Raw genomic sequence first — 118,848 nt, 5'->3', positions numbered from 1 at the left:
ATCCTTGACTTGAAAAAGTTTTTAGAACCACTGTACAAGGTGATGTACTTTATTTCATCATGTCACCTAATAGGCAGAGAAAGAGTACCAGAATATCCTACTTAACGCCAGAGGTGAGAGGTAACTACATTTAGTCAAATACTGTGTTTAAGTACAATTTTACAGTCATGTACTTGAGAACTTCCATTTTATGCTACTTTATATACTTCCACTCCACCACATTTAAGAGGGAAATATACTTTCTACTCTACTATATTTATTCAACAGCTTTAGTTACTTTTCAGCTAAAGATTTGACACAATTGATAATATAACTAGCTTTTAAAATACAACACATTGTTAAAGATGGAACAGGTCGTTTGTTGACGTTACTGACTCTTCCTTCTAAACTTCTCACATGGTTTCATTTCAATAAATGTTCAAATGATCCAATATATCAGCAAAAATCAAAGATTCAAGAAAAAATCCAAAAACTGGAAACAGTGATAATTCAAGTGTTTTCCTCTCCCATTAATCATCTCACAACCCCTCAGATTTATCTAGAGATTCTTTGCCCCAGGACCCAGTAGTGAGTTAATCAGGCCCTGATCCGACTTTAACTTTAGTAATTGATTTAAATTGTACATAAGTTTACATGAAACAACTTGTGCTGAAAACTGATGTCATGCAGTAGTACTCTGAGTAAGTTCCTGACGGTCACCTTCAAAGTGCAAATGTGGCATCCTGACTGTAACCATAATAATAAAATAAATATACCCTGACAGCCACTCCCTCTGCAATTAAGGGCTGCTTCTAAACCGTTATGACCGTGTTTTCCTTATAAGCAAACACTGACAATGTCTTTCAAGGAGATTCAAAGCAAACTTCACATAACAGCATAATTGTAGGCTTGTGTCATTTCTGCCTTTCTAAAACTACTCGAGTGCTGTGCAGAAAACAATCGACTTCAAAGCACTGGATTCTAGAAATACTTAAATCATGACTCTGGGCCACCCAACACACCCCTCACACTGCAGAACATTTGAACAGAAGGTGTTTATATAGTATAATTATTTAGATTTTACTTTTTTAAATAAAGTTTACTACTCAGTTATATTTTCTGCATACTGCTTTTCCCCACATTAAGGTCTCCATACTGTTTGAAATTGTTCACAATGGTAGCTATGTTTTAAGCAACATTGAAAAAACAGCTAGTGTGGGATCAAGAATACTTCCTACAAAGTAATTACTGACAACACAATCATATCACAGTGGAGTCGCAGTGAAGAGGGAACATAAAAATATGAACACAGCAGATAAAGTATTACACCATCATCATCATCACATACATTCACTTCTGTTTGATTTCAGGAGACTTAATTGAACGTTTTGTCTAACCACATTGTACTGAGATCTGTTTTTAACTCTAAGTCTCTACTTATGTATGCTTGATGGTGCATGAAGAAAAAAATATCTGTTTGTATCAAAGCTGAGAACACGCAGAAACGGTGATGTTCATTAAGATGTAGTTTCTTTAATTAAAACTGCAGCACTGTAAGTGTTCATAGTATTCCACTTGGACATGCATGGAAAAGTAAATATATTCATATAGTACAGATATGTACAGTACAAGGACAAATTTTGAAATCATCAGTCCAACAATGGGAGTGTGAAAAACTATTCATATACTATGTGCAACTTTCACATTGTTGCATTTTTCATTAAATTGCTTTTTCCACAACAATTCTGGGTAAAATTAATATGCCAAAGAATGTAATGATGATTGTTATTTGACCAATTATAAAAAATAAGTTAGACAGGGAGAGTCAAAATACCAAATTCATCTTAGAAGAAATAACAAAGGGGACAAAATCTCTTTTTTTGAAGGACTAATGAAATTTTTCAAAAATAAATCCACTTGTTAAAGAAATTAGTTTCTATATTCATCAGTACAATCAGAAGCGTTATGACAAAAGTTGTATAGTGCTGAAAATAGCACACAACAAAAGAAAACAAATGACAGAAAAGGTGCCAATGACATGAATTACATGAAAACATGAAAGCTAAATATAGTTTGAATTTTCATTCCATATGAACAATCGTCTATAAGGGACTGCCAGACAAATATAGTGCCAGCTTCAAAGTACAACAAAATGCCAGGGGAGGGAGGGGGTCGCCATTGGGACTGTAGGAGAAGAAGTTCAGTCAAAGGTGAAAAGGTATTAAAGTTGCTGAGCAAAATTCCCATTCATGTATACAGTACAGATAAGAGAAAAATGTAATGTTTTTTTTTTTGTTTTTTTTAAAGGATTTGATATTACCAAAAAGGCAGAGAGGACACGAAAACCGCAAAAACTTAAAATGAACAAAAATACAAAGCAATAAACTTGCAATATTTTAGTGCATAAAGACATGCCCTTATGATAATGGACAGATATCTTGTTTTTACAATATCACATCTTGCAAATATATGACCATACCAGCCAAAAGAGGGACAGTAATATATAAAGAAAAACAAGAAAAGCAAACCACTTGTTTAGGTGTTTATGTAACTAATATATTGATAAAATATGTTGGCGGGATTTCTGAAGAAGTGGAGTCATTCAGAAATGGTCACAAGAAATCTGAACTTTTTTCCTCCCTCAAGGCTTCTATCAGTAATGTCTTTGCTGCATTTCTCCACCAGATGACAGACAAGTCACTGAAAAGAGGCTGATGGTTAAATAAACCATGAATTTCAAAATGCTTTATGGGACTTTTCTACATGTGAGTAGATCTTCTGTTATTCATTGGCTATTTTTCATTTTGACTAAATTAACAAATCAAACACATTTTTCTGAAGATACAATGTTTGTCACGAGCAAGTCTGTGTGTATTTAAGTGGGGATGTCGGAGGCACCAACGTGATATTAAGGCATAATTATTAGACATTGTGTGTGAAACTGTACGTAAGTGCAAGTAACAAGCAGTGATAATACTGTAGATTGTGTCACTGTGACCTCTGAACCACAAAATAACAGTCAGGCTATTTACTTCCTTTCCGAGGACAAGTACCAGGTGGTCTTTGGACATTCAGAGATCTGGATTTTTTTTTTTTGTTTGTTTGTTGTTGTTTTGTTTTTTTTGTTGTTGTTAATATGGCTTAGTTTAGGTTTGGTAAAGAGCATAAGGGATTCATCGCACTTCCAACGAGCAGCAAGGATGTGCAACCATCCTGAGAAGTGTGAAATTAACAGTTACAGTAAGTCCAGGGCCCACACAGAGAAACACAGTCACTAGAATAGTTTCATATAAAATGGAAAAGGTATCCACTTATTTAAAAACCAATAAACAGCAAAACTGCCTGTTTTTAGAGGAAACATGAAAAAGAGGGTAGAGGCTGAATTCCCTTCAGATCAGAAAAAAATATTGCTCAAACAAACAGATTTTAAGATACTATACTGTCTTTTACAATTTAACATATTTTGGTTCTGAGTATTTATCTGGGAAGATGTGCCAATTAATTAAAAAAATATAGCTGCACATACTGTATCAAGGACATAACACCCTAATAGAAAAAGTCACATGCTAACAATCTAGCTATTAACGTATCAGATAGGAGTAGGCAAACTGCTATGTTCTGATGTACATAAATACATACACACAGAGCCAATCACACACAGTTTATAAATTTTATCTTAAAGGGGTGTAAATGAGGTAAGGGGTTTTGGGTCCATGTTGAGATCACCTTGAGGCGCAATCACTTACAAAAGGTTTGGGTGAATATTTGAGATGTGAACGTCTGAATCACTGAAGTCTAGACAACTACTGCATCTTTGGAGCCAAGAATGTATAGGGATGTATGCTGTGATGACACGTGTGGGTGTGTGCATGAATAAAAAGTGGAGGAGCACAAGGCACTATTCCCTGCTGAAAACAGTGTGAAGCCCTGTGTGTTGTTTGGTATCTGATTTGATCGAGAATGTTTATGCAACACCTGCGTCTTTGAAAACTGTGCGTGTGTGTGTGTGTGTGTGCGTGTGTGTTACGTGTTCACATGGGAAGTTCGTTACGGCAGTACACTCAGAGCGATGCAGCCCTACAGTCCAGTGAAAAGTCATTTTGACTGAGGGTGAGGAGAGATGAGTGGGGAGGCACAGGGGGAGAGGGGGCGAGGGTTGGGAGGTTGGAGTCCAGCCCCTGTAGTCTATGGCAAAGTGAACAGGAAGCTCTCTCAAAAGTCTCAGTCCATTCCCAGAAGGCTGCTGCTGAGCTCCAGGCCACAGCGTGATGGCTCCATCAGAGGGGTCAGAGAGAGAGCAGAGGAGCACAGGGAAGAGGGAAGGGGAACATTAGAAATCCCCCTACCCACCACCCTGCCTCCACTTCCCCAGTCTGGAGATGGGGGAAGTAGAGAAGGGTAGGAAAGGAGGGGGCGGGTTCTGCTCTTCTTTACCCCTAGGTGACGAGTGTGAGCCAAGTCTGAGCCGTGGTGGCATCGCTCATCATCTGGCAGCAGATTGAGACTGTGCAGCCATGATAATGTGAGAGGTTCCACTCTCAGCCCTCTGCTGCTGGCCCATTCCTGCCAGCACAGACATAGCCATGGCCTCAGCTGCTGCCCTTGAGCTCAGGCCGTTCTGCCCTGTGGAGGGGCTGTGCGCCAAAGAGCTGTGCTGGATCACCGGGGCAGGGGAACCTGTAGGTTCGGAGGTGTCTTTCATGCTCTCTTCTGCAGCTATGTAGAAAAAAAGATGAAAAGTACAGACTTAAACTGGCAACCATTAAAATATACATGCTTTACTGAAACACTACAGACATTATCTTTGTTGTTTAGCAGTTAAAATGTGGTGAGTCACATGGCATATCTCTAAAAGGCTCACCTAAGTAGGCATTCTTCTTCTGTAGGGTGGTCACGGGACAGTCCTTATGGGCCAGCAGCAGCTGCTTCAAATGAGCCACCTCGTTTCTCAACAGAGACACTTCATTCTGACGGGAAGGAAAATCAGGCCTATCAATACTTTTAACTATAAATAGAAAATTCTTATCATGCTGTAAAGAAAAAAGAAAAATCACACCTAATGCTGGGTCACATAATTCAAAACAGAGAGACTTTCTAAACGTTTTCCCCTCACTGATATTTTAATGTTTTTCATCAAAGAAATGCTCTACGGGGTAAACAGCCTGGATTTAACTACAGTAATTCTAGCAGTGGAGAAGGGGCACACATCGTTAAAATGACCTGAAACCACCAAATAACACAATAAAGATGTGAAATAAATTCTAATAAGTTCCACGTCGGTTACACGTCATGTAACTTCACCCATTTGTAAAAGTATAAAACATCCTTGAATCTGATTTTGCCCGTGCAGATTACACCTCTCAAACTTCCACTACTTAGTTGGAGGCTTGTCAGCTGAGCGCAGTCCGTGTGACTATCTGCACACTAACACAGGCCACCCCCAGGCCACATTTCACCCCTGCCCGCCAAGCCCACTCACCGACAGCGAGACGTTCATGGTGCTCAGCTCCTCAGCCTTCTTCTCTAGGGAGTTGACCCACAGTTTGCGTTTCTGTCTGCAGCGGGACGCTGCGGCCCGATTCCTCTCGAGGAAACGCTGCCTTCGCTCATCTGGGTCATCATCTGCTGTCCGCCGCCGCCGCCCACCTGTAGGCTGTGCTGGAGATACCTAGCAGGAGAACAAGGGCAAAGGGTAAGAAGGAAATAGACAAACAGACGGGAGGGGAACGGAAGAAAGATGAGAAAGAAAAGGGAAGTTTGAGTCATAGTTTCATTATTTTAGTCAGAGCACATCATAGTCATCTCACAACAAGTACAGCCCCAATTTTCTGTAACGAAAACGGGCCATATGTACAACTATGTAAAACAGGATTAAAGTCAGTTACTCTGGGTAATTTCTCAGATTTTCTCAAATTGAAAATCACATTACAGTCATGTTCTTGCATATTAGACAGACAGACAGACAGACAGACAGACAGACAGACAGACAGACTGACTGACTGACTGACTGACTGACTGACTGACTGACTGACTGACTGACTGACTGACTGACTGACTGACTGACTGACTGACTGACTGACTGACTGACTGATTTTATTGTCCTTTCCAGGATAATTATCTCCAAATTCTGTACAGCCATGACAATTACACAAAAAGCTTCAGGTTACAAGAACAACATCAATACCACAGACGTATACTCGCCACCATACATATATCCATTCCCCATTCCCCACAGTTACAATCTTTATTTTCTTCCAAGCCAGCGACCTGTATCGTTGGCCAGATGGAAGGAGTGTGAAATACGTGTTCAGGGGCACAGTGTACCTGAGGTTGTGCAGGTGACGGGGCATCTGGATGTTGGACAAGCAGCTGGCTCTGCTCTGCCCTCTGAGGTACCATGGGGCTGCTGCCCATGGCCATTATACCCATGCTCTGTCCTGGGCTCTGCTGGGACAGCGCAGCCTTCAGACGCTACAGGAGAACAATCACATGACCGGTATCAAAAACAAGCACAGGGATAAGCAGTGTTATACCAGTACAAGCAGCACTTCATTTTTGTGTATTTTTTGTCATCATTTAAACATCACTGCAGCATCATAGTGAGACTTCTAGACATCTAGCTGACGTCAACTCATTTACAGTATCAGCCAAAATAACCGTTATGCACCAGATGTGTTATGTGATGAAAGCAGATTTATTTCTAGTGACTAATGATTGTGGTGTTCTACATTTTACGTGCAATAACTCATGACTCACAATTCATGATAAATTGAAATCAGTTGTAGAACACTTGCCTCAGGAAAAGCTTACATTTATGAGATTAGATTTGTTTCATAATAATTCAACACAAAAGAATCAAACAAAACCATGAATTGCAAGTGAATACAATTACCTCTAAGGCAAAACTGAAAATAAAACTATACAAGACATTTGATTATAATATTCTGCTAATTCTAATATTTTCTTTTCTGCTGAATTTTTTTCTTCTATTTCTTTCTTCCTGACCGTCAGAGGCAGAGCTTATTACTGGAGGTCAAGTATTTAATATCAATAAAGTCACATTTGACCTGGGATGACATAGCGTATATAAAACCACTACATCATAAAAAATGTCACTTGCAATCTTGGCACAATCTGTATAGGGACAGAGAACTTTGCCGTTGTTTGCTACGGTGTTACAGGGCTGCTTCTCCATTGGCCAGTTGCTTTTGAAGCGAGAGGTCAGTGGTCAGGATGAGCAACATGTGATACGAAACTGAAAAATTCAGCAGTGAAACTGAAAAAAGAGAGAGCGGACGGGAAATTCCGATCAGTAAAAGAAAAATAGAAAATATTATAATTGTGGGACATTTTTTGGTTTCGAATTATTTCATATACATTTTATATTTTGTGTGATTCTTGAGAGGTTGTCAATTATTGTAAAAAACAAAGAATATATATCAATTCTCTAAGACATACATTAAAAAATGTGCACCTCAATTCTAGCTTGTCAGCAATGTAATAATGTGCCTCACATCCTGTTCTATCTCAACACTGATGTATTGGGTTGAACTCTGGAGGCTTCGCTCACAAGTTCCTGGAAAAATTTTGAGATGATGTTGCTTTGGGGTATTGAGGCCCTAAAGGTACAACACTGGTTAACAGCACATTAAATCAGCCAGCAGCATTTAGATGATGATCTTTTAGTACTTAAGAAGTCACGTATGTTTCGCCTGTGCCCGGAAAACAAACCTAAACCAGCACTGACAACAATCTTTTACTGAATCTCTACTTCTTCTGGCTGAACAAGTAAGCTGTTTGTTTAAATGAAAAGATCTACTGAAGTGGACTTAGTGTATGTTGTAATACTACAAACAAGTACTACACATGCTCAGTTTCATCTGAAATGCAGCAGGAAGGTGGAATCCTTTCAGAGAGCACTGTGTGTTGCAGTATCATAAGTTCAGTTTAGTTTGTGTAGTTGTGTTGCAAGGGTTAAACAAACAATATTAAGTAACTGCTGTAAGAAGTCATATGATGAACAAACTAAGCCAGTGCAGAAGAAGGCTGCAGGGCAAAGATGGAAACAAAAAGAACAGATAAAGAGATAAAAATAGAGAGCTAATCTAGTGCTGACCATCTTGGCCTCCGACTGGATGCTGTAGCCAGAAGGGGAGTTAGAGCCGCTGCTGCTGCCTCCCAGAGGAGGACCAGGGATCCCAGGAATGTTGGGTACCATGCACATGGGTCGGGCCAGCTGGAGACCAGATAAGATAAACAAATATTAATTTAACCAACTTAAACCAACTTTGGAGCTATAAAAATCAAATGCAACACATTTAAACTGTTAGTCTGCCTTACATTAATGACAGAGGGCATCTGTACAGGACCAGGGAGCACAGGCACTGCCTGGCCAGAGGGAAGCATCATCATGGGGTAGTGGCTGGTTGGTGAACTACACAGGCAGACAGCAAAGGAACCGGAGGTTCATTCATGTTTGTATAAAGGTTTCAATGACAAAACACCTATCATCATTTAGGAAAACAAAATTCAGTGCAAGCCATAAAGTCCACTTTTACATCCATCATTACCGTTGATGTTGTGAAGACAAAAACTGCTTCAACCAATGGGAATTTATATCAAATTTAAATCAAGAACACACGTTTTTAGAGATAAAAAATATGTCAGTTGAATGACAGAAAATGTTTAAAAGATGCACAAAACACCTAGTGTATGTAAATGTGTGCAACCACAAAACATGATGAGTAAGATGGTTCACCCATAAGCATCACCATATGTTCAGTGTAATGTTGGAGTCAGCAGATACAGAAATATCCTTTAAGTGAGGAAAATATGTTTTTTCAAACTTTTGAGAGCTTTAGCGCTCCTCAAGAGGAAATGCAAGAGGTCAATCAGGGTTGAAGAGTTCAGGAGAAGTCAGTAGAGGGATGTTGCCAGAACTTAACTCACCCCAGAGTACGATTGGAAGGCGGAGCCTGTGTGATGACAGAGGTGGGTGACGGCATGGTGGGCTGAAGGGCATCGAAGCCCAAGTGTAGTGGGAGGGAACCTGGACGCACAATAGTCGGCGTGGGGGCCGAACTTCTGGGTGGTGTGTCCTGGGAGATAAACAGTGTGGGGTTAAGTAAAACACACAGTTTAAAAACTGAAGTAAGGAAAAGAAGATGATTTACTTCCCCTAAATGTAATACTGTAAAAGTCATGATGACATGTATCATGAGCCTCACCCTTTCTAAATCATTTAAGGTCCCACCCTGCTCTCTGATCGCTAATGCAACCCCCCCTCCCATACCTTTGCTTTTACCAGAGGTTCTATGGTGCTGTCTGAATTTTCTGAGAAGGAGTCAGGGCTGCTTGGTGGTGAGGAGTCAACCTCCACTGGAGCCTCCTTTTTCACCTTCACATCTGATGGTGTCTGCAGGCTCATATCCAAAGCAACAGAGTTGGGAGCAGGGAGCTGAGAAGGACATTGAGAGGCATTGAGAGAGATAAAGGGAGTAAGTTAACAGTCACACTACTTAGGCTATCAAAGATTACGTGCTCATTGACTACAATACATAAAAAAGGAAGTAAACATTAATCATGCAAGTATCTTATTACACTATTTTCAGCTAAAATAAAACATAACCATTGAACCACTGAATAAAACCACTGAATAAACCCAACTTAAGCTGCAATAGTTTCTCTAATGACAGAGAGCATGCACAAAGCAGGAATTTCTGCAAAGAGAAAAATTTGACTACATCAACACTTGAGGCAAGAAAAAAGGAAGTAAAAAAGGTAATTTTTCACTTCATTGGAGTAGGCAAAAAATTCCCTTGGTTTCTGTACACAGTCATTCATACAGACACATGTACACACAGATGCAAACGCTGCCAAAATCATCAACCTCAAACCTGTCTTACAGAGTTCTTTGCTCTCTTGTCATCATCGTCTTGTTCGAAGGAGCTGGCCAGCTCGTTGAACAGACCAACTTCCTCGCAGTTCTTTAGGAAGCGGGTGGGAGTAGGTGTCTGGTCTGGCAAAAGGGAATAAACACAGATAACTATTCTAAGTAACACTTTCACACTCTGTTCACACTTAACATTGAATATAGAAACCCATGTCATCAATTTGTGTGTGGAGCTGTTTTTTATGAGATTGTATTAATAGTGTAGAAGCGTACTGACGCTGACTTGTGCTAAAACAGTCTTCATCTTAACGTTAAATGAAGAGGGAAAGTAAAGATGAACATTGTCCTCTTAGTACCTGCAATAATGACGGAGTCAGTCCTGGCTGGTCCAAATTTCAGTGTCATCTCATGTTTGTGTTTGTGTACAGCCAAGTGGTCCTCGTTTGTAAACCTCTGGAACAAGTGAACAAGAAAAGAGGAAAGATAAGTACATTGTATATGAATTTGCCTAGAGGCTAATTGTCTACTTGTCCTGGTGACCTGAAGAAACAGCCTGTAGTAGCATAACCCAGATATCACGTTACAATAATCAGAGACTAATAATCTTTTAGCCCAACACATGCAGCCTTTGCTGTACCATTATGTGACGAACCACAAGAAACACTGTACCTGTGGTGTACAATTCCTCATGTGTTAAAAGCCCTGTATGGGCCCATTATAGCCGCTGGGTAAGAGCTCAAATGTCTTTACGCAACTAGAATTATGCAGAAAAGGAGAAAAAAGCTAGTATCGATAGACCAGAAGATATTTTTACAGCACAGAAATAGAGAGAATAAGAAATAGTTATAAATGTCGACAAACTGATGAGGAAGTGTAAAAACTGTTGTCATGGATAAAAAAAGAAAGCAAATAAACTGATACATCAAAACAGACGCTGCTAATGCAAGTGTACCATTATTTTATTTGTTGGGGGGGTTTGCAGGAGCAAACAAGTTGTTGTCAAACTAGTTGCTGTGTGAAACATTTGGATTTTGGAAACTGTGTCTCAGTAAAGCTCAACATGGGCTTACGTTCTTTAACTTCCTATAATGTAACCACAATTGACGCTAAGGGAGGTCTGGCACTTGGGCGAATGAGACCTTCAGAGGACAGCAACAACGGCCATCCTCCGAGACGCAGCGCTTTGTCTTTGGAGAAGTGGTGAATCAGTCAGAGACGTAGGAGGAATAATCTTGGCTGTGGCACCAGCCTATTCACCATTCGCTGCGGCCTATTTTAGGGTGCCGCGTTGCAGTTGCGAGTTCAGTCGTGAGAGAGTGAAGTGGAAACACAGTCAAGTGTCAGGGAGCTTATTTTTAGCTCTACCAGGCAACATCACCATTACAACTACATGTCTCATTTGTCTCTTTCCTCTGAACAAGGCGGCTAGGTCTTGCGGAGGAAACTATCTCCCACTAATCTCCTAGCATGAGATACTGGCGGCTAGGATTACCCCTCCCCACTCAGTAAATACTAGGCATCATATAATGGGGGGCTGCTGCTGCTGTTGTTGTTGTTAACTCGGTAAAAGGAAAACCCTGAGCAAAGCCAGGAGTCAATCATCCTCGTTCTATTATGGGCATGATTCAGACTTTCCTGGTAGACAACTGTTGCTTGTAAAGGGCAGCAGTAAAACGGCATTTGGATGTAAAGCAAACTAACATAAATGATGTTCCGGCCAGCAAAACATAACAATTTGTATGATAGGAGCCGGCTTTATATGAAAGACTGGGTATTAAATCTCAATACTTTCATGGTGTTGAAAACTATGGAGAGCCAAAAGTTTGCAATGAAATACCCGCTCAGCTTCGCAGTTATATTTGCTTTTTTCTTGATCAGATAATTCCTTTAAAAAAGATATTTTAAATTTTAGACTATATTAAATCTTAGAAAAGCTGCTTGTGTTTACGTAACATTTAAAGGTGCACTCGATGATATTTTTACATTTCCAATGGATCAAATGACGTGATGTGTGTAAATGTGAAAGGGCTCGCTCGTTTTGACAAACCTCAAGTGAATTATCTCTCAGCTCTGCAGTTCTCCTCATCTCCATGGACTGTTTTATAATCTTTCAACTTGTTGCATTGGATTTATGGCTCGCAACTTTACTGTTTTGGCTCTTCCTGCCTCTCTCCCAACCTTCAGCTGCAGGTTGCTGTTTTCAGCAAAAACTTCCTGCTAGAGTTCAGTACCTGCTCAGCACAACTCCAGATTAATGCTAATGCTGTTTTGTGTCTGCTGGCTGTGGGAAGAGGCTAGTGTCTGCTATTACATTCACAGTGACGACATTTGTACACTGATTATGAGTCAATGTTGTGTTTCAAGCTCGTTTTCCTGCTGCCAAGTGTAACAGAAAATAACACTGAATGCTGCTTTAACATTTGAAAAGTTTGGGATTATATTGTAAAATTCTCTCAAAGTAAGGTTTTGAACATTTTAATAATGTGTAGATAACTCAGATTGTGTTGTAATATCCCTAACGTGCACCCTAACAGCTGGCTCCATCACACCCTACCATGATCTCAGACCTGTTTATACAACAGTTTCACAATCAAACAAAAGCTGGTCAGAGCGCCACAGCTGTAGACGCAACACTCTCCTCAACTGTCAACTCGCCTTCAAAAGCGTCCATGTGATTTTGTAGCTGTCAGCTAAATTAATAATGATGTCTACAAATGAAATATGCAGAGTATTTATGTCATAGAAACATGTCAAAGGAAAGGTAAAGGGGTCCCTAGCTGTCCATAATGTTCTGAAATGAAAACAACGGATCATCACTTATTTATCTGACACACGCATGTTTAACTGCTTTTCATGCCTGCTGTTAAAACCACAAACCCTGTGTACAACAGATCGCTCCTGATCAGAGGATGGAAGCGGGGCTTATGAATCACAAATGTTTCTAAACCACATAAACATGTTCTCCCTCCAGACCCCAGGAGACATAATCCAACACTAGCTCTGGGTTCTCACACCCTGCTGAACACAGCATCATACATGATGTTTCCTGTGTGTTGAATAATCATGAGTTCAAGAGCACACTTCATTTAGTTTGCTGTGATATCAGGCCAAGCCCCGACAATGCACCACGTTACAGGCATGTGAGCACACTGTTGGCACTCAGCTGAGTCACTGCTGTGGCTCAAACCTGTGTCTGCAGGCACTAGAAGTCAACAGTGACAGGTTGAAACAATAACTGTGCTCTGATTACTCACTGGAGCTTCCAGTGAGTCATTGCTAAAGGAGACAGCATTGTCTCAGAAGACGGTGTGTTAGCAGGAACACTCTAAGTGTGATGATCATTGAGAGTGTTGCATAAATCAGTGAGTTTGCTTTTGCTGGCAGTGAGAAGACGTGTGCTGTTAGCCTGAAGTCTTTTCAGGATTAACAACTTTATATAAATTAAGCCATATTCCATTCATGTACAATGTTTTTCATGTTTCAATCAATTTTCTTTTAGAAGGAAAACATATTAATTCAATCAAGTAGTTACAGTCGACTGCTGAGGAGCACTTAAACAAACGTAAAAGTACTCCACACCACATGCACATGCACACACCTGAAACTCAGGACGAAGAAGGAGAGGACTTACCTGTCCACAGCCGGGAGCATTGCACACAAAAGGTCGGTCGTCCCCCATTTTTGCAAAGAGCATGCAATGTAACTGTGGGAGAGGAGAAGAGGAGAACATTGCTGCTTTGCTTTTTCTTGATTTGTCAATTGGCTAATCCTGAAAACAACAAAACAGGGATGCTGTGGCTTGTAGTCTCTAGTCTGAGCAGGAAGCTGAATGCTATTTAAAAATAACCCTGGCAAGGAGGAAAACACGCACAGAGGCAGCGAGACGAAGTTTCCCTGGTGATACTTCCTTCACACAGGGGGGCTTCTGGTTGGCCAATGAGGAGCTGCTTCCAGAGAGGACAACAGCTACCGTTTACACAAAGATATCTCTCTCTTTTCCCTCACTTCCAATCCCTCCTTCTCTCATTGCCACTCCCTCTCCTCACCTCTCCAGCACCTCCCAACCTTTTCCCTTCATGTACCCCTTTCAGTCGCTCCCTACTTTCTGATCCAACTCTTTCACTGTACGCAATCTCTGTTTTTGTCATTTCCATCCACTTACTGAGTGAATACACAGCACACACATCTTGTAATTTCCTCAAGATTTGTTCCTCACTTAATATTAACTTACTTTCTTTTTCAGTGAGGAGACACGTGTGATTGATGGAGAAATCTACTAAACACCTCTGAGTGTTAAATACTGACAAATTCAAAGGAATTCAAAGGATGAATACTGATATTGTTAGGATACTTTTAGTTTAATATATTACGACCTTTTAATGCAATACGTATTTTTAAGTATTTATGTTAACTTATTTTTCATATTTTCTTAGTTCTGATATTAAAATACTACTTTTATAATATAGTAATATATCAGTGTATAATTCAATTTCTTTTTCATGTTGTCTCACTTCCGATACACAGTATGACCAAGTTGAGAAGGTGGACTTTGGGCTAAATGGTTAGTTGTTGATATACCCATAGTCTCAGCTAAAGTAACAGACTTCACATTCATTAAAAACTACAACTGAGACTAAATTTAGGTCAATAGGATATTCATAACATCAAATAAACTGAGTCATCATCCAGCCCTATGTTGTAATAACGTAATGGGAATCTTATTAAGGTGCTATTGACAAAGACTCAATATCTGGTGTTACAGTAAAAATAGAGATACACAAGGTTAGCATTGTTGAGCATTTGAATGCACTGCAAACACTTCCACGTCTTTCAACAGGGCTACACACCAAATCCTACGTCCCTCTCTTCCTGAGTACATGCTATTGTCAAGAGTTAAATATGCACATGCTTCTGTTTGGTTTCTCCTCCTGTTGTGCCTGAAGCTACAGTGACATAAACTAAAGCTGTGCGAGGCTTACGGACTCTGTCAGCTGTCTCCAAAGAGGACGAACCCCATCCCCAACTCCACCTAACCACCCCACCCTGCACTTCTCTGCACAGCTGGGCAACAGTCCATGTGAGGACAAACTGGGAAGTTAAGAAGAAGAAAAAAATAACCTGGTCATTAAATTTAAATTAGGGAATTGGAGGGGTGGCGATGGCGAGGGACATTAATGTTTTAGCACTCTCAGCTGGCGCTAAGTGACTTTTGGCAGCAATTATGCAATGCTGTCCCACTGACAGCACAGAAACTACTAACATGCATCAAAGGCCCTCGCCATGTCTACAAGTATGTACCATTCAATAAACAAAGGCTGCTACAAGCAACAGCAACACTCGTAAGGTTCAGCTAAAATACACGAGGAGGGATGGAGTCCGACCATAATGGTTTAATAGTAGCCCTTCAAAATGTTTGCCTTTGATGCCTTCGTAATCCACTTCCTAAACTTTTACTTTGGCTATGATAATCTAACGTGACAGCCGCTGAACTTCTGTGTTGTTTTGACTTGTTTCTAATGCTTGTTTTATCATGTTCATTTCAAAACGCAGCTGATGGATTAATCTGACATGATATGTACGGCTTTCCCACAAACTGGAAGGCAACATTAGTTAAAAATGTTTAGCATTGTAATATTACTGAGTTACTGACCACATTAACCTCTATTGTACCTACTACATGGCTGGAGCATGTAGCCTAACATTATTGAGTGGGACAGATTATTCATTATGTTGGCGAGGCATAAATGTCTGAAAGTTTTCCCAATGTGAAGTCAGTATATTTTCCTCCTTCCTCCCTCCATCTCTCCCTCTGCCGAGGACAGCTGCCTCTGAGCCAACACATGATTACTGAAGCCTTGCGCTGGAATATGACGCTCTCCCATGACGCCGGGCCTGCAACAGGCCTAAACGTTATGTCTCTCGGCTCCATGTCTTTATGAGGAAAGAGGCCTGCGTCCTGTTTGCAAGTAAAAGCGTTGTCCCTGTCTGCACAGATCAAAGGACCAATGAAGCAGCCCAGTCTGATTTCTAGCAGGCCTCCCGTGCTCTGGAGAAAAGCAACAGGTCGGTGCCAGGGCCCTCACAAAGTGCTTCCAATCCAGTGAGTCTATTTGTGCAGAGATTGTCTGCAAACGAGATACTCCGACTAGCTCGTTATACCGAGGGTGTGGACTGTGTGGGGAAATGGACACATCTGGTGTGAGGAGTGGGAACAGATTTCAAGAGTTTACATCTTACTAAAGACATGCTAGACATTAACTTGGCTGGCTGGCACCCACATGAAATGGTGGGATTTGATTTTGTGGGAAGTCCACCATAAATTCCAGATGACAGGGGTGGAAAATATCATTTGTTTTCATAGCTGCACCAACCAATATCTGCTGAGGTCTTTTCTTCGGCATCTATTGCGTGGTTTTGTGGTAATCTATCCTGACGGGTGTCTTCTAAAACTGCGGTTCTGTCTGTAGTCCTCTGCTAGATTCACGTGTATACAGAATGTTTATTACTTTAATTGTCAAATGCGTCTCATTGAGAGTAAACCCCGAGAATAATTAATCAATCAATCAGCAGTGTGAGTTTTACAGCATCATGCAGAATGCTCTGCTTCATGCAGCCTCAACTCTGTGTGAGACTATAAATCAGTCTGCTGGTTACATTAGTCCTGATACACATCACTAATATTTATTACAGGCTTGGATATCAAGTCCACCTATTTTTGCCTCCTTTCATCCAAGGTGACATGGTGGAAGCACTCAAAGTTCCCTAAATCCTGTCCCTCTCATTGAGCTGCTGCCAAAGTCCCACCGTTAACTTGGATTTCTCCGACTCAGCAGGTGTAGGGGAACGAGTCCCAGCTATAATCAGCCACAGCCATCCAGTGTTTGATGCAGCTTGCTAGGAAACTGACTAAACAAACTGTATTAATAGCTCACGCTGCAGCCATGACGCTGGAATCTGAGGCTTGAATTGCCAGAGGGTAGGGGAGACCCCACAAAAAGAAAAAAAGGAGGGGGGGAGGTAATGAAGAAAAAGAAATAAAGTCAGCGATTGGTTGAGCGAGGGATCGTGGGTATTTACCAGACCACAGGTGAGACTGTAAATTGTGCTGTAAATGAGCTTTACAGACAGGCGGTCCAGGCTGTAACTGGGTGTGTACAACAGCCAATATGTATTTATGTAAGCAAAGTGAACCCGAGATTTGGTTAATGGAACAAATGAAATCCTATATCCATGTCTGCATAACTAACAAGCTCTAAAAGCTAAATCCATGTCAAGCTAGCACACAGTGCAGGACAATACAGGATGGACCCCGGGCGTTTATCTAAAATTAAAATAAGAAACGCTGTGACGATTTGATTCAGGAACTTGTATCAGCACTGGCCGTAAGGTTTTAGTTCAGTAACTACAAAGTCAAAATAAAAAGATCATGTCACTTGATGTTTTTCCATCATCAAAATTAGAGCCTGCAAAACCACTGGTGCCGAAACACATTAGGAAAATCATTAGCTTAAATAGAGCATTTTATACCATCAGCGTCTCAGCCTCAGGAAAGAAATGTATCCATAAACATATGCATGCTCAACATTTCATCATTTTGACACATCAGATTTAATCACCTTGAGTTAATGTGATGATGTTTAAGTTGCATCAAAGACCCTTTACAGTCACTACTGAGAGAGGGCTGGATGTTTGATTTTTAAAAAAACAAAAAAAAACAGGTTTCAGTATTTTCTGCTTTAACACTTCTCAATGTGATGGAAGTTGGTACAACTCTGCCAAAAACATGACCTACATTCCCAATGAAGGTGTTGACATGCATGGGGATGTGGATCCTGGGGCGTTCAACAGCTCAGGTTGCGATACTATGGATATCATTATTACTTGAGATTTGACTTCTTTTCAGACTCTTCTTGCAAACCCAGATAGACAGCATAGTGCATCTCCTAGTGTGTGTGTATATGATGGTTCAAATGCGGAGGATCAATTTCCCCACGGGGATCAATAAAGTACGTTCATAGCAAAGTCTACCGCCAAAAAAAAACAACACACACACACACAAACACACACACATAATTATTATTTTTGTGGTGTTTCAAGCATGTTAGCAGAGGTTAATTTTGAACCTGAAAACCAAAAGTACTGAACACTTTAGTTCCCTCTTCCAGACAACGCTGACTGGCTTGAAAAGTTTGTCTTTTTTAGCCTCCATTACCTACTGGCTTCGTACGGGCACACTTAAAGCCCTGCCTTTTCCCGTAACAAGACCGCCTATTCTTCTCAGCAATTGGCTATAAGCATGTCAGTCAACAACATCTAACGCATGCGAGGCTTTGGGCGCTGTCAATAACATCGAATAGCTAAATCTTATTGGCTAAAACCCCGAAATTAGCGTTTTGTGTCCACGATTAAAAAAAACCCTAATGGCTAGCTTTGTGTGGCTAGCGTTAACAACAGGCCGAGCGTACATTCAAAATGAGTAATAACAGCGCTACGACCAGTTTCCGCGATGACAACAAACCGACATTAACATTAATGCAATGAAGTCCGAGTTGAAGTTGAGCTGGTGTATTTTAAAGGCATAGCAGACAGGCAGAAAAATCACCAAAAAGCAGAGAGGAGCTAGCAGCTGGCTGGTTAGCAGACTTACACTTTGAGTTCAAAGCGAGACAGTGGACCCGAATGAAGCGCTGTAACTACCTCTAACAGTTTGACAATCACACAGACGTGCAGTTTTAATCTTAACAAACAATGAAAACTGTCCCGCCGGGCGATACTTTGTCGTAGTTTAGTGTAGAGGACATATCTATGGTGACTTTAAAGGGTAATAAAGTGTTTACAAACTTACCCTTGCGCCCCTCTGTGTGGCTCCCTCTCCTCTCCTCTCTCTTGGAATTTGACACTCCCCTCGACGTCGAGTTATCGCGAGAGTTGGTTGGTGAAAGTATGTGTCCGGACATTGAGGGCAAAAGCTTGGCTGCATTTGGGACCCATTTTTAACAAGTTTCCTGTGGTGTTTCTTTTTTTCTTTTCTTTTTTTTTGGACTTACAGACATATCCAAGAAAATATTTCCCCTGTCAGCCTAGAAACAGGGTAAAAAGGGGTCATTTGAAGTGTGGTAGACCTGTCAGAAACTACTCCTTTGTCATTTTCTGTCAAAACTTTTTATATATATACATTTTATTTATGAGTTTTGCCTTTGCACAACATGGAAAACAAAGTATAAAAATCGACACAACAAAACAGTACAAAATAAAATAAAACACACATACTGCCAGCTCATAATAAAGATGCACATCCATGTCAATCCGTGCAGTGACTGAAATGTCCATAAGTGGATCTAGGCAACCGTCAGGAATCAAGTCATGATGTATGGTCCAATTTAATTAGGTCCCAGTGAGACACCTCTCCTTCCTAATATGATCAATAAAGGCTCCCCAGACCTTAATAAACTTGAGGGTGGGAATGAGACAAGGTGTGTCTGTCAAAACTTTTTAACCCAGTGTTAAATGTAAATACATGGAGGTACAAATTATTTTGTAAACTGCTTTTTAAAAATAAAGTAAGATGTTAAGTAATAATAATGATAATAATGCATTTTATTTAAAGGTATCTTTCAAAGTACTCAAGTACACCTTACAAGGCACATATAACAGTTATCAAACAATATAAATCAGGTGACATTTAGCAAAGATAGACAATAAATATGAATGTGACTACAAAGTGCATTAGTACAATAAATAAACAAGGTGGAAACAGAGTCAGAAGTGCGAATGTCTGGTGGGAGAGAGTTCCAAAGGCGGGAGGCAGATCGGATGAAGGCTCTTGATCCCATGGTGGTTAAGTTGGCAGATGGGACAGAGAGCTGGTTGGCTGAGGAGGATCGGAGAGTTCGGGAAGGTGCGAAGATGTGAATAAGTTCAGAGAGATATGATGGTGCCGGGTTGTGAAGGATCTTGAAAGTGAGAAGTAGAATCTTAAAGTCAATGCAGGATTTGATAGGGAGCCAATAAAGTTGCTGCAGGACAGGAGTGATGTGTTCAAGAGAGGGAGTTCTGGTTATGATACGAGCGGCTGCGTTCTGTACCAGTTGGAGTTTGTGAAGCGATTTCCGTGGAAGACCAAAGAGGAGAGAGTTACAGTAGTCCATACAGGATGTAATCAGGGTTTTTACCAGGATAGCGGTGCATGTTGGTGAAAGTGAGGGACGGAGACGATTGATGTTACGTAGATGGAAGTATGCAGACCGAGTAATGTTATTGATGTGGGCTTCGAAAGATAATGTGCTGTCCAGGATGACACCCAGGCTCTTTACCTGAGGGGATGGAGGAACAGTGGTATTGTTGATGGACATGGAGAAAGTGTTGAGTGTTGCTAAGGTTGATCTGGTACCGATGAGGAGGACCTCAGTTTTTTTACCGTTGAGTTTAAGAAAATTGAGTGAGAGCCATGATTTAATTTCCAGTAAGCAGTTGGATAGAGCTATGGGTGGCAGAGTGGAAGTACGCTTAGTGGAAAGATAGAGTTGGGTATCATCCGCGTAACAGTGGAATTGTATGTCAAATTTCCTGAGAATGTGACCAAGAGGCAGAAAATAAATAATGAACAGGAGGGGGCCAAGGACAGAGCCCTGAGGAACACTACCAGAGACTGGAGAGGAGCCAGATCTCAGGTTCTTGATTTGAACCAAACCAGAGGGATATCAGTGATTCCAATGGAGGCTAATCTGTCCAGGAAGATGTCATGAGAAACGGTGTCGAAAGCTGTGCTCAGGTCGAGGAGAACCAGAATGGAGAGAAGTCCAGAGTCAGATGCCATCAGGAGGTCATTTGTGATTTTCACTAGGGCTGTCCCAGTGCTGTGGAGGGGACAGAAGCCAGGCTGAAATTGTTCATAGAGATTGTTGTCAGACAGATGGGTGTGGACCTGAGCTGCAACAGTTCTTTCTAGTATTTTGGAGAGAAATGGAAGGTTTGAGATGGGACAGAAGTTGTTCAAATCATTCGGATCGGCGCCGGGTTTCTTGAGTGTTGGTGTTATTGCAGCAGTCTTTAGTGATGATGGAACAACACCAGAAATCAGTGAGGATTGAATGATGTAGAATGATAAAAATGAAATCCCTGACCAGGTCACAGAGTCCGTTTGGTAAATTGATGTAACACCAGGTGAAAAACAGATAGTTCACTCTCTCTGGAAGGACTTTCACAATTTTCTTTAAATTTACAAACCACTGACTCAGTCATATTTACATACCAATTATATTATACATATATGTACACTAATGTACAAGAGTGTATTAAGGCAAAACTAAAGTGACTCCAATGGACATAACTCAAACCATAAGAACACAAAATATGAAATGGTTTGCTTTATTCTTTTCTGAAATAGTGGTAATAGCCTTCTAGCAGAATAGCATTTTACACTTATGAATATTAAATACATTTACTACAATTACAAAACATACTTAAAGGTGTTTCCATTCTGTGCTACGTTTTGGCTTCTAGTCCACTACATATCAGTGTGGAATATTGTACTTGTTATTCCACTACGTTTATTTGACAGACACACACTTTTCACTTTAACTTTTTACGTAAAAAATACAACAAGCTTATTTACTACAATGTAAGTGACTGGTTCCCAACTTTTTTGACTCTTACAAAAAACAATATCTAGGTGGGGAAGCGTGTCACTTTTCAGATGTCTGTGCATGAGTTGTTAGCAGTTATTTCCCCTCTAAATTTACCATCTGGTTTTATTTGAATAACCCAAAATAAAGAAGTAGAACCCTCTAATATTAGAGATTACAGAAAAGCTGCTAAGGAAAATTACACACACTCTTTTCTTTTCCCAATTCATCATCTTTTGCATTGATGCACCAGTAATAAATTAATTCTGTGATATATAATATAGCAGTTGGAGGGGAGCATTTTTCTGCAGAACCGGTTACTTTAACATTTGAGACATAAAACACATTTTTGTGATAATATATCTGTAGGATTTTGAATGCAGGACCTTTATTTGTAACTGACTAATTTTACATTGTTGTATTAGTGTTTTTATTCAAAATAGAAGATGAGAATTTGTTGCACCACTGATGAGATTATGCAAATTCAAAATATCTTTGAAAATGCATAAAATATTAACCATGAGGCCAGCTGATGTAATATACTGAAACTGTTACATTGCATTCTTCCTTAAATATACAAATGCATTCAACACCTCATACAGAGGCTGTTTCACAAGCCACGGATTCAGAGACAAGGCTCTAGAGACCCCTGATGGAGAAATATGAGAACTGAATGTGCAAAAAGTTTATATTCCTGTCAAGAGACAGACGAACAGATGCAATCTGCAATTTTTTGGCAGTCTTAATGTTTTGTTCTGGAAGACTAGTTCACGCATTCTACAAAGTAGATATATTTTTTTATCAGTATTAAAATTAATACGAAATTCCTTTTGTACATATCAAAAGTTCATTCGGGGCCCACAGCGAAATGCTTCAAATGACAGTCCTGACTGAAAACTGAGCCCTTCTCATTGCCACAGCTGTGCTTGTGTCTAATGAGTCCCATAAGACTTTAATTACACCAAGAGATCGCAGCTGTATTCAATCCTAAACACTAACCAGGACATTTCAAACAGTTAATAATCATGCTTTTTCTTCAACAAAGTAACATTCATGCTTATGTGTATAAGGCTACGTTCACACCGCAGGCCTTAATGTTCAATTCCGATTTATTGCTCAAATCCGATTTTTTTGTTTGGCTGTTCATATTACACTTTTAAAATGTGGCCTCCTGAAGTGACCCGCATACTCAGTTGATCATTAATGACGTCACGCACAGAACGGTGTTTACGGAAGCGAATATGGCAACAGCTGGTGAAGTTACTGGTAGTCTCATTAATGGTCTAATGTTAAAAACTGTGTGTGGCGGCAGCCGTCTTTGTGCGGAGCATTAGCTGTGTGTTGCTCCAGAATAACGTCAAAGTCGCATTAAATGTGACCTGACTGTTCAGATTGCGGTCGCATTCAAAATAATCCGATATGTATCTGATTCAGTAGCACATTTGAACGTGGCCTGAATCGGATTTGGAAATGTCAGATTCAATGCGACTTGTGTTGTTCACATTGTCAGAAACAAACCAGATATGGGTCACATTTGAGAGTGTGTGTGTGTGTGTGTGTGTGTTTTGACCTGGCAAGGGCAGATAATGTGCAATTATTAAAATATTTTAAATCTGGGTATGTTTTTAGTGACAGGGCAGCAGCGTTCCTATTACTCTGACACAGACTTCACCATGATGGCGTATGTACATTTTTAGTGTCAAATGCATTGCAGTAGAGTATTAACACGTTTTGACTTGTCATAGTAGGAAATGTATAAATAATAAAATCAACACTGCCTGAACGCTGTAGTTTCTGGGTCCTGCGATCACACATGCTGGCTCACTGTAGCACTGTCTTTACCGGGACACTTCGTCTGAAAGGCCTCAGTAAATGAAACCTCAACCAGAGTCCAGCCAATAATAGGAATATGACAATGTTTCAATAGAGTTTCATAGGCTACTACAACTAGACTTGTAAAGTAATCAGTGCCTAATTACGATGTGATGGATCTATTGTAGCTGTTTTAACAATTTCATGAGTTCATTTTTTTGTGAAGAATGGAGAGAAAAACGAATGGAATATAAAGGCATTTACTTTCATTACATTAACAAACAAAAAAAAGCACTTGTGCAGGTGTACACAAGACATGTTCTAAGAGGGACATTTTTTATACATCTGAAGAAGAAAAAAATTAAGCACAGAAATGGTCAGATTTTAGACAGATGCAATTACAAACTTAAATATATTTTGCAAAGCTTAATTAGAGAATCTTAAAAAGGACAAAAACTTAGTAATCATGCCATTTCATGGTTTCTAACATTTAGACATTCAATTTAAAATATTTTTTAAACATATACTGCAAAATCTTGGACCAGTGAGCACCCATGATAACCCAACTTTTGCAAGTTAAGACTGAAGAATTGTAAAAAATAAAACCTTTAATTCCTCCTTGGCAACTGCACCTTTCATCCAAGTAAAGCCCAAATTATTCTTAATCACGCAGGACAGCAGGCATGTTGACATCACTTTCATCAGTGTTTAACTTTTTCAGTGGACTAGATGTTTTTTTCTCCTCTGTATTGCAAAAACGATTGCATTGAGTTTCACTAGGACATCATTGCGAGAAAGACAGCCACTCCAACTATGACACAACGTACACTACGTAACACTCGTTCCTGAGCGCTACTTCAGGAACAACATCCTCTGACAGAATTAGACACTAGCCCTCATTCATAAACCAGTCAAAAGTTTTCCACTGGTATTGTGTCTTAGATGTAATTGTATAATCAGGATAATAAAAATTTACCACCAAACTCAATATTTGACAAGATTTTCCTCATGCTCTGTGACAAACCATAATAGTATATTGTTTTCAATCTACTCAAGTTTTAAAATGTGATATTTGATATTTCTTGTGAATTTTGCATACAAAAAAAAAAATAATATTCTTACTTAAAATCTCAAATATGCACTGGCTCTTCATGACTATGCTGAGAACAGCTGGGTGATTTCTTTCCATGACAGGAAGACTTTCTTTTGCAGTAAACACCCTGATCACACGCAGTTTAACACATTTAAACCAGGAAGCTGCCCAGTTCAACCAGTATAATCTGCAGCCCGCTGGAGCAACTGGGATTATGGGCTTTGCTCAAGAGCACCTCAGTGGTAGTAACAAGGGTAATGAGCCTCATGATGAAGACCAACAACCCAGATAATTTCTTTCCATACTGCCTGCAGGGTGGGCTGACTACATTTTGTTGAGTTCCTTTTACCATGCAGGGAGTTACCACCAAAAAGTAATCATTTTAGATGTTTTTATGTAACAATACAAAGATAATGCAGCACTGCAATTTTGCTTCTACAGCTGAAACTGATCAGATGCATCAATCTGAACTAAAAATCACTGCTCATTTAAATATTGTGCAACCACTAGATAATTCAAACAGACATCTCTCCCAGTGCATAAATCTGTATTCATTTGCAAGACGGTTTGTTAAATGAGGGCCACTGTCAGACAATATCCTATAATTCAATGGAGACTTCCTAGCCAATAAATGCTGTGTGATGATCAGCCAGTGAGGTCTGAGAGCACCCAATGCTTTCACCACCTCAGTCTCTCAACAGTAGATAGTCTTTAATGGTCTCTGGTAAAGGAAGCTCTTTAACAGCAGTGGGGAGGAACTGCACTCCGAGACTCTGCCGGACAGCACAGCGTGCCAAAGAGCGAAGTGAGGGAGCCTGCGCTACCATGTTGGTAAGCCTCGCCAGCAGCTGGGGATCCTTACTCAGCTCCCTGGGAAGGGTGCCGTCAGCTCGTCGGATCTCAAACCGCCCTGCTGCCCGGCACAGCAGCTCCAGGCACTCTTCCTCCTGTTCAGTGCCAAGGCCCCGGGCTAGCAAGGCCACCAGTCGGGAAATAGGGGTCTGGCCCTTCAGGTTGGTCACATGGACCTGGGCGCCGTAGTCTAATAACACTTTGACACTCTCCAGGTTGCCCTTCATTGCTGCCCAGCTTAAAGGTGTGTCATTGTTGTAGTCACGGGCATTGGGACAGGCCCCGCTCTCCAGCAGGGCTCTCACACACTCTGGGTTATCTTTGAAGGCGGCCCAGTGAAGTGGAGTGTCCTTGTTGCCATCCAGGGCATTTGGCAGGGCCCCATACTCCAACAGCAGCTCCACGCAGCTCTCATCCTTCTCTGCCGCATAATGCAAGGCTGTGCGGTTATATCCATCCAAAGCATTCACCTGATAAGAAAATTGTATGTAATGAACTGTCTTACATTAAAAGAACATGGCTGGCTTTTTTCTATACTTTTCTTACTCTCAACAAATGTCATGTTCTTAGCCAAACCAACAATGAACTCATCTAACTAACAATTATTGTGCGTGTATCTGAATATATTACATGTCATATTCCATGAATCATGAATTAACTATCAAAGCAAGGTTAAACTCTGCGGGCTGACTTTCATATTATTCAGTAGCTGTCTGGAAGGTAAGACGTAAATCTAAAATTTAACATCATGCTATAGGAGATGGTTCCATGTGATGGAGTCATCTATGACATACCTCTGCCCCCTTCTCTAGCAGCAGCTCCACGCAGTCAGCATCAGCGACCATACAGGCACAGTGCAGTGGCTTAAGTGTGCCATGCATCCGGTTCACATCAGCTCCCTGAGACAAACAGGAGATAATCATGTCAATACAAATGATAAGACTGAGAGACAATATTTATTTGAAGTTCAACTAGACAATTAACAGGCCTACCTTACGAATAAGATCCTCCACATTGTCGTGTGGGAATGAACGGATAGCTGCGATGGTGCGGATGAGCCGCTCGGACAAGGAGTATTTACTTTGAATGCTTTGCATGATGTACCACATAGTAGAGCTCATGTGTAACAGAGGACCATGGCACCCGAGGTGGGTGACGCAACAGCACACTGAAACGCCGTTTTCAAGAAGTTGGTGTTAAAATCTGTAAGACACAATACAAATCCCACAAATGTAAAAGGCCCCTTGTGTGTTTTTAGTTCATTTGGGTGATTAGATTAGGTAGTGGCAAAGAGCGAATGTCATATGACTATTTCAGTGTTACATACTGTAAAGTCTTAAAATAAAACCCCACCACCAAGATGGCACAATGTGGTGCTGAAATATGTAATGCAAATGATTTGGTTTAAATATGAATACGCACACAGAATATGTGTATAAGATTAACAGGTGCACTGGTAGTATATACTGTAAACGAGCTTGTTGTGACGATTTCTATTGAATATTGGGGTTGAGCAATAGAATTTATACTTACAACCTCGTTATATTAAAAATTGCGAGGCTTAATTGTTGATTGTAGAATCAAAATTTCATGCAATTCTGAAGACATTCATGCTACATTATTATGTGTTAATTAAAAAACATGTCTTTCCTCTCAGATTAACTCAATTATATGTTCATAGTCACTTTCGGGTATAATAAATACTGTCAAGGCAGCACAGCTCTTACTGCACAATAAAGATAGTGAATGCTTATGCTGTGGGGTCGCTACTAACATCGATAATATCAGTGACTACAGTTGTAGTGAATACAGTAGCTGACAATTAATGTTAACTGAGCTCACTTGGCAAGAATGTGCTCCATAACAAAAGAAACACTGAAGATAGCTTGCTACAATAACAATGTACATTTCACACCGAGTGACAACTTTTGAAAATAACACATTAGTATTCATTTACCAATCGCAAGAGTTTTCTTCGAACAAGCAGAAGCCGAGGGGCTGGTTTAGAGGAGGAAGGGGAAAAAATATCTCTCTGGCTAAATTTGCAGCAGCTAGCACCAAGTTAGCTATCTTAGCGAGCTAGCGTTAGCGTCGAGATGCGAGGATCAACCGACACCCGTGGACGTTAAACTCAAATGACACACATTTCAAACGCCTGATGATGAGTTATGAAGTGCTGCTCTCAACAACCATCGATTAATAACCGATGCCGGCGGGTTTACATACCGTTTACGGTGTACGGTTTGACGGCTGAAAGGTTACCGTATTGACCGTCCGCTGCTCATAAACACTCAACGTCACTGCTCGCGGCCACGCCCTCCGCCTCGAGCCCGTGTCCCCTGGTATTTAAAGATGAGCAGCCAACGGTCGCCGGGACACTGAGATAACCTTTAACATCTCGGCTAACTCTACGTTTTCCTTGAATATAGGCGTCCGCGCAGTCTGACTGACAGCCACATCGTTGGCTGCTTGCTTTCCCTATATAGGCATGTATGTATGGCAGCAGCGCAGGCATCCAGTGGCATGCCGTGAATGCCTTCAGCTCATGTCCATGTTAAGAACAGCCGACCGGAGACAAGCCGCTCCACAGGTCGCTTAGTGACGGGTCAGACCATAGACATAACGGATCAGACACAATCCAGGAACGGGAATATTTTCATTTTTTCTACTAGTTAGGGTTGGGAAGGTTACTTTGGAAATGTAATAAGTGATAGATTACTAGATAGCCTATTTAAAAATTAATAAGTAATGTAGCTATTTCAATTACTTAATCAAAGAAATGTATTACATTTTATTACTTTTCTAATTTTCTAACCAATGTTTTCAACTGTTAGGGTAAGTGTACCCATTAAGCCCTCCAACATCTAGGCAGTGGCGATTCTAGACCAAAATTACCAGGGGGGCCAGAGATGTTTTGAGGGGGGGCCCATGTACCTTATATTCTTCGACCTACTTTTGCCAAATATCGGCCTTTTTCTAAACCCAGTGTTGCCTAAAATACCTGCAAAAACACCTGCTTCAGCATCTGAAGCACATACAAAGCATGTAATTAATTGAATTAAAAGCTGAAAACCTCATCTTGCACCCACCCTGGGTGCAAGATGGGCCCACCCTGGCCCCTGTCTAAAATCGCCCATGCATCTAGGTTCAGGTGTTTTTCATGAATACATGTAACTAGTTACTCCCCAACACTGCTAATTAGGGACCGAGCCATAAATAACCTCCAGTTTCAGAACTTGTGTCAGGAAACCTGACAAAAAGTCTCAATAAGAACATCTTGAGAGTAATCGCTGCAAAAGCGCAAAAAGCAGAATTTTATTCATATTTTTTAATTGTAAAAATTGACCAAAATACATATTTAAAAAAGAATCCTTGTGGCACATGAGGGATATTAGTCTGTATGTTATACAGTTGGTTTGACATTATTTAATCAAATAGTTGAAGCGCATAATAGGTTTGTATTTTGAATGTTGAATGAATGTTGAATATTAAACTAACTTAATGCCGGCAATATTCTGCCAGCATTCCTTCCTGGCTTTTGCTGCGGCAACATTGTTGCTTTTGGCCTGGATGATCTGATTGAATTCTTCATATTGTTGAAGAATAATTGTCTGCTCATCCATGGTAAAGTAGTCTGCTCTGCAGGGTTTCTCCATGTTTGTGATTGGTCAGATGCTGTAAACACCACCCCTTTTATCCAGATTGGAAAACCCTGGGTTAAATTACCGAGCTGATAACCAGTTTCGTGGTACCGCTTATCATGATTGCGAATGTCTGGGTAAATCAACCCAGGTAACAGAGAGATATCACGGGTATGTTAATCCAGCTTCATAGTACAGGCCTCAGGTCTGGCGAAAAATTCGATAAAATGGAAAAACAAACAACATCAAACTCTCTAGCGCCACCTAGAAACACTAAAACGGCCACTATGCCTGATAGGAATGTCGTAGAAAGATCAAAACAAAACAAAAAAATGTTTTATTAAGACCTACAAATTACGCGCTGATACCCCTGACCTAAATCCAACAGGAAGTGCACATTTTGCCCTTAAATGTGTGATCTTCAACGATTTTTCAGGCTTTTCAAAATATATACATTATTCCTGCATACTTTCAGCTATAGACTCCATTCAAACATCAAAATGTAGCCACAAGTCTCATCTATAGATGTATGTAATTTGGTCTGGCTATGTTTTATACGTTTTTATCTGCGGACCCACATGTGCACCTTGTTCCTCTCCCATTCAATCCTAAATCTCCATGTCTGTGCATGCTCTGTCCTCATGCTGCCCCCTTATTAACTACCATGGCAACGACTGCATGTGTGTGTGTGTGCAGCTGACTAATTTGTGCTCTGCAGTCATCCAGATTCAATTGTGGTCTTAGTGTGCCACCCAGTGGAGAAAACTGATAAGGAAAAGGTGCCTCAGTTTTCTGTTTCTAGTTCAAGTTGACTGTATTATTATGTTTTTAGATATCTGTGCAGTCTGTCAACTACTTCACTGACATTGCTGTCAAAGTCTAGATCAAACACGAAGTACAAGAGCATGACCTACAGACATATGTACAGGTTTCACTGGACATAAGTTCTTCTCCTGTTTGACTCATCAAAGTGTTGGTAGTTCATTTCAGTTGCTCAGTCTAAATGTCTACACAGAGAGAGAGAGAGAGATAGTGTGAGTGTGTCTGTATCTGTGTGTGTGTGAGTGATCTACTTATTGCAGAGTCCGATAAAAGCCCGGGTCTGACAGCATCTAAATGCCCCTAACGGAAACATTTCCGCTTCGCCGTGGCCCGACGTGTGCAAGGGGGCGAGGTCCCACCCAACGTTGCTTTTGCAGCTTCAATAATTTAGTTGTTTTAGTTGCTTTCATATTTTGCCCAAGAACTGTGAACACACACTAGTTTTTGTCAGCTAAGAATCCAAGAAGACAGAAAGAAATAAAAGGGAAGGGCTACAAATAATGATTATTTTCATTATCAAGTATCATCTTACAATTATTTTTGATTAAATCACAAGTTCCCAGTAATGCTTGTCAAATTGCTTGTCTGTTTGTCAGCAACACTACAAAACCAAAAAATATTCAATTTACAATCATACCATGCAGAGGAAAACAGCAAATCTTTTTAACTAACCAATACATTTTTTCAGCACTACACAAGCCACACATCCAGATTCAGACCGTCACTATCCAGCTACATCTTGATTTTTGCTAATTTGATTGATGACAGAAAAAAAAAAAAGTTTGAATCCATAACTTTTCAGCAAAAATACCAAACATTCCTTGAGTCAAGAATAACAGGTGTGAGGGTGGATGACTGTTGGTTGGACTAAAACAGAAATTGTAATCACTTTGGGTTATAAGAAATCAGAATGGTTTTGGTCTATTTTTAGAACTGAGCCCCCAAACAGGCAATGTTGTAGTTAGAGCTCTACACTAGTGACCTTATAACCTTTACCTTTCTGGTAGGACTTGTTTTTTTAAGGGCCGTGTATCTACATGCAACACATGGAAACAAACAGAGAGAAATCTTTGAAATGACAGATAAAGCTTTAACATAAGGGCCCCAACTTGATCCAAATCCTAATTCCTTGTCAGGTTCAGATCAGATAGCAGAAGTCCACACTGGAGGAGGAGGAGGTGCCTTTAAATTCAGAAGGGTTTAAAAATGACTCACAGTAGGGGTTGATGTGGTTAGTGAATGCAACAAGATGGTAGAAAGAAATGTGACAACCTGGGAGCCAAATCAAAATAATTTATTTTTGGTGACATTTCATACAGTTCTAGGATTGTGTCTCAAACACTTGGTTGATCAATTACTATATTTCCTTTTGCCACCCCAACCCAAATTAAACAGAAAATATCCCTAACATATTGGGGGTGGTGGGGAAGGGGAGGGGGCAATTCCTGTAGGTATTTGCAAGCCTGTCAACATCAACCATATGCTTCTAAAATGATTCACATTACTCATGAGTAAGATTATTTTTTTTTAAACAAGTTAGTGCATTTATTTAATTATACTAAATCACTAGCTGCTCATACTCATTAATGAAAAAGAAATAACAGCCCCAGTGATTGGTTACTCATTTTACTGCATTACTAAACCCAAAGTCAATGCATCAAGTATTTTCTCTCAGCTGACATCTCAAACAGTATATAAATGTCATATGCGTAATTTTTTTTTTTTTTCCTTTTTTTCTTGCCAATGCGATTTCACACAACTTTGGGGAAACCAGCCTACCAAGATTGGGAGAAAAGCGTTGCGCATCAGAATTAAAATAAATAAATTTAAAAAGCAATACATACAGTGAGTCAAACTTCAAATTCTATGTCAACCTGTTTTGTTTTTCAAATAATAATAAAAAAAAAAAAAACAAAGAAAGAAAGAAAGAAAAAAGAAAAGACAAAGAAAAAAAAAAACAAAAAAAACAGCAAACTCACCCTAAAAGCACAAAACAACGTGGTGGATACCTGCTGTCAAAAGCCTCCCTCTGTAAATTCAGTACTAGAACAATTACATTCTCCCACACACGTTTCTAGTGAAGGGTTATTACAAAGATAGCATAGGCAACTACACCTCTACAGTTTCTTCAAAATCCAGTTTCACTGGGCTGAAAGTTTCCCCAAGACTACATTATTTAGCAGACCTCATCAATAAAAATCAAAACTTTATCCTAGCACACTATGATCGTAGGCAGCTGGCACATAGCACGTGAAAATGTCCCAATTTTCTTCATACCCACGACTTGGCTGCCAATTATGTAGCTATCATCCTTAGCTAGCACTCGTCAGTCTATTTTGACACTATGCCATTGTTAAGAACGATTCACAGATATAAGCTTAACCTGGATATCCTGTGATGATGTAGAAAAGCCAAACCTCACCTAATCCATCAGGCGCGCTGAACAGTCAAATCTTACCATTAATCTATTCTTTTTTTTTTCTCTCTCCCATGGAAAACGTCACCCTACTACCCAAAAAACAAACATGTAAACAGAGAACCTGACTGATTATCAAAACATGACAATGCTCTGAATCCACTGGAGTACGTGGATCCAAAAAGATAGAGATAAAACTTAACATGAAAAACTTTGGACCAGGCTAGCAGGTTCACCGTGGCCAACAGAGCCAGTGAGTACCCCCCAAAGTGGATTTTTTCGGCTTCAAAGAGAAAAAAAAAAAAACCCCACACATATCTGACTGCAGCGTACATTAACAGTTTCTGATATCTGACTGATACAATGTAAGCCAAATAATGAACCAGATCAAAATACCACCATAGAACACATTTCATTAATATACATTAGAAGACCGCACTGTCCAGTTTCAGGACAGTGATTCTGAATCTCTGATGTAAAAAAAAAAAAAATCATCATCCATTTCATTATATCAGTGCAACAGCATACTGGAGCACTTCAATCATTTTGTTTTAACAATCAATGCATACACAGACATCAGTCAACCCTTCAGTCATACTTGCAAACCTAAGCACACAAGGGGAAAAAAAAAAACTGATCTCATTGCGTGTTAGTGATATCTTTGTATATGTACATGACATATATGCATGTTCTTTTCTTCTTAGTGCATATTGTTCTTGCAGACCAACATCTATTCTTAAATCCAAAAAAAAAAAAAAAAAAAAAAAAAAGGTAGAGGGTCATTTACGTGGCCCAGCATCCCACCTCTCCCTAGTAGAGCATAAATGAGATGGCCTCCAGGTAAATTGCACTTAAATTCTTTTAAGCATAATGCTGGAGGCCAAAACAAGATTTTTGTTTCCTTTACAAATCGCTCATTTAAAGTTCGGGTGTCATTTTGCCCATTAGTCCTGGATGTCCCGGTCCTATCGTCATTTTAAAAGCTTTTCTGTGGACAAGTCCCAGGGGGGAAGGTGTCTACCATAATGTTGTTGCTTTTATGTTGTTATTCATTTTTATATAATTATATATATCCATGTATATATTCATACATCTCTTTTCTATTCATATCGAGTTTTTACTTTGGCGATACTGGTGGGATATTCTGCTCTTTGCCAGTGTGCCTGTAGCCTCCCTGTGGGGAGCTGCGTCGGGCCATGGGCGGCCGCCTCTGGTCCCGGTACTTGAGGCCCCCGCTGCCTCTGGGGCCATTGCTGCGGTGGTAGCCTTGAGAGTCACGTTCACGCGGTGGCCGGCTCTCCTTGCATTCCCATCCCCCCTCCCTGTCGTGGCTTTTCTCTTGCTTGTCTCCAGGACTGGTGCTGGTGCCCGGCTCCTCGGCCTTGTTGACGCGCAACTCGCGTAACGGCTGGCCTGATGCAGTGCCGGTGGAGGCTGGTGCAGGGGCTGCAGGGGGGGGATCCTTGGGTGGCCGTTGGCACACCTCGGCGTAGCTGAGCTTGCGGGGCTCCTGAGCCTGGCCAAGGAAAAGGAACAATTTTACAAGATGCAAAACATTTTTATGAATTCAAACATTTATACAACTCATCTTGTCAATCCCTCAGATCTCATAATCTTAACGCTCATTGGGGTAGGAGTGAACGTTCTGGACTTTGTAAAGAAAGAGCTGAGAGATAAAAGAGACAGATAATGAAGGAGAGCGACAGATAGAGGAGGGATAGAACCAAAGCCAGTCAGTCCACTACCTCACTTCCCTCTATGCGCAAAAGATGTCATCATCGGGAGGACAAATATGCTCAAATGTTTGCTTGATGAAATGACAAAGACCCAGATTCTCACCTGTGCAGGTGTGGCAATAGTGGCTGGAGCAGGGGCCGGCGTGCTGGATGTTGCTGGCGTGGAGGCAGCAGAGGGCTGAGACCTGGAACTAGGCACAGGCTGTGTGGAGGAGGAAGAGGAGGAGGAGGAGGAGGCGGCGGCGGAGACGGAGGAGGAGGAAGAGGAGGGGTTGACGGTAGCTTGAACAGGTGCACGTGGGGACGCTTTTGGAACTGAGAGCTCTGCCCGTTCAACCCTCTTCTCCTGTCGAGTGACACTGCAAAACAAGAGTCCAGACGTTCAAATGACCATTTTAACTATAACCAAGGTGTTTGAATCCATTGACCTAATATCCCACTTCAACTTAAAATGACTGAGAATGTCATACCTAGGGGCAGAGGATACGAGTGGTTGTGTAGCAGCTTTCACTGCTGTCGGGGCGGGACTTGAGACAGCCACAGCCTCCTCTGTGACCGGGGCTTGGCTTGAAGCTGGACTCACAGTGGCTTCTTTATTGGCTTGTTCGGTCTATAAAAAGCAAGGAGACATGCACATTACACCTCTGAAGTCTCAACAATCCTGTCACTGCAATAAATCCAAGATATTTACAAACAGTTACAGTCTACGTTTCCTCTTACCTTGTCCCTGTACAAACCACGCACAACATCTGACATTCGGTTTTCTAACACCGGCTCTCCTTGTGTGCTGACCACACAGCCGGGAAGAGGGGGGAAATTGGTAGCAGCCAAATCAAACTTGGGAGGAGAAACCTTGACCTCTGCTAACGGCACAGGCCTCTGAGAAATGACAATGAAAACGGAGTGAGATCGGTTCATGTTTTAAATTTCAACATATACAGTTTATGACAACATGAAATTGCCATTTACCGTAGTCCGGTCATCTTCTCGCCTCCTCCGTGTTCCTCTGTAAGTTGTGCTCCGTCTGAAACGAAAACAAATCGTCCGTGACTCAACCATCAGTCAAGTGTCAGCCCGTGAGCAGCAGCCATTACAGTCTGACGGGAACAAATTTGACAGGAACTAAAACGAGGTTTACCTTCCACGTCCAGCCATGCCGCTGTCGTCACTGGGGTCCAAGGACGAGGACGAGGAGGAGAGATGGGAAAATGCGGAGCTCATGTCCGAGGCCGTCTGGATAGAGTTTGTGGTGGCGGCGGCAACAGGAGTGGGGGCCGGCGGAGCGCGCAGTCCGGTCAGACTTTCCAAGGGGACAGGAGTAATGGTTGCTGAAGTCACCTCGTTTGTCCTCCCCTGGGGCTTCACGTGGTTTCTGTCGCAGTGGGAACAGGCGAAGATGAACACAGTAAATATTCAGTTAAATAAACTCTTGAAGACAGATTGGCAACCAGTGTTTCACTTATGGGGATGATTTTGGTCCATCTGAGACCTAAAGAACCTAAACTACAAGAGATTAAACTGACCACTCTCGTGATTTTTACATATAAAGCCCATTTAATAGGAAACATAAATATTTTATATTGCTCGTAACCATTCTTCAAAATTAAAGGCGCAGTGTGTAGAATTTAATGGCAGAACAGACTCAGCAGAAATTGAGTACAATATTCCTAAGTATGTTTAACCTTCTACAGTGAGTGGAACATCCATTGGTACCAATGATGTCATGATGACTTGTTGGAAAGGGGGGATAAATATTTGAATATTTCTGCATACTTGAGTCCCTAAACAGTCTTAGAGTTGCATGAATTTGATATGACTGGAAAGCTGAGACTCTTGTGGGTTCATTGAGTCCAGTTGTATTCATATGTGATGATGTTAGTGCCCAAAGTACTCATTTTATTGTAGTGACTGCATTTTTTGACACTTGACCTTATCTTTTTCGGCCATTTTTAAATCAGTTCTCATATAGTCAGAAATGGCTATGCTAAAAATGGTATCCACCCAAAAACTGCTGCAACAACTTTTGAGACATAATTGAGCAAATGGCTGTCAAATGTTCATCAAAATGCTCTAAACTTCCATATTTTGAATAGACACCTCAAATTAATCTTTAGGTTACCAGCTTTCATATGATGTAAACCACTTCTATGTGACATATACTGCTGATGTGTTAGCTCCACTGCCCCCCAGAAAAAAAGGTTTAGGGTAGGGAGTGTGGACTGCAAGAAGGTAAGTTCATTTATAATAACATGAAATTAAAGAATTGTGTTTTCGTTACTGTATCTTTTCTTATCAGTTGGTTGTACTCTGCAACCTCACTGCTAGATACCACTAAATCCTACACACTGGCCCTTTAAGATTGATTTCCTGCTATCAAGGCAGCTGTTGGTAGCATAGAAATATCTGTTTAAAGAACGCATGTGGGTGTAAACTTTCATCTTTATGGGTCAGAAAGTGGTCAGCAGCTATAAACAGTTGCAAATCCAATTAAATGGGCTATAACATATACACCACTGTATGGGACTGTTTGGACGGCATTACGTGTAAAAATCTGCTCTGTAATCGTACTGGTTGTGGGATGGAAACTGGAACAGGCAGAAATAAGCCTGTTTTAAAAAAAGTTGCTATTTTTTGAGAGGTTCATCAACAATATTCAGATGATGGTGCCATTACACTAAATATGTTTAATGGAAACACTGGTGGTACCAACCAAACTTGATAGTTTGCTGGAGGGACAGGACAACATGCTGTGTCCTCATGGTAAACATGTAGACATGCAAAGGGTTTCTGGACTACAACTGTGCTCATGATTGGTTGAAGCAGTGGAGGCTTTTCTATAAAACATAATGCATGTTTGACAATCTGCAACCACTCATAAACTCATTGAGAAGAGCTGACAACACCCAGATAAGACCTAGACAGGCTACTAGTATCTTAATGTACCACAAATAACACTTTTAGACAGATAATGTGTCAGACACACAAGTTTTAAATTTGTAGAAACCTAGCAGCACAATTCACATGATCTTCTCATGAGTCTTTGACCCTCAGATCTCATAATCTGAACGCTCATTGGGATGGGAGTGAAGCTCCTGACTTTGGAAAGGAAGGATAGAAAGAAAAAGGAGAAGACAATGAGGAGAAAGAGAGAACCAAAGCCAGTTACCCCACCCCCCAGCTTCCCTCTATGCGCACCATGATCTCATCACCAGGTCTGACTTGGGAAGTTTCTTTGTGAAGCTGCTGTTTCACCACATAAACCAACATGCAAAGTTGTCATCTCTTTGCAACAAATTTGTAGTTTGACCTAGACTACACTCAAACTGTCAGCATTAAAAACATGAGGCAAATGGTAATGACATCACTGATGAACAAAGCAGCGGTAAAACAAAGAAACAACTATGGACAAAATAAAATGGTGATGGTTAGTTGGGATGAAGAGAAACTGTTACGTGTAATAATATAAATGCAAAGCGGATATTTTTGGTGATAACTGGAAAATGCCAGTTGCTCAGATTCAAATAGCAGCTGTTGCTATTTAGTAGGCAAGCCTACATTTATCAAATGACATGACAAATCCAGGACATCCATTACCCGGCAACAAACATTTATCACACCGATGAAACGGATTATGGCCATAAAACTCTGACAGGCAAAAGGCGTGGGCCCAGTTATGGATTTAGTCATTTGGCTGCAGTATGGGTAAGAGATGAGGGGAGCAATGAAGCTTATTGTACAGTATAATAATGGTACCTGAAGGCATTTATTACATTCTTTCTTGAATAGAGAGGGACACTGTGGGGACAGTAAGAAGACAGGGAGTGAAGAACATTTCCCTGCAGGGGTTACAGTATCTTTAGACAATTTATTTGCTGATGATCTGATGTTCACCATTTAACATCATGCAAACAATGAGACAAGTGATAAAACATTCCCATTAGGATATGTGTATGCAAATATCAGGCTTAGATTTAAGTCAAAACACACAAATTAACAAACGTCTGGGGAGGGGAAAAAAAGAAGACCGTACCGGTTTCTGTTGAATGGGCGATTGATATTAAGAGAATTGGAGCCAGTTTTGTAGTGTCCAGCCGAGCCGAAGCCATTCACAAAGCCGCTGTTGGGAAACGGTGCCTGCACAAGGAAAGACAAAGTCAGTATTTACCAATTAAAATTATACACATTACATTTTTTTTACAAGAACTTGAAAATAAATGGACTATTATTTGCTGTGTGTTTGCTCTGGGTGTAGAGCTGCTCAAGACATGCAGAATATTTTCACTCACTCGTTATGTGAAATATCGTGTTTATGTTTTACAATTCAAATTGGCGAGAAGGCAGAAAGCAAAGATTCATTTGAATTCACTGGATCAATTGCTTTTCAGATATCACAACAAACAAGATGGCAATGATTTTGGGTTAGTTAATTATTTGCATCACATTTTACGCATTGAAAGCTACGATGCAGAAAGATAAACAGTAGCTAGAAATGAAGAATTTGTATTAGCGTGACCGTCTCTTTGCAATGCGAGTACAGTATGTCTCACCAGGGGGGTTTCGAAATACGGTGTGGGCGAAGGCGTCCAGGTGGGAGGTACGATGCCGTAGACTGGGTACTGCTGCTGGGGGTACACGTGTTGCATGTAGAGGGGGGAACTGTACTGGGACTGGCTCTGGGACTGCTGGGCGTACAGGCTGCTGTCCATGCTACGGTAGCCATTCTTTGCAAAGAATGTGTTGATGGCCTTTATCCTGGCCTGTCAGAGTGGAAATATCAGGAAGAGAGCGAAGAGAGAAGTTGATAAAACCTTTCAAAATCAGGCATTTCCGAAATGAACAAAATTAGGTTTTAATACAACTTACCATAATGGGTTTTCCCTGAAATGTTTTTACTTCCTCTCTCAAGTATTTGTATGCCTACGGGAGCACAAGAGACAATCATGACTTCATTCAGGGCAAAATATTTCAACTAAATAACGTAAAATTTAACTAGGATTACCTGTTGAGCATCCGTGTCTGATTGGAATGTGATGTACCAGTTGTTGTTGTGCGCAAACTCGACACTGATCACCTTTGGACAGTTGTCATTTTTGAACAGCGACTCCACTTCCTGAAAAAATCAGAAAGCAGGAATAGTGTCACACCCGAGCTTAAACGTCAGCTACGTTATAAAACTTTTTTCTCTGCTTAGTCAGCATTACCTCAACAGGTGTGGTTTCAGGGACCTCCCGCAGGATGATAATGCACCGTTTGTGATTAGGACGCACTTTCTCTCCTTTCTCATCCACTTGTACCATCGGAGAAGCTGAGGGAAGAGAGGTATATTTAAAAATAGGTATTTCAGTCAAGAGACATGACACATTTTTATGTTTTCTTAAACTTTCCACTTACATCTCAGCACATCCAGGATGAGGTCCATGTCAGTGGTCAGGACCTTGATGCCCTCCATGCTGGCGATGGTCCAAATGGGGACAAACTGGTCGCTGTCCATCTGAGACATCAGGTACAAATCCTTGGAGAGGTTTTCTCTGTAGCAAAAAATGAAAAATACATAAAGAACAGTCTTATCTTGATCTGGGGAAAATAATAGTTCCACAACAGTTTTAAAAGGCAATTTTTAAACACTCTTTTCTTACCTCGAGAAATAAAACTCCAGTTCTTTCTTCAGAGATTCACGCAGATTCTCAGACGAGATCGGCTGTTCTTCAGTTTTGGAATCTAATCGGAACCGAAAACACAAAGTCAGTGATGTTTTTATATGAAGTTATTCTGCTTCACACACACCTTAATGTGATTAAGAGGATAAACCCACATTTGCATCTCATTGACCCTCTTGCCATCCTTGGATATAGCTACAGCTTTGATATGAATAAGGTGAATACATGTTGCTACAGTATGAGATAGGCCTGTTACAACATTACTTTATAATTATTCAAAAGGTTACTCTGTAGTGACTTCCAGACATATTAAAGGTGCAGAACAGGCAGAAAGGGAATTTAATGTTTTAATTAGTGTATAAAATAAAATAAAATTGAAAAATTAGAATCTTTGCGTTTTCATTACCTTACAATGGGTTTTTATATCTACCTTGGGAGTGGAAGCCCACCATGTTGCACCGCCATGTTTCTATAGTAGCCACATTGCAATTGCAACTTCACTGCTAGATGCCACTTAAGTCTACACACTGGTCTTTTAACCATCTCGGAGATACTTGAGCATGAATGAGAGGCTGCTACTTTATCTTCTTATGAAAGGAGTAATATTTAATAATGACGAGTGTTATTGAACCTGTGAAAATTGTTTATATCATATTTTATGTGGCTCTATAGCTGTTGTGGTTTAAAAGTCTAAGAAAAAAACCCTGACTGATTACGTCATCAGGGCTTAACGACTTCAAACCTTTAATTGAAAGCCTGTGTTACAAACTAGGCGTGAAGTATTTGAAAGACATAGGTCTTTATAAAAAGATGCTATCATTGTTGGTAGTGTAAGGTTTTTTTTTGTTTTTTTTTTTTAAGTTTACCCCTTCAAGGAACAGGTCTTCTGTGAAAAGTAACTACCAGTCTAAATATAGGTCAAACCATGCTTGGACATGTGTGCACTACTCTGAGTTAAACACAGGGTTTACGTGTGAAACTGCCACAGGAAATACAAACAGTGAGTATAGGTCCGGTGCAGGTAAACAGTCTGTGTGTGCTCTGTTCCAGCCTGCTGCTAGACCAATTTTTAAAGTTGATCCATGCGCCATGAGCAGCAGTCTGCAGGTTTTCATTTCAACCACACAGACTCTACCCACTGATTAGCACATCATCATCATCAGTGAAATCACCTGCTGAGCTGATCAGTTGGACAAATGAAAACCTGCAGACTCGTATAGGTCAATGTGCCGCTCCGGAAAACAAATTTGTGAGGCAATACTGGCAGGGTATTATTGTATTTCAGCTGTGTGGAAGCCGTCAGTGTCTGATATATGTAAATATAGTTTATTGACTCGGCACATGTGAAGTTTAAGATCCCATCCAAACTTTATTGTTTAGATGAACTATTAAAACAAATAAATGTATTGAGAACTGAGTTGCAGCAACAGTTGATGCGTGGAGACGACTCCATGTGATGTGACTGACCTGAGGTCCCTGTGGTGGACTCAGCGGGGGAAAAGCCCAACTCTGGAGGGTCCATTCCATTTACTGCTATCTCAGCTGTTGCTGTGGAGCTGCTGTCATCCAGGGCCGTGAATCCCACAGTGTACTGCTTGCACCCAGCAGACGACGGCTCAGAATAACCTGTGAACAAGGTAGAGAGTGTCAGTCTGGTCTTCAGGAATGATTTGCTTTGTCTATTTGTAAACTCCATAAATCCCCTTGTCTCCTGTGTTTGGCTTAGTTCTGTGTGTGTGTGTGTGTGTGTGTGTGTGTGTGTGTGTGTGTGTGTGTGTGTGTGTATGTTAATAGTGTCAATCTCTGCACTACTAGTGTAGGTCCATATCACTAAAATAAAACAAAAGACAGAATAGAAAAAATTAAATGAAAAAGACATGGATGGGAGCTAATGTTAAACTAAATCCTTATTATTAATTATATCTTTTTCCAAAGAAACATCGTGCTCTCCCACACTTCAAAGACTAACCTGTAATAAAATCAGACATCAGTTATTAATATTCTGATGACATTTAATTGAGCTGATGAATGTGTGTCTCACCCTCACTGATGTCAGAGGGGGGCCAATGAGGACTGTTGGTAACAGCCTCGCTGGGGGCCGCAGGCATCTCCTGCCAAACCTTGGCATTTGGGTTCAAACCAGCGCCCTTAGAGGTGACCTTCAAAGCAGAAACAGCAGGTTTGAACAAGATCAACATATATAAAAACATTAAAACAGAATTAATTTAGTATTATAGGTGAACCAAACATTATTTCAGAACACACACACACACACACACACACACACACACACACACACACACACACACACACACACACACACACACACACACACACACACACACACACACACACACACACACACACACACACACACACACACACACACACACACACAAAAAAATGTAAAAAAAAAAAAAAACCTCATGTAAAGCTGACAGTTATTTAAATCATCCTGCTACAAATATTGATTCATATAGATCTGAATGAGACTGCTGTGCTGCAACGACAACTGAGACTTACACAACACTGAGCATCATGTATTTAATATTCTCACTGCCTCATCTCGGGTTGGCATCATACTTGTTCACAGTCAGACATAATCAATATTTTGAAGTGTCTGAGCAATTTAGGAACATTTGTTGATTACAGCACATGTTTAAATAAAGATTAAAGAATCCAAACACTAGTATACTAACAGTATGGCCTGTTACTACCCAAATTTCTTCATTGTTACTTTTACTCAATATTGAGTAGAGAGCAATAAGCAAGCAACCAAGCATCTTCACTGTATTAAATTAACTTAATAGCCATTAAGTTAAGACCCTGCAGCCTTTACAAGGGCACAGGAAATCTATGGCAATCAAGGTGGAAATCCGACCACAGCATAACATGATCTAATTATGGCAATGGATTTGGAATTTTTTTCTTTTTTTTTTTTAAAACAATTAAAGATCTTGTTGTCTAATGGAAATTATTTTCATCTCACAATCATGCTTCCAGCCAAAAAAAAAAAAGGCAATCCAAGACAACAAATGTGTAACAGGTTATTTTTGCAGACTGGTGCACTTGTATACTGTATGTCAGAAACTGAGATCAAATTTTAGCCTGTGTTTTTAAAGTAAACATTACACTGGACTGTGTGAGTAAAAAAGTACATCCGCTGGCACAAGTGTGTAAACGTATAAACAAAAACCAGGCAGTGATAACACACAAAGAAAACATAAGATTTAGCAGGATATTACACTGTAGTCTCCAACCATTCATCCCAGTGGACAGAGCACCCAAGTTACAGCCAACCAATCACATTACACCTGCTGATTTCACTAATTACTTGAACCTTATATTGAGTGGCACTGAGTGAAATCACCTAGTGCATTTTTGGGTGGCGGGCAGACCTGCATACCATTAGGCCCTCGTGGCATATAATTGGAAACCAGAGAAGTACAATGAAGTGGGCCCACGGGGGCCTCAAGATCCCCTGTTGACCAAAGAGGCTATTAGCCTGTTAACCTCCACATGGAGAATGATTATAAAAGCTTTGCATGATCAAAATATCGGTGGTAATAAAGCTGATAATAAAACCAGGTAAAAATAACTAACTAAGACTACTGAGTTACTTTCACCAATTTTATTTTTAAACGCATATTATTCAAGGGCAGGATCTGCATATCAGAGGGGGCGTGGACTGCAGGAGAAATCCTGACCCTGCAGAGGTCTGTGGCCAGGAATAGACCGCATACTGAACGTAATAAGGCACACGGATGCTGATGTGATGCTGGTATGAGCTGACTGCGTAGCGATTGTAAGTGATAGAGCGGAAGGCAGCTGTACATTAACTCTGAATTGCCAGTAACCAAATTTACCAGCTTCTTCTTCTGACTTTGGCACTCGCCACCTGCAGATAGATCCGCCTCCTTTTTTTGGCAAAGCACTCGACCTGACAAGAACAGCTGTCAGTTACAATGTACCTCCAGACACCAGTTACAGAAGACTGCCTGAGCCAGGCGGCAGGGCCTCGGTGTCATTCAAGAGAGCAATCTATCAATCAAACTTAATTTGTATAGCACTTTTCATACAGGTTACTGCAGTTCAAAGTGCTGCAGAGATGACTCGTAAGCTGATAATGAGAGAGAACTAGTGTGGACTGTAATAACAACAAACAACAAAAACAAAGACTTTGAAACCAATGCACACAATATAATAAAAATGATGCAAATGTGATCAAATGGATTTAAGAGCTATAACAGTAGTAACTTTAGCTAAACTAAAAAAGTAGATTAAATAGAAAGACATAAAATTGTAAGAGATAAAAATATAATAATAGATACTAAAATTTTACAATAAGTGAAAAAAATAAATGCAATGTCTATAAACCATTCTTAATCAAAGATCAGGCTGATAAAGCAGGTTTTAAATTTAGGTTTAAAGATTTTGACACTTCAGCTGATGTCAGATCTTCAGGCATAAAAGCTAAACGCTGCCTGACCAAAAGGTTTCAGTCCTGCACTTTGAATACTATTTAAGCACTCAAGGGGACCTGAGGGGTTGTAAGGGTTCATAAACTGCAGAAGATATGTGAGACAGACTATATGCTGGCGAAAGATCATCAAATGCTTTAAAACAATTTAAAGTAGTTTAAAATCAATATGGAAACGGACACAAAAACCGACACGAGGACTCTAAAAAAGGTGTAATGTGTTCTCTTCTGGTCTGGTCAGCACCCAGACCACAGATGATTTTTAACTGTTTTGTATAGACCGCATAGGAGTCCAGCCTGCTGGATACAATATCATGTTTAAGTCTCTCCATGTCGCTCACAGACAGAAATGGCCACACTTTGGTGATATTTCTGGGGTGATAAAAAGCAGATTTTGTGGCAAACCCCAGATGAGTCTTTAAGTTCAGATCTGCGTGAAAGACCACACCAAGTTTCTTGCCTGTTGGCTTGGGTTACATCCAAGGAAATTATATTTTATTACCAGTTTCTCTCTCACAGCTTTGGAGCCTATGACTAAATTGTCATTTTTATCCTGGTTGAGCTGTATAAAGTTTAATGACATTAATATCTATAATAAATTGTGCATACAGCAGGGACATTTATGAGCTGCCGTGCAACTTGACACATGGTTACAATGCATGCTTCTGTGTTACAGGCCGTCTCAAGCCAAGTCCTGTCAGCTGACTGCGCAGCGCAGCACAGGCCGGTGTTTGCAACGCATGCCTCTGAGCTAGCTGTGTTAGCTAGCAGCTGCGATTAGCTAACAGAAACGGTTGACTGAATGAACGTCTGTCCGCCAATAATCGAAGCATCGATCACCTACAGTCTGAAAACAACTCAATCAGTGCTCCTTCGCCTCACGTAGCACCACAATCATTACACAGCTGTGTCATAAGTTAACTTCCAGGCTAATGATTACTCAGCAAACTCGTTACTTAATGAGCTCGCTGCTTCCAGCGGAGAGCTAAGCTAACGCTAGCTTCAGTCTGGAGCTGCAGTGCAGATCCGGATCCTCGTGAGTCAATAATTGCGGTGTGTGCTGGTTACAAGGTGGTAGACTTACAAATGTTGCCTATGTGTTATATCTGGGGATGTTTTCGCTCGGTAATCACAATCACTTCACAGTTAAATAACTTACAATCCTCATGTTATTACTCGACTGGTCTCAAAGTCAAAGCGGAGCTGAAACTCGTGGGTTTAACCGGGTCTACTCTGAGTTAAAGTGTCTAATAAACAGAGGAGCTCAGGAGGCGGACCGCTCTCCTCCGCCACCAGCTTATCTCTCCCACCGCAGCAGGCCTCACTCACCATGCCGCCGGACCCTCCCTCGGTTGCCGGCGGAGCCTCGTCCTTCCCGCCGGTCCTCGGTCCCGGCTCGGCCTCCTCCTGCAGCAGCGGCGGCTCTCCGCTCTGGTCTGAACTCATCAGCCGCTCCTGACTCACTTCCACCCCGTCGTGTTGTCCCGGCCCCCGCCTGCCACCACCTCCTCTGTCCGGCGCACCGGCCGGGCTCAGCAGTCCGTCCGGCTCTCTGTCGGGTCTCAAACTAGCTTCCTAGCAGCTAACTTAGCAGGTTGAAGCTATCGACCTGAGCGTGCTGCGGTGCTCCGTCAGCTCGGCGGATCAAACCTCCTGCGATACTAGCAGTGTAAACAAAGTCAGACCATGTCTCGTCTCAGACCTCAGTCCCGGTCTCATCAAACCTTACACCGCACAGCGGCTTCGTGAGGCGCATTCCTGACCGGGCGACCGGAGCGGACACTGGGGACACGCAGCTCTCCTCAGGCAGGCTCACAGTCCGCCGACGTCCCGGCTGCCACCGCGAGGTCCCAGTGACCTCTGCACAAAACATTTCCTCTTCCTTTTCCGGATTCACAATGTAGTTTTTTTCACCAGCATGTTTAATACTATGAGCGCTGTTGTGGAGTCTTTATTCCAGTATTCACGTGCAATGGATTTCACTAAATTATATTAACTAAAAGAGCCAACACATGTAGACTCCCTCCTTATATTTTTGTATTTAGAATTAATAGATATATTTTTCAAGCCAGTTTATTAATTTATATTCCAACAAAATGTTGAGGATCCCCATCCAGACAGGTTTTACATTTTATATCAAATACTCTACGTTGAATAATAATCTGTGTCTCTGATTTGGTTGTTCCTGTTAAAAGTTAGATTAACACATTCAAATATAATTGTTTCTCTCTCTTTAAGATGGCAGAGTTTATTTTAAGCAAACATATTTGACATCAAAAGTTTAACAGAAGAACACAAGATGTCTGCTACTTCACTGTAAAGTTAATTCTCAGAGTTTGTGAACCGGAGACTTCAAGTATCCAGATCACACTTTTGTAAATTGAATAGGCTATTTAATTTTATAATATTTAATTGGACCAGGATTGGTTTCCAAACTAGTTGTGATGTCATAAAGCCTGCTCGTAGGCCCACCCCTTAAAATCTGAGGAAGCTCATTCGCTCAGAGGAACTTTCAGCAGATAATTGTGAAAACAGTCTTCTGGTGTCAAACTCTGAGTTGATTATACAAAGATTAATTCAAGCTGGTCTTGATCCTTTTTTGTCTCAGTCTGACATCCTTTATTGCACCATAAAGTCTCTCTCATCTCAAAAATATGTTTTTATTCTTGTTTGAGCGTCACTGTGCAGAATTATATATGTGCAGAGTTTGACACTTGAAGGCTATTTTCACGTTTATCTGCAGAAAGTGGAAAGTTTCTTTGTGCTCATTGAAAATATGATTTTAAACATCACAAATAGTTTGGAAGCCAATCCTGGTCGAAGATTCAACATACACAAGTGTGATGTGGAAACTTGTATTGAGTTCACACTTAAGGCTCAATTTCAAGGACTCTAACGTGTTAATACAACTTTTAACTGGAAAAAGCATCTCAAACACTGAGTGTTATTCAAAGAAGAGTATCTTATATACAACTGAAAACATGTCTGGAAGGGATCTTTTAGGACTTGTTCTGAGAGAATGACACCCAAACAGGGCTCATAAGATGACAAAAAATGCCATTGCTTTCTTTCCTGATGTGAAACCATATTTATTTAATTAAATTATACAACTCTGAGACACTGAATTATTTCCCTGTTTAAATCAAATTGTTAATTAAGATACTTTTGTTCTTGTATTAGGTTGTGTTTTGTGTGTATTCTTGAACATGTTCCAGTGTAATATTTCTTCATGTGCCCAGCAGGGTTATTATAGTTAACTAAAACTAAGACTAACACTAAAACTAGCATTGATAAAATAATTTAGTTAACTGAAATTAAAATAAAAACTACAATTTAAAAAAAAAACACACAAAAAAACGAAAACTAAATAAAAACTACAACGAACAATGTAAAACTAACTAAACTAAACTGAATTGCAGATCGTTGTCGTTTTGTTTTCTCCCTCGATTACTTCCTGTCCTGCAGCAGCCGTGGTTAAAGTATGAAATAAAAAAGGACTTGATAAACCATATTTGGTGTCACTCATTCTTTCATCCTTTATCAGCTTCTAAAAGTCAAGGCTTTCTCTTAATACCTGAAAAACTAAGACTAAGACTAAAACTAAATAAAAACTAAACTGAAACTACTAAATCACTTGTTGAACTAATTAAAACTAAACTGAAATAAAAAAGCAAACTGAAAAACTAAAGAAAAATAAAAACTAAAGAAAATTTCAAAACTATAATAACCTTGGTGCCCAGTAAGACTAGGAAAGTATGTTTCTGTTTTTATTTGCTCTGCAATTATCTCTACATTGAGTAAATACACTGCTATCGTGTTAATATGCATATGTACATGGTGTTCCAGTGACTATCAGCAGGTTGAATGAATGGTCTGTGACCTCTTGTGTGAAGTAAAAAAGACAAAGAGAGCAAAGAAAGAAAAGTGATATAATCACTTTTTTGAAATGTAATCAGGAACCTGTGATAAGCAACTGAAAGCACTTTAATTAACCCCAAAAATTTGATTAAAGGTAGGTCATAAAGTGTTAAACTAATAATAAATGTATCTTGTTGGATTATCTGTAAAGTAGATAGATTGGCTTCACAGGTAAGATTCCTGTCAATAAAAAACTAAACTAAACTAAACTCATTTTAAAATGGTGCATATTATGATTTAGTAACCAAGGTATTCAAGTTTAACATCAAACATCCTGTCATGTTACATCTACTGATTCACAACAAGTACAGCTATTAATCGTCTGACCTGGATGACCGAGAAAATCCACAGACATTGTTTGTTAAGTGATTAAGAGGCAGGTTTTGCAGGTTCTAAACTAAATATAACCTAGTAAGTCAGATTAATCAAATGTAAGTCTTCAGGCTGCAATGCAACCCCTGTTTTGAGTCACATGTGTCTTCTCTTTACCTGCAGTCAATTCAGAGGACATTTTTCTAACTAATAATGGTAAATATTGTAAGGGGATCAGTGCGACAGGGATGTCACATAGACTGCAGTGTGTGTGTCTCTATCTTTACCCACTTACAGCTGCAGGTGAAAGATGGATGAAGGGATGAACATTAACTGTTTGCTGAATCACCGTTTTCCTTTTTGTGGCTGTTTTCCACATGCACACCTGGGTCCTATTTATCCTGAATCACAGCTGCTTGTTAAAAAACCAGGTTATACAGCTCCCACACCTTTATTTACTGTGTGTATTATGTGTGTTTTGATGTTGTATGCAAACAGAGTAAGAGTCTCCTCACTGTATCCAATTCACATTTTACTCAAACACAAATCACAAACGATGCAACTTGATGTTTGAAATATATCTTTAATCCATGTCTAGAAATCTTACCTTCTGCTAAATTGACACATTGAAAGTACTGAGACTTAGAGGTGATGCACAACTCTGGGTTCTCCAAGAGAGCACACAGTAAAGATCATAAAGGGTTGGTTGTTGGACAAAAAAAAAAAGAAGGTTGTAATCGAACATAAAAATGTCCACTATCTGTCTGTGTGCTCCTTGGGAACTAACTGAATCTACATACTGAGATTAGTTCTCTTCTTGATCACATGCTCCATGTCGGCATGCTCAGATGTGTCTAGTTTGATGTTGTACTTGGCCAGGATCTTCATGATGGGCCTGATCTTCAGCCACCACTGTGACTTTGGGATGCGGTGACTGCAGCAGACAGAGCAGAGGTCATTGCAGACATTCACCATTACCATTATTTCTTACTTGTAGGACAATATGTTGTATGGAAAATATAAATCTTACTCAAAATCTGTGTCGTCCTTCAGATTAGCAAGAGGCTGGAAGGTGAGCGCCCTCTTCCTCATGCCCAGCACGCAGGCGGAGTCTGGTGTGTTGGCAAAGATACGACCTACAGAAGAAGAAGTGAAATGGTTTAGTTAACATGTCATGTGGGCAGGATGTCTACAGGAGTGGAACCTTCTCCTTTGTTCAGGCTAAGGTTAAAGAGGTGCTGTAGAACTCCACTTAGACCTGTGTAGGCCTTCAGGACCCTGGTGTCTCTTTACCTGAGTGCTGGAAACAAGACAAATGGGTGGGGAAAGGTGGAGGGGGTTCATGTTTCTTGATGTAGGGAGAGGTGTTGTCTATGGTGGGGGTTGGGTGGTGAGGGGAGGCACAGTATGACACTGTGGTCTTGATCACCAGAGGGCTTTGAGAGGGAAGCAGCTTTGGGGGCAGGGAGGGTGTTGGTTCTGTGTGGCTGGGGGAAGGGGGCAGGGGATGAGGGGGAGGAGGAGGCTGCTGAACCTGCTGAAGAACATTTTCCACTCTCTGGCTCTGTCCAGACCTCCTTCCGCCTGATCCCCCTTCATCTTGAATCCCATATTCTTTTTCGTTTCTGAACACACATCCTGCACTTTTTTTTTTTGCAGGGTTAGGGTTATCTCCCTCTACACGCTCCTCAGTAATTGACTGTCCCCATCCCTGAAGGCTCAGCAGCTCCTTCAGGTAACTGGTGACCCAGAGCTTATTATTGGGGAAGCATCACAGTGTCCTGGTGGGATGATGTTATCCCCAAAGTTGATGTACTGTAGTCAGTCATGGAGTTAATGTATGTAAATGGGACTCAAGTGTAATCCAGTCTGTGGGCTCAAAACACCCCCAAAGAGTCATAATTGCTGCCTGTGACCACCTCCTCACAGTCCTTGTGGTCACAGATTGACGCTAACAATGGGTGTGTAGGTAGGTGAGACGTACCAAATTGTGATCTGATCTGCCATGTGAGGTTGGGGGTGTATAGTGGAGTTGTATGCATCCTTTACATGACATATAATGTATCTCTCTGCCAACTCTTGTTGGCAGCCGAAGAAATACTCAGATCCTTTCCTTACTAAGTAAAAGAAGTCATGAAATAATGTAAAAATATTCAAATCAAAGTAAAAGTACAACAGTATTATAATCTCAAAGGTTTTGCATGTAAACCTATTGTTATTCAGACCTAACTATGTAACTAAAATAACTAAAATAGTAACTAGTAAGTAAAACTGTCAGATAAAGGTAAATTAAATGCCTTTGAAATGTAGTGGAGAAAATGTATAAATATAGCATACAATTGGAATACCCAAGTAGATACCTCAAACATATACTTAAGTAATATATTTCTTTTACTTATAGTTCATATAGTATGACTTATACTTTGAAATAATGTGGGATGTTTGTGTAGACTGAGACTCTCACTCAGATCTGCTGTAAACTTCAGTTGATGTGTCATGTTTGCTGTTGGTGTGCTTTTGTCCTACTATTGCAGTGGACATTAAAGTAGAAAGGTTTGATAGAAGAAACTGTCCCTGTGCTCTTATTAACCCATGACCTGAAAGCAGTATTAATGCAGTAACTATCTAGTCAATACTGAAGAGTAAGCATTACAGCTGCAGCCCACAAATGAACTAATTCTTAAAACTGTGCAGAAGGGTTATTTGATGTTGGGTCAACGTACCATGCCTATAGCACTCCTTCAGCTTCTCTGTCAGCCACAGAACAGACTTGGCACCCATCTTTGTGCCAAAGTTTCTGTCGAAGGGTGTTGGAGTACCACCCTGTGGTTAAAAGAAGGCAGACAAGTTTAGTATCAATTATGTTGAAATGCAAAAACACAAGGACAGAATCTGTTCCTTTACATTCACAGTGGATCCTAACTTATATATCATGATTCATATTAACACTTGACCAAACAAACGGACCTGCTGCATGTGTCCGAGAACATTCTTGCGGCAGTCAAAGATGCCTTTGCCCTCCTCTGAGTACAAGTTGAAGATGAAGTCAGTGGTGTAGTTGGCATTACTGCTCTCATTCCTGTTGTAGAAGGAACAGTGACAGATCATTGTAGACTTACAGTATATTAGTAATTACAGGTGCTCTGGGTCACACTTGAACAAAAACCTACCTGAGAATCAAACCTCTCTTCACTGTTGTCTTCATCTTGTGCAAAAGATGCTCGACGTTCATCTGTAGAAACCACCCAAAACCACTGATCACATGCTCAGAAAACGTCACTACGTCACTACTCAGTGTGCAAAGACTACAACAGAAATATTGGGTAAACAGGTGCTGGTCCCTCATGATCATCAGCTCACCTCCAGGTCTTTAATGCTGAATTTTTCCTCATAGATGTAGGCAGCATCGGCACCTGCAGCCAGACCGGCCATGGTGGCCAAGTAACCGCAGTATCCACCCATGGTTTCAACGATGAACACACGGCGCTTGGTCCCTGCTGCGGACTGCTTGATTCTGTCACAGGTCTGTAGAAGAAAACAGCAGAAATGTGTTTAGCGCCTGATTGTTTTTGCATTTATGTGTGTGTGTATCTACTGTTAAGGCACTGACAGAGGTGATGGTGTTGAGGGCCGTGTCAGCGCCAATGCTGAAGTCGGAGCCGGGGACATTATTGGAGACAGTGGCGGGAATAACCACCATGGGAATGCACATCTCCTCATATTTCTCTCTGGCCTGAACCAACTCCAGGCCTCCTACATAGGCCTGCAAAAGATGAAAGTGTATTAGTTTGTGTGTTTCTAAAAGAGGGCAATGACTGTCAGCTTTCAAACTAGGGATGGATTTATCATTGAAATTTAGAGAAAAACCTGCTAATATTTGCATAACTTTTGGTTTTAAAGGAGAAGAATGGCTGTAACATCTCACCTCAAATCCACCAATAATCACCAAAGCGTGGATGTTGAACTTGGCAATGTTCTGGCTGATTCCCTCCAGGATTTTAGCTGGCAGAGTCCTTTGGAAAACGAAGACAAATTACACAGTTATTGTGTAAGTTGACAAAATCCAGGTTTTCTTTACAGCAAAGAAAATAAATAATTTACTCTTTACCTCTTGGTGCCCAACATTGAGCCTCCTTTTCCAGTCCAGCCACTCACTGTGGTCCAGTTGATAGGTTCAACCTGTAGTGAGAATTATTGAAAATGTAATATATCAAATATTATAACACATGCAACAACAACTGGGAAACAGTGACAAATAACAAAAAGTTCCCTTTGGGTTTCATTTTCTATTCACTCCCAAACTGAAGGCCAGAAAGTGTGACCTTTGGGATTTGGATGAGGTTGGGAATGAAGTGCATTTAATCCTCTACTATCCATTTAATCATGATCTTCAGATGCCTCAAAAACTACAAAACACTACTTCAGATTTCAATAGATGTTTGTGGAAAGTTGATAAGAGAACAGGAGACTAATTCTTGCTACTACAGATCATGTGGCCATTTATAAAGCAACAAGAATCTTAAACCAAGATGTAACAGAAGTAAGTTTTTCTTGGATTCCTCAGTTTATGATGACAGTTACCTGTCCTTGAGCCAGACCGTCAAAGCCGTCGTGGACAGCAAACATGTTGTGACCCTGGATAATACCCATCCTGACTGCTGAACGGACAGCTGCATTCATACCAGCACAGGGAGCACCGATATTCAAGATGGCCACATTGATGTTGCTCTGTTAAGACAAAGAGAAAAGGAGATGGTTGAAGGGTTACTACAATTAGTACAATTACTACACAATTCATTCTTCTTCTTCTCTTTTTTAAATTAAGAATAATCTTTACTGATGTATTGAGTGATTTTTAGCAAATGGATGGTTCTCACCTTAACATCTGGGGGATTGATGTGAGCCAGCATCTTGTATGTGTTCCAGTTGTTTTCAAAACTCCTGCACACCATGAATAAGGTTGTGTAAGTGTCTGTTATTTTTTCTTTCATCATGCCAATGTTTTTCCAATATATTTTATCATTTCATAGGGGTGGCTCTAATCTCATTCTCCTTTTCATTATTTACTTTGCAATGTTTTTACATGTTTTATGTACCGGTTTTTATTGCTCCTGTATATTTTCTATGTTCAATTCACAGACTGTGATCTCAAAAAGACAAAACTCTGATGGATTTGTTAAATTGGTTGTGGTGCTATTCAGATTACATTCCTATACATTTAAAAGGACATTGTTCTTACTTTCCTCTGAGCTTGATAGCATCCTCAAATCTGCCCTCAGCCATGGCAGCAGTCACATCTTTGGTCTGTAAAGTAAAGAGAGGGGCAGAGAGTGTAAGAAGAAGAAAGACATAGAAATCTCAGCCTGTGGACACATATCCTCCAAAACGAGTAGCACAACATCCTAAGAAAGTGAGAAAAAAAAAAATGTACGTACCACTTGCACACACTCCATGAGCGGCAGTCTGACTGCCTGGTTCCCAGAGAGACTGACCACACAGGCAGGAGTGTCGGGAGTGGCCTCCAGCAACGCCATCACGGCCTCCACACCCATCCTGCTGCCCTGCACGATACACACACACATACACACAGTCAGATCATCAAGTGTGTATGGGATGCGAGGCAGAGCTACAGCTGTATTTTGTGTTTACTTACCAGGATTCTATCGAAGGCAGAGGGTGTGCCTCCTCTCTGTACATGTCCAAGGATGGTGGTGCGAGTATCAAAGCCAAGCCTGTCAGTAACCAACTGGAGACAAAGAAATCCAGCTGTTGGTCTGTCATACTGTCACTGTGACATGTAGCAGCACTTTACTCTACTGACACTAGAGAACAGGGCTCACCTTTTTAATCTCCTCAGATGAAATTGGTTTACCGTCTCTGGACATTGCACCCTCAGCTACGATGATCACATTCAGACGAGAACCTCTGGCCCTTTGCTGAGAGAAACAACGAGAGGACATAATGTTGTGCACTCTGAATGAAACATGTTGTGTGTGTTTAGAACATCTGCACATAAAGGGACACATACATTTGCCAGCCTCCTGCACAAGTGGTCTTCCCAGCCCTCATCTGGGGGCATCTCAGGAATGAACACCCAGTCTGCACCACAGGCCAGAGCTGTCACCAGGGCCAGGTACCTTCAGCCCGGCACACACACACATATTAGAGATATTGAGTTATTTTTTTGTCTTTATTTTAAAAGATGACAGCAGCGATGTGAGAGGAAAAAGTCGAGGGATGATAAGCAACAAAGATCCTCAGCTAGACTCAAACTGGGGTCAAATACACAAGCAGCATCTTAAACTGCTTCATCACCAGAATGCCTTGATAGAGAAATTTTGACAATATGTACAATCGTTTATTAAGATTAATTGTTTTCTGGGATTGAAATGAATGTGAGCATTTTTTAGCATTCATGCTTAAACAGGTATACTAAAAAAAATATTTAAATTAAGAATAAGTTTACAAAATATCAGTGTAAACATCATGCTTCGATAGGTTATATGTTCACTTCATACACTCACACATGTATTCTTATCAACACAAACACAAACACACACATACGCACACATACACACACACACACACACAAATCAACTAAACACACAAGCTACTGACCCACAGTGTCTGCCCATCACTTCCAGGATGAATGTCCTCTGGTGGCTGTGGAGGAAAATATGTCACAAATAAGAAAGAAGGTAACCATGATGAATAAAAAGTCACAACATCAGTCCGATTACACACATTTACACATCTGAAAATCCAGTGTTTTCACTCACACTATATAAGCTTGTAAATCCAAGAAGCAAGCATCTTTATTCCTCTTTAATTTGTCAGTGGTCAGTATTTAATGGGTCTCTGAATTGCTTCATATGTCACTGTTTTTCTTAAATCTTTATTAAGGTACACACAAATACCCACTGTTGCTGTTGCTGCTACAGTATAATCTAATTTCACCCTCACTGATGAATAATATGTATCTCAGGTAGGGTTACAGTGATGTCTGACCTCTGTGCAGTCGTGGTGATGGCGTCCACCACCTCAATGATGCGGTGCAGAGCAGAGTCGGTGCCAATGGTCATGTCAGTACCACAGAAGTCGTTGTCGATGGAGCCGACCATGCCAACGATGTTCAGATGGGAGGATTTTTTTACATCTGCTTCTGTAATCTTACCTGCAGAAAATGCAAAAAATCAGATGTTTTATCAGTAAGAACAAGAAACATTTAATGCCTATAGTAAGATTTAAAGTTGTAAAAGGTTTTATTGATTCATGTTTAAAAAATCCTCTTCTTTTCTTAGATTAGATTATATATCAGATGTTGACAGAGGTTTCCTCTGCATGGTAGGTAATAGTGCAGCATATAAAACTGTCATCATCTCATCTGGATGTCTGGATTAGTAATGCATACTCCCCAAAAGTCACATTTACACAAACTAACTTAGTGATGGATAAGAAAAGAAGCTCTGAATGAAGAGTGCATAGACTGAGCTGAGGGCGATAAGGCTGAAGGATTTTACAGACTTCACTCAGGACACATTATTACATTATTATTTCATTATTATGAGTGTGTCTCATTACCAGCTTTGAGCAGGTCAGCCAGCAGTCCACTCCACTCAGTCCTGAATGCGTTGGCTCCAGTCAGACTGCCGTCGCCTCCAATCACGCACAGGTTGGTGATTCCCAGCTTCACCAGGTTGTGGGCCGCCTTCATACGACCTTCCCTGGCTCTGAAGTCCTGGCAGCGAGCACTGCCGATGACAGTTCCTCCCTTACATGTGAAGAAAGAGGAGAAACTGTTTTCAACACAGTTACTGATACACCAACATTTTCTTGCTTAGAAGGACGAAGACTTGTGACAATGTTTTTCCCATTACAAACATCCAGAGTTACCCTTTAGATATTAATCCCTGTGGTGGGATGAGTGTCAGGGCAGCTTTAATAACGCTGTGGCATCAGACTCATTAAGATGTCTTGTAGTAGTAGTAGTAAGTAACATCAGGTGAGGTTGCATCATGCTGGATAAATGAGTAAGGCATTTTAAAAGTGATATCCTACAAATCTGCTGTGGCCTATGTGGCCTGGCCACATTTCATGAATCTTCACATGTAATGCCTTCATCACTGCCAGGTCTCTTTATTTAAACAGATGATGGGAAGAAATGTGAGTCATAAGATCACAGTATTACTGCACCTCCAATCTTTCGGTCACAGGGCAGCGGCGGCCTTTTAATATCATCACTCAACTCATGTTATCAGTTTGAGACATGGAGGAAGCTTTTCACTTGTGTTAAAGGATAGATTCACAGTTCTTCAACAAGTAAAATATTTGTTCATCCAAATTTCAAAAAATATATCCTCCCGGACAGATAATTCCACTTTTATGAGGACAAGTTGGTAGACACTTGTCTCTACAATTTCTGCTGTGGTGGGGTGACTGGGATTGTATTTGTGCTACTCCCAGCAATAAAGAATGACATTTCCAAAGTTCAACAAAGGGTGTCACAAGACCAAGAGTCCACAGACACTCCGATCAGCAGCTCAGTAATTCTAATTCAGACATAATGATGATTCATGTGTGGATAATAAGTGTCCTACTTTAGATCAGAGGTTTTCAAAGTGGGAGGGGGCCTCTCAAAGGGGGCTTCAGGGAAGGTTTGGTGAATGAAAATGAAAAAATATTACACTAGTTATCAAAAAGAGATCACATAAAATAGCCTAAATGTGTGTGATTTGGTTAAAGAGATAGTTGAGAGGTACATTATTTTTGAATGCTTTTTTATTCATTTGGTGTTGACTGAAGTTACGTAAATACCAGACTATGGCTAATTGAGTGAAACTGAGTAAGCATAATTGGGGGTGCATTTCCCAAGCTTTGTCTGAGAGGAGGCCTTCAGTTTTAGACTTTTACATTTACTGTTTATACCATAGAAATAGACCCCATGAAAATTTCTGACAATGTTGTTGTCAACCTTTTAAACTGTAATTTTTCATTGCTGTGACAACTACAAACAAAATCTCTCTCACGTCCACTGCACTAAAGTAGTGGCATTCATCTAGCTTTCATCATTTGGTTGAACCAACCCTTTAATGGCACAAATAAACACCTCTGTTCTGTCACATGTAGATATTTGTGCATATTTCATCCAGTGTCAGTTCTACAAAAAGTGGTTCTTGCTGGTGAATGAAACTGTGTGTGTTTATTTGGCTGCATGTCACTCACCAGCTGCAGCATCATGGAGACGCTCTCCCATGTAGCAGGGCGGATGTTGTCTCCTCCATCAACCAGGCCCTGGTAGCCCTGCAGCACACATTGACACTGTTAATACTGCTGCCACTGCAAATCATTTCACTGCAGACAACAAATTGTCTTTAAATACTTTCATAATGTATTTATGTCTTAGAAGCTTATGAGTCTCTGTTTTGTATTTATTTGCAATATCATGGCATGTTGGTGTAATGTAGTCTGTATGAAGCGCATACCTCATGAACAAAGTAGACTTTAGCTCCAGTGTAGAGTCCAACTCTGACTGTGGCTCTCACGGCAGCGTTCATACCTGAGACACACACACAGGTGACATTGTTTGTTACGACTGATTTACCCACATAATAATTAAACAATGACAGACATTATTTTAATTGACCTGTTAGATAACCAGCCAAAGATTTATTTGATCCATTTGACCTTTAAGTAACTTGACCTTTGAGTTTATGGTACTGTATGTCTTGCGGACCATCTTGCCCCTGAATAAGCAGTACACTAAAGCCCACAGTGTGAGGCTGTGTTGTGGCAGACTGGCATGTTGCAGCTCTTGTTTCACCAAACAGCAGCTGTGGATGGGGGCGTTTCTTTCCTCCATACCAGAAAAAGGTCACTGCCACTAAAATTAGCCCCAAAGACGTGAAATAAGGGAACGCACTAGGACAAGAGGGTACATAAAGCCACCACACAAAGGGTGAATAAAGATTGCCAGCAATATGCAATGATTATGAGACATCATCCAGCTGAGATTCAACCAGAGTACCAGCTTAATGCTCAACATTGAGGTTTAACAAAGGAAAAGTCAACCTGTATGGATGATTTCCTATACATAAAAACCCCAACAAAACTCATATTTGATTTGTAAAGTCAAAATCTGCTACACAATTTTAGCCAACAATGACAGTTTTTGGACTTTATGATGTGTGAAGATATACTTTATAGCTAAACCAACACTGCTGGTTCTGTAAATCAAAGACGTAATCTTACTCTTCTCATCACACTGACATCAAATAGGACTTACAGCCAAACATCCATTAATATCTGACAGGTGGCCTTCAACTGAGCCAACCTGATAACTGTTCTTGTGGCTCTCAGGCTAGTTAAGGGTGCCATGCAGTCAGAGCTTTAACATGATACTTTATTGGACCCTGTAAGATGGAGTCTGCATCTGCTGGAAGATGCTGTCCACCAGATTGTCCCTCTGTTGTTCTTTATCAAAAATTGAAAATAAGTCTGCGAGTGTGTTTAAATGCATGTCTCCCTGCAGATATCATCCCCTGCTTACCTTGGGCATCTCCTCCTGATGTCAGCACAGCGATGGAGCGTCCAATCCCCATCTTTGTGGGGTCCATGGTTGGGTGAAGATCCTCAGACATGTTTCCAGAGTGAGGCATACAGGTGGCTACAATGAAGAGAAAAGAAAAGGAGAAATAATAGAGGGAGGCTGCTCTTCCCTCACTCTCTACTTCTCAGAGGAGGGTGATTCACGGCGCAGGCTTTATAGACTACTGTCCCTAACCCTGTCCTGAGCCCCCTCCCACCAACACCCCCCACTCACTCACACAAGTCTACTAAATATACATCAAGGCCTGTAACCACCTGCAGTAGACTGAAAAACATAATTAAAGTAATTCTGATCAGCAACATTCAAACCCATGTATTTTCCCGTTTTCTAATTAATAATCAATTAATTAATTAATCAATAAAACAAAATAATGAAAAGGATTTTAAAGGAAAATTATTACATTTTTTGTGGATTTTGTCACCTCTACACATGAAATGAACAGCTTCAACTCAAATGCTCCTAAAATGAAGGAACCTGCTCAAGAAATGTGTCAATGAACAGATTATTATTCAATCAGCAAAATGTTTATCAATGACAAATATGAAAATGTAGCAATCATATGTAGCATAAAAACAGTCACAGCTTGATTTGCTTGATTTCATGTCGTCGTAATTTTTGGTTTCTTGAAGTTTGTCATATAAACTATTCAGTCTATAGGAACTTCTCGTTAGGTTTGACATTTAACATCCTAAATGTTAACTGTTCTCCAGAGTCGAGCTGATTCAGCTGCAGGGTGTGTTTCACATGTACGATTACTGTCTTCTGACTGACCAGGATATACAATATGGCATATCTTATATCATGTCATGAAGATGCTCGTTTCCATGTGGTAATCTGGAGGACTCCATGTGAGTAGACAAGGCATCACTTAACACTTCAGCAAAAAGAAAAGCAAGAAGGTCTGATAGACACATTGGCAGTCCAATTAAAATATTGTTATAGTGATAAAAGTTAAAGTTAGTATCACACTAACAAGTTTTGAGGGATTTTTGTATTAAATAATTCTCAAAACCAGAGGCTGAGAGATCCTCTCTGAGGCTGTAACTAATCATTTCTTTCATTAACAATTAATTTTGTCAGTTTTTTTCTTCAGATTAATCAATAAGTCTACAGATAATATTGAAAGTAAGAGTGTAGAAACTGAAAAACTGACCATTACAAGTTCTGCTCAATGTAACATCATCAAACAAAAACAATAAAATATTCAATTTACTGAGTTAAAATTTACCAGCAAATATTTTGTATTTTTAATGATGAGTAACAATTAATTGCTGAGATGTTTCAGGAAACACTGGATCTCCAACTATGTAACACAGTGCTTCTCAAACTTTTTACCAACAAGGACACTGAAACTGGCACAAATCAGACCTGGACCCCCAACTCATAAAATGTATGCTTTTAGTTGTTTTATTGCAGAAAGGATATGAAATTCATTGTCAAGTCATTGTGTTGATTATAGATTAAATTAGAATGGAAATAGTAATTTCCCCACTTTAAAAACCATGCAAGAGATTAATATCATGTGTCAGTATCCTCTGTGCTGGGTCAACACCCTCCTTTTTCAAACTCCTTGCCCTCCACACCCAAAACTGAGATAACTTGTTATATTTGTAAAGCTCCTCATGAGTCATCATCATACATGCTTTCACATGCATGACAAGTAAACTGAACATTATGTGCCCATAAATAAGTCATGAACTGAAAGAAGAGTCACACACGGCCAGACAGTAACATATATACATTTATTATAAACACTGTACATGGAGAGTGAGTTACTTTGAATCCGCAGTTACAAACTTCACAAATAAAGCAGTTAGCAGTTATTTAGTGGTTTTATCAAAGCTCTATAATTTTGCTTCTCATTCACACACTGATGGCAGCGATCTGCAATGTAAGGTCAGACGGTCAGGGTTCAAAATTCACTTTTTGTCCACTAGCCAAAAGGTTAGTGAGTGTTCAAATCTTTACCAACCATTCAATAGATTAACACTGTTTTTTTGGGTGGTGAGTAAAAGAACACTTTGACAGGTGGACCAGACACTGGGAATCAAACCACCAACCTAATTTACATCTTCAGCTACAGCTGCAGATAACAGTGCTGTACACCACCCCGATCTATACATACACTACAGTTATAACACTGATCAAGTCTTCATTGACCTTTTACAATATTTTCCTCATATGTAGTTTTCTATTCATGTCATAAACTTTATTTCTAATAAGTATTCCTCTACATTATTGACAAACATGAGTGCTGACAGTATAAAAGCTGGACTATTCAAAAGAACAAAACTTAAGACAAAAGACATTGACGGGTTTATAACAAAAATGATACCAGCAGTGTTCTTTGGTCTCATACTCAGGCTGGCACCGACAGTGTTGGACTAACAGTTTCATGTTTTTTAAAAAGAAAAAAGAAAAAAGAAAAGAAAAGTAGAGAAAATACTGTATCTGTTTTGTAGTGCAAATCATTATCTCTCATGCATCATATCATCTCCTCTAAGTGGAGAAGAAGGGCCGGAGGAGAGATTGAAGTCAATTGGAACAAATGTCTGGAAAAAAAGAGAAAAATATATATATAATATATATTTATATTAACTATCAAATGAGCACATTTCCCAAAATGCTAACTCTTCCTTCACTCAATTCATCAGAATCTCTGTTCAAAACCTTCACTGCTGTGATAATACACGTCATCACTGTTACCACAACCATTTGTTTTCTTCCTCTCGGTGGCTGCAGAGTGTAAGGATGGTGAACAACTATCACTCAAATGACCATGAAATTTGTTATGTATATCATCTTTGTATACAACTCTCATCTCTAGTTAGGACTGCAAACAACCATCGTTACTAAAAAATATGCATTAAAGGAACAATTAGTAATTTTAGGAAGCATATTTTGTATTTTTGCTTTAATGATCATATGACATCGTCTTCGGCCTCCATGATAAACACACACGGTGTGCAAAAGAAGGACTTCTAGTAAATTTTCAGTCAATTACGGTTAAAGTACAATCTACCTCTTTATTTTTTCATTGTATGCATCTCTGGATTTTTGTGAGACAAAACATCCCTGATTTGAGTCCACGTCAGAGAAACACACACTTTTTGAATTGCTTTCTCTTTCTCCAGAGAGTGGAGAATGTGTGACTTTTTTTTCTCTCTAAGGATTCTGTCCACTGAGGGGTTAGAAGAGATGTGATTTTCATTATTATAAAAAGGGCATGTTATATAAATGTTACCCCTCTGTGTTTCTAATGTGTGATAAATGCATGATAAATGATTGTACATTGTTGCATTTACGGACTGTCCACTAATTTATTCACCATATTTGTAAGTATACGTAAACTGAGTTTTACCTTCTTCTGTTTAGATTTTCTTATACTTGTATTTTCAGTGGGCTGTAATTAACAGTAACATATAGATAATAGATCTAGATAGATGCACTGTGATGTACTTTTGTGTCCTTTATATGTGGTTAAGATAAACTTCTCTTACTAACATCTTACTTCTGTCCCTCTCCCCTCGTGTTTGTGTGTGTAAATGTTTAAAGTTTGGTTTTGGGTATTGATTTTTGTGTCATTTATATATTGATATGAATAATGTGTCAATAAATATATTACAAAAATAATATATAAATATGTTGGATCAGTAATTTAATGTCAAAATGTCACACAGCATTGTTCATTCTTTTTGTCTGTATGTTCACTGTAAGCTGTGTACTCACAATTGACTCTTCGAGGTGCAGGATGGAGGCCACCGGATTTTCACATCGAGGCCGAGGAGGGAGGACCCCGTTGGCAGCCGGGGCCGTCACCGAGGTGTAGGTGGCCACCTCCTCGTCCATTAGCAGCTCTTCCAGGGGAGGAAGGCGCTTGCGCAGTATCGCTACGGCAGGACTTAGAGCACAAGTCTTCTGAACAGTGAGGTCTGTAATAGGAAACACACTTTAAAAAAAAAAGTAGGCAGTATGAGGAGTGCATGTGTAGCGCTGTAAGAGATGTCAGTGTTACCTCTGTGTACACTCTTCATCTGACAGCTTGTTTCTGACACAGATGACTTTCCTTCATGTACCCGAAGCACTTTTCCCTGTTCTGATGAGACAGGACCGTGTTGCTCCTGATGGACTGAGGTCTCCTGCTTCTCAAAACGTGGAGCTCTTAACAGATTTTTGCCTGCTGAGAAAAAAATGACCGACTGTCTTTGAGGCGCTTGGAGGAATGGCTGTCCTCCCATAATCTGTTTGTTCTCCTCATCCTCCTCGCTGTTGGTCCTGCTCGTCTCTGAGTTTTCTTCACACTGAGATTTAATCTAGAGTAGTGAGTGAAGAGGAAACAAAACGTATATATGAACAAATTCATTCAATATGGATCTCTGTGTGATGGTAAGTTGTGAATTTGGTTTCATACAGTTGAAGCTTGAACCGGGAGCTGCTCTGCTTGTATCTCTGGATCTTTCTCGGCCACATTTGTGCTCCGCTCGTCCTCTTGATCATCAAATAATCTCTGGACGACCTCCTGAAAACAAACAAGTAAATCATATCAGATGTGATTTCTACTTAACACAGTATCATCATTTCATCACGTCAGAAATAGATACAGTGATGATAGCTTTGGATTAAACTGCATGCATAATGTTACACATACCACATGATCTGGTGTACATTTTATCATTAGTTACCCCATATGAACTAAGGCCACTTCCTGAAGGTATCATCACCAACAGCTTTTAAAATCTGAAATCTGCCCATGAACTACTGACCTCTATAGTAAATTCATTGGTTTATTCATCTTCAGCACCCAAAATCTTAGCACGATCCCAGATAACAGGGTGTTGTTATGATATCAAAAGTCTTTCACAACTATCAGCAATATCTAATAACTTAAACCTGCAGTGAGAAACTTTCACATGTACATGAACATCTGTTACATTCAAGTCAAACAACTTCACACAGTGCTGGTTAAGGCGGATAAATCTCTCTCTCTATCGCACTATGCAGAGTTTTTAATTCATACGCATGATCTATGAGTAGAGCATGTGCACCACAGACTTCCATTGAATGAGTGGCTAACTTCCAGTCAGCGCTCCGCTTACTTGAATGGGGATAAAATAATTGAATCGTGCAGCACCTCCAGACTTTCCAATGTTATTAGAGAAAGTGGGAGACAAAAATCCTGTACTCCAGCTTTAATTATTAATCCCAAAATGTCAAATCCCACATCCAAGATCTTGTAAATGTTAGGAGGGTGTTCAGTTTTTACAGGATTTGATTTATATTTGTTGTTGTAAAAGTTTTGCCAACAAAGAATGATATTACTTAAAGCTATAGCCACTTTTTAGCATTTTCTGACCTACAAAATGATATGTATGCTTTTATTTCCTACACAAATACTGCTCAAACCATAGGTACAGAACATGCAGCAGATATGCCAAGAATGTCGAAAATGTTGTTCATTAAGCCTCCCCTATACATTTCTGAAATGTTTAGTGTATCTACACTGAAAATCAAAAAGTGAGCAAACTGTTACAGCTGCCTTGAATTGAGTGAAACCTTTAAGACTCTCTGGAACAATTATTACCTGAATTTTGTAAGTCCTGATTATATTTCTGTTCTTATAAGACAGTGTTTTTGTATTTTTTGGCACTTAAGAACAGATTTGTGTAAAAGCTTTCTCTACATATTATGAAATAGTGATTTCCTGCTCTCACCTCCTGGCGTGGCTGTAGGTTGGTGTTGCAGTGCCTCAGCCCGGGAGTGCCGGTGTATGGTGTCGACAGATGCCATTTCTAAAAACAGCAGCATCATGAGACCAAGACATGACTGTGAGAAAACGCACGGTGGCAAACAGACATAATATAAACACCCAGCACATAATTTATATACTGACCATGGTGGACATGGGCTGATGCTTGATGTCGCGAACCCTCTGTGGCGTCCATTTCTTTGACGGAGTCTCTTTGAGTGTTACTGCTGAGAATAAAAAAAGCTGGGTCACATTGGAGTAAAACAACATAAGATGATAAGAAATATGATGTCACATCTTACCCACTGCTCCTCCGGTTGCCTCTGTACAATTTTTTCTGACTGGAACTCTCTGGGCCTGAAAACAGTAAATAAAAATGTGTTTTTGTTTGTGGTGCAAACAAATTAAAGAAGAAGAAGCAGCGCAAATATGAGAATACATTCAGAATGAACATACTGTGTAAATCGAAGTCCCTCTGCCTGATGGACAGACTGAGTTTCGAGGTGTGGCACCCACAGGCCGTCCAGCCTTCACCCCCTCATTCAGGAGGATGCTCTTCAGTGCAGCGGGGTCTGGAGAGAACTGCATTGACCTCACTGATCCTGAAAAAAATGTGCACAAAGAGCGTAGATTCAACTGACTACCCTGATGTCAAGTCAAGTCAATTTATGTATCTATATAAATTGACACATTTAAAAAGGACCAGTGTGTAAAGATGCATTGGGACAAATTAAACACTGGCTCTAGATAAGCTCTTTCATGCTTTAGGAGTGTTTTGCAGGTTCTCCCACACACTTGGATGGGGAGGGAGATGTTTATTTGGTTGAAATCTGCAATCTCACCACTATATGCCACTAAATCCTACACACTGGTCCTTTAAAAACAACAAAAGTTGATCACTGTGCTTTACAGAGACTGTGAAATACAATCAAATGAAAACACAGACATACTGTAAGTAAGAGGATCAGGGGAAAAATTAATAAAAGTGTAGAATAAAATGAATAAAAAATAAGATTTAAATCCTAAAACAACAACAACTTTGCACAGAGAACAAATAATTACGGTAAGAGAGTTAAATAAATAATAAAGGATGAATATAACTAATAAAAGTGACTATTAAAGAAAACTTGCAATTCTAACATCTTTTTTTACTAACATGTTAGTAGAACCAATGACAAAAAAAGATCACCATGGCTCATATTTGACATCTTATAGATGTTTAAGCAAAACACAACATCATCAATAACAACTTATTTAGCAAGAAAGCTCTGAAACTTTTCTAGGAATTTTGAATGATTCCTTTAATTGAATAATTAGTTGTAGCTCTACAAGAACATAAATGAACATGTTAAGACATTGCTCTGTAATTCACTCACTGCTTTGACAATAAACAAATGATGATGAAATGAAAAGACACAGCATTTCTAATGTCACTCCATCACTGTGAATGAGTTTAAAAACTATGTGTACATCTACTGTGATCACATACTATATATTTAATAACACACAGTGCATATTAATGCTAACCTGTAGAGGGTTCAGCCTTCTGACGACTCTTCATGACAGACACTCGCTGGGGCTGTGAAAAGATTAAACCAGAAAAAGAACAGATGCTTAATTTCAGCATTTATAGCAAAAGTGATGCAGCTGAAGACTTTTATCACACTGACTCAACAGATATTTAGAGGGTTTGGACGGTGAAGCAGATCACTGCCTTACTCCTTCATTCCAGAGACACTGAGAGCAGCACAGTCAGACTGGAATTTCAATGAGATAAATAAATGGTGATAAATTCAACATAAACATACTGTGTAGATCGAAGTCCCTCTGCCGGATGGACGGACTGAGTTTCGGGGTGTGGTACCTACAGGCAATCCAGGCTTCACCCCTTCATTCAGGAGAATACTTTTCAGTGCAGCAGGATCTGAGAAGAACTGCACCGAACTCACTGATCCTGAAACAAATGTGTACAAAGTCAATTTTAAAAAGTAAAAATTATTTCTTTATGTTCTTTCATTGGTGATAAGACTAGGTAAGATGCCTTAAAACATTTCCTCAGAGCTTTTTTGACATGTGGAAGGTGTCTGTATTTAACCCTAACTTGACACTTAATGAATGTTCCTAATTTTGTGAGAATTGCTCATAAAAATGACTTTGAACTGATGACATATATCATTAGTCTGTTTCTGTAAAACATGAATTACATATGATGGATTCGTACTATGCTCTGTATTTGGTGTTAATAATCATTTTTACACAGCACCACCCCTCCCAAATCCCAAAGTCTGTCTGGATTGCTGTTTTGGAATTTTATAGTAGTGTGTTCATAAGAAGTCTAACAGGGTTAACAGATTTTTGTGGCCTGATTGACCCCAAAACATTAGTAACGTCACTCATTGTACATTTCTTTGTCTGTGAATGACTAGACAGTACATATATCCTTACTTGGTGTGATAACAATGCACCAAGTAATTGTGAATGAGTTTAAAAACAACTTGTTTATCTACTGTGATCACACTATATATTTAACATCATTTAAATGACATGTTAGTAGAATATAAACCCAGTAGAGCTCTGAGATCTACTGACTCAGGTCAGATAGTTGAGCCCAGAGTTCAAACTAAACATGGTGAAGCAGCTTTTAGCTGTTATGCTGCACACAACTGGAACAAACTACCAGCAGAACTGAAATCAGCCCCAACTGTGAACATTTTTAAATCCAGGTTAAAAACATTTCTCTTCTCCCGTGCTTATGATTGAGCTCTTTTAAAGCACTTTACATTTTAGTCTTTCATTTGCACTCTATGTCCTTTTAATGATTTTAAAGCTAATTATTATTTTATGCTGCAATCTTATATTTAATGCTCTATTCTAGCATTTTATTTCTCTCTTTCTATTTTTCTGTACTTTGTTTTTATTACAATTAAAAAATTGTATGTTTTAATGTTTCTCAAATTGCATGTTTTTCTGTTTTATGTAAAGCACATTGAGTTGCCATTGTGTATGAAATGCGCTATATAAATAAAACTGCCTTGCCTTGCCTTGCCTTAACAAGGCACTGTGCATGTTAATACTAACCTGTAGTAGATTCAGCCTTCTGACGACTCTTCATGACAGAGACTCGTTGGGGCTGCGAAAAGATTATATCAGAAAAAGTAATCTTAACATTTATAGCAAAAATAATGCAGCTAACGACTATGATATTATTATGGACAGGGAAGTTTCAGGGCCCCGCCTGTAGCACTTACTCCCTCATTCAGGAGGACACTGAGCAGAGCAGCATGGTCAGGCTGGAACTTCTCACCTTTGTCTGAAATACAAACAAAATCAGAAACACTGATCTACTATTCACATCAACAAATATATGAGCTATGTTGTCAAATAAGAAAAATCATGAAAATCCTAATAATTCTAGCTATATAATTCCTAATAAGCTACAGTTGTGTTGCTGTACAGGTGACAATCAGCCATCTCTATGGAGGAATGCAGTTGTTGCAGCAGTTTTAAGGATGATTAATATCCAGGTAGTGTAGGTAAAAAACTAAGAAAACTAAAGTTAAAAGCCATGTTGAAAATGAGTGTGTGGTCAATATACTGCGAAATATGACCAAAGTATCTACACAGATGCAAATGTACACATTTATTCTGCAAGGTAAAAGGGATATTATACAAATATTCTCTGTAATGACAAAAAAAACTCAATTAACTTACCTGATGGACCTTTTGAATTGTTCTGGCTAAAATGGGATGTCTTGGATGGATCTTTGAGACTGAGCAGGTTCAAGTTATCCAAACAGGCCTCTGCACTAATAGCAGCCTGTGCAGACAGAGCAGCGCTGTTCTGATGCATAGCATTATTAGTCTTAAATGTGTTTGAAGGCCCAGACTGGCCTGACAGGTGGGATTTTTCTGTCACCTTTCCATGAGACTTCCCTGCCCCTTTGGTTGCATCCCCATTACTGTTTAAAAGAGCTGGATGTTTGGAAAGTTTTGCATTTTTGTTTGGGGTTTTTACACAAGGATTGTTTCCAGGTTGGACAGCATGAGCCTTAAGCCTTGATTGTGAAGCCATTAGGGGCTGTGGAGCTTCGGTGGGCATTCTTGAGTTCTTGGGCTGAGAAAAGTTGAAAGGTACAGGCCTGGTGCATGACTTTTTCGTCTTAGCTTTCCCCTGTTGTAAAACGATAAAGTGTTAAGGACACAAGAATCATCAGATTAAATAGATAACATGTAAATCTACAGGATGGGAAGGGGTTACTCACAGCCAGGGGTTTGTCCTCCCAACTGCAGTGGGTCTGAGTAAAGTCAGAGGGAGTCTGAAGACGATGGGCCTTTGCTAGCACTGGAAGCCTGCTTACACCCAGCCGCACAGGTGTCTTCCTACCTGTTTCCGAGCTTCCTGGATCTTGGTTCTCAACATCTTTTTTGCGTGTAGCAGACGCATGTTTGAGAGGCTTTGGGTCCGCCGGCATTTTGTTATGTTCATTCTTTATTCTGTGTAGAGACAACCAGTCAGAGATGCAACTAGAGTAAGGTGTTGTTTAAATGTTTCAGATACATGTGCTGACATCTGAATTTCTGTACCAATATACCAAAATTAGCTTTTTAGTTTTAATACCTTACTTTGAGAAACAGCACACAAGCAGCCAGTCAGTGAAATAGAATACCTTTTAAAAATCTAAATCAGGAACTACTAGGTCTAAAAAGAAATCAATAAATATTACAAAAGTAAAAGAACATTCAAAGTTCAACAAACACATTTCTGTCCATATCAAAAAGGTACTACAGGCAAACAGAAAGTCAAAAGTATGTCTGATTCTTCATAAACTGGCTTACCTTTGCAAGTCACTGTGGATTTTGTTGTGACTTTGCTGACGAAGGACTTGTGAGGAGTGCATAATGATGACAACAGGAGGTGAAGGTGTGGAGAACGACTAGAGGAGCAACAAATGGCACAAATTACATGTCAGCAAGCACACATGAAACAGTAGAAGTTACAGACTAATAGCAAACTGAGTCTAAGGACAGACACAATACATAAAACATGCAAAAACATCATGGTACTACTTCTTTCAAAGCTTTAGCAACTGCTCTGAAGTTAAAAAAACATTATTAATGGCACTATAAAATAACTACACTTATTAGTCTAATCAATGGAGCACATTTCTGATAGTAGCTAAGTTTGCACACGGCTCAAACCACCGTATTGACTATCAAACATTACAAAGAGAAGTTAGCTTAAATCTGAGCAGAAAGGCAATTTATACTTAGCACATGCTACGTACTGTTACGCACACACTGACTTTTATTACACACTTTACATACTTTTAAAACAGGAAAAGGGTCTCTGTTACTTCTTTCCCAGCATCCGATAAAGTCTGAAGTCTTTCTGATACGATGAATCCCAATTTTTTTGTTGCTTTCCGGGCGTTTAGTGTAAATTTAAAGATCACTTGTTATGTCCCTTCAAACACTGAAGTGGACAGTCAACTTCCTGCACTCACTGCAGTTAAAAAAAGCGCGCTTCGCCATTGGTCGCAATAGGAAGCCGTATAAACCAATGAAAGCGCACACTTTGGTCATGACAATATCGTCAACCAATGGGAAACGGATTTTCACAAACAGCTCCATGGTAACGACGCGAAAGTTGTTTTACCACGTGACTGTGTGCAGCCTCCTCCTCCTCCTCCTCCTCCTCCTTCTGCAAGTAGAGACTGAATCAATTAATCCATCAATCGATTAATCAATTAAACGTTATAGAATTTTAAATAGCACCATTCTAACAAATATCAATCAATCAATAATATGAAAAAGATAAGAGATAGATAAATAATGTATCTATCTCTTGACAATAACATAGACAAAAACAAACAAATGACAAGTATATATATTTTTGATAATTAAATATATGGTATTTTATAAATCAATAAAATAATAAAATAATCAACATTCATTTATTTTAAAATTGTTGTTAGTTGCAGCCCTTCTTAATAATAATGTATAATGATATAATAATACAACAATATAATAATAATAATAATAATAATAATATAATAGTATACAGTTGTACTAAAATGTACTCAGCACTATTTTTTTAAATTAAGTATTGCTACTTTTTCTTTTTTCTTTTTTAAAGGTTCTTTATACGTCAGGATCAGAACAAAGCAGCATTCAGACCCTCCCTCTCTACTCGATGACTGTGGACGTCCAGCAGGTGTCACTGCCAGCGGCCTGGTAAAGTGTACTTGACAGCAGCAGCAGCACAGTGTGGGTGTCTGCCTGTCACCCAGGGGCCCGGTGTCAACAGCAGAGGGAAGAAGAAGAGACGCAGAGGAGGAAACCAGAAAGTAACACTGCTGCAGACATGGACCTGCGCTCTGAGTTGCTGAAGTCCATCTGGTACGGTTTCACAGCCCTGGATCTGGAGAAGAGTGGCAAGGTGTCCAAGTCTCAGCTCAAGGTGAGTGAAGGGTCTTCTACCTGGAAGATAACGATTTTAAAACTCACCCACTTTCTTCCTCTACTGCTTCATTTCCTACCTCATTGCACACTCCATCACGTGGGTTTGCTCAGAGGAAGATAGAAATATTTGAAATTCTCATCAAACTGAAATGTCAAAAATGAGTTTGTTGTTCAGTCTGTGTAATATTTGATTCATTGTTTGAGGAAATAAGGTGTACTAAAAGCTGATATCATCCTCTATATTTCCTGTGTGAAACATCTTTTTAAACAACAAGCTGTTCAAAAAGGGACAAATTTGTTCACCATGTTGCGAGGACTGAACGAGGGCACAATATGTACCTCTGTCTGACAAGAGCACAGGAGTAACAGTTTGCTCTCAGTGTATATATGAATGGGAGCCCTCATCTCCAAGCTGTGTGTGTTAAACAGGGCCTCGGTGTACCAGCTTGTAGTGCAAAGGGTCCTCTGGCACTGGACCTGACCAGAGAGCAGCCTGTTGAATAGAGTATGGTCACAACATGGGCCTGTGTGCGTCAAAAGAACATTGTTACAGTGAGAGCGAGGACAAAGTGGAAACATGTTGGGATTGTTGTCTCTTGCAACAGCGATTCAATGAAGGCCACTGTATTTTTGTTGATCTCATCGTTATGTCACTTGGTCTTGGTGTGGATCAGACTCCATTCCAGCCACCTCCACGTTCCTGCGATATGCTGCCTGCCACTCCTGGCTCATATTGAGTCAGCCTCATGACCAGGCTTATCCCCCACATGCACACGGCCTTCTTACAGGCACCACATTTCTTGACATGCACAGAAACAAGCAGTTTGCATGGTGTTTCAGTTCGCTGGAGACAGGATGTGGTTATGGCTCAACACTCAGACACTCATTTTCTGATAACATGCATCGGATATCTCAAGACGCTGTACTCTCTTAGTTGAACAAGTTTATGATTGTAAAAGCAAGAGCCTGTTTTTGCCCTTTTTGACATCAGTAGTACTGCTAGTAGTAGCAATGGGCACTGATTACATAGAACAGTGGTCCTCAAACTATTTTGAAGTCAAGGACCCTTAAACTGACACAAATTGACCATGGACCCCCATCTGATAAGATTTTTGCTTTTGGATGTTTTATTACAGAAACTGTATGAAACCCATGACCAAAGTAATCATATATTATGTCATTATTACTTGTAGATGAATTAATGTAAACATATATTATTCCACATTTTGCTGGGGACACCGTGGAACCTCTTCAAGGATCCCTGGGGGTCTCTGGACCCTACTTTGAAAGCTATGGACACAGAATATGTTACCAGGGCTGGAGTTAATGATTCTGGGGCCCAAGGCAAACATCTTGCTTTACTTTTCACCCTTTCTCTAAGTAGAAATGTTGATATTGGCAGTGGTAGAAGATGTACTCAGAACTTATATTTGGTAAAAGTAAAACTATTAACTATGAACAGTAAAATTATTAACTCTGGACAGAGTCAAAGAGTCAAAGTCCTGCATTCAAATTTTCACTGAAAATTAGAGAGGAATTATCAGCACAATGTACTTACATGTATTTAACATCTGTTCAAGGTGGAGCTTTTGATCCCAATGATTTTATATAATGCTAGATAGTTTAATGAATAATAATGCATCATATTTTAATTGCTATTTTTTTGACAGTAACATTTATCTGTCAGGTAAATGCAATGGTACAAAGTTTCCCTCTAAAGTAGAAACAGAAGTACTCAGCAAATAAGTAGTATCAGGTTGTTACTTTTTAAGTGATTTGGGGGCTCTTCTAATTTATTTGGAAGTACAATGAGTTAGAATAATAACATCATTTAATATTTTTCATATCTGAACATCATCATAAACCTTTTGCTGTTTGGGGCTCTTTTAGTTGCGGGGCCACAAGTCAGTACCTTACCTTTTTGTAAATTCAGCCACTGTATGTTACCAATAGTTTAGTAATATAATCTTATTAGTCTGTCAGTCACCTGTAGAGTTCTTTGAGGTGCACCCTATGACCCTATGAAAAGTACTGTACAAATGAAGTTACACTGTACTTAACTTTTCTTTCAGTTTAAGATTTGAAAATGTTTGCCATTTTTAACAACTGTATTTTACACATTTACCACATTGTCTTCTATGTTTTATCACACTATCAGATGTGCGAAGAAATGTCTTTTTAGAAACGTGCAGCAAAGCAGAAATTCAAAACATCAGTTCCAGTTTTCTTCAATTTGTTGGCCCACGTTTTCATTAGTCAGCATTATCCTTGCAAACAAACTGAACCATCCACTAGATGTATGTGACTTAATTTTAGCTAAAGCGTTCATCCTCTTTAAAAAAAATCTCTCTCTCTCTCCTTACATTGTGGTTTTTCAGGTATTGTCCCACAACCTGTGCACAGTCTTGAGTATCCCACATGACCCAGTTGCTTTGGAGGAGCACTTCAGGGATGATGATGATGGCCCGGTCTCCAGTCAGGGTTACATGCCTTACCTCAACAAATACATCCTGGATAAGGTGATAAAAAACACAACTATATGCTCATTTTGTTTCATTAAATGTCAGATAAACAAGGAGGCTGTCAGAGTTTCTTTAGTTTCAATTCCTGTGTTATGTTGTTGCAGGTTGTGGAGGGCTCTTTCATTAAGGAAAACGTAGACGAGCTCTGTTGGACTCTTACGGCAAAGAAAAACTACCAAACAGACAAAACCAGCAGCACTGTTCTGCCTGAGAAAGATGCTTTTCGGCTTTGGTGCCTTTTTAATTTTCTGTCTGAGGACAAGTACCCTTTAGTTATGGTCCCTGACGAGGTAAGTCTAACTCCAGTATATGTTGAATTAAAGAAATCTCTTCAAAGCCATTAATTATAGTTACAATCTCAAAGTTGTCTGGTATTTCAATAATATGCCACTTATTGTAGTTTGGGGCTATGTTTGTAATTTAAAGCATTATCTACTGTATGATTATACAAGCAAATAATTTTACACATCTTGAAACCATAGTCAACCATGGCTGCATGTGATAATAGTGACACTTGTTTCTAAATTTAGCCACATGGATGTTTCAAGATATGCTGCGCTTGTACTCAAGTATAATTCGACCGTAGTCAGCAATGTGGAACCTGAAAAGGGTGTTGGATCATTTACAACCACTGAACACACCTCGTTGTACCATTCTTTGTTGCCATCATGGAACACTGTGCTCTCTTCATGCAGCAATGTGGGCTTGTTTCTCACTTGCACACTCTCATTTTGGTTTCCTGTCATGTATTTGACACAGCCGCTGGCAAGAGAAAGACCTAGTTTCTACCACGCTGAGTTTAAGAAAACATCCAGGTTTACTTTGGGTTTGTGCTTCACATATTGACCTCTGACCAAGATATGTGTGGTGTCGTAAATATTGTTGCTAAAACATGTTTAATTAAAAGTGAACATAAATAAAAAGTCACAATATTTACTAAAGTGGAACTGGAAGCTACAACGTGAAGTGTACATATAAAGATAACAACTGATCTTATCTGCTAAATAACCATTCACTGTGAAAAGCTCCACACTGGAGAGAAGAAAACAAAACTTCAGAATAAAGTTACAAAGTGAAAGTTAAATTTAGTTGAAAATACTTGTACTTGACTTAAGTGAAATGTATATTGACTGTATCCTAGCTACATATCCATTATTTAAATGAATTATTCTCAAGACTTTTGGTTTCTGTTCCTCTGCAGGTGGAGTACCTGCTCAAGAAGATGTGCATGGCTATGAGCATTGAGGTTAACTGTGTTGAATTAGAGGATTTCTTCTCCCAAGACTCTGTGCAACAGACCGGCATTACTGTTTGGGTTTTTTTGGAGATGATGAACTCGGGGAAGATAACCAGAGGAATTGAAAAGGGCATAATCAGCATGGCTGTAGAGGAAGTATACAGGGAGATAGTGGGTGATGTCCTCAAAGAGGTAGGAGGCCGATCTGCCACCAGAAATGTGTGTTTTGGTGCTTGACAAGCCGTGCTTTGTGTTGGTGACAGTATGCGTGTGTGTGTGTGTGTGTGTGTGTGTGTGTGTGTGTGTGTGTGTGTGTGTGTGTGTGTGTGTGTGTGTGTGTTTTGGGGTGTGTGCAGGGCTATCTGTGGAAGAAAGGCCAGCTGAGGAGAAACTGGAAGGAACGATGGTTCACTTTAAGACCGAGCAACTTGTCCTACTACACTGGGGAGGACCGCAAAGACTGCCAGGGCAACATACCTCTGGATGGGAACTGCTGTGTAGAAGTAAGCAGCCAAAGTGATAAAAAAAAGCTAAACACAGAAAAGAACTGAAAGAACTGTGACTTTGATTTTTTACTAATACTGGATACTGGATACTGGATGTCCATAATAGTTCAATCATACATTTTACAGTTACATCCTTTGCTTTCTTTTGTTCATATTAGTAAAAATAAAAGTTGTTTTGAACCAACAGGTCTCAACCTGGAGGGTGGGGACTCCCCCAAAGGTGTTGCAGTATAAATCTAAAAGTGTCACAAGATCAGCAGCAGATAATTTTTTTTTAGTTTCCTCATCTTCTGTTTTTCTTCTGATTAGCTGGATATTTTTACCTCTTTAGGACATTAAGATATAATAGTTTGAGACCAAAAAAATATGTTTTAAACAGAAGTTTTGGTATATTTAAACTTGAACTCTATTTTCTCTTTTTTTGTGTGTCTAATGGGGACAACCGTTTTTGGAATTGGCCCAATATTGAGCGATAGCACTTCACTTGGCAGCTGCGAAACAGACTGTAATGTAAATCTTTGAGGCAATAGCACCCTGTCAATGTACGCCCACTTAATGTGCCTTAGATAGGAAAGATTGTTATTCTATGTGTCTGACAACATTATGGAAAAGACCATACAGATAAATTAAGCATTTTTCTTTACCTGATGCTTGGTCTGTTTGTTATTGTGTCAAACCACAGTCTCATACTGAACTCTCACAAGGGTTTAATTGTTGTTAAAAAACAGCTGAATCTGAGACTGACAGTGGTAAAAACAAGCATCTCTGTTCTTCTTACTGTTGAGATGCAGAATGAATTGAAGGTGCAGTAAAATAGTGACAAATGCTGTTGCTCTCTGATGAGATGACATCCCTACTCATTTTCATACAGTCCCAAAGTAGATACATACAGAATAATATTAATGTGTCAGTCCAAAAGGTCAGGAATCATATCATCAAATTTATACCATAACTAAAATTTGAAATTAAATAAGAAATGAAATGAAATTGAAATTTGACTGTTGCTTTGTTTCACATTCACAGTCAGATTTCCTGACAAATCTCACAGTGCTCAACAGTCCTGAACTCAAGATTTCTTCTTTAAAATCCAGCAAAAAAATCACACACTAATAAAAGATCATTTCTGGAGCATCAGTAGAGTTAAGAGTAGGGCTGTTTTGGTGGCTTTTGACATGAGTACAAGTCAATTATTAGCCCATCAATGCCACACAGAGAACTGACAAACAGCAACCTGGTCAAGATCTGTCATGTTTTTCCGCAAGAGCACTACAGATTGAACCATGTGTTACTCCAAAGGAAAACAAGCAATCATTCTAAAATCATGCTTTATTATAGGAAGTAGGCGATGATCAAATATTGTTTGGTCGTTCAAAATGGATGAAAAACGTCCTATTTCCAGTGAGTTAAAAGATTTTTTTTCTCCTCACCTCTGTTTATTTTATTTTATTTTTTTAAACTGTTTACAAAAAACATAAAAAAAGGAAAAAATAATATGCATGGTGGGATATTAATTCATTGAAATGTGTCTTGTTGGAAAGGTGCTGCCAGACCGAGATGGGAAGAGGTGCATGTTTTGTCTGAAAACCCTCTCGAAGACCTATGAGATGAGTGCCTCAGACACCAAACAGAGACAAGAATGGACTACAGGTCAGAAGGGGGTTAACATTCACTGATATTGATCATTGATTAAAAGCTTAATCTTCATATGAAGACATACAACATCATCACTCCTCTCTCCACAGCCATCCAGACGGCTATCAGGCTGCACGTGGAGGGGAAAACGTCTCTCCACAAAGATCTGAAGCTGAAGCGGCGTGAACAACGGGAGCACCGGGAGAAGAGACAACAGTCCAAGGAGGAGGAGTTGCAGAGGCTACGGGCGCTGCAGGAGGAGCGGGAACGTAAGCTGGCCGAGCTCGAGCTCCTTAAGGAGGCGCAGAAGCAGGCCCAGGCCCTCTTGGAGCAGGATGAGCAGAAGAGGCGTCAGCAGCATGAGCAGCTCCAGCAGGCCCTGGAGGTCCAGCTTCGTGAGGCTGAGGAGGTGAGGATGAAGGCAAAACAGGAAGAGAAAGTTCAGTAGCAGAAAGATGTGAGCGTTCATTTGTTTGCTTCTTGCTGTATGTGTTAAGGCTCGAGTCAGCATGCAGGCAGAGATGGCTCTGAAAGAGGAGGAGGCAGAGAAGCAGAGGAAGAGGATCCTTGAGCTGGAGGAGATGCAGAAGCGTCTGGAGGAGGCACTGCAGCTGGAGATCAAAGCCAGGCTGGATGAGGAGACCTTCCGTTATGATCAAGCACGGTAAAATGATATATGTTAACATATGATCAAAGAAACACTTTCACCGTGCGATAAGGAGTCAGTTGATTAGATTGAGAGCGTACAAGCAGCGTTAGACGGGCTTTAACCGCGAAGGCGCTTCTCTGTGCTGACAGCACATATTTAGCTCAGCTGTTGAAAGGACTTCATGTTGCATTATGTTCCCGAGGAAGTTGAGCTGCCAGTAGAGGAAGTTGTTTAATGCTGCCATCAGTCACATCTATTGTGTCGCTCTTTGTGTGCTCAGCCTCAGCCAGTAAAGTTAAAACTTCTGATGCATTGGTCACACACATCTACAAACACCTTGCACCTGGCACTGCACATCTTTACTCCCTCTGAAACATGATGCAACCTCCTGATCTTTTTAAAAAGCTTTTCATACATTTCATTAAAAATGTTATTTTTTTATCATCTGTGTTGTATCCAGGTTACTGGCAGAGGAAGAAGAGAAAATGAAGGCCTTGATGGCCCTGCAGGAGGAGCAGGAGGAGTACATCCTGAAGACAGAGAGGGAGAAACAGGAGCTGAAACAGGAAATGGAGTCCAAGTCCCGGTCCCTGGATGAGGCACAGAGGCAGCTGGAGGAGGTCCGTGCCAACCGGCACAGGGTTGACCAGGATGTCGTGGTAAGAACCAAAAAACAAAAGGCTTCACTGGTGTCACTGTTACATAAGAAAACAATATCAGTTTCACTGGATCCTAGTCATCAATCTCTCTATGTCTTGCTTGTTGGGGATCCAGTGTGATGCCTGCATAAAACATGAAACTGAAAGCATCACCATCATTCACCTTCCTTAAAACTATGATTCATTTCATGCAGTTCATATAATTATAGTATCTCTATTAGGAAATGGGTCTTTTGTAGACAGTATAACTGGCAATGTGTGACAGAACTTTGTAACTTGTATTTAAAAGTATTCCTCAGATTAAATGAATTGATTAATAAATTGTACTAATTTACAGTGCTACAGTAGTTTATTTCTTCATTGCTTTAAGTTTGAATGACTTTTTGTCTGACAGGCTGCCCAGAGGAAACTGCGGCAAGCGAGCACCAACGTCAAACACTGGAATGTCCAGATGAACAGACTGATGCGACCAATCGGACCTGGCGGTATGTTTTCCATTTGCATGATGAGATTGCACATGACGTGACATCAGCCATTATTAATGTTAATCAGTAACACCTGTACTTTTCCTGCTGTGAGAAAGATCTATTGTCTGACAAAGAAGTAAAACAAAGAAGTCACCTCAATTACAAAGAAGTCAACTCATATGTGAGAGGCGTTAATAAAGATTCATGTTATATGAGTCATAGCCCTATTTATACTGTAGGATGAATGCCACTTGAATGCTGGCACTGTGGTTAGGGTTAACATTTAATATTACTTCTAGTAAAGACTAGCATGACTCCATGCTCTTGGATCAGAGATCTGATCTTGAAATATTCTGCAGACTGTCTCTTCTAATTTGGCAGACAAAATAGATGGTACTCATATTTCATACCACCCTGTGTAGATATACTTGCTGAAACATCTTTATATCTTTTTTTACCACCATATTCATTCTCTATTTCAGCATCATGTCCAAACCAGTGTTTCAGACCCAATATGATTTAATTTGTCTTCTGTAAACATTCACTTCATTTTCTGACGTATTCTATTGTTACTGTCCCTGTTTCTAGAGAAACGACCATCGTTGGGAAGCTCATACTCATCTTTCCAGATCCCAACACAAAGAGACCCCGGGCTGCGTCTTAGGAGGAGATCAGGATCTGAGGATCAGGACGAGGAGAGCAAAGAAAATGTTGATAGGAGACCTGGATCTGATTTAGAGAAACGTCACTCCCATGCCTCAAACGGGGACATGGACATCCCCTAAAAAAACATCAATCACTGAGGCTGTGTAATCACGTATGGTGCCGCTGTGGGGTTTTCTGACAGGAAGGGCAGGAGACAACTGTGACAATTGAAATATGTGAACAGTATGAAACAGTGGGACATCTAAGGTTAAACTGAACTTACAGTACTACAACTTTCATTAAATGTTGGATTTACTGACCTCATTTCACAGACAGCAACAGTTTTAAAACAATTTAATGAGAATATGCATTTGCATTATTTACTGCTCAACTAATGCTTTGACTGCTGCCTGTGTGAGGCCTGCTGAAATGATACCTCAGTGTATAGAAAATTAAATGTAAGCATCATCCTGCAAGTGCAAAGTTAGTTATAATGTTTAAAAGCTAATTCATACACACAGGAAAGAAGCTCGTGTTTAGCTCTGGTATATACACTGATAATGTTTGAATTTTATATATGTATTTTTTGGTGGTGAGTGGTGTTTTGACTTTTTGATGTAAAAAGTTGGTTCAGTATTAAGAGTTCAATGCAATGTCGGTCATATAGTGTAACTCCTGATAAACAGGAAAGAGAGGCAGAGGCGAAGGCAGTGAGAGAGAGAAACTCTCATTAAACTTCCTGTTTCTACTGCTAGTTAACATTATTGTAAATAAAAAGAGTGAATTGATGCCTTAACCAGAACTTTACCTGCATTTTTGTTATAATATGTGAAACAAGCAATTCATTGAGATTGTAATCTTCACTTTTAATAAAATGTCAATTACAAAATGAAGAGCTAAAACAAATACAATAAATTAGTTATAAAACAACCGTGACATTTTGATTATAGGGACCACACAATGGAAGAAATTGAAGCCCACACTGCTGATTTCGCAAGCAGCACATCCTCTTTACTTTAAATTTGAGTCTACCTCAATTGCTCAGAGTTTAAATGTGTCATCACTGACTAATCTGACGCCTCTCACTGATGAAACCTTTGGCTCATACGAGTGAACAGAGACATCACCTGACAGCGGAGCAAACTACATGTCGGTTGGAGTGATTTATTTATTTTTTAATCATCCAGAATTGTTATGTAAAAAAGTCTTATTGTGCTCTTTGTACTTTTTTAGAATTACTTTCTTGTTTTGGTCTTTTAATATTTTTAAGAGAAAATATGACATGACTCTCTCTTTACAATAATTAATATAAATCAGATTTCAAAGTTATAAATAACAAGCAGCGGGACAGTTCAATCAATCATCATCATTTTTCAGTCCACCATTTTGGTCCAGACTGTAAAAAAATATATATTGACAGCTTTTTGACGGACTGCCATGAAATTTGCAGCAGGTTTTAAACTTCCCCAGACAATAATTTCTAGCAACTCTGGTGATCATCTGACTTTTCCTCTGGAACCACCAACAATGTTTACTCTACAATTGTTACTCCATAATGGATTGGCACTATATTTTGGTCAGATATTCATGGGTCTTAAACAACATGTTTTAACAGTATTACACATTACTGTATTTTGCCCAGCAAATATGTAAATGTCTTGTGTAGTCTGTGGTTAGTATGTGTCTCTGATGTCTTGGTGCAGTTGGCAGGTGGTTAAAAAGTGTAGCTGGGTTTCCGCCTCCTGCTTTGTGCAGTGGGTGCACAGCCTGTCTTCTCTTGGGTGCCAGGTCTTCCTGTAACGACCTCTCTCCTGGGCGAGGCTGTGCAAATCGAGTCTGTACATGGTGGATTTCCTAAATTTTGGATCAATCACAGTGGTCAGGTGGTCTGCCTCTGGTTTTTGGTTGATTCTTTCCAATGTGTCAAATATTTTTCCGCTTTTGTTTTTGTTTCTTATAATTTGGTTTAGTCTAATGGGGTTTCTGTCTGGCATCTCGGGGTCAATTTATTTTGGGTGATTATAAAATGTAATCAAATGTGCTCTTTTGAATTTTAATCCTAATCCTAATACTGCTCTGCATGCACTATTTTGAGTTTTCTGTTAGAGGAAGAGAATAGATTTACAGAATTGTGGTAGATTTTAACTGATATGTCCAATTTGATGCTCCTTCTGATGGTGTAAAAAGCCCTTCTTGTCTTGTCTCTTAGATCATCCACAGCTTTATTGAAGTTACCTGTCTTACTTTTCTTTCAATTTTGGTAGTTATAGTCAGATCATTATAATTACAAGTGGACAGGATGACTCTATTGTTTGATCAACTCCAAAAGGGATGGTGGTGGTCTTTCAAAGCTTTGAGACATTCTCACAACCAGTGTCCATTGAGGTGGCTGATGTGGAGGTCAGAACATTTAAGTATGGCCAGAGAATATGGACACTCTATACAGGAAAAGGCAGAGCCATTTCTGTTTCCTGAAGAGGCTGGGGTCCTCTTGGTTGTGGTGGTTGTCAGTGTTATCTTGTGTTGGAGAGAGAGCATTAAGAAGAGAAACGCTATGCCGCTGGTCAGACTGGTCAAGGAGCTTCATACCAACCACAGGGGCTCCGTGGTTGGTATGAAGCTGGACTTTCTGATGACGGTGGTAGAGAGAAGGACCAGGACCAAACTGTACAATAAAAGTTACCCACTGCATACCACCATAATGAAGCAGAGGAGTAAGTTCAGTGGCAGGTTGCAGGTCACAGAGCTGCTCAACGGACAGACTTTGTCCCCAGAGCCAGTAGGGTCCTCATCTCTTCCTAACGGGGGAGGGGGGAAGTTGAGTACTGAAGTTGAGCCTGATGCTCTGCTTTTCTATTACGTTAATTACTGTCATAGTCACCTCAGCACCTTATTTACAGTCAATCACTCTGTTTATGGTTTAGTCACTTTATTTGCTCTCATTATTCATTGTTTTGCAATGTGGCATTATTCATCTACTGCATCAACAATCTTCATATGTACAGGATCTCATAGTTCAAGTCTTTAGTTTATGTGTTTAGCGCAGTCATATTTTCAGGCAAATTTTTTATTGTACAGGCCAATGATTAGTCTACTATTAAAAGATATTTTTCATTGTTACATATATTACAGACTAACTTTTATTTTTATTGTTTCAGGCTAATTTGTATTGTGTATTACATCATTTTATTGTGCGTATGGTATGCAGCTGCTGTATACCTATATCAATAAAGTATCTCTATCTATCTATCTATCTATCTAGACAAGTCAGGTTAACTTCATATAACCCAAAAAAATCACCACAGATTTGTGTCAAAAGGCTTTCAATCCAGTGTAGGTTTTCTTTCTATTCCTGCACATATGGTCAATGCCACATTTCTTTACGTCGTCTAAAGAATTTTAGCATCAGAAGAAAATGTAACTACACATGGACACAGATTACAGAAACAACAGCACATTTTAGTGATCTTCAAACGGCTGTTGTGTGCAGGGGGGGGGGCGCGCTGTGTCCTGGCATGTGACGAGGGAGGGAGGGAGGGAGAGGGAGAGAGAGAGAGAGAGAGAGAGAGAGAGAGAGAGGTAAAGCAAAGCAAAGCAAAGCAAAGCTAGGAACAACAAGGAGACAGTCGGGGAGGGATTATCTGTTAACTACGCTTATCTCCATGTGATATGGTAGCCAACAAAAGTGTCCAAACTGTTTTTTCTTGTGTCTTGAGCTCCTCGGTATGTCAGCTCGGTTGCTACATGAAGGCCTGGATCAGTCTAAGTTTATGTTAGCAGTCTGACGTTAGCAGCTCCTGCTGGTGACTTCAAACTACTTGTCAGCATCAGCCCCGCTCGCTCCCGGACCAGACTCGGGACTGCTGCCTTGTTTTCAGCCTGCCTGGGCACTGTTTGGTGGTAGCGTAAAAACAAAAGTCTCCTGGACCAGCAGCACTATTGGGAGAGGTAAGCTAACTTGGCAAACGCCTGCTAACGTTATTTAAAGGCACAGATGGGAATGTGGGTCAGCTAACAGCTAGTGGTAGTCAACACTCAAGGTTAGGAGCTAACTAGCTAGGTTAGCAAGCCGTGCCGACACTCTCCGGCGGCCTGCTGACAGCTTCATGTCTGCTTACTGTTTCCACTTCAGCTTTTTTTTTTTAAAAGAGGAAAAAGTTTCAACTGTAGCTGTGCCTTTAACTAAGCTGTCCTCTCGCTTCTCTAATGCGTGTATCCAGTTACAGCCTGTCATTGACTCAGACAATTCACACTAATGTTAGCAGATATATCCGAGAACCAGTATGACAGGTTGTCTGCTGGACAAGTCCCAACACTTCTCATCTCTCCGTTTTATGTCAGAAATGTCATGAAAACTAACAAAGTTACGATGTCGTAGCGCTTAAAGTAGAAATTTAATGGCTGTGTTTATTGTTAACAGGTTATTAATCTCACATAAGTAGACAGTGTTTCAGCACACAGCTACACACACACGGACGGATTAATCCACTAGGGGGCCTCGGGGCAAAAATGTAACCCCCATCCCCAAGCCCAACCCCCCCACCACCGCCACCACCACCTTCCCCACCGCCCCCCCCACCAGCGATCAACACTGCTCAGTGTGTACACAGTGCATGCACCCTGTCCCCTTAAAACACCCTCCAAGTACACCGTGCACCCTACCATGAAACTGGGGCAAACAATAATACAGATGTCTCCAAGCTGCAGTAGAGACAAAGTTTACTTTTTAAGATAGCAGAGAACAGACTGAAATGTTCATTAATGAAAACTGTGGTTGCCTCAGGGATCTTGCGTAGTGAGCCCAGTATGTTGATAGAGATGTGTCCAGGTTGGTTTTTAATTATGAATGTAAGCCTCATGTATTCTGATAGTACATTAGGAAGAAAGAGTGGCCGAAAAAGTGATATGTTGCATACCTTGAGATGTTAAAAAATGTCTTTCAGAGATTTAGAAGCACTGTGTATGCTGTGGTAACTGTGCCTTCTGTGCCTTTCACATCTCTGGGTTTATGAATAGGCGAGATTGGACAATGTTCAAAATCAATGAGTCAGACTGTTGAATGTCAATATTGCAATTTTATATGTGTTTGCATTAATGTGTGTGTGTGCCTTGATCAGTCAGGCATTACATTTGCTGTAATAGCCAAAAAAAGAAATAACTAACTACTAATTTTTTACCAGTTAACAGTGTTTCATTTTAGCTATAACATATTGATATCAGGATATAAGATGACATATGCTGTGATTGATGGTTTTATCCAAATCAGCCACAATTACTAGTGACTAACTTTAAAAGTTTGTCTTCATGTAAAAGTGAGGTGTTCAGTCAGGTCCGAGGGCCCTGCTTGTCTTTTCTGCTTGCCTGGTGGGTAATCCATGCACTGCTACACACAGAGCAACATGTAAATCATGTCATAAGCCTATTACTATCAAGGACATTCTCTGGCTGCTCTGCGCTTTTTCACACCTGAAAGTCCAAACCTAGGTTCCTGTTTTTGTTCCACTCTATATTTGATGCAGTTAGATTCAGTTACACGTTGCAATTATGGGAATGCACTAAAGAACTTAAAATTACATACCTACATCCTTTTGTCATCCCCTACATGGTCTTCGTGTCCCTATACTTGACAGTGATTGGTTTGTAAACAGCATGCATCTGATGTTGGCATGTTGTCAATATGGCGGTTCACAGCAGTTTGAATTACTGGAGAAAAATTATCGAAACAGATTAATTTCATTGCCACATTGTATTACTTTATCTTGAGGTGCCGTAGCTTTCCCACACTCTCATATCCTCTCCAAAAATACCTAGAGAGTGTCTCGTTGTACGAGTTCTTTCTAGTTGACTTTTTATAATGTTGTCCGACCATATTTGAATTAAAAACTTGTTCTCTTCTCACCATGTTCTACTGCGGCTCATTTTACCTTTTGCCAGTTCTGACAAGAGACGGAACTTCCTGTAATTTCGTCTGAAAGTCCAAACCATCCAAACATTATTTTCACACTTGAAATGAATAGAACTATGGTTCAGTAGTTTGATCTGGACTGAATACTACCTCTTTTCATTGGACCAAGGTTCGACTGTGTGGTGCGGACTGTGGTTTGGGGGAGGTTTCACATGTGGAATTTTGGTTCAGATCAAACTGAAAAGTTCAAAAGTCCAGACCAAACAAAGTAGGTGTGAACGGGCCTTCAAACAAAAACTGCACTGACTTTGGACAACTAAATAAACAAACTTCAGTTGATAGAAGCCTATCAAGACCTGAACCTGCTACATGCTCTGATGAGCTTTACTCTCAGTGTGGTTGCAGACTGTTAACTGGCATTATGGTCTATTAGCAAGCTAGTATGAAATGTGGGATTTAGAGGGGAGTTTACTCTGACCTAGTGTTCATTCTTGCTCTGTGTGAGGTAATTTAATGTTGCTTATTTGAAACTAATTTCTTTCTTAACTAGTGGAGCTATGCCGGCAACGTGACAAGAGGGGAGCCGCTGAGTCAGCTTCAACAGGAACCATGGAAGGGTTTCAGAAATCTGCTGAAGAGCAACACAACAGGGTAAACGGCTACTGCGAGCCCAAGTCCCCCCAGGACACAGCTGATGTTAGGTGGACGACGCCAGAGAGAGAGTCCGCAGGTTCAGACAGCTGCGGGGGGAGAAGTGTGTCAGAGCTGACTGACGTGCAAGACTTGAAAGCCAGAGAAAGCGAGAATGAGGAGGACAAGGAGGACAAGGAGGTAGTGCCTGCTTCTAAAGGCCTGAAAGGGGACCAGAAGAAAAGAGAGAAAGAGAGTCAGGATCCAGAGGAGAACGATCACAGCAGACAGAACAGCAGTGCAGCCTCCAGCTACACAGGTGAGACTTTTACTTCAAATTCCCATCTCATGCTTTCTGGAAAACTGATGCCATTTAGATGATGGATAATTCTTGAACCTTACTTTACACCTTACCCTTCATGCATTTCTTTATTAAGACCTGTCGCAAACCTCGTCTCCTTCGCTGTCGGAGCAGCTACGTCTTGGCCGAGAAGAAAGCACAGGGGCTGGGATCAGTGTGGAGTGTAAGGTCTGTGGGGACAAGGCTTCAGGCTTCCACTATGGCGTGCATGCGTGCGAGGGTTGCAAGGTAACGCAATGTCTTTCTAAAGATATTAAAGTGGTTAATGGCAGTTAATCAGAGTTGCTGAACCTGTTGCACTGTTTCCCACTCAGGGCTTTTTTCGGCGAACTGTGCGGATGAAACTGGAATATGAGCGCTGTGAGCGTTCCTGCAAGATTCAGAAGAAGAATCGTAACAAGTGCCAATATTGTCGCTTCCAGAAGTGCCTGTCTTTGGGAATGTCCCATGATGGTGAGGGGAAAAACATTTGAGCAAATACAGTAATAATTTAACAGTAAACACGCCATGCCAGACAATTATGACTCGAATGAAAAGGTATTTTACTAAAGAGGGTGGGGGGTAGAGTTTTATTGAATCTGACCTGAGTTTAAAAAAAACAACTAATTTATTTAAAATCCTTTCTAATCTCCATTGGAACCTTTTTACATAATTTGGTGTTAGGGGGAGTTAAGAAAAAGTAATTTTCACTTATAATTTCTCAGTTTTTTAGGTATCATCAAGGTCATCAACACTTTGGTATTTTTCTAACTTGGAACCTGTTCCAAAAACAAAACCAGGTATCAGAACCCAGCTGTGGTACTGACAAAGCGATTCACTCCTGGAATAACCAATAAAAATAAAAACCAGCATGTGTGTTTTTCTCAGCTATCCGATATGGACGTATGCCTGAGGCGGAGCGGAAGAAGCTGGTGGCAGGCCTGCTCGCAGAAGAACTGAACCACGGCAAACCGGGTGGCTCAGACCTGAAGACCTTGGCCAAACAAGTCAACACAGCCTACCAGAAAAACCTCAGTATGACCAAGAAAAGGGCCCGCAGCATCCTAACGGGCAAAACCAGCAGCACCTCGGTACATTCCAGATATAAGACAGCTCATCTGAGCCGGGCTGCCTGATTTTACAAATATATGAATACATGTAACTCTCAGTATCTCTGTGCATATGATCTTACTGCATATATTTCTATTTACTTAGCATCTCATTTTAAGGCATGATCATCATGAGGTCACAGGAATGTCTTTATATCTATTGTCTGACACTTGCTTACAAGTTAAAGCATATTATATTGTACATGCCAGCCTCACTTAAAAAGATGCAAGAGCAGCACAAAGTACAGAGTTTTATTCTAGTACTCATATATTTCCCTTCAAAAATATTATAGCAGGTATATTCTAGTATTAAAAGTTACAATTGGATTCTTGTCCTCCATTTAGCCATTTGTGATCTACGATGTAGACACACTCTGGAAGGCAGAAAGTGGTTTGGTATGGAGCCAGTTACTTCCTGGTGCACCCCTGACCAAGGAGATTGGGGTCCATGTGTTCTACCGCTGCCAGTGCACTACGGTGGAGACTGTGCGAGAGCTCACTGAGTTCGCCAAGTGCATTCCAGGGTTTGTGGACCTCTTCCTTAATGACCAGGTAAGTGGTTGTCTCCCTCAGTGTGCTGCACAGTCAGATGCTTTGTATGCGTCTGTGTAGGAAATAACTTGTGTATAACTGTCTTGGTTGTTTCCTGCAGGTGACTTTGCTGAAGTATGGTGTGCATGAGGCTATTTTTGCCATGCTGCCCTCTCTCATGAACAAAGATGGACTTTTGGTAGCCAATGGTAAAGGCTTTGTTACCAGGGAGTTCCTGCGCAGCTTAAGAAAGCCTTTCAGTGAGATCATGGAGCCCAAGTTTGAGTTTGCCGTCAAGTTCAATGCTCTGGAGCTGGATGACAGTGACCTGGCCCTGTTTGTTGCCGCCATTATTCTCTGTGGAGGTGAGACTGAATGCTTTTCTGTTTTTTGCTTGATGTTATGTTTGCTCAGTGTAAACTGTGACTCATAACAAGCGCCTTCCCGTTCCTTCAGATCGTCCTGGGCTAATGAACGTGAAGCAGGTGGAGCAGAGTCAGGACAACATCCTTCAGGCGTTGGACCTCCACCTCCAAGCAAACCACTCTGACTCTGTCTACCTCTTCCCCAAGCTGCTGCAGAAGATGGCTGACCTCCGTCAGCTGGTTACTGAGAACGCTCAGCTTGTCCAAAAGATCAAAAAGACTGAGTCGGAGACCTCGCTCCACCCTCTACTACAGGAGATCTACAAAGACATGTATTAGTAGTCTCCAGCACAGACTGCTTCTAGCAATACTGTTACAGACTGAATATACGTTTATAATAATACACTGCATTCAGTACAAGCACTGTTCCATGTACGGGCATGGATTTTTAACGTGCAGATGAGGCAAAGTCACATCGTAGGGCTAACACAATCAGCAAAGTCTTCTCAGCGTCAGCATTACCTTCAGCACAGCAATGTGTGTCTGTGTGTATGGGAGTGTGTATGTGTGCGTGCGTGCAATGAGCATCTGGAATCATTTGCTGCAAGTCCTAGTTTCCCACAACGGTCACTTAACAGTGAGAATGATCTGTTTTCTTACCGAGGCTGCTCCTATTTCATCCTAATAGCAAAGCTGACCCCAGAGCAGCGTCTAGAGAGAGCTTCTCCTCACTTGCCTCGGCTCTGTGTTTTGCTGTAAAGGGAAAGCATTTCATGTTCTTACACCAATGGCATTGTTCAAACAGAAAAGAGCCATCAGTTTGTACTGTACAAGAATTTCTTAAAATTGCCAATGTCTTTTGGTAGAGTGATTGTTCTCTAACTTTTTGGTAAAGCTGAAGATGCACAAATTGGTTTTTGTTTACATCATTATCATCATCATCATCATCACCAGTGACCTCTATCTTTGCCATTTGGTTTAAAGAACACAAACTGGGCTGGCTCCAGCAGTGTAGAGCTCTCTCAATGCAGCTGTCTGTGCAATACCATTTCCATTTGTCAATAAATGTGGAGATCCAAGTTATATAGGTTTTGTCTTAAAGCCATCTACCTGATTGGTAACTAATGGACTATGCTGCACAGGTTTTGTTTCTGAAGCTGACACTATAAACACCTGACCCACTGAAGTACAAGGGACAGCATGTTTTTCCTGTTTTTCCTTCTTCTTTTGACATGCAAATGTTCATGAACTTGCCATTTTAAAGTTTTTCTTAGTTTACTCTTTGTAATTATGTCACTAATTATTTGTAATTGTTGATCATATTTGTAAGGGCAAAACATGAATTATCACCGTGTTTTATGTATTAAGTATATGTTTTCTTTCTTATTACATGCCTGCCTGTTTAGTTTTAAGTTGTACCAAATATATCATCAAGCCTACCAACAAACTTTTCCTTGATGATGAGGAATTTGGATTTCATGCCTTAGCAGGTTTCTACCTAAAACCAACATACCATGATATCATTATTGGGAGATGATTAGAAATCAATATCTAGAATCTGATAAAATAAGTCTTTTCTGTACTCACCCTCAATATTACCACAGTCTTATTGTTTTTTGTGTACATTCTGATTTGTCTTGTTAGGAGACCCACAACTGTAATAGCCTTACTATGGCCTGCTTTCAGAGGTTTCCTGGAAATCCTCCTCTTGTGCTCTTACTCTGTCTTGATCCCTATCTACCTCTAATGTATGATCTGTGACAATATTCCACTGTCTCATCTAATCTCTTGACTTTTTTTTTTTTTTTGCCTTAATTCCTGCTATTGGTACAAAATTGATATCATTGGCTGATGTGCAGTGTGCCAAGCAAGTAAAGGGGGTGTGGATAAAACATGAAAGTGCACCAAAAAGTTGATGTAAGCTACCTCTATGCCTATGTAAGTGATGGATTGACATATTTGTTCTCAAAAAATGTTATATGACTTGAAAGAATTTCGTCCTTTTAGTCAAATGTAACCATATGCAGCTCTAGTTAAGATACATCTCGCTTATAAACTTTTATTAGAAATATTACCCACTGATTTTTCTCAATTTTTTAATATGGGACAGATACACTCACCGGCCACCTCATTAAGTACATCTGTGCAATATAATGCAAACAAATACACAACTCTAAATTCTACATTTATGAAGTTTATATATTTTCAGTTTTTGTTGACATTATGAGGAAGGTGATAATTCTACTGTGTTATGGAGGTCACAGTGGGTGTTGGTGATGTATTAGGGTTCACATATTGAATGGTTTTCCAAATAGTTTATCCACTCCATGAGAGGGGCAAAATATTAGGAACACCATTCAATAAAATTCACCCCAGTACACCACCACCACATGGTACAACCTCAGAATTAGATTGCACAGGTGTAGCTAATGAAGTGGTCAGTGAGTGTATATGTTTCGGATATACATGTCCACTACCATCAATTGAACTTTGAGAGAGTTCAGATAATTTGAGTTATGGATAAATTGGAATACGTGACGTCCAAACGTCATCGTCACGTTTCTATTGGTTGGTTGCTAGGTTAATTGCTGAAGAGGAACGGCTGTCAACTATTTAGATAGCTAGTGGGATGGAGGGAGACTGGCGGCATGCTCAAAACACATGGAGGATGGGCTCGGAGATGGAGCGATTCTCAACTGGCCGTAGTGGAGGTATTTGTAGGTAAGCGACAGTGGGAAAGTGTAGGAAGGTTACCATTGTCTGATAATGAGAGATATCACCCGACAGTTTGTGCTACTTTCAAAATCCGCTGTGCTGCGTTTGTATGCGGGCGTTACGGCGGAAAATGGCTGTTTTTACTGTTCAAAAACTTTTAAGTTTTGACAAAAATAATGGTTTTAATGTGATGTTTTTGTCGTTTATGGGGAAAAAGTGTGGTCAAGCGAGGCAGGAGTCATGTGATTTTTAGATGGGTGGATGTTTATCAACTAAGGACAATGGCTGAACATATATCCCCGTTAATTGAAACATTCAACAGTTCTAGACCCGGCTAACTTAGCTAACGTTAAGTGGCTAAGTTAGTAACTTTTTGCAGCAGTGATTTCCGACAGCGCGTAAACAAGCTCCCGTCTTTGTAGGACAAGTTACAACAATTGACTAGCAATTCACCCGTTTTTACTGCTAAACATCACTCTAACTTAGCGACATGGGAAGTGAACAAGTCTGACATTGTTGCTATGCGGTTGGAATAACAACGGCCGGCAGTTTGTTTGTTTTTCAATCGGCAGGCCACCAACAGCTGGCTACGTCCTCAGCTTTCATCTCCATACGTGCTCACACTATAAGAACCGACCGTCCACACAGGAAACTACGTGCTTGTGGGGGTTTTTTTAGCCCCTAGGTCAACTCTTTTTGCTGTCTCCTAACGTATTGGTATTTCCTCATGACTCGAGATTCTGACCTAAATCAGACGGGACTTCATATTTGACTTTAGTACTGAGTGTTGCCTTATTTCACCCCCAAAGTCTTGACTTGAAGGTAAAAGAGTTTTGACAATTTTTTAGCAGGCATAGAAGAGACAGACTTTGCATTGCCTCACACTTTATTCCATTGAACATTGAACATTTACACACAAATGACAAATGGGCATTGAAAAATGTTCAAATCCTGTTATTTAAATTGGCCAGCCTCAGAGACCTCAAAGACTTGATTAACAGTTTGCTAATAAAGACCTGTGACTTGTCTTGGATTGCACCAAAAGATTTAAAAAAAAAGAAAAGAATACAACATAACTCATAATCAACATTACCCCCCTTTTCATTTGCAGGCGTTTCATAAATGGATCTTGCAGATTGGGTCCAAGGTGTAATTATCGACATGAATGGCCTGTTAGATCATCATCCCAAATATGTAGATATTTTCAGAAAGGTTTATGCTGGTATGGCGATGACTGCAAGTAAGTTACTTACTTTTGTTTTTCCTTCAGTTGTATGTAATGAAATAAAAGATGACCTGCATACACATTTCATGAGTGCATTCAATATTTTCCACTGCTAGGTTTATCCATGTCCTTCAGCCAGAAGGTGATGCAGCTTATGCAGGTAGGAGAGCTTCAGTACCTACAGTTTCCACTTCCAGCGTGGCCACAGCTCCGCCAGATAGAAGAGGGTCAGAGCCTGCTCTTCTGCAGGCCGAGGTGATGTCGAGGTGGGAGCGCAGCATGTCACACAGTCACTCTGTTGTTAATGTCTCAAATCCTCAATACAACACTGGGCGCCTGGCAGCAGGTATTGCGGAAGAACAATCACAAGGTATTGCATGTTTTTGATGGATGAAACGGACTTTGGTCTGCATTTCTTTAATTTCACTGAACGTACCTTTTTCTTTGTAGACAATGGCACTTATTTAACCGCTTCTTGGGAGTCGGTCCAGATCTCAGGAGCGGCTCAAGCAGGTGCATATGATGGAAGAAATGAGCAGGTTTGCATCTAATTTGGCTGATTAATTTTAGATGCGATAATTTTACAGGGCATAATAGTAGATTAAACTATGTTGAACCGAGGAGATTTTTGCTGATTGCAAAGTTTTTGGGCCCAGGAGACCTCTTCCAATGAGACAGAAGATGTTGGTGCGGCTGCAGCCTCTACTACTCAAGGGATAGTGGGGGAAATTGAGGCCTTCCTCCAGAGTAAAAATATGACCTGTGGCATATGCATGGACAAGGTGTATGAAAAACCAGATTCAAGACACCAGGTATTTGGTATCTTGCCAAACTGCAGTCACTCCTTCTGTTTACACTGCATCAGGACCTGGAGGAAAACGAAAGACCTTGGGCCTGATGTCGTAAAGTAGGTTTCAGTGTATATAATTGAAACTTTTAAACAGCATCTGACTTTACACCGTAAAGCATCTGACTTGTCATCACTGTTTTAATGTTTATCCATCAGGAGCTGCCCACAGTGCCGAGTGAGGTCTGCCTTTTATGTGCCCAACAAGTACTGGGTTGAAGGACAAGCAAAGGAAAACGTAATTGCTGCCTTCAAAGACAAATTCAGGTATGGGGTCACATTCAGTCTTCTTCAGTAGCCTGAGCTAGGAATTTCTGTACAACACATGTGGAACCACAATTGTGTATTCTTCAGGTGCTGCGTATACAAACAATGAAGTCCAAAAAATGAAGTTGTGATATACATGTTTGGCTGTATCTTGTACTGGATATATGTCAAAGCATTGCAAATTGGGAGCTTGAAGTTTAATTAGATGCAAAACAAAATCAAGTCATGCTGAATTCTTGTGACTGGTTTGAGAAATGCACACGTAACTGACCCCCCCGTCTTGTCTCTTCTAGTAAGAAAAGCTGCAGTTACTATACACGATACAGATGCTGTCCCTTCAAAACAGAGTGCCTTTACCGCCATGATAAAACTGCACGTCGCAGGTCATTTCCTGTGAGTATTACTAGAAGTTCTCAACAGTATTGGATGTGTGTGAGATAATGTGTATATTTTCCCTTACATGTGTCTCTTGCTTGACAGTATCATACTGAAGATGAAGATGACTACGATGGTGTAGATCTGCTAAATTTTTTCATAGCCATGACCCTTCTCAGCGGTGACGATGATGACAACAACGATGATGATTTTGACTTTCCTTTTTACCTCACTGAAGAGTACGGTTTCTGAGCTTTTTCACTCTTTTCGGCAGGGCCTGACCCCTCTTTAATGGGTATTTCATTAAAATCATCAGCCCCAGAAGAACACATGGCCATGTTTTGACGTGCCTGTCCTCCTTGGATCAGTATTGAGAACTTTTTGAGTAGCCGTGCTCAAGATCAGGGACATCAACCATGCGTCATGGAAGGCCCAGTGTGACGTGTTCATTAGACTGCAGCAGGTAATTTCACTAACCAGCACTCCTTCAACCAGAGGGCATCTAATATGTGAAATCGCCTGCTAGTTACGAACATGTACACTGAGCTATCCACAGCACATGGTTGTTTTTTGTCCCTGATCTAGATTTATGAAACCCAGATATGACTAATCTTTCATTTCTACCTCCTTACTATATTGTGCTCAATCTGTGATAGTCATGTTGGGGTTTATTTTACCCTCCCACGCCCACATTGCTTCAAACATGTTGCAGATTGTTAATTTCCCTGTAACATTTCTCCTGTTTACTGCTAAACTTGTGTAGTAGCAATTTGCACCATTTTGATATTTTAAAGTGTTGTGTGGATGGTATTTTTAATTGTCTAAAGATAAAAAAAAAAGTGTACTGTACCCCTTCTTGCTGATGTCCACTACTGAAGATGCCTGCCTCAACTGATAGTCACGACACAATTTACCTAGTTTTGGCAAGCACATAGAACGTTTTTTATTTCTTTTAAAACAAATTGTACTCGTACACAGAAAATAAAACATTGATTCTCACTGAAAAGGTGTGCGGTGCTTTTCTTTGGCACTTCTACAGTTATAAAGTGGTACAGTGACTTTCACCACTAGGTGGAGGTGTGGAGCACAGATCCAGTCAAATTACACCCACGAAGAAGAAATGTAAACATTGGCGGGGATCTGCTGGTACATCAGTGGGTGACAGAAGCAGTTTAGTCCCCCGGGAATGGACGCTGGTATGTTTCTGAGTCGGTTTGACGGGCAGTCGAGGCTGCTGGTCCGGTCGCTGCTGTCCGGAGTCTCCGGTGTCCACAGAGCGCTGAGCGTCTTCCACAGACAGCAGCGGGCCAACCCCGGACTGACCCTACCCAACTTCATAGAAACACTGTGCCGCGACGAAATAACCTGCCCACAGACTGCAGCCAAGCCTCTGGCTGTGTGAGTAATAAATACACGGCGTTAGGTTTCCGTTACAAGCTAACTTGGTGGCACAGGTCGCTGTAGAGGGGATAACAGTGATTTTCTTGAGGGATAATGACGCTACCCTAGCAACATTATCCGCTTTTGCTATAGAGACAGTAAGATGTAAACTCAACATTTCTGTCTTTCATACAATTAAGCATTGTGTACAAATACAGTTTTGCTGATGCCAGCGACCATATCAACTTTTAAAATTCTGATTAGGCAGCTGTCTAATCCCTTGTGTTATGAGAAGGTCAGATTGAAAGTGACGATTGCTTCACACCTGTTCAGCATTTTTACACTGGGGCTATTCAGTACGTGGATCACTGATAGTGCTTTTAAATTACAACAAAATCCCACTGACGTCTGCTTTATACCCATTCTACTGTCACACTGAAATCTTCAACTCTGCACCAGGGAAGTGCTGAATCTAAATGTGTAGGGCTGCGACTAGGGATTAATCGATTCGACTAATTGTATGTCTGTACATCATGCAAAAAATTACAATTTGCTAGCTGGATCACAAGGTGACAACATTAAATGTCTTGATTTGCCCGCTCAACACTCCAAAATCCAATTTACTATCATGTAAGACCAAGAAAGCTTCAAATTCTCACATCTGATAGTTTGGAATAATCAATTATTACTATGAAAATTATTTAAAGGATGATAAAGAAAAAAGTTGAAATTAATTTTCTTTTGACTGACCAATTGATACATTGGCTAATTGTTGCAGCTGTACATAAGTGCTTACCTAACTGTTGACATCTACATTATTCTGTCCCTTATACACATGCTTTAAGCCCTGTTTTCCTCCCCATCTATTCTAGTAAACCCCTGGTGTGCCTGTTTCCAGCATTATTCAAGCAAAACCTGCTGTCCTTCATGTATCTGGTCCACTCAGTCCTCCCTCAGACTGCTGTCCTTCGAGTGCTTGAATGCCTCAGCCAGGACCCTCATTCAAGCCCATGGGTCACTGCTCTGGTTAGACAGCTGGAAAGAAGTCTGAGGGCCCACAATGAGCAGCCTCTGTACAGTCCAGTGTGCAGTCAGAGACTCAGGGAGCTGTCACAGCGCTGTGTGGGATTTGGTGAGACCAGTGGGTGGGTCAGGTGCTTCAGTTCTCCAACAGTACAACCTGAATCTCAGAGCGCGTCTTGTTTATCAGAACTGGGGACACAAAGGAAAAGGAAGAGCAGTGTTGTCACTCTGGATTCAGATGGTGAAGAAACAGGACTGCAGAGTAAACGGATAAAGATGGACGACTGTTTTAGTGAACATGTTGATGCTGGGGAGCAGAGTGCAAACAAAGGGATATCAGGAGGATTAGAGGGTGATGCTGGAGTACCTGCTGAAGAACTGCAACCAGCCCTGTGTGATGCTCTACCTGAACATATAAAAGTAAACAGTCTCAAAACCTAATATCATTACAATTTTACCTTTTCTCCCCATAAAAGGACAGAATGGTTGGATCCCATCCTGACAGTAATTTTCCACATGGCTCAAATTAAGTGTACAAGCCCAGTTTTCATCATACTGATTCCAGTTAAATGAACAACACTGGTGTATTTTTGTGTTTCCTCAGGTCTCTGTTCTTCAAATAAAGGAGTTACTGGAAAGTCAAACCGAGGTAAGAAGAAATGTTTTCTTTTGTTGTGGCTGGCACAGACTTTTTGTCATATTTGGTATTACTGTAACTATCTTTGTGTGTTCACAGTGGGACCAGAGCTCCATGGATGTGTTCAAAGTGCTGAATGAGTGTGACCCTACTCAAGTATGTGCTTGGATCCTATAGCTGTTAGTACTTAGTGTATTTAGAGGTGTTTTTGTCATACTGTATGTTTGTTTTCTGGGGAGCTGTGAAAGGACTAATCCCGCACATTTGTCTCTCCTGTTAAGGTGGAGGTGTTATGTAATATGCTGAGTTTGCCTGATTTACCGGAGCAGACTCTGCCCAAACTGTGCAGCAGCATTTTGGCTGTCTCTCCTGACCTCAGCTACAGTACGACAGCAACAATCATCAAGAGCCTCCTGCTACAGAAGGTACATCACTGTAAATGCAATTCATTGTTTTTGATTGATTCATCTCAATTATGTTCTTGATCACTTGTTTAGTCTATAAAATGTTATATAATGGTAAAAAATGTTGATCACTCTTTCTCAAATGTTTTGTCCACAACCTAAAGAAACTCAGTTTACTGTCAGAGAAAACTAAAGAAACAAGAAAATATTCATATTTGAGGAGCTGGAATCAGAGAATTTGAAAAAAAAAAATTCTTCAAACAATTAAGCAATTACCAAAATCATTAGGAATTCATTTTAAATGTCGACAACTACTCGACTAATTGCTGCAGCTCTGAATGCAAATTTAGCTAAATGTGTTGCAGTTTGGGTCTGACAGTATATCCTGTGATGCATGTGCAGGTACTGACTCTGTCAGAACCAGCCTCCAGATGCCTGGTCACCACAATGACGTCATTCTGCAGCCGCTACACCAGACCAATGTGCCACACTCTGATTGGACCGGTTCTACAGGACAAGAACATAGGTGAGGAAAAAAGCAGAGCTGTCACTGAGTACTCGACATGGAGACACTGGTGCTATCAAAGTCCAGTTTTGTGGAGGTAGAGTCACAGAGCAGCAGCCCCATGTATGGCATGGATTCAATGTCCTGGTTCAAGTACAGACAAACACAACAGATGCTTTGATGTTATGGAGGGCTGAGCCAGGACGATGTTTTTTATCTCTTGGCCCAAACATCAGCTGATCTTCTGTTTTGAACTCTGTTAGGGAACTCACAGGCTGAGTTGCTGAACAGACTGATTGAAGGCTGCCTGGATTCCCACTACAGACTTCTGGTGCTTCAGTAAGATAAAACATGTTTATTCTGTATTTCTTTAAAACTGCTGTAACAAGTCACAGAAGCATAAAATAACAATGAACTCATGGTTATTGTTTGATAGTTGCTGCCGTTTTTCTTCCAGGATGACATTCAAAATTGCATGGAGTGAGGCAGTGCTATCCATTATCCACAGCTTGCTAGACTCCAAGGTAAAGCAAAACAGTTTATTCATGGGAAAAAGTGCTGCAAGGCCTTGTAGTCATAATATCAAATGTCACTGAGTTGCTTGCTTTTTTTTTTTCAGCCTGACTTGAATGAAGAAGTGTTCACACAGTTCACTGAGCAGCTCGTTAGCCAGGCTTCTCAATTCACAAAATCTGTGAAGTTTGCAAAAATGATGCTGACAGTCCTCACCAAATACAGTAGTCATGTAAGTTTTCTTCTTTTTTAAATCATACAAAGCTTAATGGCTAAACAGTGACTGAAATGTTAATAATAATCATCCTGCATATGTATTGATCTGTTTTTCCAGGTGACTGCTACACACAAACACTCCCTGTCTGGTTGCCTGATGTTGAATGAGACCTTCCTGAAAAAGTCCCTGCAAGCTGCTTTGAAAAGAATCACACACACATGAATTTTTATCTGATGTTGTTTTGTGTTATTAAACTTCTAAGTTAACATTTATAATAAGCTTTTGTCTACTTCTAGAAAATATTTGGACCTAAAAATGAAGCACGTCATTTCATTTTGACACTGAATGATATTCCTTCTCACTAGAAAATATTCCCCTGACTCAGGAAAATAAAGAAAATATACCAAAATGCTCACCTTTGCATTCCTGACTTGTGTTAACTTGAAATGTTGGCATAGCAGTTCAAACATGTCCTGCTCTCATATTCATCATGTGTTGCTCAGGATAGTTGTTACAGTCTGTTACTGAAATGTCAACAGAACAATTGTGTCTTTTACTGACTAAAGGTTTTGTTTGTTTAATTAATCTTTTAGTTGTCTCAATGTAGTCAAAGTAGATTATCAGTCAATTTTCTCTCCCAGTCTATACATGAGCCAGCTAGGCTTTTATATGTCAAAATAAGAGGTCATAAGGAACTCGGCTGTTAATTAGCTAAAAGAGAGATTCTTTGAAAAAAACTTATGTCCATGTTGTCTGTGAATTATATCAAACCAAGAGATTGTCAGCCAAAAAATTGACCACTCTTGTCTATAGTAACAATCACATAGTAATGTATCAGTCAGAGGAACCAAACCACTATTTTTACTGCAGTACTTTAACTATTGCTGCTAATACTTGCAGGACTTGGAGTATTTTTACATTGCTGTATTGGTACTTTTACTTAAGTGAAGGTCTAAGATCTAAATACTTCTACCATTGCTGCTGGGTCTTTACACCGCTGTTTTGTATACTGTATACTACAAAGACAGAAGCAGTATTATTGGCAAATTTACTGTTTTATGAACATTTAAACATCAGATATGTGTTATTTATGAGAGAGTAACAAGTATCAAGTAAGTGACACGCTTATACACGTTCATTTCATGTTTTACATGTTCCTGACTTACAAGAAAAAGAGATGCAAATAATAGGTTGGATCTGTGATGGTAGTACATGGAAAACTCCCATACAAATATGTGTTGTCTAACAAAATCAAATATTTTTTATTTAAACTTATACATAGACATGACCCTGTCAACTCCATTGTTTGCACATTTATTCCCAATATAATCAACAAATGCTCTTTTTGTAATAATGACGTAGACTCTTTAGAACATGTTTTTATTTAGTGTGTATACTTGCCAATGTTTTGGGCTGACTTACAATTGGATCTTAAAACATAGAGGACATTGCTGTCAAAGAACATGATTTGTCATTCTAATTCAACAAACCTAAATTCTTCAGCAATGAAAAATTTGTCATTGATAATTTATTCTCAAACCCGACTAATAATTTATGGTTATATGGTTTTATTTTTATTTTCTGTGATTGTATTGTTTTTATTCACTTGAACATGACATGACATTGATTGTTTTTGTTGTGTTGTTTTATGTTCTTTCTTGTCAGAAGTCTATTGTGAAATGTCACGAAGTAAGTTTAAATAAAGTTTTGTTTTTTTAATCTGCGAGGGGCGAACTCTCGCGAGACTAGGGCCTTTATTTTGCGTCACTTCCCGCAGCACTTCCTTTTCAGCGTAGCAAGACGAGAGGGACAAGCTGCGACAATGAGGTTAGACCCGATTTAACCAATAAATGTCACAAAAGCAGCTAATTTACACATGTACAGCGATTTTGTTCCTCACCTAAGACTTCAGTGTTACTATATTAAGCCGCGGTTGAGTTATTTAGTCCAGTTTGTCTGAATTATGTGAAGTTAAATGTTTCGTAGCAGACCGGTTCATCTGCCGGTGTAGGACACCGCGTAAAGTCTCACATGTAATCCATCGTCATCCTACAGTTTTAAACGTGTTTTAGTTAACAATCCGACATAAAATGGTTACTTTAGTAGTTGTAGACAACATTTTATGTAATCTTTACTTACTTTTTACCTATTTGCTAGTATTTAGTAGCTACCCTAGAACATCAGAGCCGATCGGGTTTAATTGTTGAATCACTGATTAGTTTAAGTATTGTTTCTGTTTTTTAAGCGTGTCTTATGATTTCTGTATGACAGTAAGGTGTCCAGGGATACGTTGTACGAGGCCGTGAAGGAGGTCCTGCAGACCTCTGTGGCCAAGCCAAGGAAGTAAGTTCATCTGAGGAAAGCTATCGTCCACTTTTTCTTCCATGTGTCAGACATCACGTGTAACTCGTTTTTTCTGTGTAGGTTTGTGGAGACAGTGGAGTTGCAGATCAGCCTGAAAAACTACGATCCCCAGAAGGACAAGCGTTTCTCCGGCACTGTCAGGTTCGACCTTTTATTGTATCACCCAACCTTTTCCCTGTGTGCTGCCAGCCCTGTCTGAGTATTGATAACAAGCCTTTTAATAAGGCAAGTAGTACCTGAAAACTATTGTTAATCAAAAAAAAAAAAACCTCAGACAGGCCAGGGGCGGACATGGAGAAGTACTTTGGGTAGTCTGACTGAGCTGACCCGGTCTCGGCTGGTGAAGGCGAAGCAGACGGACCCCTACCCTGGGTCTTAAAACATGAGGGGAGGCTTTGAGTGGCTGAACTTTATAGTTCGCGTCCTCTAGCCGACCATTGTTATGTTACCAATGAAGCCAGCTGGACACCGGCTACAGTGGCGGTATGGGTAAGACCTTTTCTATTAAACTGTAAAATCAGGAGTGAAACAGGGGTGTCAGTCGGTGAGGGCGGAGGACATGAGTTTCTGTATTTTTCATTTAAACCAATTAGTGTATTTTTTATATTTGAGCTCAAAATTAGTTTTGAGCGAGTTGTATTTTGATAGTTTTTCATGGTTTGATGTATGCATTAAGAGTGCAGATCCCATGTGTCACTATATCCTCAATGACACCAAAACTATTTTACGGCTACGACTATCTGTCATATCCTGCCTTACTACCAGCTGACACCCTTGCGTTTTGAAGTGGATCATGAATAATGTTGCTGACCGCTTTGATGTGCAGGCTGAAGACCCTCCCACGGCCCAAGTTCTCCGTTTGTGTTCTGGGAGACCAGCAGCACTGTGACGAGGCCAAAGCTGCTGACATGCCACACATGGACATCGATGCTCTCAAAAAGCTCAACAAGAACAAGAAGCTGGTCAAGAAACTCGGTAAGAAGTTAACATGATGTGCAAGACATCTGATCAGCAGTGATTGAAGTTTGATTGTTAACGTTCTTGCTTGATACGTCCCCTCTAGCCAAGAAGTACGACGCCTTCCTGGCCTCCGAGTCTCTTATCAAGCAGATCCCTCGTATCCTGGGACCTGGGCTGAACAAGGCTGGCAAGTTCCCCTCTCTGCTCACCCACAACGAGAACATGAACACCAAGGTGGATGAGGTCAAATCCACCATCAAATTCCAGATGAAGAAGGTACGTTCAGCAAGAGTCGTATTAGGAAAATCAGATTTCTGTTGTCAGCTTTAATATTTATATTTACTTTTATCTGTAAACATTAATATTGAAGACATGTATCGTTTGTTTATAGAATAAAATATTAACCTCCTTCCTGCTGTGTTGTAGGTGCTCTGTCTGGCTGTGGCTGTCGGACACGTGAAGATGACAGAGGATGAGCTTGTGTACAACATCCACCTATCTGTTAACTTCTTGGTGTCGCTGCTGAAGAAGAACTGGCAGAACGTGCGTGCCCTCTACATCAAGAGCACCATGGGCAAACCCCAGCGCCTCTACTAAATTACAGCTTTTCTATTAATAAAATGTGGAGATGCTCCAAAATTGACTGTTTCTGGATGTTTTTTACTTTCTGGGCAGCTTTGGATTTAATGGTGTTAGACATTTAATTATATTCAGTGTTGGATGTTTGCAATGAATTTAAATTCAAACTTCTCATTAGTGTAATTATCTTGGTGCATAATCTTTTTGTATAGGGACACTGAACACTAATGTATGAAGCCTAGAAACACATGGGCTTAACAATCTGCAACATGCACTGCGCTCTGTGTTTTTAGACCCATTATCAGATGTTGAAGTTGGTTTTAAATGTATTGTATGCAAAATTTCACATGTAAGGGTTTTAGTACTTTTTCTTATCCACTATCTAATATAATTTAAAAGGTCCTAAATTCTGCTGCATGACATTTCCCCCACATGTATAACCAGAGTCTAGTAGGGGGGAAAAATAAGGCAACTACACTTGTGTGTGTGTGTGGGACTGTTTGCAGGTATACATTAAAATAGAGTCCTGCAACATGTACCCCCCCACAGAGGCCTGATCGCCACATAGTCTGGGACAAGATGATGCAGGTGTACTGAAGAGAGCTGGTGCTGTTTGAAAGGCAAGGTATCCTCAAACAAGTGATATGATTCAGGTTTCTTCAGTTCACTGCGCTCTGAAGTTAATTGACAAATCAAAACTATTCATGGGGTTATTTTTGAAAGCATCCTCAGTATGGGATGTTTTCTTCAGAACATTTAGTATTTTCTAGTTTTAATGAGAAACTACATTTTTAAAAAAGGAACACTTGAACAAAATCTGCAAAGGAGAGAAATGGAAATTGAACAAATATACCTCAATGATGTTTGAAGGAAGACCATGAGAAATTAATGAAAATAACCACTGGTTGATTTCCCAGTTCTGACACTTCAAAATCCAAGCACTAATTGATTCATGACATGTTATAGATATTATTGTATAATCCATGTACAGCTCATTTATTATCTTAATACAAAAATACACTTAAAATCATGACGGTAGCGCTAGATTTAAGGGAGTTGGGGAGATGTTTCTGGAAGGAGCCAAACCTGTGACCGGCCAATCCCATTTCATAGTCTTGGATGGCCTAAATCAAATCTAATATTGGACTCCAAATGATTGATTTAAATGAGAATCTGGGAAAACCAGTAATTAAGTGCTGATGATCACAGGATCCTGACCTGCTCAGGGGCAGCTGCATCTCTTAAGTCTCAGATTGTGTCAGTAAATGTGTTAATTTATATAATTTCACTTGTCAATTTAAATCTTCCCTTTGTTTTATCTGAAGTGGTTAAAATGATTGTGAACATGATGAGAACTTTAGTAGTGGTACATTTGCCTCATCACCTTCAACAACATCACTATTTATTTACTATAGATACAAATACAGCAGCAGGTAGATCCATAGCTACCCATGAGCCTCTTGGGGCAGACGCCATGCTTGGGTTTGACTGTGGATCTCTTAATAGGATTATCTATTCTCAGTAGAGGAGAAAGGCCGGGGAGAAATGGACCAAACACGGACAGGAACTAACAAGGATACATTTGTGTTTCCAGAAACGATGAAAAACACTCTGTTGATTGTGAAGAGGATGTGAATCATTGAATCTGGTTTTAACTGAGTAAAACATCTGGATTATTCTCATAGTGATGGACGCTCAGGTGAGTCAAATAGTCTACCAGCTGTCCCTGAACCAGGCTGGTGAAGATTTTATATTTAATCAGTGTGTCGTTGAGTGTCAGAGGTAATATTTCTGAACTTATTTCAGCCTGAAGCAGAGACAAACACTTACAATCTACCCACCATGCCGGACAGTGATGACAGTGAAGAAGGTAACAGCTGTAACATTTTCATAGACCAGAAACCAGTGTTTGACATGACAGTAAATCTAAACTGGACTTTCTTCCTATAACAGAAAACAGTCAAGAGGAGCAGCCGGCCACAAGCTGGAATGAACTGTCCATAATAGATCGTGTAGGCCTCAACAGGTGACACATCATGATATATTTACTGTGAATGAAACCCAACTCAATTTAACCTTACATGAAGTTTTGTGTCTTCTTTTCTGACAGTGTAGAGATGTCGGAGAAAGATTTGGAGGTAAGGCTGCACACAGATTACATGATGTTTAATATTCAACTTTTGCCTCTTTCTATTTGCCTGAATGTGCATTTTTATGTTGTTGATATGTGATGTGTTTACTGTAATATTTTGTCTTAATGTAGGTTTTAAGTTCTTGATTCTCTGATAAATATCTAAATGTCAACCTGCCCATATTAAGCTGCAAATTAGGCGTAGTTTAATATGATTACATGTTTGCATCACAGAAAAGTTCAGTTTGATTGTATTTCAGTTTTAGTTTGATTGTAATTTCAGCCATAAAAAATGCAGCTGAAGAAAATAAAATTTCTGTTTAGGACCAGGAGATTAAAAACCTGCAAAACATCAGACAGAACATAACAATGTGTATGAGTGAAATAAATAATGTTGGTTTGTTCCTCCTCACAGACGGCCTTCTCTCAGATTGCCCTGGCTTTCCGTTGTGACCAGTACACTCTGAAGCAGAGACTGCAGGCGGAGGAACACGCCCGCAACCTGGCCGAGGAGAACATCCAGCTGGAGCTCACTAGAGGCAGGGAGACTCTGGAGGTACTGTCTGTAGAGAGAACTTAATGATGGACCAGAGATACAGGGACATGTGTGTGTGTGTGTTTGTTACCTCTTGGTAACCTTTTCTGGTGTAAACACCAACCTTGTTAGGACCAAAAGTCCTGAAGGGGGCCAAAGCCTTCTGGGACTCATTTCAGATGAAAGACCACTTAATTTGGGACAGCTTGTCCAACTGGGGACAAAAGCCGTGTCCCCAGTTGGGAAAAAAGTATTTTTGGGTCACTGGTTAAGCTTAGAGTTAAGTCAAGTAGTGGTTATGGATAGGTTAAATCTGTGTGTGTGTGTGTGTTTGCAGGCACTGAAGGACCTGTGTCTGGACATTACGCGCAGTAAGATCCTGCAGAGGCTGGAGCTGTCTCTGGACATCCTCGGTGGGACAGTGGAACGAATCTCCAACACAGCTGAGGTGCTCGGAGCTGTTCACCAGGTACAGTGAGGGTCCTTTGCTTCTGTTGTGTATGTGGATGGCTCAGCGCCATGTAAGACATGCTCATCTCATTTCATTTTTACTTTATAGCAGGAAAATGAAAAGATTACTCGCTGTCGACTGTTAGATCCCCACACAGCGAGAACAAAGAGCAATAAAATTGCATAAAGGCAAACAGAAAGCAATAAAAGTAACAAGAAACATTCTTCACACATGAGGGCTAAACAACAAATCTATTTAGCTAAAGGTGAATGCTAACTTAAACAATGTGTGCAGACAGCTCACACAGGAACTCAAGGACTTTGATTTGGATCCAGAGTGTTTGTACACTTGGAATAAAATCCTATATTATATAACACATTAACCTCATCAAATGTTTATTGGTTGTTAATGATGACCTTTTATAGGTTAATTCAATAATTAACCATGTTCAATAAGACAAAATAATATTATTTTAATATAACTTTTAACTTTTTTACTTAATTTAAATGTTGGATCATCATGAACAAGCAACAAGCTCAGATGCTCTGCAGGTAAAAAGGGGTCTAAGGAGAGATTTGCTTGGCCTCATTGGCAGAGGATGTAAACCATATCAGTCTACATTTTTAAACATATTTTGGGCTCAACACCTGAAAAAAAGGGATGTGCTTGAGTGTTTCTACACTGTTTGAGAGCATGTGGACTCAACCCAAAATATCTATTTCCATTGCATCAATAACTAATCTGTAGCACATTATGATTTCTATGTAAACATTTTAAACTCTATCATGAACAACTTTGATCTTTTGTTAGTCTCCTTATTGTGATGTAGTCTTATTTACGGAATCCATGCAGCAACTTTACTATCTTATCTTCTGCCTTTTGTAGGAGGCTCGAGTGAGCCGGGCGGTCGAGCTCATGGTGGCTCATGTGGAGAATCTGAGGAGGCGACATGACAGAAACGTGGCAGAGATGGAGGATTCCAAGAAGAACCCCTGCAGGAACGTCCTTGATCACAGAGCTTCACCAGGTTTCTCATCACTTGTCTCGTGGTGTGTGTCTTGTTCTGCTGTGCAACATCTGACTGACAAATGTATCTCTTCTTCTAGAGCCAGAGGATGGTGACAGCAAAATGAAAAGTCATCAGCATGTATGCAGATATTTTGCTTATAATACAATTTAATTTGCTCATATATGTTGTTACCTCTCTGTCTTCAGTCGGCCTTTATTTATATTCTCCTCTCCCTTTTCCCATTAGCCCTGCTGTCGTCGAAGGGTCAGTGTATCACTGATTCAAATCCCGGTAAGGTTTTTTTTTTTACTAAAGTCATCATCCAAAAAGCCAAATGAGAGTCTTCTTCTGAACCTCTATAGGAGAAGACAAAGAGAGAGTTGACAAAACTGGCAGGAGGTTCCAGCAAAAAGCCTTCCCTCACCTGCCCGTCTCCAACTCTGAGCTCAGAGTCCAGCTGTGTCGCCGTCACCAAGGATAACAGCTGCACAGCAGAGGACAGGTTGGCTACAGACTCACAGTTTACATCTCATATCCAGGCCGTGTTGTTATGAGTTGGATCAGCAAAAGCACATCATCTGGTTTGGTTTTTCTCTGGTTTTTACAGGCCACTTGTTCCAGATGAAGAAACTTCAGCTGCTCAGCTTCCTGCAGAACCCACTCCCACTCCCACCCCTGCCCCCGACCCAGAGTGCCCTCCATCAAAGCAAGTGGCCACCAGGAAGATACAGAACAAAAAGTAAGGCTGAGACTCACATCACAGAATTATTATTATCATCATATTTATTATCTTTTTTTTTAAATGTTGATTTGTATTGTCAAATAAAGTAGATTGTGACTAAATTGAACATTTACTAGTAACACCAGTACAAACAGCGGCCTCTAAAATCCCCTGCAGACTCCACAAAAAAACCATATAGCCCTCAAAAAATGTATTAAGGGCTCTCTGTAACTTTGTCCATCATTTGTTACTTTGCATGTAGTGGAATAATGTAATAGTAGTGAAAATGGAAAATGCTTCTTTATTTCAGTTCCCCTTTGGATACTTTGCGACAGAGACACAAGAGTAAAGCTGCATTATCAAAGAAAAAGGCAGAAAAGGACAAAAAGACTACAAATATCCACCGGCAGCTGTCTGTGGGCTCGTAAGTCAACATATATATTTTAAAAAGGAGATGATAATTGTGATGTTTATTTCTTGAAGACAAACTCTGAATGACTTTTTCTTCAGGTGTGGAGCCACGTGGAGACATCGGCCTCTGACTCGCTGGCTGTATCGCTGTCGCTGGGCGCTCCTCTGCATGTACATCTTTGTGCTCCTCTCTGTCCTAACATTGACTTACCTTTTGTGGAATGTTCATGAAGGTACATTTGAGCCATGATCCCTTCTTCTGGATTATACAGGTCAATTTCTGTGACTGTACTGTCAAGGTCAAGGTCAAGGTTAACTTTATTTTCCCAGATAGGGAAATTCAGGTGGTCGAGATGCTCATCTACAAGTGTACAGACAAGCTGAAACATCTGTGTTCCAGAAAGCTCTTTGTATGTGAATATTAAATATTTTGATGTAACACTTGTTCTTGTTCGTGCATGTGTTTTGAAATGATTTATGAATTTAATGAAGAAAATGCTTCCACCTTCCAGATAATAACACCACAAACTTGATTTTCAGTCATATTTTTTATTATAAATATACAAAAAAATATCAAAACTGATACAATCACTTGGTTAGTAACAAAGCACCATACTGCACTGAAAACATTTCTCACTGTTAAAGGCATCAGTGATTCATTAATAAAAGTTAATAGCAAAGAATAAGAGTCAGCTTACTTCACGTCATGGCTAGACAGGTGTTAAATTTGAACTGTATATAAAAAGGTACGTATATCAAATTTTCTAGTATTACATCTCAATGTCGCAAGGGAGAAACTTTAAATTATAGATACATATAAAATTATATTAAGATTGGGGAAAACCTATTTTAAAACTACTTTTAGGTGAATTTTATGTGCAAAACTGTGTGCCAGCCACACACCACAGCAAGTTTGTTCTAAAGATCCATTAAACATAATGAAGTCATATAAACCTTAATTCACTTCAGAAACTTTAGAAACATCTATTAGAAGACAATTTGAAATAAATAAAACTGGCATACCACCTTACAATAAGTTTTAAATTATAAAAGTAATAGAAATGTGCTCACGCGGTACCGACAGGTCCACGTTTTCTGCATCAACAAACAATCTCACAGAGAGTCCGAGGACTTAATAAATACAGAGATAAATAGAGAGGGATAGCATGCATCCTACTAAACATCCTACAGGAGGAGGAGATGTCTCAGCTACACCTGGCTCACAATTTCAGCATCCTCCGCAACAAACCACTGGACTGGAGTCCCATCTGCGGCTCTCTGGAGAATCACATTACCCAAACCCTGCAAAAACAAAAAGTCATGAAATTAATGAACTCTGTACATAAAGATATTGTACATAATAGTTTATTGTAGTGCATTTCAATATTATTCTCAGCTTGATATCATTAAAAAATTATGATACCAGTACCCTTAAAATGATACAGACACCAATACAATGCTTTATTATATATTTGATACCCATCATGTTAATGGAATCATTCAATTGTGCAAAAATGCCTCCACTCCTCCCCATCTGAATCATTTTTACACAAATACATTTTGAAAGTGTTCAAATTGTTGAAATAACTCTACAAAACTGTGCAATTAAGCATTATCATCAGACTGTATGGGTTGTAGCCACTGCAATGGGCCAATCACATAAATTCACAAATTAAACTGAAGAATGCTTGGACTGGATGAGGGTATTGTTTAACTGGAGAAGTTTCGATATTATTTGGAAATGGGTTATTGCTGTTGATACTACTATAGGTTTTGAGTTCCGATACCCAGCCCTAATTGTGAGTTTCACTTTTGGAACATAAAGTACAAACCTGTCTAAATGAAGGGAAGTGAGGTGAAGTGGGGCTCTTGACACTCTGTTCCACACAGCCTGGCCGTAACTTCTGGAGCTGATTTCTATAGTGCCAGGATTTCAGCTCCTCTGACACGATCTCTCTGGGCATCAGCCGGATGGCATGGTTTGGATACTCCTTCAGTGAGGGGGTTCGCACCAGCCTGTTGTAAGGTGGGGGGGGCTTCAACACTCTCCTTTGGGATGATGCTCCCTCCTGCCACTGTCTTTGATGAAGGCTTCGAGCCACAGGAGGGGAGGACAGATAGCACTTTCCCTCGTCCAAGTCCCGAGGGGAAAGGGGGCCATCCTCCATTGTGGACCTGATGTAGCCAGGACCGGGCTGTAACTGGTTGATGTTCTTGTGTGAGCTGGGGAAGTTGAGCTCTTTCTTCTGCGCTCCAAGGTGGAATCCGTAAGGTGGAGGGCAGAGCTTTGGGATATCAGTGGGTCCATCCCTGCCAGGCGAGCTCATGTAGGAGGAGGAGGAGTGCTCCGAGCTGCTGTCCTCAGAGCTGGACTGGTATGGCCGCAGGGGAGAGTACTCTGGAGAACGCACCATGAAATCAGTTGCACATTGCCGCTGCGGCAGCCTGGCTCGTCCTCGATCCACATCAGCAGGTGGCTTACTTTTGGGAAGTCTGAGTAGACAAATCATGTACAGTTGTAAAATAATCATACATGTGTTACTATGCTCTTAGTGCATTACATGCTTGATGTGTCTGGCATGAGTTCTCAGTGTACCTGAAGGACTGGGAGTACTGTCGGCGTACATGCAGCTCTGGGGTGGAGGGGGCGCTGGTGGAGTGGTTGTGACGCAGCGCTGCGTTCTTGATAAACTGAGAGAGAGGAATCCTGCAGCTCTCTGCAGACACCTGGGTTCCCACTGGACTACTGCACACCAACCAAAACAGAGAGAAGGACATGAGATATGCAACACACACACAAGGTGAAACTATCAGGTCCAGCTAAACTAATAACTTTTCTCTCAAAAGGAAGCTGAGAAATGTAAATAAAGACAAGGTGGATATAAAAATTTCAATTCTAACTGTTGGTACTAGTGTGACACATTAGTATTTTATCCAAATAGCACTGAGACCTGAAAACAAACTGTAAACATCACCTGTTTAAATCTATCTCTTTGATTTTGTTTTCTGTGTTGGTCATATTGATGGTGTAATATAATACTTTAGACTTGTACCTGGACCTGCTGCTGCAAGCAGATTGAGGTTTTGTAGCCTTGTCGTACGGCTGGTCCAGACTAGACTCTTTCCACGGGGAGTTCTGGATGGGAGAGCGTTCATACTCCACACTGAGTTGACTCGCTGACTGCTGGGACGACTGCAGGGTTTTGGCTGACAGCTGGAGAGGGTCTGAGTAGGAGGTGCCCAAAACTGGAGGAGAGAGAGGGCTAGGCGAGTCCACATCTATGAATGGACATCAAACAGTCAGTACAAGGCAGGAATGTAACAAGAAAGATGCACATTTATTTTAAGGTTAATTTTAAAATGTCACAGCAGCTTGAATTCAAGCTGAATAACAAACTACCCTGAAAAGCAAAGTCAGAAGATTTTATGTAAATTAAAAGTTAAATCATTACATTTGAACCATCATATCGCTCCAGAGTATCTCTGACCTACATACTGTATCTAGTAAATCTCAATCAAAGCATGTCCTCACTCACCATCATCCAGGGCCACTACATCAGACAGGGAGCTGTCATCAGACATGCTCAGATCTGCACAGAGAAAAGAAACATTTTTAAGGGGTCATTTAAACCTCTCTTGAGTGCATTGCACAGTTTGGCCTGACGAGGGCAGCAGTCTCACTCACCTTTGTTTTGGCTGGTTGCAACACTGATGCACGGTGAGTTACACTCGCTCTTGATCCTGTGCTGTAACACAGCCTCCTGCAGATCCTTCACTTTCTTCTCCTCCCTCTTGCACTGCTGCAGACGGCTCTTCTTCTGGGGTTTGCTGAGGTTCCCTTCCAGAGAGAGTTTGCGGGCCGCCTCATAAATCTGCAGCTGAAGAGCCAAGCCAGTCTCCAGTTCTTGCAACTCTGAATCCTACAATGAAGACAAGCTTTAACATTTAGTGTGATCAGATTAATTATTGTCTCTTTTGCTCAGACCTTTCTCTCACCAAGAATAGTAAACACTGATTGTGGACTGTACCTCTTTATCCAGATGGATCAGACCTTCGTCCAGCTTAAAGGAAGCTCCGATCCTCCTCCTGACACGAGGTGGCTTTTCATCAGGCATCAGAGGATAGTCTGAAGGCAGTTTACCAGTCAGCTCCTGTGAAAAAAAAAGTGTAGATTATAAAAAAGCAGCCGCTCATTTAAAACAATCATAATGTTCCTCGGATCTAATCAAAGCACAAAATAATATCTTTCTAGTGTGTATTTGATATATTGTAGGAGCTACTCACTGCCTCCCTGATGCAGAGCTTCCTGAGCTCCAGCAGACATAGCTCCAGACGCTCCTCCAGAGACTGGTGCTTCAGTTTCAGGGCTCTGGTGTGGGTGGTCAGGTCCTTCACTGGGGATGTGGGGCTGTCTGGACCTGTAGTGCACAAATATATTACATCAGGCTTTGCTCTTCAGCATCAATATCAGCCATAGAATCAAATATAAATTAAAATGACTAAGAATGATAGAAATGATAAAATGGACTATTTCTACTGGATATAGTACACTTTTTACATCACAATAGCTGCCTTAACAGACTTAATACTATGCATGCTTTTTGGTGTCTGTCATATGTGACCATGTCTTTCAATGAGTTTTTATTACGTACATTCTCTATTTTGAGCCCACACTGTGAATCAATTTCCCCTTGAGATAACAAAGTTAAAAAAAACATTTGCTTTTGCATCTGCAAAATCTGTAAACTAGTGTACTGACATTAGTGACCAATTACACTACTTTATTTTTGTCTTGATTATGAATGTGACTGAGGAATTTGTTAAAAGGGAGGAATTCTTTCCTCAGATAAATAAACATAACAATATGGTACCAATTTATTTGCTAACTATTTTCAAATCAGTAGCATTAGAGTTGCAACAATTAGTTGATCAACATCATCAGCAACTATTATAATAATCGATTCATTGTTCTTGTTCCAGTTTCTTAAATGTGAGTATTTTCTGACTTCTTTCACTGTTACAGCAACCTGAATATTTTTGGATTGTAAACTGTTGGAAAGCAAAAAAACAACATTTGAGGCTGCTTCTCTCTGCAATTGTCTTATTGACCAACCTTATAATCATATAAATAACACACATATTAATCGATAATAAAAAATAATTGCTAGTTGCATCATTGTGTTTTCTGTACATGGTGCATGTAGAGATCAGATGCTGTATTGTTGTTTGTTGTTGTTGTTGTTGTCTTACCAGAGTGCAAGATAATCCCACTGTCAGTGTCACTGATCTCCTCTTTGCTCTCCATGGCTGTCATCTTGACTGCTCTGAAGTTGTTGTTTCTGTTTTTTTTTTAGAAATACCTGTTAAAAGAAGATTAGTGAAAGTTAGATTGATCACTTTTAGTAGTAATCAATATTCTCCTGTGGTGTCCTTCCACATGGCTTCATTCATGCTCACCCCCGCTGCTTCACTTAACAAAAGTGAAAGGCTGGCGAGTGTCCTTTCACACACTTATGCATGCAGCTCTCCATCCCCTCCTCCTCCCTCCTCCTCCTCATCCTCCACCTCCACCTCTTTCTCCCTCCCATGCTCAATCACAAAAGAGGCAGACCCCCACGGTTGACTCAGCACATGTGCGGGGGTTAATCCGAATCGTGGTGCCATGGCGACGGGGCACACGGCGCGGCTGGCTGGGGGAGTGTGTCTCCATGAGGCGTGTCAGAGGGCGTTTAAAGAGCCCAGACCCCGAAAAAGAAAGCAGATGGCAGCGGGAATTACCCCACTCATGCACTGCACCTGTTCCCCCCACACACCCCTCCCTCAGCTCCCATTCAACCAGTGTCCAGAAAACCCTCTGGGGGCTTTGAAGTGGAAGAATGTCTCAATGCTGGGCTTGTCCACGCAGCATCAGATCACAAGGGCCCTGCTGACTCCTGTGCAACGCTGTCCATTTCAATAAACACACATTCACAAACAGGCGAGCACAATTCATGTTTATGGCCTGCTCTGTCTCATTGTTGTTTTCCTCCGAACATGTGACTGACGATAAACAAAACAAAACAAATGCGGAGAGGAACGACAGCAAGAACAGAAAACAATGACAATAAATTGGAGATAACATCTGGGGATAAGTCGAGGCTTTTAAAACCAGGCCAGGAGGTCTGTGGCTGATTTGGTGAAATCGCCTGGGTATGAAAGAGAACTTCCCAGAAAATGCTGCCTTTATTTTCTCCTTTTTTTAGGTCAATTAATTTATTCTGGGTCTCACATGTCATGCCACCACTCTAGACTTCTCCTAAAAAAGGCCAGCAGATCATAAGAGACAACGTTACGGCGGCTAACATGATTAAAAGGATGTTGTTGGCTCGCCTTGTTTCAATGCTGCACATTCATAAAAAGTTCATAAACTGGGTGACTCCTGGTCCTGGAGCAGCCTCTGAGTTTATATCATGTAAGCAAAACTCATATGAGAAGTAAATTGTCTGGACACGAAAACAGGCACAGGGATGATGAATGTGTGTGTTGCTAAAGGCTGCTGTGTGTAATCCTCAGCTCCTGTCTCATCCTCTGTGTTTGGAGATCGATATCAAGTTCTTTCCTGTAGGGACCAGGAAGACACAGAGCCCGAGCCTCCTCTAACAGGATATTATTGTGTATCCCATAGGCCTGACCCTTTCACCACAGCAACTCATGTGAACTGATGCAGCTTAGAGCAGCCGGTAGCACAATGAAGCACAGGCAGCTCAACTCAGTAAAACAACAGTGCAACAAAGGGCCTGTATCCACCAACCCGCCTCAATAATCTGCTGTGGGCGCAATATCTGCTGACAACTCTGCTTCTGGCCGAGCGGCGTTGTCGGGCCAAATATTGAGACTAGGCTACAGTGAGAGGAACAGTGCTGAGTTTTTACTGTGCAAGGACGGGGGCTTGCAGCAATCTAAAGACGTCAACAGGAATCCGGCTTGGTAATCAGAGACAGGCAGGGTAATGTGGGATTTTTACCCACTTACACCCCATAACTCTCTGAAGACTTTCACAACGTCTGTGGTCGGAGGTCTCGGCTGAGTGAGTGGGTGGGTGGGTGGGTCGGTGGTTGGGTTCGGGTAAAACAGCAGATTTCATTAGATGTTGCAGCTTAATGCTAAGACATTGATGCCATTCATCATAGCTTGCGTAAAAACCTGGAGACATGGGAGTGTTGAATTTATAAAGTTAGGGAGAGCCAAGAAACAATACTTTTCTTGATGGAGCGTAGCAGGAATCCATTTCCTGAAAGTTTAGCCGTTGATAGTACAGTCTCCACCCAGCAGGACTTGATTGATGTAGTCATAACATCTTAATTGCGGTGTGTGTGATCACCACTAATAAGGACTATCTAGGAACAGTGTCAGGGATGGGAGCGGACCACCCCACCCATCCTCGCTGCTCACCGGACCGTGGCGATGTAACATCTACGGAAGTGGGTGTTTATGGCAAGAGATAATGATGTGGATTTACTGTCTCCCAGACTTCCCCCCACCCACCCTTTCCCATGAGCCTTTGGAGCTGTGATGTCCTGGAACGTTGTGCTCATTACCACTGTGGTCGGCCCTGGAATTACCAATAGGGACCAGCCTCACCGAGGAAACAGCGAGGGATGCCTGAAACCAGACCAAGGCCTGTTCGAAACCCTGTGATTAAGATTCTCCACTGAGTGCTGATACTATGGAAGAAACCAAATGACTTTACAGCATGCCTTATTTCAGAGTCTGATGAAAAGCCAAAATCCATTCAGCAGAATAGATCCGTTCTGTACACAATATGGGCTGCTGGAGAAAAAAAGGGGGCATCAATGTGGGGGAGCGGCAGGAGAAAAAAAATTAGGTGTTGTGTTACAAAGCGCGCCACTGGAGTCAGTCTTAAGAAACAGTGCTGATGTTGGAAACTCCATAGACTGCAGCAAAATGAAGACAGCAGGCTGTGATAACATGAAGATCAAAAGTCACAGTTATGAGGAGGCTGTATCAAAGACTCAAACACTGACAGCCTATTTGCTTTGTCAATTGTTTGGTAGTGCAGGGGTCTTGTTTTCCAGCAGAGACAATGCAAGGGTAATAAGCACCACACAAGCCTGCTCTCAGTCACTGGAGGCCATATGTTGACCAGACACACCAGCTCAGTCGCAGCCCAGCGACAGCGTAAATAAAGAGAGCAAGAAAAGATGCTCCATTGTTCCCCAGAGGCTGAAGGGCCGGCTGTGGATCGTGACACCTTGTCCCTCTGAGTCATCAACTCTGAGGCCTCTGAATGGACACTGATGGTTATCCCAGGGCGCTGGCAGGAAGTGGTTGCAGCTTTTCACCCACAAGTGCCCACCGTTGACAAAAGAACTGGGGTATAACAACACCGAGGTGTTGTCTTTAGCACCACTGTAGCACCGCATGTCTGTCAACACGTGGACTGTAGGAGATTATGTTTATTCTGCCACTGTGAGCACAAACAACTGCTGCTGACTGGCCTGTTGCCACACATAATAGTCCTACAGTGTTGTTGATCTGTGAAAGCAACCTGCTCACAGTCATGGTGCACATGTCATTAAACTGCAAAAACACAACACAATCATCCAGCACAGCTGCTGATTATTCATTACTCATAATTGCTTAGTCTGATAGTTGTAATACTGTGGGATTTTACCCTTTTTATATGCATAACATTATTTTACACAGAGTACCACAAAAATATCCCATTACAATTAAAAGTCCTTCTTTTGAGTTTTTATTTAAGTAAAAGCGCAACAAAATGTACTGTAAGTATCCAAAGTAAGAGTGCTCATTATGCAGACTATATATGATATAACTACAATGAATTATCATTTTTGATGCACTAAAATGTACATTTAAACTGCAGCTTAATGTTTTGGTTGGTCGATAATGAGCTTATTTGAACTATTACAAACTACTGCGTACCTTAAAACAGCAATGCACCGTATTAGCTGATCATATGTTTTGTAGGTGAAATTTTTAATCATAGAAAAAATGACTATAACTGAGGGAAAGTTATATCCTCTCTAAATGGAGATTAGCAGAAAATGGTAGGCTAATTCTCACTATTTAGCTACAGATCGTGTAAAATATACATATTTTCACCACTAAAGAAGACCAAACACTTTCAATAATGACATATACCATCACACACTGTGTACAAAAATGTGTAATTTGTTGTTTGACCATATATTTACACATAATTAAAAGTTTAGCGACTTATAACAGCATCCACCACCTGGCACACTGACTCCTGGATGTACTAATATTGCTGCCCATTACCTGCCCGGTGTTTTCTCTTTCTATCATGTTGTTGAACTAATGAAAACCATGTGTACTTACCCTGTAGTGATTTATCTTCTCTTTTACAGCATCGTCCCCACTGTGGAGCACTTCAGACTTTCTCTGCTCTGAAGCGAGAGCGGCGCCTGGGACATCTGTTCCAGTCAACTCCACTTTTACTTTGTAGGGGGAGGCGTTATAATGTTTTTTGTTAAGGTATTTATTTACTCACTAATTGATTTTTATATTTACTTTATAGCCTGTATTTTCCTTCACTTTAATCTTAAAAAAAAACATTATTTAAATAATGTAAGCTTTAAACTGGAAAGGTACATTCTTTGGTGCTAGCGACCCCCGAGCTGTTTTCAAATGGTTTGGTCCGACGCTGCTGACTTTCCAGACACGCTTTGCGTATTGACATAGCACACGACTTATTGTGGAGCCTGCTGGTACAAAAGGAGGCACAAACGATGAACAGAGGGAGGGGGAAGAGACAAGTTTTGGTAAATTAAAAAAAAGTACCCAGGACTGCTGGCAAGTGAAGTGGTGCTGAACAAAATTACACTTCCATCCGCCATGATGATGAAAAACAAACTATGTAGGTCAGTCATCCACTCTCAAAGATCCAAAAATACATTAATTCATACTATTCATACAGTAATACTTTTTATATGGTGGAGACAGATGTACTTTTCATGGCTGATTATTGTTGTGCATACACAGGAAACTGGCTAATTAATATTAAGCTAAATATTTGACCTGCTTGTGCTGATTAGAATTCTTTTGTTTAATTGATGGTATTTCATTTGTTAATTTGGATTTTTAAATGACTTTTGCTTACCTTATTCATGATTGTATTAATGAATGACTGCACTTAAGTACAAATTTGAAGTACCTCATTTAATATTTACATTTAATTCTATATTATTATGTATATTCTAGGTGGAGTAGCCTACTGTATATACCTTTACTCTACTACATATGTTTCAGTTATATAGTTTCTTAGCAGGTTAAGATTTAAAACCTCTATTAGCAGATAATGCTACCCAGCAACAGTACATGAAGTAGGCTATTTAGAATCAGCTCTAATAATGTAATATATACTGTATGTAATTATACAACCTTCAGAAAACAAAATTATTGATTTTAATATGGATACAGTAACTTTAGCTGATAATACCTCTGTACTTGTATGAGAAACTTTAACTATACTCATGCTTTACAATGTGATGTCGATTGTTTTAAGCCATAGATCTGAATAGGTCTTTAACCTCTGATCAGGGCTCATACTGTAATTAGCACAAGTCAAATGCTGGTAAAATATGCCAGTGGCTAATATTTTTGCTTCATGCCAAAAAAAAGAGTAGTTGGTAAAATTTGAACATTATCTAGGTATTTGGCTTGTGGACAAAAAAAAATGTTTTGAACTCTGCCTCTAATTATGTGTAGCACTTTGGGTTTCTTTGTGTTTTAGATTAATTAATAAAATAACCTAAATGTAATTGTGGAACAGCAAACAGGCTCATTTTTTTTCTTCCAGTCGGTGGCTTCCCTGACCATCCCAAATGTCTCCAGTGCCTTTTAACCAGGCCCATGGGTATTCCTATAGGCTATATATCCTGAAAAGCCTCCTCCAGATGGCCTGCTCTCTCTTCTCGTCCCGTGATGGAATGAAAAGATCAGCAAATTAAACAAAGTCCCATAACCATGTGAAAGAACCGTGAGAGTCCTCAGGGAGAAGAACTGCATACAAATCAATCCCTTGCGCTTTAAACTGTGTCCAACAAAACAGTGCAAACCATAAGCAAACCATTTATTTCCACAGCACACGGACACACTAAAAATCAAAAGTCATGACAGAAACAGATAAACAAACATGCAAATATGTAACACTGAGGGGATGTACAATGTTTGGTTCTGATTTCTGTTGATACAAAACAGTTCTCTGTTAGCAATCGCTTAGATAGTGGTCTTATAGAAAGTAACTAATTAGGCTTGCGTGACAGATGTGGCCCTTCCGCCGAACAAACA

General features: G+C 40.3%; 11 protein-coding genes across 24 annotated transcripts; 5 read left to right on the top strand and 6 right to left on the bottom strand.

The window, feature by feature from the left end:
- Positions 1-3,090: 3,090 nt before the first annotated feature.
- Positions 3,091-18,756, bottom strand: atf7a (activating transcription factor 7a). 5 transcript variants are annotated; one of them, XM_053317554.1, is made up of 13 exons: positions 17,664-17,912; positions 17,488-17,552; positions 13,503-13,574; positions 10,228-10,324; positions 9,885-9,997; positions 9,272-9,436; positions 8,929-9,077; positions 8,320-8,413; positions 8,096-8,215; positions 6,304-6,450; positions 5,459-5,647; positions 4,841-4,946; positions 3,091-4,695 (listed from the first exon to the last, which is right to left on the bottom strand). In XM_053317554.1, exons 3-13 carry the CDS (start codon positions 13,563-13,565, stop codon positions 4,463-4,465), a joined length of 1,476 nt encoding a protein of 491 aa, XP_053173529.1. In that variant the 5' UTR covers positions 13,566-13,574; positions 17,488-17,552; positions 17,664-17,912; the 3' UTR covers positions 3,091-4,462. The 5 variants fall into 5 exon arrangements, with proteins under 5 accessions (XP_053173529.1, XP_053173531.1, XP_053173533.1 ...); XM_053317556.1 differs by having other exon boundaries at positions 9,284-9,436; XM_053317558.1 differs by lacking the exons at positions 17,488-17,552; positions 17,664-17,912 and adding an exon at positions 18,717-18,756.
- A 4,795-nt stretch (positions 18,757-23,551) lies between these two features.
- Positions 23,552-27,553, bottom strand: asb8 (ankyrin repeat and SOCS box containing 8). 2 transcript variants are annotated; one of them, XM_053317561.1, is made up of 4 exons: positions 27,479-27,553; positions 26,245-26,455; positions 26,047-26,151; positions 23,552-25,722 (listed from the first exon to the last, which is right to left on the bottom strand). In XM_053317561.1, exons 2-4 carry the CDS (start codon positions 26,371-26,373, stop codon positions 25,087-25,089), a joined length of 870 nt encoding a protein of 289 aa, XP_053173536.1. In that variant the 5' UTR covers positions 26,374-26,455; positions 27,479-27,553; the 3' UTR covers positions 23,552-25,086. The 2 variants fall into 2 exon arrangements, with proteins under 2 accessions (XP_053173536.1, XP_053173535.1); XM_053317560.1 differs by lacking the exon at positions 27,479-27,553 and adding an exon at positions 27,210-27,413.
- A 5,328-nt stretch (positions 27,554-32,881) lies between these two features.
- On the bottom strand, positions 32,882-45,798 carry LOC128357246 (la-related protein 4). 2 transcript variants are annotated; one of them, XM_053317544.1, is made up of 16 exons: positions 45,334-45,798; positions 41,566-41,683; positions 40,992-41,150; positions 39,504-39,585; positions 39,259-39,395; positions 39,069-39,172; positions 38,867-38,977; positions 38,731-38,784; positions 38,415-38,624; positions 37,898-38,001; positions 35,006-35,239; positions 34,837-34,891; positions 34,588-34,746; positions 34,338-34,477; positions 33,971-34,226; positions 32,882-33,647 (listed from the first exon to the last, which is right to left on the bottom strand). In XM_053317544.1, exons 1-16 carry the CDS (start codon positions 45,448-45,450, stop codon positions 33,249-33,251), a joined length of 2,439 nt encoding a protein of 812 aa, XP_053173519.1. In that variant the 5' UTR covers positions 45,451-45,798; the 3' UTR covers positions 32,882-33,248. The 2 variants fall into 2 exon arrangements, with proteins under 2 accessions (XP_053173519.1, XP_053173520.1); XM_053317545.1 differs by having other exon boundaries at positions 32,882-33,641.
- A 3,164-nt stretch (positions 45,799-48,962) lies between these two features.
- Positions 48,963-58,789, bottom strand: pfkma (phosphofructokinase, muscle a). Of its 5 annotated transcripts, none has more exons than XM_053317548.1 (21): positions 58,781-58,789; positions 57,457-57,534; positions 55,816-56,005; positions 55,243-55,408; positions 54,853-54,897; positions 54,263-54,371; positions 54,075-54,170; positions 53,888-53,980; positions 53,670-53,795; positions 53,474-53,538; positions 53,112-53,175; positions 52,816-52,962; positions 52,343-52,413; positions 52,160-52,247; positions 51,845-51,997; positions 51,595-51,759; positions 51,405-51,466; positions 51,202-51,313; positions 50,958-51,057; positions 49,265-49,370; positions 48,963-49,168 (listed from the first exon to the last, which is right to left on the bottom strand). In XM_053317548.1, exons 1-21 carry the CDS (start codon positions 58,787-58,789, stop codon positions 49,027-49,029), a joined length of 2,187 nt encoding a protein of 728 aa, XP_053173523.1. In that variant the 3' UTR covers positions 48,963-49,026. The 5 variants fall into 5 exon arrangements, with proteins under 5 accessions (XP_053173523.1, XP_053173521.1, XP_053173525.1 ...); XM_053317546.1 differs by lacking the exon at positions 58,781-58,789 and adding an exon at positions 57,717-57,790; XM_053317550.1 differs by lacking the exon at positions 58,781-58,789 and adding an exon at positions 57,717-57,790 and having other exon boundaries at positions 53,118-53,175.
- A 2,327-nt stretch (positions 58,790-61,116) lies between these two features.
- Positions 61,117-66,149, bottom strand: troap (trophinin associated protein). The gene is made up of 9 exons (XM_053317559.1): positions 66,114-66,149; positions 65,043-65,188; positions 64,889-64,943; positions 64,731-64,813; positions 64,552-64,629; positions 63,252-63,359; positions 62,856-63,153; positions 62,570-62,772; positions 61,117-61,392 (listed from the first exon to the last, which is right to left on the bottom strand). The coding sequence occupies exons 1-9, from the start codon at positions 66,145-66,147 to the stop codon at positions 61,312-61,314; spliced, it is 1,086 nt and encodes a 361-aa protein (XP_053173534.1). The 5' UTR covers positions 66,148-66,149; the 3' UTR covers positions 61,117-61,311.
- A 4,748-nt stretch (positions 66,150-70,897) lies between these two features.
- LOC128357248 (differentially expressed in FDCP 6 homolog) lies at positions 70,898-80,265 on the top strand. 2 transcript variants are annotated; one of them, XM_053317551.1, is made up of 12 exons: positions 70,898-71,046; positions 73,427-73,567; positions 73,675-73,860; positions 74,772-74,999; positions 75,164-75,310; positions 76,649-76,711; positions 76,852-76,960; positions 77,056-77,354; positions 77,443-77,609; positions 78,055-78,253; positions 78,648-78,738; positions 79,309-80,265. In XM_053317551.1, the coding sequence occupies exons 1-12, from the start codon at positions 70,951-70,953 to the stop codon at positions 79,503-79,505; spliced, it is 1,923 nt and encodes a 640-aa protein (XP_053173526.1). In that variant the 5' UTR covers positions 70,898-70,950; the 3' UTR covers positions 79,506-80,265. The 2 variants fall into 2 exon arrangements, with proteins under 2 accessions (XP_053173526.1, XP_053173527.1); XM_053317552.1 differs by lacking the exon at positions 76,649-76,711 and having other exon boundaries at positions 79,309-80,264.
- A 2,699-nt stretch (positions 80,266-82,964) lies between these two features.
- ppardb (peroxisome proliferator-activated receptor delta b) lies at positions 82,965-90,319 on the top strand. Its single transcript, XM_053316856.1, has 8 exons — positions 82,965-83,313; positions 85,821-86,219; positions 86,338-86,489; positions 86,576-86,714; positions 87,129-87,331; positions 87,695-87,901; positions 88,002-88,245; positions 88,337-90,319. Exons 2-8 carry the CDS (start codon positions 85,880-85,882, stop codon positions 88,582-88,584), a joined length of 1,533 nt encoding a protein of 510 aa, XP_053172831.1. The 5' UTR covers positions 82,965-83,313; positions 85,821-85,879; the 3' UTR covers positions 88,585-90,319.
- mkrn4 (makorin, ring finger protein, 4) lies at positions 90,074-94,308 on the top strand. Of its 2 annotated transcripts, none has more exons than XM_053316861.1 (8): positions 90,074-90,183; positions 92,072-92,200; positions 92,302-92,555; positions 92,636-92,724; positions 92,842-93,092; positions 93,192-93,299; positions 93,593-93,692; positions 93,780-94,306. In XM_053316861.1, the coding sequence occupies exons 1-8, from the start codon at positions 90,176-90,178 to the stop codon at positions 93,924-93,926; spliced, it is 1,086 nt and encodes a 361-aa protein (XP_053172836.1). In that variant the 5' UTR covers positions 90,074-90,175; the 3' UTR covers positions 93,927-94,306. The 2 variants fall into 2 exon arrangements, with proteins under 2 accessions (XP_053172836.1, XP_053172835.1); XM_053316860.1 differs by lacking the exon at positions 90,074-90,183 and adding an exon at positions 90,591-90,966 and having other exon boundaries at positions 93,780-94,308.
- Positions 94,309-94,668: 360 nt separating this feature from the next.
- On the top strand, positions 94,669-98,769 carry fance (FA complementation group E). 2 transcript variants are annotated; one of them, XM_053316857.1, is made up of 10 exons: positions 94,684-95,072; positions 95,927-96,497; positions 96,682-96,726; positions 96,814-96,870; positions 96,996-97,139; positions 97,521-97,644; positions 97,887-97,962; positions 98,081-98,147; positions 98,243-98,368; positions 98,471-98,769. In XM_053316857.1, exons 1-10 carry the CDS (start codon positions 94,861-94,863, stop codon positions 98,573-98,575), a joined length of 1,527 nt encoding a protein of 508 aa, XP_053172832.1. In that variant the 5' UTR covers positions 94,684-94,860; the 3' UTR covers positions 98,576-98,769. The 2 variants fall into 2 exon arrangements, with proteins under 2 accessions (XP_053172833.1, XP_053172832.1); XM_053316858.1 differs by lacking the exon at positions 98,471-98,769 and having other exon boundaries at positions 94,669-95,072; positions 97,887-97,954; positions 98,243-98,365.
- A 1,360-nt stretch (positions 98,770-100,129) lies between these two features.
- rpl10a (ribosomal protein L10a) lies at positions 100,130-102,316 on the top strand. Its single transcript, XM_053317668.1, has 6 exons — positions 100,130-100,180; positions 100,625-100,696; positions 100,778-100,858; positions 101,544-101,692; positions 101,781-101,953; positions 102,104-102,316. The coding sequence occupies exons 1-6, from the start codon at positions 100,176-100,178 to the stop codon at positions 102,272-102,274; spliced, it is 651 nt and encodes a 216-aa protein (XP_053173643.1). The 5' UTR covers positions 100,130-100,175; the 3' UTR covers positions 102,275-102,316.
- Positions 102,317-108,723: 6,407 nt separating this feature from the next.
- Positions 108,724-112,971, bottom strand: inavaa (innate immunity activator a). The gene is made up of 9 exons (XM_053317884.1): positions 112,765-112,971; positions 111,799-111,932; positions 111,543-111,665; positions 111,200-111,434; positions 111,051-111,104; positions 110,568-110,793; positions 110,111-110,260; positions 109,347-109,959; positions 108,724-108,816 (listed from the first exon to the last, which is right to left on the bottom strand). The coding sequence occupies exons 1-9, from the start codon at positions 112,826-112,828 to the stop codon at positions 108,724-108,726; spliced, it is 1,692 nt and encodes a 563-aa protein (XP_053173859.1). The 5' UTR covers positions 112,829-112,971.
- Between the last annotated feature and the right edge of the window lie 5,877 nt (positions 112,972-118,848).

This window comes from Scomber japonicus, chromosome 4 (genome assembly GCF_027409825.1).
Source record: "Scomber japonicus isolate fScoJap1 chromosome 4, fScoJap1.pri, whole genome shotgun sequence".
NCBI classification, from domain to species: domain Eukaryota; kingdom Metazoa; phylum Chordata; class Actinopteri; order Scombriformes; family Scombridae; genus Scomber; species Scomber japonicus.
The sequence above is the reverse complement of the archived record's forward strand: the minus strand, read 5'-3'. Positions and strand labels throughout refer to the sequence as shown.

What these genes read in the sequence shown, in the direction of transcription:
- ppardb (XM_053316856.1), top strand. Translation starts at nt 85,880, where the DNA reads ATGGAAGGGTTTCAGAAATCTGCTGAAGAGCAACACAACAGGGTAAAC. An exon ending in ATGCGTGCGAGGGTTGCAAG is followed by an intron (nt 86,490 to 86,575) that starts GTAACGCAATGT and finishes TTTCCCACTCAG; the next exon opens with GGCTTTTTTCGGCGAACTGT. An exon ending in GCAAAACCAGCAGCACCTCG is followed by an intron (nt 87,332 to 87,694) that starts GTACATTCCAGA and finishes TCCTCCATTTAG; the next exon opens with CCATTTGTGATCTACGATGT.
- atf7a (XM_053317553.1), bottom strand. Translation starts at nt 13,601, where the DNA reads ATGTTCTCCTCTTCTCCTCTCCCACAGTTACATTGCATGCTCTTTGCA. An exon ending in AGATGCCCTCTGTCATTAAT is followed by an intron (nt 8,216 to 8,319) that starts GTAAGGCAGACT and finishes TCTGGTCTCCAG; the next exon opens with CTGGCCCGACCCATGTGCAT. An exon ending in CCATGAACGTCTCGCTGTCG is followed by an intron (nt 4,947 to 5,458) that starts GTGAGTGGGCTT and finishes CCTTCCCGTCAG; the next exon opens with AATGAAGTGTCTCTGTTGAG.
- asb8 (XM_053317561.1), bottom strand. Translation starts at nt 26,373, where the DNA reads ATGAGCTCTACTATGTGGTACATCATGCAAAGCATTCAAAGTAAATAC. An exon ending in TGGAGGATCTTATTCGTAAG is followed by an intron (nt 26,152 to 26,244) that starts GTAGGCCTGTTA and finishes TGTTTGTCTCAG; the next exon opens with GGAGCTGATGTGAACCGGAT. An exon ending in TGCTAGAGAAGGGGGCAGAG is followed by an intron (nt 25,723 to 26,046) that starts GTATGTCATAGA and finishes TTTTCTTATCAG; the next exon opens with GTGAATGCTTTGGATGGATA.
- rpl10a (XM_053317668.1), top strand. An exon ending in CGTTTCTCCGGCACTGTCAG is followed by an intron (nt 100,859 to 101,543) that starts GTTCGACCTTTT and finishes TTTGATGTGCAG; the next exon opens with GCTGAAGACCCTCCCACGGC. An exon ending in GAAGCTGGTCAAGAAACTCG is followed by an intron (nt 101,693 to 101,780) that starts GTAAGAAGTTAA and finishes CGTCCCCTCTAG; the next exon opens with CCAAGAAGTACGACGCCTTC.
- mkrn4 (XM_053316860.1), top strand. Translation starts at nt 90,875, where the DNA reads ATGGAGGGAGACTGGCGGCATGCTCAAAACACATGGAGGATGGGCTCG. An exon ending in CTTGGGCCTGATGTCGTAAA is followed by an intron (nt 93,093 to 93,191) that starts GTAGGTTTCAGT and finishes TTTATCCATCAG; the next exon opens with GAGCTGCCCACAGTGCCGAG. An exon ending in GCCTTCAAAGACAAATTCAG is followed by an intron (nt 93,300 to 93,592) that starts GTATGGGGTCAC and finishes TGTCTCTTCTAG; the next exon opens with TAAGAAAAGCTGCAGTTACT.
- LOC128357248 (XM_053317551.1), top strand. Translation starts at nt 70,951, where the DNA reads ATGGACCTGCGCTCTGAGTTGCTGAAGTCCATCTGGTACGGTTTCACA. An exon ending in GAGACAAGAATGGACTACAG is followed by an intron (nt 76,961 to 77,055) that starts GTCAGAAGGGGG and finishes CTCTCTCCACAG; the next exon opens with CCATCCAGACGGCTATCAGG. An exon ending in AGCTTCGTGAGGCTGAGGAG is followed by an intron (nt 77,355 to 77,442) that starts GTGAGGATGAAG and finishes GTATGTGTTAAG; the next exon opens with GCTCGAGTCAGCATGCAGGC.
- LOC128357246 (XM_053317544.1), bottom strand. Translation starts at nt 45,450, where the DNA reads ATGAGTTCAGACCAGAGCGGAGAGCCGCCGCTGCTGCAGGAGGAGGCC. An exon ending in CTGAAACCACACCTGTTGAG is followed by an intron (nt 38,978 to 39,068) that starts GTAATGCTGACT and finishes TGATTTTTTCAG; the next exon opens with GAAGTGGAGTCGCTGTTCAA. An exon ending in GTGGTTTGTACAGGGACAAG is followed by an intron (nt 34,478 to 34,587) that starts GTAAGAGGAAAC and finishes TGCTTTTTATAG; the next exon opens with ACCGAACAAGCCAATAAAGA.
- pfkma (XM_053317546.1), bottom strand. Translation starts at nt 57,788, where the DNA reads ATGAACGCTGCCGTGAGAGCCACAGTCAGAGTTGGACTCTACACTGGA. An exon ending in TGATTATTGGTGGATTTGAG is followed by an intron (nt 51,998 to 52,159) that starts GTGAGATGTTAC and finishes CATCTTTTGCAG; the next exon opens with GCCTATGTAGGAGGCCTGGA. An exon ending in GAAGGAGTGCTATAGGCATG is followed by an intron (nt 49,371 to 50,957) that starts GTACGTTGACCC and finishes CTTCTTCTGTAG; the next exon opens with GTCGTATCTTTGCCAACACA.
- fance (XM_053316857.1), top strand. Translation starts at nt 94,861, where the DNA reads ATGGACGCTGGTATGTTTCTGAGTCGGTTTGACGGGCAGTCGAGGCTG. An exon ending in CTCTACCTGAACATATAAAA is followed by an intron (nt 96,498 to 96,681) that starts GTAAACAGTCTC and finishes GTGTTTCCTCAG; the next exon opens with GTCTCTGTTCTTCAAATAAA. An exon ending in AGAGCCTCCTGCTACAGAAG is followed by an intron (nt 97,140 to 97,520) that starts GTACATCACTGT and finishes ATGCATGTGCAG; the next exon opens with GTACTGACTCTGTCAGAACC.
- troap (XM_053317559.1), bottom strand. Translation starts at nt 66,147, where the DNA reads ATGAAGAGTCGTCAGAAGGCTGAACCCTCTACAG. An exon ending in GAAGGCTGAACCCTCTACAG is followed by an intron (nt 65,189 to 66,113) that starts GTTAGCATTAAT and finishes CATTTTTTTCAG; the next exon opens with GATCAGTGAGGTCAATGCAG. An exon ending in ACCTACAGCCACGCCAGGAG is followed by an intron (nt 63,360 to 64,551) that starts GTGAGAGCAGGA and finishes GTTTGTTTTCAG; the next exon opens with GAGGTCGTCCAGAGATTATT.
- inavaa (XM_053317884.1), bottom strand. Translation starts at nt 112,828, where the DNA reads ATGACAGCCATGGAGAGCAAAGAGGAGATCAGTGACACTGACAGTGGG. An exon ending in TGGGATTATCTTGCACTCTG is followed by an intron (nt 111,933 to 112,764) that starts GTAAGACAACAA and finishes TGTGCACTACAG; the next exon opens with GTCCAGACAGCCCCACATCC. An exon ending in TGATCCATCTGGATAAAGAG is followed by an intron (nt 111,435 to 111,542) that starts GTACAGTCCACA and finishes TCTTCATTGTAG; the next exon opens with GATTCAGAGTTGCAAGAACT.